The sequence below is a fragment of the Manacus candei genome, unplaced genomic scaffold (assembly GCF_025592945.1).
Source record: "Manacus candei isolate 608988 ecotype Guabito, Panama unplaced genomic scaffold, ASM2559294v1 h1tg000027l, whole genome shotgun sequence".
NCBI lineage: Eukaryota > Metazoa > Chordata > Aves > Passeriformes > Pipridae > Manacus > Manacus candei.
The window spans coordinates 3,662,027-3,806,205 of record NW_026138075.1 but is presented as its reverse complement, the minus strand read 5'-3'; the positions used below and the strand labels follow the sequence as shown (position 1 = coordinate 3,806,205).

General features: G+C 37.0%; 2 protein-coding genes and 1 long non-coding RNA gene across 9 annotated transcripts in view; 1 reads left to right on the top strand and 2 right to left on the bottom strand.

The window, feature by feature from the left end:
* Positions 1–40,769, top strand: part of PRDM6 (PR/SET domain 6) — a 74,492-nt gene extending 33,723 nt beyond the window's left edge. The window contains exons 4-8 of the mRNA XM_051789389.1: positions 15,921–16,048; positions 19,606–19,730; positions 22,794–23,136; positions 33,093–33,269; positions 40,142–40,769. Coding sequence (XP_051645349.1) covers positions 15,921–16,048; positions 19,606–19,730; positions 22,794–23,136; positions 33,093–33,269; positions 40,142–40,256 — 888 coding nt within the window. The 3' untranslated portion in view covers positions 40,257–40,769. The remainder of the gene's footprint in view (positions 1–15,920; positions 16,049–19,605; positions 19,731–22,793; positions 23,137–33,092; positions 33,270–40,141) is intronic.
* Positions 15,566–45,948, bottom strand: LOC127471970 (uncharacterized). Its single transcript, XR_007904816.1, has 3 exons — positions 45,897–45,948; positions 40,767–40,880; positions 15,566–15,834 (listed from the first exon to the last, which is right to left on the bottom strand). It is a non-coding gene; the product is annotated as an uncharacterized LOC127471970 (long non-coding RNA).
* Positions 45,949–57,811: 11,863 nt separating this feature from the next.
* On the bottom strand, positions 57,812–122,089 carry CEP120 (centrosomal protein 120). 7 transcript variants are annotated; one of them, XR_007904781.1, is made up of 21 exons: positions 121,920–122,089; positions 120,500–120,656; positions 119,513–119,627; positions 117,623–117,764; positions 115,569–115,717; positions 114,224–114,421; positions 111,955–112,182; positions 111,492–111,699; positions 110,299–110,409; positions 108,916–109,093; positions 106,922–107,071; positions 105,930–106,112; positions 104,020–104,116; positions 103,778–103,930; positions 103,022–103,111; positions 102,508–102,600; positions 100,721–100,882; positions 97,013–97,135; positions 95,465–95,563; positions 58,712–58,815; positions 57,812–58,012 (listed from the first exon to the last, which is right to left on the bottom strand). XR_007904781.1 is itself a non-coding variant. In XM_051789345.1 (21 exons), the coding sequence occupies exons 1-21, from the start codon at positions 121,969–121,971 to the stop codon at positions 84,462–84,464; spliced, it is 3,072 nt and encodes a 1,023-aa protein (XP_051645305.1). In that variant the 5' UTR covers positions 121,972–122,089; the 3' UTR covers positions 82,446–84,461. The 7 variants fall into 7 exon arrangements, 6 of the variants coding, with proteins under 6 accessions (XP_051645305.1, XP_051645307.1, XP_051645306.1 ...); XM_051789345.1 differs by lacking the exons at positions 57,812–58,012; positions 58,712–58,815 and adding exons at positions 82,446–84,699; positions 85,380–85,525; XM_051789347.1 differs by lacking the exons at positions 57,812–58,012; positions 58,712–58,815 and adding exons at positions 82,446–84,699; positions 85,380–85,525 and having other exon boundaries at positions 111,492–111,660.
* Between the last annotated feature and the right edge of the window lie 22,090 nt (positions 122,090–144,179).

Here is a 144,179-nt window from a genome sequence, read left to right as displayed (position 1 = left end):
GGCAACTGTGCTTTTCCAAACATGCAGCAGCTAAAATTTCCAAAGATTCAGGACAACAAGAGCTGCATCTGGATCTATTGCCTATGTAATCAGTCTGACACAGGAGGTTTGTTTAGCATATGCAAACTGTGCATTTCTGTCCTGCATGGTTCCAGATTTCACGTTCCTGCTACTTCACATTTCACAAAGTGACTTCTAGAAGTAGTTACTCTCCTCTCCTGTGATGCTTTCAAGAAGATTATTGAAGAGGCAGATGGGTATTACTGGGGGTCAGCAAAGCTTATTGACCCAACCTATATCACACTGTTGAGAAAAGGTCACCAGGATTTTTTGTGAGCATTTTTTGTCACTGCTATACCTCTTCTCTACTTACACTTTGCAAGACGAGGTATCCCAGGACATCATTCCTCCTGCATCTGCAGTTACAGACTGCACTGTACATTTCTATCTTCTGTGTGCTGAACTTTCAGTGATATTAGCAGCAGTGCTAAGTACATAATAACTGGAAAGTGCTTAGATATCAGTATTATACACTGGAATGAGCGTAGAAGTGGAGATCATTACAGTAGTGAAGGTTTGGGGGACAAAGGACACACAACCATACTAAAACCAGGCTTCATTAGTCCTGCTCACTGCTCAACTCTGCTTTAAAGTATGGAATGCTCCTGAAGGTACCTCATTATTAAGCCTCTGGTAAGTGTCTTTTCCTCTCAGTCAGTTTGTTTATTCATCCTTGATTCCAAGGATTTGCTCAATTTTCTAGTAAGTATAATATATTTCCTATCCAGATGCCACATGGGATTACTAGACAATTTACTTATCTGGACAAAATAAATGTCTTTCCTTTGAAGCCTGGAGTAACTCAGATCCTTCTCTGCTTTCTATTGGAGAATGAAATGTCTTTGAGAAAAAGAAGCAAAATCTACCACTATCATATTCTGTTGGATGAATCTCAGTATTTTTTGACAGAAGAGTCAGCAGAGGCTGGAATCACAGTGCATTAACCTCTCCTGTCTCACTCATCTCATACTCCCAGTTTCTTGGAGAGTTTTTAGACAAATTTGAACAGGCTAAGATGACAGTTCCGGGATTGCAGCAGCTGTTTGGGTTGTCTCAGTACAGTGTCTTATCTAAATTTGGCTGTGACTCTAATAGCAGTGACTCCCTAATGTTAAAGTACTTTTTGTCTTCTCCTCTCACCTTTTACTTTGATTTTTTTCAGAAAATATTAGTCTCTAGTTTAACGTTGTTAGGTGGAATGAGTTAAAGGTACTAAGCAATGAAGGATTTTGAGTTTAGGAATGTTTTCAAAATTACTATAAAATATTAAATTTACATTATCCACAATATGTCGAAGGTCAGTACGCCCTCAAAACATAATGTCTGACAATTGTGCTTTCTTAGTGTGGGTTAGAAAAAGAATATAGTAGACTTAGGAAAACATAATAATTTAAGAAGTGACACATTTCAACAAAGACATAAAACTGTAGGCAGTACAGAAAAGAAGCAAAACCTTAGGAAACCATTACTTCATTAGGACAAATATTTTATGTCTTTTAAAAGACTCCTTATTAAAAAGGGTGAGCTCTAGGATATTCATGCTTGCATGAAATCATAAATCTGCCATTCGAGAACAAGAAGTGCTTCTTTCTGTAGATAAATTGATTTTTATTACAGCTTCATCAAATTCTTTGTAAACAGTTAATCTGAATGTATGGCTAAGAGTAGGCACACATAGTTATTTTTAATATTCTCTCTTCTTACAAGTATATACAAGTAGAGTGGTCAAGCCAGATAGGAAAGGCAACCACATACAGTAGGTATGCAGTCTGTGAGGCATTAAAAAGATGCAGAACAAGGACTCGCTTGCTATTAACAATTCCTCTTGAGGAATTTTTTACATAAAATATATAAAATATAAATACACTCATTTATTTTCCACATTGTTTAGTTTCTCCTTTAGCCCTTTCTTTACTGTGTCTTCCCTCTTCCTTTGCCCTCAAATGTATGGGCTAACATATACATGACTTACCACTGCCTGCCTTCCCAATGTATCGTCAGTCAAGTCAAGAAAAGGCTTAGGTTTTAATTTGCCTGCACATACATTCAGGGTTTATTTTCTTCGTGCATGGCAGGGAGCTGGTAGAGATCTGTAACCCATGGGGAAGCCAAAGATTTTCTTTCTGGAGAGGGAAAGCATGGCAATTCCTGCGTAACTCGGTAAAACTGTGAAGTCACACTCCTTATTAATCTTCTCGTATTTAAGCGGAGAATTTTTGTGATTATGCTTGAGGGAGAAGGAGACAGGAAAGGCGTGGGGAAAGGTTACACTTTCATCACATTTTCTGGGTCTCTCAATTCATTTAGCTTTATCTGTGTCTTTTAGATTGCAAGCTCTTAGGTGCCATAACTGTTTCTATGTATGCGTTTGATAGCCTATCACTGAGGTACAACAGATAACTACTTACAAATTTTTGGGGTTTTCCAAGGAAACAACTGTTTTTTTCCCAGAGAATGCTGAGAAACTAAAACTGTTTGCATAAAAATGTCAGTTTTGTTTGAAGGTCCCATGGACAAAACAGGGGAAAAGGTTTCTAAATTATCTGAACATGAAGTTGTTGAATTTTCTAAACAGAAAGATTATTTCTCAGCTCAGAACTCCTTTGAATTTTAAAGTTCAGTAAGCTTATAAGGAAACATTGTATTATGGTTTATAAAATCTTGCAACAATCAAATTTGAAAAAAAAAAAAAAACAACTTGCTCCAAACCATTTTGGTATTGTTATTGCTTTACAACCATTGTGAGGTTTTGGTTATATCCAGCAAAATAATTTTGCTTACAGGCCTACTAAACAGTGATTAATTTGTCCTTTGTGTTAATTTTTGAGGATGGTGGGAAAATCATCAAAATAATTGGTTTATTTTAATTTTATTTTTTTTTTAGAATTTAGACTTTGGGAAAAATAAAAATTTCTTTTCATGAATCATTTTACTGCTAAAGTTTTCAACATGGATCATAATCACTCAAATTATTTCATTTACCTTGATTTCCGTAGTAAAAAAAGTGATCATTTGAGGTCATTTGAGTTGCTGCTCAAACTGCTCTACTATTTCTGAAATGTACATGCCTCATCTGTGCTGGCCTACGTAAGCCATCTATACACTTTCACTTACAGCTGTTTTGAACAAAAAAAAATTGCCTTTTTATTGCAAATTATTTTGGCGCAGAGAGGAGAGTTGAGAAAGTCTGGAAGGATAAAGGTGAGGTGTGTACTGTTAAATGTGAAAGAGAAAAATGCAGAATGTAACAGAGAAAAAGACCGACACAAACCTTTGCAACCAGTTCTTGGCTTTCTCTCCAATGAGCTATTCTTGGGTGTTTTTCTCTTGCCTTGAAAAATCGAGGGACAGAAAAAAGGAACATAATGAGGCAATGACTGATTGGAGATTAGAAGCAAGTAAAGAGAATTTTGAGTAACACTGGGTAGCTAAATTAGAGAAAGCTGGAATTAACAGTAAGAAAAATATTTCTTCATATATTTAGAAATGAGGACAGAGAAGGACCATAATAGCATCAATTATATTCTTGTAACAAGGTTACCGCCTTGGAACAAGAATCATGGAACCACAGTCATGGAACGGAATAAAACGGAGATCCAAATTTATAGAGCATATATATGTGCTGCTTTTAATTTTAGGAGTGGCAGCATTTGATTCAGGAACAAGGAAACATGCTTGTGGTTGAATTTTTAACACCATGAACAGCCAGTGTCTCTGCATTGCTTGGACATCTCCTGTCCCAGCACTGGCTTTGTTAGATACCAGATAGCTTTTGAGAACTGCCTGAAGCCCTGCAGAATGTAGATTAGCTCCATGCTAGCCTTTTGGAGAGAGGCTAATTTATATTTATTTGTAAACCTGAATCATTCCACAGTTTTTAAAACTGTATTCATGAGCTGTGTAGTCCAAATGAAGAGTAGGCTTTTCTGCTTATTTCTAGATCAGATCTTTCTGAATTATGCTCTTTCTTGGCGTGAATCTAGAATGTGGATACCTAAAGGGGAAGTGCTTAATTTTTTTTATTTTTTGTAATTTTCATAATTTTCCGAACTAAGTGCTTCCATTCTCATCCATTGAGGCTCTCAGTCAAATTTTCATTTTCACAGCATGAAGATGTGGTGAATACATGAGCAGTTATTCAGATTTGCTGGTTATAGTTTGAGATTAATTACAAAACACAGGTTTGTAATAATGACCTTGCCGAAATCTATCAACCATTGATCCTTTTCTGTGTCAGCAAATATGGAAATGAAAAGGATAATGGAAAGCTTGAGCTGAAGAGTAATTGGAACCTGTTGCATTTCATCCACCTTAAAAGACATGCAAAATGTTGTAATGATGAGTCTTCCCTTTATTTACAGTATACACAATTCGTGACAGTGGTTTTTATAACTCTAAAAATTACACTTAATAAATATGAGAAGATACAGGTTTTCTTGATTACATAAACGTAAATGTTTATTCAAGCTTTCATGAGAAGTTTGTCTTAATTTAAACAGAGCTAGGGCTGCTGAATGGATGCCATTTTTTTTCGATGTGGACAAGAAACAAGTTTAAATAACATCCACACTCATTTAACCAGTAAATGTATTCTACAGAGGCTTTGCTTCAGCATGATTTGCCTACTGCAATCAGAATGACTTTTCATAGATAGATGGTATTTAAGGGTTTTATCCTTCACTGATGAAGGATTGCTGGCTTTAATTAAAAAATCAGAAGAAATATGTAAATATTGCTGCTGTAGTTCAGAGCTATGCAGTATTACTTGTATTTTCCCTATTGGTCTTGATATATGTAGAAGTTGGAGACACTAGCACATTGTGGATATTGCTGCTGAGAAGGGGAAGAGAAAAAGATAGGATTGAAACACAGCCTGCGAGATGGCACAAAGCCAATGCACTGAAAAATGGCAAATGTCACATTTAACAGCTGGACATAGAAATATTTCTCTTTAATTTGGAAGGAGAAAATTTTTTTCACAGCAGGGCACTCTCAAAAGACCACAACATCAAAGAGGGTGGGTCTCCCCAGTCAAATATCATCTGGCTCCAGTGATGGAGCAAAATGAATGAACTGTCAGGACTTTTTTCCAGTGTGTATGTTTTTGCCAAGTGAAAAGTAAAAGGTTTAGTGGCTTGTTCTGATCACAGACCAAATCCTGATAATGAAAAGCTGATTCCGTAAAGTCTTCCTCTGATCAGCTGACAGGCAATGTCTGAAGAAGACTCCATATTGATTGATGGTCCACTTTGTATTGATGGCCCCTGCCACCCTTAGAGATAAGTGAGATATGCCAAATGCTTAACAGCTCTGGAGGGCTCCTGTGATTGTGTCTTAAGCAATGTTCTAATCTAATGTTATAATCCTCACAGAAACAAACTCACTTCCAAAGAAACTTAACATGATACTTACCAATACCAGGCCTGCACTCCAGCAAGAAAAAAAACCTGTTTCACATTCTCTACTAGGCAATCACCGGCAATGCTAGCACTACTCCTTAAGGCACTCTTTTCCTTTGCTTCTTGACTCTGACTTCAGCCCTGAAGAAGTTACAAACTAGCCATCTGTGCCTCTTTTTCTGACAATCCTATAATTGAACAAATTTGAATAAATAATACAGTGCAGGAATTTTTTTGATATAAAAACATGGTGACACAGTTTGTACAGCCATTACTCATTTGTTCTATGAGGAATCTCAGGCATAGTTTATCATATACTTTATTACTTGACCTTTTAATCATCATCTTGGGAACTTGACATTCCAGACATTCCAAAATATTCCAAACTAAAAATATCATTGTGCCTCATTATTTAAAACTCACAAAGGAATTAAGTACACTTTCTAAAGTATGTAATTTTTACTGAAATTCCTCATTTATGGTGAGTCTTAATGAGATGTTTAAAAAAGGATTGAAAGAATTATCTGTGGAGTCTGTATTGAAGTAGTAAATGGGTGCTCCGCTGAGATAGATGTTCTACACATACACTGTAAAGACAGTCCCTGCCCATATTTACTTACAAACTCAGAGTGAAGATAAAGAAATGGTGCACAAAAAAATGTTATCAAAATCCCTGTTTTCTACAGCCACAGTATCAAGACACAGAGTTTAAGTACTTGCTGTAAATCATGTGACAAATCTTTTTCAGAGCAGGCACTAAACCTAAGCATCTGCAGAACAATTCAGAAGTCAGAATGGAGATGCTTAGTGGGATCTTAAATACTGGAAAGTATCTAAGACATACAGACAGGGCTGACAAGTAATGCTCAGAACTAAAGAAGAACTGCATGTCTTATGGGGCAGCCACTGGAGACTCAGTGGGATACTCAAACCCATCAGAAACACTAATGGAAAATAAAGTTTGCACACTTGAATAAAACTATTTGTGCCTTAGTTCAGCAATAAAACTTTATCAGTGGGTCACAACCATTACATTGTGCAGCAATACTTTTATCAGAACAAAGTAATGCTCTGACATTGCTTGAAAGTGAAGTCACTTGTGGACAGGCTTTCTTTTCTAAGAGTTTTTTCACATGTAACACATTTTTGAATTTGGGTTTTGGTTTTTTCCCAGTTCCATTTTTTTTCTTTTTTTTTTCCACTAAATACCCATAAACAATGAGTCAAGAATTTCAAAGTGAAAATGTAGAAGTCATTGATATCTTGTGAGCTGGTGAGTTGGCCTCCAGAGATTCCTTCCAACCTCAGTGGTTCCACAGTTCTCTAAAGTGCCCTACTTCAAATCAGACCACAGCCATTCATGGTACATTCAAAGGAAATAAAAGAAATCCTTGTTTCAAGGCAAGAAGTCTTGCTTAGAAAGTTAGAGCAAATTCTATGATCCTTTACCTGCCTAAAAGGCAGACAGGCATGTATGGTTCCAAAGTGTCCAAATAAGTTAAAACTTGAGTCCCATTGTTTTCAATGGAGTTTTAAGTCTAACTTACTAAAGGATTTTTTGCTATTTCTTCTACAGGATTGAGAGTCTCTCTACAGAATCCGAGAATGTTTAATGTTGGAAGGGACCAAGGTTGGAATGTTTAGGGTTGGAGGTCACTTAGTCCAAACTCCTTGCTCAAGGAGGGTCCCTAGAGCATGTTACTCAGAATTGTGTCCAGACAGCTTTTGAATGTCTCCAGGGAAGGACACTCTACAACCTCTCTGTGCAGCCTGTTCCAGTGCTCAGTCACCCTCACAGTAAAGTTCTTCCTCATACTTATGTGGAACTTACTGTATTCCAGTTTCTGCCTCTTGCCTCTTCTCCTATTCCTTGGCACCACTGAGAAGAGTCTGACTCCATCCTCTTCAGAGCCTCCCTTCTGTTCTCTTCAGAGTCTCTAGGAACTCTGTGTATGAGAAGTCTAATCTGATTCTTAAGGAAACATGGTATTGGAGCTTCTAAAAATCCTAAAGTTAATGGAAAGAATGAGAAGCCCCAAGTGCTGCAAAGTGAAACCAAACAAAAATTGTAATCTAAGAAGTTTCATTTACAGAATGATAACTGTGCCATATATTCTATGCACCATACTTCTGAAAGTATCCTAAGCACTGAGCCTAGGATTTGTAAGTCTAAGGTCTGTTACCTCTCCAGAAATGCTGATTCATGCACAAAATTATGAAAATGGAGTTTGGAACAGTATTTTGAACTTTTACTCAACAGAAATTACAGGAGTGAGGGATCAAAAGCTGTGCTCTTCTTGTGCCATCAGCTTTCTCTTACCAGCAAGGTAAGCCCTGAATTATATTTGAAGATCAGACCTTCCTTGCTCTTATTCCTTCTCACATATTAGAACCAGGGAAATTTAGAATTATTTCTATTTATGAGTGTCTTTTGGTCCTGAGTAGTTTGTCTAAGATCATTGCATTATCAGTAAGTCACCTTAGGAGCTATGTACCTGCTCACTTTTTTCAGCTGTCCAAACTTGATGCTGAGTGATGAAATCTGCCAAAATCCTACTGGGATATTTGGTTGCATAAAGGAATGAAAAGACATGAAAAAAGCATTTTTTTAACTTCACTTTGCAATGTCTAAAAATTTTTAGAAACTGCAAGAAAATGGTCAAAGCCATGTCCTTACCTGCGAAGGAAACAGTGCTCTTTTTTCAGAGGTACCAAGAGCAACAAGGAATCATCATAACTGCCTTGATTTCCTTTCTCAGAATACTGTCTTAGGAGCTTTGTTACTGAGTTCATAAAGACTTTCCAGTTGAATTAGGGTTTTGCAGCATTGGGCCCTTACAACCTTCTTGTAGCTCCTTTCCTGATATACTTGGGATATGCATCTACCAGTCAATTGGTGTGAGAGTCTTCTGCTTGAATTACTTCAGTTTTATAATTTGCCTCTCTGCTTTTAAACCACCTTTTCCTTTTTAGTCTGGTTTTTTTTCCTGGTCTCTCTGTACATTTAGAGTAGATTGGCAACACTTTTTCTCTTAATGCTCCATGTCCCACATAGAAAAGACTGCAGAGAACAACTTCAATCTGCTGACTCCTCGTGGTCTTCTGTTACCAGGGCTGCATGGGAACACAGTGCAGTGAGCAGGGTGAAAATACCAATGTTGAGCAAAAATATCTCCACTGCAGCATGACTCATGGCTAGAGCACCATTACTTTTTCTATCCTATCACAGAACATGTCAGGAGAGTGCCAAAGTGCACGCTGTCGAGGTCCTGTGATGTCAGTGGATACTGCAAGAGCATTGGTTCTTTACAGACCTGTCTGCATATGTGCAGGTTTTCAGCTTCATGTGTGATTTTTTTCTGCTCTGTGTCTTCCCCTCATTGCCCTGGTGTTGAGTAATACTGGTTTGTGTTACGTGAAATTCCTTCCTATTCCATGACTTCCACAGGCTAGTGTCGAAACAAACCACTGAGACTTGACTTAAAATAAAACTGAAAAAATTTTTTATGAAGTCCACATAATCAGCAGGGCATTGCTGTCATGACACTTCCTGGAATAAGGCCCCAGTCCTCAAACCGCTTACACAGATGCTTGATTTCACACACGAGTAGTCCCATTGAGATCAATGGGACTACAATATGTGCGTAAGTGTTTGCTGGACTGGAGTCTAAGTGAGAGATGAAGCCTTTCACCTAGCACAGACAGTTCAAACCAGTGTTTATAGTTTCATATGCTATAATCCTTTGAGAAACATTAAAACTAAATAGCTTTTAATATTATTTGGCAAGTATTTTCTTTTATAAAATTTGCTAGATGATGCCTGCTAGATTAAAGAGAAGAAATATTACGCAGATATTACAAGATGTATGCTTCAAATCCGATATGGCTAATTGTAGAAAATTGCATTGAACAGAGTGAGCAGTTAAATACCATTGGCTGTCAGGACATATTTCTGTGCATTTTCACAGAGTGGTTGCATCCCAGGGAGTTTATTGCCAACAAGCGTTGGAGAACATTTTGATACTAACCAGTGAGGTCTCCTGATGTTTCCTCCTTGCTCATTTATTTCAGATTTTATTCTGTTAATTTTTTATAGCAGTTCAGAATGCTTTGGAAAACTTGATGGTAATTTGAAGTATAAACAAATTGACACTGCTTTGCCTGTAATATGAAAGTTGCAAAACAGAAAAATCATTCTTTGAATGAACTGTTGCATTTTCTACACGGCAAGAAGATATCATCCAGTTAGTTACAAAATAGAAGTACTTCAAAATAAGTAACTCGTTGTTGACATAGATTATTTCAAATACATGTAAAGACTGTAGTAACCAGCTTCATTTTCTACATAACAATAGACCAAAGCATACTTATTGATCCTAAGCCAACAAGCTTGGATATTATCTGCAGGATATTTATATTGTTAATTTTGCTATCAGTCCATAAAAAGTCTGAAGACATATTTTATGTGGAAAAACAAATCTGTTAGTCTTATCAACCAAGATGAGAAGTATTTATAACTAATGTCTTTCTGAAGTAATGTCCATGTAGTTGAATAGGGAACCTGTCCAAACATTTCTGCTTATAGTAGAATGAGGTTGATGACATGTATACTACTATTGTTACATACCAGTTTTATGTGTGTAAGTTGATTATTACAGATTCAATAATATTTATTAGGAGTCAGAGTTGGAGTTATTGAAATGTGATGAGCAGTCATTTCTTTATACTGGCTGAGAATAATTTGCCTATTTACTCTATAGGTAATCTAAAAGATAGAATGTCATTTACAAAAAAAAAAAAGTTGTATTTCAATGTTTGAGATGTGGCCTTTGTAAAGGATGTGATTATATAATGCTGTTATTATCTATCTACATCGGTGTTTCTTTTTAGTTAAGCTGCATTTGGAGACTTTTCCATGTGTTTTAGTTTGCTTCTGACTTGTATTATATTTAATTTTTCTTTTATATAGAAAGACTAAGAGTTGTTCTTAGAACATTTGCTCAATATCCTTACTTAGTCATCAAGATAGTGAAAGAAAAGAGAAAGAAGTGATAGTTAAATGCATGATTGTTTCTATAGAGCTTTCTCATTCAGTGTGTAACAAGGAGGAGATGCATATTTAAAGGGCCTTCCTGCCCTAAATAAGATGCCCAGCTCTTAATATTAACATATTTAAAGTCTAAAAGCATTCGTTCTTTGAACATTTTTTTATCAATATGAACCCAGCTGTAGTTTGATTGTCAGCCTAAACTATTCTCCTTAAAAGCAATCTTTTCAGGGAATTCTGTACTTGTGTTCTCTCAGTTCATGCAGCTTTTTCTGACATTTCAGACTGTGTGTTGATTTCAGAGAGAGCTAGGCACCAATATACTACACAGAATCCAGTCTAAATGACTAAGTTATCAAGTCACGCATACAATCCAGTTTGCTTTCAGTTTGACATGATTAAAAGTACTAACAAATAAATAATGTATACTTACCATAACAAACACCAGAGCTCATTGGCATTTTGCTTAACAAACACTGCCTTAGGCAAGTCAAGTCACTGAATTTTACTGTGCAATTAGCTGTGTGAGTCTCAGAGCTTTTCAGGAAAGAGACTGCTATTCCTTCTTCTTTGGGAGAACTAACTTTCCTTGTAATTTGTTAAGTTTGCCATAGAGCTCTCTTCTACCAGTATTGCCACTAAATACTCTTTCCCCATCTCTCAGAGCATATATGTATTCAACTTTACTTAGACTACTAGTTTATTCCAGAGGATGAGTAAAACACTGCAAAGTGAATTAAAAAATTATAAATAAATAAAGACATGGAAGTTTCCTTCAAAAGAAGATGATGGTAATTATGTGAGTGTTTATGAGTAAGAACCAGGAGGAAGGCCAACAAAGCAGATAACCTGGTGGGAGTCTGTTGTAGACCATCCAAACAGGACGAAGAGGCAGGTCAAATATTCTGTAAGCAGTTGGGAGAAGCCTCATAATCGTAATCCCTTGCTCTCGTGAGGGACTTCAATTTACCAGATGTTTGCTAGAAACACAGAACAGTAGAGAGGAAACAAAATGATAGAGTTTTCAAATCTCAGAGAAGTAAGCAGGAGGGTCAGCAGAACTGCCACCTGGGACTTCTGGAGGACGGACTTTGACCTGTTTAGGAGACTTGCTGACGGAGTCCTTTATGAGGCAGTCTTGAATGGCAAGGAGTCCTGGAAGGCTTGATGTACCTTAGGAAGGAAACCTTAAAGGCACAGGAGCAGGCTGTCCCCACGTGCCAAAAGATGAGTCAATGGGGAAGAAAACCAACCTGGCGGAACAGAGAGTTTTGGCTGAAAATTAAAGTTAAAAAAGGGCATTTGTGAGCTTTGGAAGAAAGGGGCGGGCAACTCTGTAGGACTACAAGGATGTCAAGAGTTTATGCACGGAGAAAAGTAGAAGGGCCAAAACCCAAATAGAATTACTTGCTGTAACAGAATATAAAAAATTATTTCTATAAATAAATTAGTGACGAAGGAGGGCTAAGGATAATCTCCACCCTTTATTGGATGTGTGAGGAAACATAGTAACAAAAGACAAGAAAAAGGCTGAGGTGCTTAATGCCTGATTTGATCCAGTCTCTAATAGTATGACCAGTTCTTTGAGTACCCAGCCCCCTGAGCTGGAAGACTGGGATGGGGAGCAGAATGAAGCCCCCATAAGCCAAGCAAAAAACGTTCAGGGACCTGCTACACCAATTAGACACACACAAATCTACACAGCTGGATGGGATCCACACAAGGGTTCTGAGGAGCCGCTGGAAATGCTCACCAAGCCACTTTCAATCATTTATCAGCAGCCGTGGCTCATCAGGGAGGTCTCAGTTGACCTGAGGTTAGCAAGAGTGATGCCTATCTACAAGAAGGGCAGGAAGGAGGATCCAGGGAACAACAGGCTTGTCAGCCTCGTCTTTGGTGATGGGGAAGGTCTTGGAAAAAATTATCTTCATTACTATCACAAGGCAGGTACAGGACAATGAGGGGATTGAGCCCAGCCAAAATGTGCTTATGAAAGGCAGGTCCTGCTTGACCAACCTTCTGTAAAAGGGTGACCCACTTAATGGATGAGGGAAAGGCTGTGGTTGTTGTCTACCTGAGTTTTAGTAAAGCCTTTGACACCATTTCCCACAGAATTCTCTTGGATGAAATAGCTGCTCATGGCTTGCGCTCTTCACTGGGTAAAAAACCTGTCTGGATGGCCAGGCCCAGAGAGTGGAGGTAAATGGCGCTAAATCCACTTGGTGACCAATTACTAGTGGTGTTCCCAAGGGCTCAGCCATGGGGCCATTACCATTCAATATCTTTATCTGTGATCTTGACAAGGGGATGGAGTGCCCCCTCAACCAACTGGTAAATGACAAGTTGGGCAGGGGTGTTGATCTGCTGGTGGGTGGGAAGGATCTGCTGAGCGACCTGGACAGGCTGGATCAATAGGCTGAGTTCAATTCTATGAGATTCAACAAGGGCAAGTGCCAGATCCTTCCCTTGGGCCACAACACCCCCATGCAGTGCTGCAGGCTAGGGGCAGAGTGGATGGAAAGCTGCCCAGTGGAAAAAGACCTGGGAGTGCTGAGTCAGCAGTTTGCCCAGGTAGACAAGAAGGCAAATGGTATTCTGTCTTGTATCAAAAATTGTGTAGGCAGCAGGACCAGAGACACGATCATTCTTCTGTACTTAGTACTGGTGAGGACACAGCTGGAATCCTGTGTTCAGTTCTGGTCTCCTCACTACAAGAAAGACATTGAGGTCATGGTGTGTGTCCAGAGAAGGGCAACAGAGCTGGTGAAGGTTTTGGAGTACAAGTCTGATGAGGAGAGGCTGAGGAATCTGGGGTTATTTAGTCTGGAGAAAAGAAGGCTCAGAGGAGACCTTATAATTTTCTACAACTACATGAAAGAGGTTGTAGCAAGGTGAGGGTCAGTCTCTTCTCTCAGGTTACAAGCGACAGAATGAGAAGAAATGGCTACTTGTTGGGCCATTGGAGGTTTAGATTGGATATTAGGGAAAATTTCTTCACCAAGAGGGTTGTCAAGCACTGAAACAGTCTTGAAACAGGAAAGTGGTAGAGTCACTATCCCTGGAGGTATTTAAAAGAAGTGTAGATGTGGTATTTAGGGACTTGATTTAGAGGTGGGCTTGCCAGTGCTGGGTTAAGGGTTGGATTCAATGATCTTAAAAGTCTCTTCCAACCTAAATTATTCTATAATTCTATAATTGCATACCTTTTACAAATGGTAAACTCAGTACCCAGGCTTATAACCATTACCCTCTTTGGCATTGTTTTCAACTTCTGCTTAGGATAGACACCCGCAGAAGACGTTTTAGTGTTGCATCACTACTTGCAAGAATAAAGCATTTGAAAATATTTAGTCTTGCTTGTAGTGCAGTCCAAGGCCCAAGAAAGCTCCACTCCTATGTTTCCATAACAGATTGTAATTTTTCTTGTCAGTTCCTGACTGACGATTTACATGCAGTTCTGAGTAGGACCCTGTGTGTCAAGATATGACTGTCAGTACTGATTATGGCAGTCTTCCTTGTCTTTCCTGTTTCATATCATCTGGGTATTAGGAAGTTATCAGCTCTTTATTTATGGGAATTTTTTCTGCCTCATGTTAAGCCATATATTGTTATGTGAATAAGCACCATGTAAATGGATAGATAATAAACACTGTGCTGAGACTGTTTGCATAGATATTGCCAAAATGGTCCTAGCCAATAGTTAGTCATTAGTTTTTCTTTCTCTTCCTTTTTGTAGGCTGATTTCCTGTAAAGCTTTTTTGGTTCAGTTACAGTGTTTTATTGTTTATCATATTTTGTTCATATATTCAACATACTCTAATATATTTACAAAAGAATAGATCCTTGTTGATAATTGGCATGTTACCATATATAAAAAATAAACTTAATCCCGGGTATCGGAGTATTTGTTTGCCTCTGAGGACTCCCAGTTTCTCTGACTTTATTCCACTCAGTGCATGTTGGGGTAGCATCTTACTTATCCAACCCAGGAGTATCTGGCCAGGTTTCACCTGGTCCTTGTCACAGACACTCAGGAACAAATGATAAGGATCGCCATAGACACTTGATTTCCGTGTCTCTCATGCTCTAGCAGTGGATATATTGCTCCTGATTACTCCCAGTCCCATTGGCCAAAAGCAAAAGAAAGCTAGGCTGGCTCCTGAGTTTGAGACTCTCTTGTGGCGGAGTAAAGAACTAGATTCTGATTCCTTTGTATGTTTTTGTGTAGATTGTTGGAAACACTCTTTTAATATATCTGGAGTATTGAATATAGTCTCATAATTTCTCAGATTATTCTCTTGATATTGAAATAGACATGCAAGGCTGTTAATTCATATGCTTTAGAAATGTTCAATTCAATGTAATAAATGTGCTTCCTCTTTACATAGCAGAATTATTACTTTCAAGAAAACATCAATTCAGGTTCATAAAATTTCAAAAGGGATAGCATTTTTGGGGTAGGACTGTTAAAGCAAATGGTGTTCATGGAGGGACAAAAGACATGAAGATGGGGTTTACTTCAGACAGGTACCTAGTAATTTAGATGCATTTGTGAATTTTGACAAAGTAATTGTGTAACAAGTAAAAATCTGATGAGGTCATCTGCTTTTATAAGGATTAGACCTACCTAGATAACATTTTTTAAGCAGTCAAAATGGTAGGCAAGCATTAAACACTTATCTTTTCATTTCAGAGCCTCCAGAGCAACTTCATTCTTTGACTTCAGAGGGGGCATCCACTGCTAAGTAGAGACATAATACTGTCTTTTTTTAAAAATTACCAGAACTGGCTCTCATGTCGTTAGCAGGGATGTCATGTTTAGGAAAACAGTGATTCCCTCAGGACTGATTTCTCATTTACTACTTCAAAACGCATCTCAAGGGAACTTCTAAAGGCATCATCAACTCTCTTTTTCCTTCTAGTCTCATTTGTTTTCATATTATGAATCCTACAACTCCCTAACGTATCATGTGAGGTTGCTGTAGTACACGCTCTTGCTGCATCTGAGATGTAAAGGAAAGGATACTTGTTTAGGGATTACTACTGCCCCTTGCTTGGATGTCCCAGCCATTTCAATGCATGCTTTACATCCAGATTTTCTTGTTTATCTGGCAGTTCATTATTTAAGGCCGGCTTGTCAAAACAGGTTAAATATTCTTTGGGAAACATGGTTACATCTTTGAGACACCACAAATATGTTTAATACAAAAAGATTGGCTTGATAAAAGAAATATGATAAACTTGCATCCCCCAAAATACTCTTCTGCTGTTCCATGTAGATTTCTAAAAGTGTCAGTACGCAATGACAAACTCCATGGCAATACATTCCTGGAAAAGACACAGAGGGACAAAGCAGTGAAAAATGATTGTTGATGATTTGTTCTAACTACTTGACCTTGTGACATCTCCCCCAGATATATGACCAAGATGGGACACTGCAGCACTTTATCGATGGTGGAGAACCCAGTAAGTCAAGCTGGATGCGGTATATTCGATGTGCGAGGCACTGTGGAGAGCAGAACTTAACAGTGGTTCAGTACAGGTAAAGTGTTTTCTGATTTACTCAATGATACAAAGTTTTACTGGAAGGTCAGGCTGTAACTGTCACTAGTACTATTGCTTTTCGTTGCAAAGACAGGAGCAGAGTTATGGATGTGTTCATATGGGGTGATAATAAAAAAATTCAGCATGAAGCTCCTGGGAGCCTGAGCAGCCCTGTGTCACTGTGTGGCCACCATGCTACATGGAGCCCTCTTTTCTGAATGATCTGATCAGAAGCAGGCCAACACCAGTAGTCTTCCACCGTTAATAGAGTTGTTCAACTTCTATGTTGAACGCACCTGCTGACCAACATTGCTAGTGCTTGTACCTCTTACGTTGCTGGCTGGAGAAAGTCAAAGTGTGAAAAAAAATGTAAAGAAATTATGGTGCATTTTACTTTGTACTTGCAAACATATCCAGAAAACCCAGACAACACATTACATAAATACATGATCTCAGTTATAAACAAACCTTTTGCCTCAGAATCAGAAGCGACCGCTTGGCCTTTTTAAATATGGTAGGAAACACATCAAAGAATGCACCAGGCTTGCCAGTTGCAGTGAGTAATCCTGATTTTAGAAAGCAGAGTTTCTTTTATTTAGGAAGAATCTTAAATTTATTTAAAGTACCTTTAAATATAAAAATAAAACATACAAAAAGAAATCTAAAATGAAATATATAAAGTTTGATTATGCCATAGGGTTCCAATTTAAAAATGGTAAAATTGTTCAATTGCATTTTCAGCTTTTTTATTCTCTATCCAGTTGACTAAATAATGCCACAGTTAAAAAAATAACAATTCTATTTATACATTACAAATCTTTCATTATATACTTAAGTATCTGCTATCTATAGCTAAAATACCATAGGATTTTAAATAAATACACTGGATAATGAATAAAGATTGCTGTGATGAAAGAGTATTTTTGTGGGTATCTTGTGGACTATTTCTCAATGTGGTGATGTGTGCCTGCACATATATACATAAAAATAAGAAAAAAAAATATGCGTACATAATATATAGACGACAAACATAAATGAAAAGTGAGCATGAGAAAGTCATTACACATCTGTCAATATTAAGTGGATTTTACAACTCTCCTTTCATGGTGGAGTTTTTACTTAGAGTTCCCCCTGTTGATCTGTTTTCGATTACTTCAGATCTTTATAAAATGAACTACAAAAACACAATTTAAAAAACTGGCATCCATCACTGGTGACTGCATCCAAGTGTAAGAAAATAGAAAAGTTGGACACTGAAAAACCAGCCTAATTTTTATTGTACATGGACGTTCTCCTCACAGAAAGTCAGCTGGTTTAAATTCATTCTGTTATGATTTGTAATATCTAAATGGAATTTTCTTCAAAGTGCTCTTGATTGATTGACCCTTAGCTGAACGTTTTGTTTTTATTTTGAGGCTGACAATAATGTTTGTTGGCATGTGTTCTGCTTCAACTGCGTTGGGACGCCATGAAGCTATCTTTATGAGTCATCCAACCACAATACTAAATACATGTCAGCAAAGGAAATATTATCCAAAAAGGGAAAAATCCCTTTGATGTACTTCAGCATGCAGAGATTTCTGCGAGTTTTGGAAGCTCTGCACACTTGTAAGGAACGGTGTACACTTACACATTTTTTTCCCTGCCTACTCCAAGCCTCACAGACCACCCATTGCTCAAAAACAGTTCTGGTCTTTCAGCGGCAAAGTGTGTCATTTGGTTTTAGCACATTCATTTGCTGGGCTGCTGTGTTTATCTTAAGGGAAGCCAAACTGAGAGATGAAATGTTACAAGGGTGAAGTACAAAGTAGACTCAATTTTTCTCAAGTTAAGAGATGCTGGTAATTTATAGTGTGGCTTCAATTTCCATTTTTATGTAACGGTGGAAAGAATTAACTTAATGTGTAGCTCTGGGAAGAAAGAGAGGGAGAAGAAGAGGAGGAGAAGGAGGAGGAGGAGGAGGGAAGGAGAAGGGGAGACACAAAGGGGAGAGTTTTTGTCAGATATTCATAGAAGGCTAAGAAAACCATTCTGCTTAGCTAGCAGTGCCCTCCTGAGACAGGGTGGCAGTAAGCGAGGAAAATAACAAGATAAATGAAATTTTTGCAGCTGCTAGTAAAATATTGAGAATCTGCACTTTTTTATTGATCTTTATGATCCTGTTGCCAAGAGCCACTTTGCGGTGACAAAATATGTTGACAAGTGCATATCTCACTGCCATGAAAAATGTGGTAGAAGATTCTCCTTATGTCTGCAGTGTTATACAAGGAACAAATTGCATTGCTACAGCCAACTCTTTATAGAAAGTCTAAATTTAAGGCCTACCAACCCTAAACACTTTTATCTTGAACTTCAGAATAATGTTTGTAGCAATTCTTCACTCAGAAAACTGGTTGAAGCCTAATTTTTTTTTTTTTTTGGTCTATAGATGTTTTTCTGCCTTACATAAGCTGTTATAAAAAATGGTCATTTCTTGGTACTTTGACTGTATCATTTTGGTATGTAATCCTTCAGCAAGAGTGGACTGTTCTTCTTGTATATATTGAATTTCTATCCATCTCACAGAAGTGTGTTTTACTGTTCCATGTGAAGCATGAGGGGGAAAAGCCACTGCAAACTGATAACATTTCTCTTTTATCTTGAGCCTGATTCTAATCTTACACAGTTTTTGCTGCCATGTAAATCTGTTAACTGTAGAAGTATGATTCTGAAGCTATTTACATCACTGCAAGATTAGAATAAGGCTCTTGTTTTTATGCTAAAGACACTAGGATTTTCCCCTTTTTTCCCCTCAATTCCTGCTTCAGTGGTCTAGAAATACCCACAGTCTTTTATCACAGGAAGAATGTGATATCACGCTTATGGTAACACTAATTTATATTTACTGAAGGATCATTGACATTACCCTCATGTTCCATATATGTGAAAATTTTATGATTGAATGTTCTGATTAACCCAAATTTTTTATTTCCCCTAAACCAAAGCCTATTTTTCTCAACAATCCGAGATCTCTCTTTTGGTGGTACATTGCTATAATGAAAGGTCACTTCACACTACTTCAAACCTTTTGCTAAAAGAACTTATTCACATAAAAGAACTGTTGTCTATTTTCCCCTAAATGATGTTAAGTTTAGCTTAGATGACAAATGCTAAGTTGTTTAAACGGCTGTATTTGCTGAACTGTGTGCAACACTTTGATGCTTATAAACATAAGCAAAATGTACCATTTCTAAAATCGCTTTGAAAAAAATCACTTTGAAACTGACATTGCAAGAAAATATCTGTATTTTCTTAAAATCTTGGTCATTTTAAAACCTCACTGTTTAACACATGCTTGGTACAAAGTGCTTGTAATGTCTTTGTTAGCCTGTGCAACAGGAATAAAATCCTTCTCTATGACAGATTTGGTTTTAAAATAATCGGTAACTTATTCATTTAGTTATCTGCGGAAATGCTCCCAAAACAATGAATTTCTACTATAACATTGTGTATGATAAGAGAAGAATGCCCTATTCCTAAATTAGTTTTTTTTTTTTTTCTTTTTCTCTTGACTAGATCCAATATATTCTACCGGGCCTGTATAGATATTCCCAGGGGCACTGAGCTGTTGGTGTGGTACAATGACAGTTACACATCTTTCTTTGGAATCCCTCTCCAGTGCATTGCACAAGATGAAAATTGTAAGTTCTTCCTTGTATTTTTACCTATGTAAGCCATAATTCCTGTTTCATTCCTGATCAAGTATATTCCTAGAGTGTTTTAGAAGGTGGTCCATCCCTTGAAGTGTTCAAGGCCATCTGGATGGGTCTTTGAGCAACCTGGTCTAGTGGGAGGTGTCCCTCCCCACAGCAGAGGAGTTGAAACTAGCTGAACTTTAAGATCCCTTCCAACCCAGAGCACTGTATGATACTTTGATTCTCTGATTCTGTGATGTTAAATTTTGCACACTTAAGATGTGCAAAATTATGGTATGAATCACTCTTCCACAGAAGTGAACTCTATTGTATTGTTAATCAATTTGCTTGGTCCTCTCCATTGCTGCTAGGTTTATCACAAGACACTCCCTTCCCAAAACTGTAATGCATTGCAGGCCCAGAGGGCCTCTCTTAGTGATTCTTTCTTCTATTACCACTGAATATATTGAGAAAAGCTTAGACTGACTAACTGTAGAGGTTAGATCCTTGTAGTTAGATGCAAAAAACTGCTTCTCTAAATACAAACTGAGTGCAAGTAAACAGAAACAGCAATGAACCTCCATTGCATCCTGTCAATCCCCATTTCCATCCATTCTTCTACCCCTTCTCAATATTTTATTTTTTAGTTTGCTAGGAGTCCTCACAAAACTAAACATGCAACTAACACAGACCTGATCTAGTGCTAGACACATTTGTCTGTAAATAGGAATGGGTGATCCAGGCACACCCTTCAGTTTTACTACTTGTGTGTGGAACTTGATTAGAGTTTGCATCCATTTTGACAGCTATGTGTATCTATGTGGTAGAAGAAACCAATAATGGATGCCTGATTGACTTTGGTCTAAAGTAACCCTGTGACTGCCCACTCTTAATCAATTACACATAAGATGTATATTTTTGGTCAAGTACTTGGATACTTAAACAGGATGAACTGCTAGGATGAACTGGTGTCTTGTAGCAACTTAAATACTGAACATGCAGCAATAAAACAGCAAGATACCAGAGATTAAACTGTCAAAAATAAACATCTTTTTTCATCTTGAGTTTTCAAATCTGTTGGTCTTGAGAAAAGTTTAAAAGAAATTTAGTTACTGGCAGTAATATTTGCTGATAAAACTCATGCTCTGCGGTGTACAATACAGAAATATTATTTTTTCTTTCATGAGCTGAAGCCTACAAAAACTTTATTTGAAAAGGAAACATTATGGCTAAAATCTCTAAATATTGCCAGTTGCTATTTTGTTGAGAGAGAAATCAGAGTTTCAACCCCAGAGACACTAACATGAGTAGATGAAATTAGTGGAGCCAGCTGCATACGACTTAAGTGCCATTTAAACTCTCAGAGTACACCTGCTTATCTTCTGCACAAGGGTATATTCACCTGCACAAACTCTGCCTATATTCCTTAGGTCTGATCAGACATCCTGATCTTATTGCTTCTGTGGACTGTCATGAATACAACTAAAAGAAAAGAAAAAAAGTTATCTGCTTCTTGCAAGTGTGTTGGGGCAAAATGGAAGTATACAAATTGTTCCCTGTACGGAAGACACGTGGAAGATGTATTATATATTTGGAAACTGGTAATAGACAGCTCCACAGATGTAACTCTACTTAGAAATTAGGTTCTCAGATACTCCTAAAAAGAATAGATTAGGAAGGACCTCAAGTGACATAAACTAAAGAGCTTTTAATATAATAAAATTGGAACCATTATGATTGATGTAAGAAATCAGTATATAACTCTAAAGTAACTGGCATGGTTTAAGATAGGTATTACAAAATCATTAATTTGTATCACATTTTTATTGTATCTTAAACAATGTTGGATGATTCCAGCTCACAACTGAAATTTAATTCTCATATTTGCTCTTAGAGATCTATCATTATGACTAACCTAAACCAAGTTATAGTTTCTAATCAACAGTTCAGCACATGCTATGTACCTAGTTATAGACACAAACACTTTGTGACAGTAACTACATAAGAGAATATAAATAGATATATATGTATAAAACATATTTAATTTAAAAATTTACATCAAAATATTATCTCATGAGATTGAGTGTGCCAAAATTAGAAAGCATTAGAACTTACTTGGCCCCGGTGGCCTAAATTATGTTTATTTTTGGATTGCGGTACAAGCATTTGTTAGCTCACTACTTTTCCACAGGATCCTTGCTTCATTCACTGAACGACCTACATGGTACTCAAGGATTGAGGCGGCTATTCAACTTTCTTCTTCATGTTTGACCTCTTGCTTTCCTCATCATGCAACATTCAAATTCAGCAGTAAATCACTTCTTTGTGCATTTGTTGCTGAAATATCTGAATTCCTCATAAGCCATAGTTAATTGATGATCATAAGACCTTCATGGGACTAGAAATTATTTTCATAACTATTTTGTGGGTAGGAAACTGATCCACAAAGACATCTCTGCCTATACTTCACGTTGTCTCATGATTATTACTCTTAATAGTATGAGACACGTTGAAGTCGCTGGCTTCTTGCTGTATTGGCAGTGTGGCTATTTGTGACATGTAATAGTATAATATCCTTAGAGGCTGCCCTTTAAGACGATAAGAGAACTATTGCTGCAGTAGATATTTAAGCCCTATTGTATTTCAAGGCGTGTCCGAGAAAGGATTTTTTTTCCCCATGCTCTCAAAATTCATGCTTGTCTGCAATATAGCAGCCAGACATGCTGACTGCAATATACGGAGTCAGGGCAATATACAAGTGCGGCAATGTTTTCTTTCAGATGACAATCCCATTGTGTAATAAATGAATATCACAGTAAGGCTTCTCTGGGTCCTTTCAGTCTAGGACAACCCTTTGCATCAATTTTCATTTCAGTGTCACAGAATCAGCACCACCCTTTCAGATTCAAGCCCACTTTTTTTTTTTCTTTCTGTGCATTGTTAAAATAAAATTGTTTAATTGTAGTGTCAAGAAAATGGATGTTGATATTTTTTTGGTCTCTCCCAAAACCGTATTAGTTTTAAAAAGGCATAAAAAAGATCTTATATACTTTTCTTCTTTTCTCCCAGTGAATGTCCCTTCGACTGTAATGGAGGCCATGTCCAGACAAGACACCCTACAGCCATTTAATAAAAGTAGCAAACTATCCCCTGCCACTCCACAGCGATCCGTAGTATTTCCACAGACTCCGTGTAGCAGAAATTTTTCTCTCCTGGATAAATCTGGGTCCATCGAGTCAGGATTTAACCAGATCAGTGTCAAAAACCAACGAGTTCTTGCAAGCCCAACTTCAACAAGCCAACTAAATTCTGAGTTCAGTGACTGGCATCTTTGGAAATGTGGGCAATGCTTTAAGACTTTCACCCAGCGGATCCTCTTACAGATGCATGTGTGTACACAGAACCCTGACAGGTAAAGCCCAGGCTCTCTTTATTTCTGTATCTACTGATAGCCAGATCCACTGCTTTCTTCTTTTATCAAGCTGTTATCATTTTCAAAAACAAGCCATTATTACAAGGACCCCATATGACATAATTCATCTGCAGCTATGTGAAGTAAGCTGATAAAAAGTATTGCTTGACTTCACTATTTGTAAAAACATTTGGTGCCTAAATGTGCAGATAAAAGGAAATAGCTAAGGATATAATCTTGTTTTCAGAGTGGTTTGGTACATCTGATGGAGGCAACAAAATAGAATGAAAATTTATGAATATCATAGATGGAAGAAATGAGGTCAAGATAATTAAAAGTCTCTCTGTCTTCCAAAGATAATCTAACTTGCTGCTCAGTGGCTGTCACAGTCATTTCAGGGTTCACCTATAGTGTGCAATGTGTATGAACTTAATTAAGTACTAAGAGGTAATGAATTGGAATTTTTTGCTTAGTACTATTTTTCTTCATAGCATGCAAACCCATAAATCGTACAAAGCTGTCAAAAGGAAATACCTACTCCACTAGTGATGTGGAGGAAAACAGATGCCACTTATTCAATAAACTAATATCCACACAGAAGAAAAATGTTGACTAGATACCTCAGAGTCAAAGTTGGTTTGAAAGTTTGTCAATACAGAATTTTATGGCTGTGAACTGAGGATGAAATTTAGCTGAACAAGTGAATTAAAATTTCAGGTACTCTGACCGGTGGCACAGTAAATATAATGGAACCATTATTTATGAATCAAAGCTGGTTTATTTGACAATTTTGATAGCTGGCAGGACAAAAGAAAAAAATCAAATTAATTCAATAAAAAAGGCTGCCCGTGTTTTGTCTCTTCTTCAGCTGTGAAGATTTGAACAGAACAGCTGAATCCCTGGAAGGTTGTTCTAAAAGCAGCATTTAATTGTGAATTACAGTTAACAAAAATACTACCAAAAAATACAAAGAGTGAGTCTGTGCATGTGTTTGTATGCATGTCTGTGTCTCTTTGTGCTTATCTAAGTGTACACATATGCTTGTGTGATTCTGTGGGAGTGGAGGTACTAGAGAATAAATCCCTTTTTCTGGAAGAAATGTAAAGCATGGGCAAAGATTCCATTACAAATCTTCATAAAAATTAAAGAATTGATAATACTGTGAATACCTACAAGCCCTGACAACATTTTCTGAATTTTATGCTGGCCTTAGCAGAAACAAATGCCTTTGTGAGGGCTTGCCAAAACTGTGGGACACAACTACTAATTTAAGTGTTACAATGTATAATATCTGTCTCAAAAGGTCCACATGGACTCTCATGTTTCCAGTATTATATCCTAAGCACACTGTAAAGCATAAAATGGTGCAATAGTCCAGAAGAGTCTAGAGTCTAGAAAAGGCATGTTGTGAGGATTTCTCACATACTTTTTCAGTGATTCATCTGATGAGGTGTGACACCTAGATTTCATCCTTTCCTTTACTTGAGCCCATGTCTTCCCTTACGAGGAGCGAAATTGCAGATAATAATTAATTCAAAAAGAGTCTCACTTAAAGGGACTGTTCTTCATTTTAAGTGCCAGCTAAATATTCAATTTGCCAGAGAAAGAAAATTAGGATAATTTTGTCTTACTCTTAGATATTTCATCTTGGAGATGAAAGATCTTGGAGGTGAGAGATTTAATTTTTTAAATTAATTTTATTTATTTTTATTTATTTTGTCCTAAATATCTTGTGTCAAATAGTGTCTGAAACACAGACTGGATTTCAGATCTTCCCTCTTAGAAGTGAACATCATCATTAGTAGGGTACAGATTCATGATGTCTCACCATTCAGTCTCTCCCATGCTTTCAAACACTTTAGCTCAGAATACCCTAGAACATAGTAGGAAAATTATCATGCTGTTTAAAGTCACTGCAATTCATGCTATATTTGAAATTACCAAAATAACAGTTACTGCAGATCATAACTACCCTAGGATCTGGGATCTCATATCCCTGGCTAAATCATTACAGGTTGAGTTTATATCATAGGCAGCTTTTTGTCTTTTAACAGAGATCAGTAAATTGCTTATTTAGGGATACTGTATCTAGAAAAAGTTGTCTTAGTTTTCTTAAACATATTGCATTCCTCTAGATGAAAACTTCCTTAAGAGTTGTACAAAATTTCCAGGAGACAAGAAAGTAAGGTATGATTTGTGAAAGAATACCTCCTTGCCAGCCTGAAGTACTGGATGCAACTCTCTGGTTTGTATTTTCTCAAGGATATCTGCAGCACCACTCCAGCTGATAAACAACTCCCCATTTATTGTCAGCAATTTGTGAACACACCAGTCACTGCATCTTTGATGTGACTGAAGCAGCAGGGCCTGTCATCTCTAGGAAGTAACTTTAGGCTATCTATTCTGGTTTGGTATTTGTTCTTCAAAAATGCTCATTACCTACAGCATGAGGTGCAGGGAAAACATCTTTGAATCTATACAGGAATCCAATTCATGGTCTGAAATTTGAGGAAAGCAGACCACTTGAGACTTGAGAATCCAAATAAAGATATTACAACATAGTTTCAGAAAGAATCTGAATGAGAATAGACACAAAATAGGCCATAATATTCTTAATTCAACTAGGCAGTAAGAAATAAATGGTCCTATTTAACAGGCAGATAATATAATAAATAAAAATAATTTAAAAATATGAATCCAAAATAGGGGGAAATATGAAAATCACTTGCTGTGCTCTCTGTTTTAGTTTAAGATTAAGATTTTTATTTAAACTAACTTTAAAATATTTACTGTTTTACTTTTGTTTTACTTCTCACTTTCCACCAGATTTTTTATCTTGTTATATTTTTAGGGCTTCTCTTTGAACTTAATGGTAACTGGGGTTGGAGTAGATAGGGGAGGTGGAGATTTAAATCCATCTAGTCTTGAATTCTGGGACTTTCTGAGCCTTTGGGACTTTTTTTAAGCCTTGACTAGACAGAGACACTTTGAGAAACTATTTCTTGAAGAAAAAGTGAGAAATCCATTTTCATGGTTTTTGTTGTTGTTGTTTGTTGTGTTGTGTTTTGGTTTGTTTGGTTTTTTCATTTTGTTTTGTTTTATTTTATTTTTTAATTTTTTTTTAAATTTCCTCCCTTCTACTGCAGCAGGAGGCTTCTATTTGGGAGGCTTAAAAAAGGGGTAACCAAAACTCTTTATATCGTACTGAATAATATTTAGAGCAGTTGTTTTTTGTTTTTTTTTGTTTTTTTTTTGTTTTGTTTGTTTGTTTGTTTGTTTTTGTTTTTTTTTTTTAACAGCAACCACTTTTCTATTAATGATGCAATCTTTTTAAATGACACAGCTCTTCCATCTCACTATGATCACCAGATTCAGAATAGGGAGATGGCTGCAGTTCCCAAGACCTCTCTGTGGCACATTTTTATATGCAACATGTACATCTGTGTGATAAATATTATCATTGATTACCATGTATTCAAGCTGATAATTTGAGGGAAAGTCCACTCTATTAGTGTGTCTATGGCTGATAGATTATGGGTGTGATCTGGCACTCACAATTCTTGTTTACTAAAAAGGTATTATTACACTTAAGTTTTGCTGTAGCAACTCTATGTTAAATTGTAAGGGTTTTTTAGGGTTCTTTTTTTTTTGTTTTTGTTTTGTTGTTGTGGTTGGTTTTGTGGGGTTTTTTTTAAACAAGAACTTGACGTTACCAATTTAATAGGTCTTTCTCTCTAAGATTGTGGTTCAGTCCATTTTGTGTTAATATTTTTCTTTATAGGTTCTGTGTCTTTGACCTTGAGGTTCTCCCTAAGTCCATTAATTAATTTGAACATCTCCAAAACAGATTAGAAAAAATAGATGCTGTGAGCAAGCATTGTCTCTTTCTGTTTATTGAGTATTGCTCAATTAAAGTAAACTTCGTGCTGAATTTAATGCTTGTTCTTGCATAATCTTTTCAAAAAGATTTGCAAACTCCCAGCACTCAAAGCTAATAAGAATAACGGGTGTACAGAGCAGCAACTCTCTCTGACAGCTTTACATTTGCAAATGCTTCAAGTGCGCCAGCTTTCTGCTTTTGCTAGTTTCTTCACAAACACTTGTAACAGAGGATCCAGAGCTCCCAGTGGGTCCAGCTCTGCCATCCCTGCTGCTGTTTGGTGCCTGAGGTGCTCAGGACAGCAGCTGTGCTGACTAAGGGGAACACCAAGGCAGCAGGGAATGTGGAGTCCAGAGTCAGGGAAGGTAGCCCACCCGTGGTCCCGCTGATGCTAGGGATGTTTCTGTGTGCAAGTTAGCAGTATCCCAAGGTGTCACTTGGTTCTCTAGCCTTAGTTCAACTTGCTAGAAGAAGGCATTCCTCAAAAATAGCTTTATGTGAGAATAACTGTGACCTAACTCCTCTGAGTGCAGGTGTGCTCTTAATGGTCTGTGCTGTACCAAGGCCTGGTCCTGAAAGCCAGTGTTGGCACTGCTTCAACATGGTCTGCTTTTGTTTTTTTGCAGAGGCTGTGGTGTGGCAGCCTTCCCCCTATAACAATGTGAAATCCTGTCCTGAGTTCAATGGAGTCCTGTGTCCCACGCCTTGAGACCCTGAGATCAATCACCACTTCTAAGCTCAGGAGCAATGCTTCCCATCAGAGAGGAAGTCAGGCAAAACCACCAGAAGTCCTGAATGAATGAACAGGGAACCACTGGATTAATTCAAAGACAAAAAGGAAGCCTACAGAGGATGGAACCAAAGATAGGTAGTCTGTGAGATATACAGTTAGATTGTCCAAGCAGTCAGCAATCAGTTTAAGAAAGCTGAAGCCATGATAGGATTCAATGCGGGCAGGGAAATGAAGAACAATGAAAGCTTCTGTAGTTATGTTTGTGATAAAAGGAAATAAGGAAAAATGTGGGCCCTCTCTAGGAGAAGCAGAAGGCCTCATGACCTGAGACATGAATAAGGTTGAGGCAGTCAATAATTTTTTTTTGCCTCAGTCTTCACTGGGAATTGTTCCAGTCACACCACCCATGTCACAGAAGGCAAAGGAAGTGACTGGGAAAATGAAGAATTGCCAGCTGTAGAAGGAGATCAGATTGGAGACCATCTAAGGAACTCGAAGGTGCACAACTCCATGGGACCTGATGAGATGCATGTATGGGTCCTGAGGGAACTGGAAGACGAAGTGGCTAAGTCACTATCTATGGCTAAGTCAGTATCTGTCATATTTGAGAGGTTGTGGCAGTCTGGTGAAGTTCTCACTGACTGTAAAAGGGGAAACATAAGCTCCACTGTAAAAAAGGAAGACCTGGAGAACTATAGCCCAGCCAGTCTCACCTTGGCACCTGGCAAGAACATGGAGCAGATCCTTCAGGCAACTATGTTAAGGGACATGGAAAATAAGGAGGTGGCTGATGACAGCCAACAGGTAGGGCTTCAGTAACAGTCCAACTCTAGGACTCCCAATATAGGAAGAATGTGCTGGAGAGAGTTATGAGGAGAATCCTAAAGGTGATCAGAGGGAGGAAGACAGGCTGACAGAGTTCAGGTTTTTCAGCCTGGAGAAGAGAAGGGTTCAGGGACATCATATAGCAGCCTTCCAACACCTATAGGGGCCTGAAAGAAAACTGGAGAGAGACTTTTTATGAGGGCATGTAATGATGGAAGAAGGGATAATGGCTTTAAGATGAAAGAGGGTAAATTTGGATTGGATGTAAGAAAGAAATTCTTTACTTTGAGGGTGGTGAGACACTGTAACCGTTTGCCCAGGGAAGCTGTGGATGCTCCATCTTGAGAAGTTGTCAAGGCCAGGTTGGATGGTGCTTTCAGTGGAAGGGGGTTCCTGCCCATGGCACAGGAGTTGGAACTAGGTGATCTTTAAGGTCTCTTCCAACAAAAATCATTCTATGATCAAGTTGGGTTTTTAGTTCTTAGTCCTCAATAAGGAGAAAAGCCCTTTCAACCACATGCCAGTCTCTCTTCTTTCTGCTGGTGCTTTTCCAGCTGTTTGTAAAGGAAAAGAATTACAGAACTGTAATTAACTGCTTGGTCTGTGAGTGTTTCAATGATAGAGTTACAAGTATTCAGGAACTCACTATTAAAGCAATTTCTCTTCTAAGAATTGCACTAGGATTCCATATGTCGCTTGAAAAGACCAAATTCACTTCTTAAAAGAAGAAGTAATTTGAAAATTCAGTGGAAAATAATGGCAAGATTTTTTCAAGAAAATTCAGAGAATTAATAATTTAAGATATATAAAATAAATTTATAATGGGTAGATATATTTGGGAGTCAGAAGGTGGAAAGTATATTGTTTTAGCAGAGGAATACTACAAGATAAAAAAAACTATGCTACTTTTACTTAACAAAAATCTAAAAAGTATCAATCTAAATGTACAGTTATCTGTCAGTAGCTGTTCCAGCTGCATAGATATGGATTTTTCTATTCTTCTCTATTCATATGCTTTGTGCATGTTGAGGGTTCTACATATCCTGCACAAAGCATGAGCTTTGGTGAGGCTCAGTAAGCCTCATATGGGAATATGTGTTTTGTACTGGTCCCATATATGATGTAGTTTCACCCAGAAAAAAAATCAACTACAATTGTGATAAAACTGTAAGACAGGAAAACACATCACCAAGGAGCAAAATCATTCAATATATTTTCTAGGGTAGAGAGCAAAATTTATTCCTTAGTGTTTTCATTTTGTAAATGAGACTCACAAAACTTGGAAAACCTCAAAATAACTACAAAATCTGAAAACTATTACATTAGAGTTGCTCTCTGAATTTTGCTTTAAATGGTATATGTTGCTATAGTGGGCCACCATATAGTCAGAGACTGTAGGATTAGAGTCTCTAGAAAAAGATGGTGGATCACACCTTTCAGTAAAACTAGAGAGCTGATCAATGATGCAGGGGATTAATGATAACAGTGTAATTCCTTCGACAGCAGAATTTGCTTCTAGGTAAGTAGGTTTCCTATCTGCAAGCTCAAAAGAAAGATGTAGAGCTAAAAAAATATGTAACTAGGTGATTAATAAAAAACATTAGAACTGCTTTTGGTGGCTGTCAGAACATCATTCTCAACTGCACATTGCTATACATCAGTCTAGCTGTTCTTAAATGTAACTTAAAATTACTATCTGAGAAGATTTTGATTCACAGGATACCTTGAAGCTCAGAAGGTATGATAAGTTCTTGGTTATTTCAGTGGAAATTAGTTTTTCTGAGCTGGGAGTGCATTCAGTCTAGCAGCGGATCTTTGAAAGTACAGCCTATGAAGTCCAATATTTCTGTCACTGTGTCCCTGTTCCTTCTGTCTGCAAACCTCTGTTATAAAGAGGTCACCATCCTAATTCATTGTCCTGGTGCAGACCAAAGTGATGGCAGAAGACATAACTGCTACATCAAAGGCAGGCGTGATCTGCCCATGTCAATGTACTCACTGAACCGAGCACTGCTCATGTTCAGTCCTTCTGCACCACTTTCATTTTTTTTGAAAACAACATATTGATTTTATTTTCTTCCAAGAAAAATTTCTGAGCTCAGTAAAATGGTTACCAGAGAACAAAATGATAAGTTTTATACTTGCTGAATGACTTTTTTTGCTCTTGGAAAAATAGTAGTATCCAAAAGTTGTCAAAAGTTGACATACTTAAATCTGCATTTGTAAAAATTAGAGCATTTTTAAATGTTACTGTATTTGAATGTATTTATAGGTTCTCTTTTTAAAATGAGCTTTCTCTAATGTGTCTTGTATCTAAGCTTTAAAAAAATTACACATTTTAGTGTTAATCAGCATTGCCTGTGCATAAACCGGAGAAATGCATCCCTTACAAAGAGGAAGGTGACTTCTTTAATATTTTTTCTCCCAAGATGTAGATGAATGGAAAAAATATAGTCAGAGTGATCTAACAATAGGTGATTTCTTACAAGGCTTGTTTTCTTGAGCATCAGCCAGCGAAACGTATTGAGTACTTCGTAAAGAATTCATTTATTTTGAGCCAATGTAGGGGGTGAACCCATATTGCCTGACATCACAACATTCACTTACAACTGGTTTGGAATTTTGACTGTTTACAGAGAAGTTACAGTGTGAATTTTCACTGTGTGAAATTAATCACATTGACTGTTAAAAAAATAAAAGATTAATTGGTTGTACGTAGTGTTGTATAATTTCTTATAGTAGCTATTAAAAATAGATAACCAGAGGCTAATAGATGTTAATGGTCCGCTTCACTATTAAAAAAAAAATCAATGTTTCTTGGATACAGAAAACATTATTGCATTATTTTGCTTATAAGTGTTTGATATGAAAATATCCAAACAAGTAAGTCTGCATTCACAAATCATCTTTGTTTTACCAGCTTTAAACATTTCATGCTAAATTTGAAAAATATTTTCTGTGCAAAATAACTTTGCACTTCAAGAAAGGAGAAAACTAGGCATGTTACTACTTGCCTCCCAATAAGAGAAACAGATAATGAGTTTTTATTATTTTCTTAAAATGTTGTTTTACATGTATTTGTGTATTTTTAAGGGCCACATTATATAAGTTACCTTTCCACAGCTATTATATATTACTTTTAAACTTGTTGGAGAGTAGATTTTCAAATGCAAGTAATTAAAGTAGTAAGCTATTGAGTTATTGATGAATGCTGAGCTATTAATCAAGCTAAAAAATTCTACAATCAGGATTCAGTGCTCTGAAGCACTGTAAAATAATAGTATTTGTGTTCAGTGATGCAAGTAGCCACAATTAAGCAGTTCACTTGACAAATGAGATAGTTCACTTTATTTTGCACTTAATTGAATTGTACATGCTTGGTCACCATTGTCTTCTTCCCTTTAGTTTTGGTTTCTAACCATTTAAACATACGCATTTATTAAAGAGAGAGTAATTGAGCTAAGTTGGCCATTGGCTCTGGAAATGCAGACATCAAGAGTTAAAATGTTGTGTAGGGTAAAAATTATTATTATCCCTCTAGAAAAAAAAATCTTAATTTTTTAAGAGAAAAAATTGGATAAGCATTTAGGATTCTGCCACTAACTCAAAACAAATGTGAAATGGAAAAAACCCCTCTGGGATGTTGATATTAAATCACTATTACCAAGTAGAAATATATAAACATTGTTTCTTCACATTTTATTTTAGTTAGCATTTCAGCAGACCTGTCTCACATTACTGTCTTGTATCCTTTTCTTTCTGTGTCTGCAGTCTGCTTGTTATGATCCTCAATTTGCAACATATCATTTAGTTTTGTTTGTTTGTTTGTTATGTTTGTTTTTAACAAACCGTGGCATTGAAAACCTAAGTTCTATGTTTCCTTCCAAGATCCTAAAAAAAGGCATTTTTAGTCTGGGTGGGAGAAACATGTTAATAAAATGCAAATATATTTAATAGATGTAGGAAAATAGACAGATAATTGTAACATGGTGGTTACTTTTTCCAATATTTCTTACTGAAATACATGATCTCAAAAAACCTAGATTTCTCCAGAGCAATACAAAGAATTTAATTGCAAACAGCTACAGAATACAGGTAGAATACAGGCATAACAATTAGATATTTGTAGGTAAGACTATAGCTGGCACCAACAGACAGGGTTTCATGAGACCCTTATTTCCAAAGTGTGAGGATTTTTTTTGTGGCTGAGGAGTACCATGCTGAGTTGAGAGAATTAAGGCAGGCATATTGACGTGCACTGCTGGGTCAGTAGCTTGTTGAATTATGTTTTATGGGGCATCATGCCCATAGACTCTCATTTAATTCCTGTGCAAGAATTTTACATTTGTTGGAGAGCTCATGAAGTTTCGGGTATGTTTCTCCCAAGAAAGACTCAGAGAAGTGCACCTGCAGTTCTCTTCGAAAGTTATGGAAAGATCAGGTGCTCCCTTCCATATGGTTTCCTGTTCATGTCAACAAAAGGCACTGATGACGTGCTGTTTCTTTTTCCCACTGCAGGCCCTACCAGTGTGGTCACTGCTCCCAGTCTTTCTCCCAACCTTCAGAGCTGAGGAACCACGTAGTTACGCACTCCAGTGACAGGCCTTTCAAGTGTGGCTACTGCGGTCGTGCCTTTGCTGGTGCCACAACACTCAACAATCACATCCGGACACACACTGGGGAAAAGCCCTTCAAGTAAGTACTTGAAGCCAGCAGCCTTTGTCAGCTTAGATTAGAGAGGAAAATGCACTGCTGCTGTTCAGTAGCATCCCCAGCACTCGGCAGAGTTTTCCTTGAAAGCCAAGACTACCAGATAAAACAGTTAGTGGTGAAGCTAAAACCAGAAGTAAAACAGATTTGGTTTTGGGTTCCTTGACATCCCTGAACAATTTTTCCTTCTCTGATGAGATCTTGATTGTTTTAATTAAGTGGTAAGCTGCTGCCAGAGAACCACAGCTGAAAATACAGTCAAGACTGGGACAGGTCATGCTACAAGAACATTAATACGTTTCTTAGATGTCAATAGGCTGAGGTGGATGGAACTTCAAGTGAAAGCTAATTTGGCTCTGGTTAAATATGGGAGAGAAATATGCATCTTCTTTTAGTCTCAGAATCACTGCATACAAAATGCAACTCTGACTTGAGACATAAGTTTTGTAAGATCATAATAATAAATTGATAGTGCTCAGCTTTCCAAGATATTAAAAAAAAAGTCACCTGGTCAAGACAGTTTTTAATTAAACAGACTTTACCTATTTCTGCAGTTTATGTTTACTGAAATTTAAGCTAAGCACACACCTGAGTCTCAGAAATTGTCCCTCTATGCTCACCTCCATCTACAGCACAGTTGATCCAGGCTTATTTTACCTTGTTGTGCAAGACTCTGACTACCTAACAGGAAGTGTTCTCCAAGACAGAAGAAATAGTTCCCATATTTGTGTCTTTTTCTTTGCTGAACTGACAGACCCAGGTTGTACCTGGAACAATTCCACTCGGGAACAAAAGTAATATATTGATATCATCATATATTGTATTGATATCACTTCTTTTAGAACCTGCCTGAATGTTCCTAGGAAGAATGGGAATAAGTGTAGAAGAAGGTGTGCATCTCTCCCAGTTCTCCAAGTGCTGTCTGTTCTCTGTTTACTTTTCTCCTTTTGTCTTTTCTACTTTTGCCATACTGTGCTTTCTGTCTGGTTAATGTAAGAGAGCTCAGCTATTGGGCCTGTCAGAACCCCTCATAACAATCCCGAGAGATACTGGTGGACAGTCTTTGCCTCTATATATGGTTGTAAGAAAGCATGGCCTCCATCCATGGTCTTTGCTGGGAGCAAGGGGACAGAGCTGGAACAAAATGCTGCATATCCAGTACAGAAGAAGTTGCATAGCAGAAATCATGGCCAGGATAGTGTTGTAGGAGGCAAAACATGGAAACTCAGAACATCTAAATATTGACTTCTCTTGAGCCAGTATGTTGAATGCTCAGAGCCCATAGAAAGTGAACCAAAAATGGTGTGAGCAATCAGATTGATTTTATCTAGTTGCTGTGTAAATAGATTTTAGTAATTAATGGAAGAGGTTTCCAGGTCAAAATGGAAAATAGATTTCATTTAATGTTAATGTGTTACTTATGTGTAACCTTGTTGACTCCACTTAATTTTTTTCCTTAACATCCTGTTTTTGTCATGTTTCCAATAGACCTGTTATTTTGCCCCATTTAGAGTCATTATTTTTCCCCTTTGGTTTAGCAATTTTTTTCCCCTTTTCCAAAATGGTCTTGATTACAGCACAATTTCATCTGCGAAAGAGCCTAATGTGTGTACTACAATTGACCAGTTGTCTGGAATTTGTTGTTTGGGGTTTTTTTTGTTTTTGTTTTGCCCTGCTTATGTGGAAGTATTTAAGTATTCCAGGATGGGTCTACCTATTCTTAAAGTTACACAGCAGAGGGACAAAAAATGTGTATGCTCTGCACTGCTTCTTTATGATATATGGCATAATTTCAATCTTGCAAGATTTTTATTTAATTTCTTCCTTAAGCTCAACAAACAGTAGTACCAATTTCTCTCTGTAAGACTTGTTGAAGTATTCACAGTAAGCTGACTAGTAATTTCACATGAAGCTAAAACTGGAGCTGCAGATCTTCCCATCACTGCTAGTCAGATAAGAGGGCACATGTACCTTGATACCGCAAGCTGTTCAAAAGGGCAGATTTGCCTCCCACACAGGACTGCTTGCATTTGAGAGAGGAGGGGCACAAAACTTATCCAGAAACTGATCTACACTCTCTGCTGGAAAAAAAAGAGAGAGCTGCAGCTCATCTTGATGTCTTATCACCATTCAGATTCTCTTTTGAATAAGGGGGTCATGAGACCAGGTAGTAAGAAAGCTTAGAAAAAAAGTCCTCAACAAATTCTAGTAAACAAGAACTGTAAATGGGACAAACAAGACTTTCGTCACTTGATCATGCAATTTAGTTTTTAAGTCCTTATTTACAATGGAATTTAGAGTGTACACTTACCAAAAAAAAGTGCAAGATGGAAAAGTTCATTGAGATATGGTTTCTGTACCTCAAAAAAGTCTGTATTTGTGATGATGCACACAATTCTCTTGACTAATAATTTTACTACTAGAAAGAATGATCATGCATGGTGATAAATTACTTAAATTCTAGATGTTATTTTAAAAATAATAGGCATAATTTTGAAGTTGTTACTAAATTCAGTTTTAAATTTGCTGTTGTCATGAATGCAATCTCATGATTTCAAAGTAAGTATTGCAGTTATTTTGTAAGACAAATTACAGTGAGTGTGGATTAAGCTGACAATCTTAAACACTGAGTATGTTTGTATGTATATTATTTTTAGAATTTGGTTTAAAAAATTGTGAACATAGAGTAACAGCATTTAAAATATTTCAAAGAAATTGTGATGTAAGAGGAAGTTTGTGATTGGTTAAAAAGCTTTTTCTCTGAGAAGGCTTTTTCTTTGTAGGTCCTAGGTAAATTTGGATGTATAGTGGAAGACTTTTCTATTTGCTTTTCATTAAGATAACAATGCTAAGTGAGGTTATCTGTAGTCAAAGCTTTAGCTGCATTGCCTGGACTGCAGGTCCAGTTAGAAGGGATTTCTTTTCATGTCATCACAAGCTATCAAGCCAGCGTCAGCGCTGTAAAGTTTTTGTGTATTCTTATCTTACTGAAGTCTCCACTATGGCTGCTAGTCTGGGAACAAAGCTCTTAAGTAAATTAAAAGGTAGGAGAAAAAGGAAAATTATTTGTCACCTCCCTTTTCTTAAGTTCGTCTCAACACTTCCCACTTCCATTTTAGTAAAACTGAAAAATAGTTAAGGGACTTGCCTGCAGAATCAGGGTTATGCAAAGATCTAATATGCAAGATTCAAACCAAAATAATTAGAGGAAAGATTCTTTCAGCTTGTGATAGCTCAGGTGTTTTTCATTTATTCTTACCAACGTATAAAACTGGGGAGCATTCATTTCAGGTTGAACATTGTACCTGCAGTGACATCTCAGCTTTGCAATATTTTTTTCTGGTTTTGGTTTTTTTTTTAACCCCTTCAAATGAATTTAAAATGTAGTGTTAAATGTTTTTCTTGAATGAAATCCTAAAGTGTTTATTTTGACAGTATTGAATGCAGATTTTTCCCCCTAAAATAGACCCTCAGCATTTTCCTCCTCCAGTCTTTCACAGAGGTTAATATAAATGTGCAAATTAAACCAATCCTGTCTATAATCATCAAAGCACTGTGAAGCAAACAAGCAGACCAGTGATAATGAGGGCTATCTAAACAAAATCAGTAAACACAGTACTGCAGAAATATTTAAAACCCGTTGATGTTCTTTGTGAATTTAAGAACAGTTCTGCTTAGCACCTCCACCCAAGCAAATCATATAGGGAAACTTTGTGGTGGATTGAAGTCCTGAGTTTAAGGAGGTCGAATGCTGTAATACACTGGTCTGTACAATTACAATGAAGGCACACACACATTGTAAAAGAAGATAACAGGGATCTAGTTTTCACTGATAGTATTTAATTGTTTGAGGACTTTGGAATTGCTTCTTTGGATCTACATTGTGTCTGAGACTGTTTAAATTACTCTCACATGCCGTTGAATGGCCCTAAGTGGAAATTAAGTTGTATCTCAGTTAATAGGTATAATTATTGGCAATACATGTATCTGCACTTGAGGCTTAACCAAAATTTGATATGTCTAGTAGTCAGGCTTGGGCTCAGCCTCATGGTTGCTTTGTGGATGGTCACATGAGAGATGGACTCTTTTTCCTTTCTGACAATTTTGACTACTATTAAAATTTCCAACAACACGTGTATGGCTTATAGTATGGAAATATGCACACACAAACCAACACACACACATGCTTATTGATCTCATAGGCTTATGGCAGTTGTTATTCTGCTATGATGGTCTGGGAAAGAATTGTTGATAGAGGGAGAGAGTACATAATAATTCAAGAGAAAAATATTCCTGCTCTTCCTCCTATTCTTACCTCCTGTGAGATAGTAATGCTGACTGCTATGACACTATTATCTTCACCTTTTCTGTCAGTTTGTATCCAGCAACAACTTCTGTGGACTATGTTGAAAAGAGGAGTCAGGAGCCTAATACAGATCTCTGTCAATAAGCCAGGTACCTATGTATCCAAAACTATTGTCCTGGAAACACCATCCACATCATTTGGAAGTGCCTAGACAATCCTGGGCACCTTGGGTACTGAAGGAACATCTGAAGGTTACCCAGGTACAAGAAAAAGACAGGAAATTAGGCACCTTTCCAAAGGCTTTATCCTGACTGGTGTCCAAGGGCTGTGTAAGCACAGACAGCAAAGTCTGGCCCTCATCAACATTTGGCACCCACATCTCTCCTATTCAAAGGGTAGATGCTTGTAGCAAGAGATTTATTCTTTTTCTGTTCTCTCTTTAGCATCCTTCTTCCCTGTGCCTTTATGGTAGTATATCCGAACAGCCCGTACCTGGGAGGTTAGAGCACTCATATGGCAGAAGAATCTTGTGGGTAAAGGATGGGAACTTGCATTTTAAAGAAATACTGTAATCCTTGCTCTGAGCTTTCAAGAGCATTGCAAGGTGGTGAGTGAATGCAGTGCCCAGCTCTAGCCTGCCAGGCAAGCTCCAGAAAGGATAAGCAGGCCTGTCACAGCTTCATGCCCAATGGTTTTAGTGAGTAATTTTGTCTTTTGATCAACCTATAGTCTTTACCTCAATGACTGATGGTGCCTGGGCAACCTGATGCCTTGTATTTCTTTTATTTGGCCAGGCTCTTACAGTGAGGTGTTGCCACACATGATTTTGAGGGTTATTTTGCAACTGTATCATTTACAGCTTCGTTAGGTGAGGATTCAAGCCTCCTATTGGTCAGGAAGCAAAGTACTTTTCTTTGTAGACATCAAAATAACAAAACTATCAAGTTTGAGTAGACGGTAATATCTCATACAGACTAAGTTAACCCCCAGTCTTAAAATTGATTCTAATGCTTCTGTGATAGATATATATATATGTATATAAAAATAATACAATAATTTGCAAGTTTGTCAGGCAATGAAATTTAGTATATTTTGACACACTCATCCAGTAACTAATCAGTTTTCTAATAAACAATCAGCAGTACACTAATGTGTCATCAGCACTTCAGGAGCTCTGGAGAGTGGATGATCTGCACATAGACGTTAATGAATACCCAAAAAATCATTAAGTAATCAATACTTCTGAGTTATTTTCATTGAGCTGATAGGTCTGATACATTAAAGCTGACGTTTTACATTTGTCAAGATCACAGTGCAGTTTTTAACAGTGGAACAGGATGCTAAAAATATTCCATGAAAGACAATCAAAGAAACACAACTTAAAAGTGTTGACGTTTTAGATTGGGACAGTAACCTGGATGAATGACTCTGTAATGTCTGTGCTAAATATTCCTGAAGCAGAACTTTATTACTAAAAATTAGTAATGTGAAGAACACCTACAATTATGCATATGTGTAAATATCTTTCTTTCTTTTTATTATAAGCAGCTAGATCAGTTACACTTCACAGTTCACTTTCTATCATTCACATCAGGAGAGAGAGAGAAAGATTAATATGAATTAGAGTCCTTTTTTTTCTTCATTTGTCCTTTGAAGGTGAAGAAGTAATTTTTGTGATACTTTTATGATAATCTTCTTTGAAGATAAAGCATCACACAACACTATTAAATCAAAGATGGCTTTTGGAGAAAACACAATACAAGAAGAATATGCTGCATCCATATTTGTGACTCAACAATAACCCCTCTCCTATCCCTTCCAAAATTCAATTACTTTGTTAATTAATTCACACATTAATTTTTTTTGCAGATTTTGGTTCTCTAAGAAAGGACAGGGTAGAAAGATAAGTGAACATAAAAGACAGTGAAGCAAACACTGGTGACTGTTATGAGTTCTTGCTCAATCCACAGATTTCTGAAATAGTGTGGATGTTGTCGGGTAATTAAATAACCACTAACTCTGTGTGCCTCTTTAAAATGAACCCCACTAACATAGTCGGATCAGATAAACAAAGAGTTTTCTCGTGTTCTAGAACTGAATGATTATTGCTTTGTGATTTCTCATCCTCCAATAGGCAATTGTGGTTTTTAAATTAGCAGAAGGTGAAATTCTATTTGTCATCAATTTCTCTTAGGGGTTACAGAGCAGAAAACTGCAGACAAGCTTCTTCTTTGATGGCTCACTCCTAAAAATCTCTTTTTGTTCTTTATCTATTTGAACTGACAGTGATCAGAGCTACAGCAGGACAGGCCTCTCTGGAGAAATCACCTTCCCCCTGTCTATTGACAGATTCCTCTGTTCTGAATCAGACAGGCCTTGTCCCATCATAGGCATCAAGGCCTTGGAAGTAGCCACCAATTACACCTCTTGAGCCAGTAAAATCTGAAGCCACTTTTGAGTGTCTGTTCTGATTAGGCAGGATGTGACAAAGCCCATCACCCACCTCCCAGAGCAGTTCCCTGGTCTCAATTTTCTCTCTTGCCTTCACCAGGTGCGAGAGGTGTGAGAGGAGCTTCACACAAGCTACCCAGCTGAGTCGACACCAGAGGATGCCCAATGAGTGCAAGCCAATAACAGAGAGCACAGAATCAATTGAAGTGGATTAACTGATTGACTGGTTGGAATTAAACTGCAAGGAAAGTCATGATTAAATGTCACGGACACTTAAGCAAAACCAAAGATTTCCTCTGAGCAACTTTCAATCAGTCCCAGAAAACCAAAAGCAGTAATAAAATAAGTAAGATGTTAAGAGATATTGATCCTGGCATGGAAGTGAGACCAGGAAAGAGATTATTTATTTATGACTAGGGATGAGTCTTATTTCAATTGACAAGTTACTTGGGGCTGTTAACATTTCAAGTCCCTCCATGTATTGCTTTAATTCTAAAAACCTTTATAATTGTTATTTAATGCCAAAGTGAGGAATCTCAAGGGTTACTCCGCTCATAGTTATGACCGAGAATGCACATGGACTTGTTTATTGTTGCACCTTTTTTGTAGCATGACTCAAAGGACCCAGATATAATCCGTACATTTGGCTGGGCTGGGCTAAGTTGATCTTGAGATGGTTGTAATAGAAATTGCTGTGTGGGATGGGAAGTGATCAAGAGCTATACCTGGGTCAGTGTCAGCCGCCTCAGACCAAAGGGCATTTCATTTCCATATCTCATGCCTCACACTCTGTGCACTTTTTCATGCAAGTAGTTTGCATTGGCATTGGCATAGATATTCTGGGGGGAAATAAAAAGCCAAGAAAAGGAAAAAAAAGAAGAAAAACAAGGAATGTTGTATATCTGCAAATACACATTATATAAAGAAACAAGTAGGAAAACTATGTTAAACTAATAGAGCTTTCAAATTCAGTCTAATTGTTATCAAAGACAAAGAGGTGATAGAAAGTATTTTAAACATTTAAGATTCAAGTCTACATGTAAATCATATTATGAGGAGCAAAACACCAAGAAGACATTTTTTGTTTGGGTGACGGATTTAATGTCATGCTGATTTCTAGGAAATCTGATCAGAAATCCAAGCTGTAGTCCACTGATATTTTTATTCTGTTGGTTTGGATCAAATTGAAAATGCTCCTGTATTAGATGAAGCTTTAAATATAGCTGGGCTGAGTTTCAAAACAAAAGGTAAATCTGAACTCAGATACTATGTAAATTTCTTGGACACTTCATAGTATTCACTTAATGGAAATTTGCCTGGTACAGTGAATGAAAGAAAGCCAAAATATTCCCAACATCAAGGTAAAAAACTCAGATGTCATTACGTTGATTTGATCTACTTTTATTTGTGCTTTTATCCATGAAGTATTTCAGATTTCATGATTTTGTCTAATGAAAGTATGTTTTTCACTCCTAGAGACCCGCAGTGAGCAGTTTATGTATTGATTGTCTCAATGCTAGAGCTGTAGATTGATAAAAATGAAAAAAAAAAAAAAAGAAAGAAAAAAACCCAACCCCCCCCACACATAACAAAAAAAAAAAAAAAAAAAAAAAAGAGAAAAAATAAAATAAAATAAAAAAACCCACCATCACCAAGAAGCAAAACCTAAACAGTTCTGAGGTCATGCTATATCATAAGGTAAAACTGCAAAATAAAATTGTGGAGATTATGGGGATTAAAACAGAATAATTCAGTTTTGCACCAAAACTGAAGTGCTGACTGGCTCATAAGGGCTCAGTTGATTATAATAAGTATTTTAAACACATTTATGGGGATGATTTTAAATATGTAGAGAATTAAGTATCCAGTTCTGTAAAGGGCTAGACAGAATCAGCTTCAAATTTAATACCAGATTCAGGCCATTTATGAATTCTGCAGAGAGATCAAGCAGAAAAAGAGCCTGCAGTAAAATTCAAATGCATTTAGAAGGAGTTTAAAAGCTAAGACATCCTTACTGGGTGAGGTTCATTTATTATATTACAAAAACTACACTGCAGAATCTGGAGTTTGCAAAGCTTTGCAGGGAATTACTTTGGAAGTATTTGTGTCTGGCTAGGAAAAATTTAAAAAACATTGTGGGGGAAAAAAAGATTTTTTTATCATTGTTCTAGAGAGTACCAACTTATCTCATAAAGAAGCTTCATTCCTGTGAGTTTCCAGCTCTGTTTCTCAGTGCAGAGATATGGGGCGCAAGCGATTCTGTCATCACTTGCCTGATTTTATCCTCAAAACTATGTGAGACTCTTAGCTACTATATAAATGTATTTGTTTGTTTGTTTGTTGTAGGTTCAAAGAAGCATGGGAAGCTGGGTAGGAAGATTTGTAACTTAAAGGTGTCTATCTGAACACTGTTTTGTTCCTAGCAAGGCTAATGAAACAGAAGAAACCAAAATCAGATCCTAAACCTTTCAGACCCTCATGCCTTGTAGTTCACATCTTCCCTTATTTAAGCGACTTAATCTAAAGTACACATTCTGGTGGGGCACCAACTTTTAGTTAACATTTGAACAGTAGCTGTATATCATTTCTGCAAGTAAATGGTTTAAAGACATAAAAAGAGAGCAGGAATTAATAAATAGAGTAAGAAAGAAAATGTCATGCTCTGAGAAGCAGCTATGTTAGATCAGTGACTTGTGCTGTTGCACCTAACTGTGCCCTTGTATTCAAGGAAGTGGTTGGTGGCAGTGCAGAGCAATCCACCTCGTGCAGAAAGGGATTGGTAGTTAAATCCTGCAGTGCAAATAGTATGTAAGTATGTGCTTACAGATATTGCAAGTTCCCTGCTGACTACAGGCTTACTTGTATGTTTTTTATTTAAACATGTGTCTAAATACTCTCCTGAATGAGTGTGAAGTAAAGATCAATTATTTCAAGATTTTACTGGATTTGTTTTTAAAAATGCACTAGAGTAGTATGTCTGCAGAACTTATTTTTTTCTTCCAAATAATTCTTTCTTGTGTAAATCACTACGTTGTGCCATGTGCCTAAGCACAATTTCAATTATTGTATTATTTTATACATGGCATTTTCACAACAGATTTGGCAGCATATAAAAGCAATACAGTGAAACCCCATGATTTCATAGTGGGTTTATCTTGAATACAATGTTTGGCATTCTGTTACGATATAGCAAATGTAAAACTAACATGAAGAAACTAATGCATCCCAGGTTTGGACTAAAGGGAATCCAGTTCCTGCCTGAACTTCCCAAATGCTGAGTGAGTTTTAGTTCATGTACTGATGGAACAAATGTACATTTAGATCTATTATGCATACAGTATGTGTTTGCACACAGTAAACTGAAGCAGTAAGTGTAGTACAATTATCTTTAAATGTAGTGATTATGTGCCTGCCATTTCAGAATTTCTGAAGCACTTGGCATCTCTGTTTTGTAGTCTGCTAAAAAAACCAAGCTTTTGGTTTTGGGATTTTTTTTTTTCATCCAACTCTGAACATGTTGGAAGTCATATTTAAAAATTGTGCCTAGTTCTGATTTTTTTTTCAGTGTGGAATTAAATTTTATACATTCATAGAGTTATGCCTTTCAGAAATACTTTAGGTCCTTTATAAACCTGCAGTTATAGCCCCTAAATATGATAGTTTTTAATGCAATTTTATTTTCTTCCCATGAAAGAAAATTGAGTGGTGAATAATGTAATAATTTCAGCATATTACATACTAGAAACTTACAAGCAGTGATGTGTATATCTTTTTCTTTGGGTAACATCATCTCTCCTTTAAATTAATATTTATTTTTGTATGGTGCCATTGCATTATGTGATGCTGTCTTATAGCTGAAAAAATGATGTTATTTCAAACAAATAAATAGGTGAATGTCTAAAAGTAAGTCCTCATTGCTTTTGAGAGTCATCAGTTGCTATGATTTTTTTAGAAATTACAATTAAAACACTATTCTGTTCCATCCAAGTCCTTATGTATATAGGATTCCAGAAAACAAAATATTCTGGGATTGCATGAAATTTATTTTTTTTCTCTAGATTTTGGAAGTTTTAACATCATCAAGCTAGTCTGAAAAATTACATAAATCCACTCTATAGATGTAGAGTATGTTGAAGGGGTCCTGTGTTGTAATAAAAATGCTAATAACACTGTAATTAGAAAGATAAACAAATGCTTGCATTTGTTAAACTTCATAAAATTCATCTTTTTTACTGCCAAGGACCAACTAAGTCATGCATGTAGCTGTATTCTTGTGATATCAATTGTAAAGATTGCATTGTGTTTAAATGAAAATAACAGGCGCACATTTAAAAAGAAGATGAAGAAATGTAAATATATTTGTTTAATAAAACATTTCTATTACTGTACCCTAAGCCTTTGTCTTACGTTAATATTAGATATGGAATTCTGTCCATGCTGTGCAGAAAACCAAATAGTCTATGTGATTAAGGCAGCCTCAAATAATCACTGTGCCTTGCTGCAGTTGTCATTATTTGTTTCCAAAAGGTGTCTGCCACTTGGAAGTTGCAAACTCTTTTGCAGCAAGAAAAGACTGAGATCAAGTTTAGTTTTCTTGTTCACTGGGTGTCACTACTGCTGTTGATGTAATGCTGAGGGCACAGTGCAGTCATATGCTCAACAATCGTTTGGGATTCATTGGTACAGGTTATGATGTAAATCACGTCATACTGTAACCAAGTCTTTCTATTCTGTGTACTCAAGTGTGGGGCCCTTTTATGGTTGGTGGCCTGAGTCTTTTTTAGTTATCCGAATCCTAATTTAAAAGGATCACCATCTAGTGGACTGACAGAATTTCAAAGTTCCAGCTGCTGTGATCTCCGAGCTCATTCTTTAAAAGTCACTCTAAAACCCAAGCTAAAAGCAATAATTATGCTCCACTGCAAGGGACCTTCAATGCCTTTTTTGGCATTATTTCACTGCCATTGTGTATGTTGAAGAGCAGCGATTAGTTCACTAAGTCACCCCTTGTTCCACTTGAAAAAATATCACTTAAATATGAGAAAAATATATCAGCTTCTATAATTTTTCATGCTATATGACCTTTACCATAGCACAAGAACCACCATGGTAGAATAATTGTGCAAAACTACCGTACTTGAGAAAATACTCAGGTAAATGGGCCAGCAGACTGCCTGCTGGTTTGCAAGTAGCAGGGATAGTCAATCATTTAAGCAAGCTTCTATACATCCAAGAAAAGTTCTTTATAACAAGAAATTGTATTGAGTCATGCTGTATGAGATTATGTCACCAAACCCACATAATTTGTCATGAGTTAATGAGACACAAATGTCTAAAGGGGGTGGTGGGTGGAGGAGTCCTTTGGCTGATGGCCCAAACTATGACGTAAAAGAGTCCTGGGGTCCACCGTTTTGAAACTCTTTGGGTACATGGTTTAGAAGAGGTGAGGCTCAGGTCTGCTAATATTTTTCTTCTAATCCATTTACTGAACTTTTTTAGCTGGGATAAGGACTAGGAGTGTGCTGCTTCTTTACTTTTGTCTCTGAATATGATTATTGAAATATAGGGAGGAATCAATCCTGTATTAAAGTGCAAAAGACCAGCAGAACAAAATAGCATCAGTCTTATTGTTCGGCTGTTGTTTTTTATCCAAACAAAGTGGACACTTACTCCCAAACAAATACACAAGAGATCAGCAGTGTCCAAGTCACTGCACACCCTGTTTAGGTAGCCTCCTTGGTATCACACAGAATCTGCCACTTAAAACAAGTCCAGTGACTTCTTAACACCCAAAAAACCCACAAACCCAAGCTACACTTGAATTGATGGCACACATGTTGAAGCAGCGCTCTGACCTCCACATACTGAGTGTTGATTCCCACAGCCTCAGACATCTGTAGCTACTTGCTAAGGGACAGTCAGTAAAACAGTTTGACAGCAAACTGGGACAATCTCATGTTCCATGGCTGCCGGGGGTCTGATAGCCCTTTGGATTAGACCAATATAATGTGGGGTGCTTAACACACCCAGTTGCCTGGTGAAATCTGAATCTCTTGCATAGGTGTAAAACAAACTAAGAAGACCACAGATATCCAAACACAGCCACAGGAGGTTTCCTATCCATACTAACAGTATAGGAGACCTAGATAACCAAATATGATGGGAACTGGTCCAAGGACATGGGGAGGGAAGAGGAACATATAGTCTATCTCAAAATGGATCCAAATCTTTGCACTCAATTCAGTATGTCTCACATCTGAAGAAAGCATTGACAAACCTTAATTTTTAAAAAACTATTTTTATTACAGATAACATAATGTTAGAGACACCTCAGTCTTGAAAAGCCACATTAGTGAAGTCTGGGTTATCCATTGTAGCCATAGTTGGATCACTCTGTCTTTCTCTCCAGTGTCATCTTCTCCACCAACCACAGCAGATGAATGTTACCAATACTTCTCAATGGATTTAAACTTTTTCCAGTCTTCAGTCTTCTCCCCCCTCCCATCTTGTCATAATTTTCATACATCATACTTCTATTTTTCTCTTCCCCTCTGACATTATTGCATTCAATCATTCTCCTCATCTCTAGAGTTTCTCCAAATAAGTTTGCAAATGACCAAGGAAGGGACTTGTATTTGTTTATACTGGCACAACAAGTCACAGAAATACATTTTTTTTATAATCTTAGCCTCAATAGAATGAGTCAAACTATAACAGTCATGGAGAGTTTTCAACCTGGAATTTGTTTTTTTCTTTTTTAAGGGAGCCAAGAACATTTCAGTACACACACTACTAGTGATCAAATATTTTTCTGGAAGCTATTTGACTTTTTTTTTTATTAGTCTTTTATTGGAACAATTGTTTTTTGTATTTCCCATGGCATAAAAGGTAGTTAGATACGGAGTAAACTAAAATTTTCATAAAAAAATATTTTCTAGCAAGTAAAAAAGAACATGATAAATACATACACTGAGCCGTAGTTGTAATGTCTGTATGTTTGTCTGAGTCTCCCTTCATTTTCTAGTTTTTGTTTTGTTTTTTTTCTTTAAAGCATAGAAAGCCAATTTCTTCTGCTTATGCATAAAATCTTCAGGAATGGGGATAATATATTGCTGTAATACAGCACCATATTTCTGCTCAATGAAGTACTGCAGTAGTGTCTGATCAGTCAGTGATAAGAACACCATGTAACTCCCATCTCAGTTTTTGAAATAGCTTACATGACGAAGATGTATGTTCCATGAATAGGGAGGCAGATACAATGGAAACCAGTATCTGATTATTAATATCAGTTTGTTTAGTTTGTTTTTATATAAAATGCTCATGATAGAAAGGAGTCTCCACTGTTCTTTGTTGAGAGGTAAGCAGATAGGGGAAGTTTAAGCTCTGAAGGAAATTTAGAAGCATATTGTGTCTGCCTTCCATCTTAGTAGTTTTCCTTTGCTCTTATTCTAATAGTAGAGCTCATAGAGAAAGATCTTTCATGTATGCATTAGCAATACAGATTGGTCAGATTGGTTTTCATTTTTCTGTCCTAGAATTTGCTTCTAGAAAAGTAAAGGGCTTGCTTGAAGTGGAAAAATAAAAAATAAAAATAAAAAAAAAAATAAAAAAAAAGAAGAAGAGAGAAATATCTTCCATAAATTTTAAGGAAAAAAAATGCTAAAAATGCCTTCATAAAATGGACTGCTTTGTGCATGATTCCTCTGCTTCAAGAGCTCATTTTCATCTAAAAAGTATTTTGAGAGTTGCTTCCTGTCTAGATCTAATAACTAGAGTGAAAAATCATGAACATTTGTATACTGTGAATCATGATTCTCCATAGAGTCCATTGGTTGGCTCTTCTGTGTAAACTTCTAAGTAACATTGTTGATTTTAAAATTATTGCTTTACTTTTTACTGTGGCAGATAATTTATCTCTTTCAGTCTTGCATGGTCATACGGCCTTAATTCACCCCAGTACCCTAATGAAGGTATCCCATTGTTCATATGATACGTATTAACAAGTTATACTGTTGATTATGGAAGAATTTTAAGCCATGTGTAGCTTTTATTTTCCCTCTCCTTTGTTTGCCAGTACCTTTCTAGTTTAGGATTTTCCTGTGTCAAATAAGGTTGCTGGCTATCTCCCTTTCTACCAACAGCCTAAGTAGAGGGGGTCTTTGCCCACAAAACCCCATGGCAGTCTCATGAATACTTGAATATGCTTCTAGATTGCCTTCAGACATACAAATTCCCAGATCTACTTCTAGTCCAGTACAGGACAGGATAGCTTCCTTTCTATTATTATCTCATTAACTAAAACCAAAGCAAACAATGTCAAGGTAATGATCCAGATGTTGGTTTTGATTTCATCCGCCTAAATTTTCTCCTCTATTACCATCTATTACCATCATGGAAACCATGCATTTTAGAAATTGCAGAAAAGAAAGGGAATCTGCATCAGTGTTTACTTATGGTTAATCTTCACTTCTTTGTGCCTTAATTTGGTTTGTATCCCTCTCACCTTTAAATGTGTCATTAACAGCACAGGTAAAATCACAAGAACCAATACAAATTACCAGGCTGAATTATGACAAAAGCCTTAATAAAATAGCACAGCAAATATATGCTAATATAGTAAAGACATTAAAAAATATAAATAATATTTATTATGGCAAAGAAAAGTTATCAGTATACTAGAATTTTTTTTTAATCCATGCAGCTTTTACATATGTAGTAAATTAATAGTCAAAGTATCTTGGAGTGATGGCTTCATGTAAATTTTTTGAGAGGGGGAGCTGTTTTTCACAAAATGCTCAACCCATTCAACCTACTTAGTGAGGCTGAGACAATGCAATCTATCCTCAAATCTGTCACAGCCATAGCTGTAGTCATTTAAAATAGCCAATCCAATCATCCAGCTCTTGATTGTTTGATGTTCTTTCTGGCTTTACACTTTTGATTAAGAGGCTCAGCAAAGAGGTGAAGTTGCAGAATAGCAAAGGGTTCCTTGACCTAAAGAACTTGAAGTCAGCAGGTCACTTATAGTGACTGTGATTTATTGAAGAATAAACACAGACTCACCAAACCCTTTTCTTTCCTTACTGGTCTATTTTTGCTGGCATCATATTCTTGTTCAGAGGACACATGCAGAGATCCTACAGGAAAATTATTCAGTTTCGATATCAAATAAAAGGTATCTTAGATTTTACCTAACTATAATCATGTATTTTAATAAACTGATCCTCAAAAATAGGAAAAACTAATAATAAAAACTTATGCTACTGAAGAATGTCAGCATACTGTACTAAAACAAAGAAAACACTAGATCTCATTTCATTAAAAAATAAAACTTCAGCAATGAGTCTTTTCTGGAGAAAATCGCATGAAATTTTGGTCTGAGAGTAAAGAGCATTTTTTCTTGGAATGAGGAAAGAGAAGCACTCCTTTTCAAGCTAAAATATCTCATTTTTTGGGGGGGCCATAAAAGAGAAAACAAATGAAAGAAAAAAGCAGTAAGAAAAAAAAGTTCTGATTGCTTAGAAATAAATGTTTTCACTACTTTAATTCTTGAAAATGTAGTATGATTTGTAGTGATTTTAAGAGAGGGCTTTGAAGCACAAGTAAATTCATCATACTTAACTAAAGATCTAGGCTAGATTTAAGAAATGATGATTTTTATACTTTTTTGTCTATCAAATTTTTCTTAATAAGTCTCTCCTGTAGCATATAGTCTTACTGATCTATGTAACTCACACATGACAAGTAAAGGCTCTCTTCCTTGTGTAAGTACAGGTACACAAACAGGCATTCATTCTCATTCTCTCTCTCCCTAATCTTTATTAATTCTTTCTTCTTCAGAAGATCCAAACATTTTACAAATTAAAAAAAAATGCAAATGTAAGAGAATAAAGGGATACAGTTGAGTTTTCATAAAAACAGAAGGGAGCTTTCTACCAGGAAATCTTACTGACTAACTTTAATAAGCTTAATCAGAAGAACATGTATGTATCACACATAATTTTTTCATTAAAATTACTTTTCAGATAAGTGCTTCATTTGTCTCTGAGTTCAACAAACTGCATTTTCCCTTATATTAAATCAAGGTAATCTTCCACATGATAGATCATCTGACTGCTGTTCTTACACACAGTAGTACTTGGGACTTTTTGACAACTTTTACCCTACATTTAAAATTAAATGCTTCATAAAGGAATGAAAAATAAGCTTATTTTAACCAAAACCTTTCCAAAGGAGATGGATTACTCCTATTCTGCTCCAAGAGATTTCATCCAGCATATGCTGCCTCAGAGAGGGCGACTGTACCCTTGCTGCTCTGCTGCCCTGCTCTGGGGCTCTGTGAGGACTCAGTAAGCTCTGATCCCTAACAGGGTGACAAGCTGGCTAGATTCTTTCCTAAATGTGAAACTTAGCAACTAAAAGCATGGGAAGAGAAAGACAACATACTACATTCTGTCCCAAACTTAACCACATTTAAAAAGTATGTATACATACAGATAAACAAAGAATGTCTTTAAATACCAATTGTCTAACAAAGACAATCACATTTTCAGACAGAAACTATAGGGTTTGGAAGATCAAGCTTTCTGTTTATTTGTTTGCTTTCAAAGGTGTTTTAAATGAATGCAGCCTGATTAGAAAGCTAGTAAGCTGAGGGCTGGCTCCACATTTTGCTCAGGGACTGGTGTTTTTTTCTGTGCCCACACATGTCACTAAAGATCTGCAGTGTCTGAGAGGAAACGTAGCCACACCAGTTCTGGGACCACTTGAGTGACATAATTTATGTTCGTAATGCTCTTCCATGGTACCCCTGTGTTTCCAAATGCTTAAAGCTTCTAGGAGTAAATGATTTCTTTCCACTACAGCTCAAAGTGCCAGGAGGCAGGAGAAATTTAAACACAACTAAGATCAACATTGTGAGTTTACTTGGCCTCCACATCTAGCAACACAGTCATAAATTTCCTAGGCTTCTATTTGAAAATTTAAAAGGCCCTATAGATTTGGCAAGTTTTCTATCACAGTGCTTCTCTATATGGCTTATAATATTGGAAATGCCAGGAGTTGCACTTTGCATTGTATTTGATCAGAGGGGTCACTATTCCCATTCAGGTGCTGTTCCACAGTTGACCACCTGCGGTGGTGGCAACATCAAAATACTGAAAGCAACAAGGAATGGCATAATTTCAGTTCCCAATCTCTTTCTTTCAGTTATTGTTCATGCTTAGTAAAAATAGTGTCTCTGATTAAACATCAGATTTTTTGTCCTCGGAACTACTTTTATGTGATGCCACTGCTGGGTACACACATGTCTAAGAGCATTATGACTGATCTAGCAACACTTAAAAGCCCAGTATCTCATTGGAATAGGGACACTGTCATTGGCAGGAGGCAATTGGGCATCATTTCCGGTAAGGGCTCTTGATATGATGAGGATTATGAAAGATAAATGTCACATTCACACTGGCAAACCCTGACTTGTATCTGTGTCAGTGCATCACGCAGCTGTCTAAGCGCTGATAGTTACTTTCCAGTCACCAAACTGCAAATCAATGCAATCTGTATTGCTGCACATCATATAACCAGTGATGTTCTTCTGTGGTGTCTGTGGTAACAGGCAGCCTTTGAGTGGCCAGTAACCCTGGCTTAACTTTATCAAAGAGCCCATTATTATCATAAGTCCACCCATGCAAGCTCATTTACCCTCAGTTGGATTACATTTTCCCCCTTAAAAAACATACTGTGGTTGAAGTTAGTGAAGCATTTTTCCCAAGCTATGTATTATGCAATATGGAAAGTATTTCTCAAAGGGTCCACTATTGTTTGCTGTGAGTGACTTAGCCTCCTAAGGAAAGATAATGCTAGGCTTTTGGGCACCATGAAGAGTGCTTCAGCAGTACTGTCAATAAGTATGACAGTAATGATTCCTCCTTCCTGCCCTGAAAAAGGGGAAATGCAGGTCAACTTTATTATTTTTAGAAGTTTATAACTGCCTTAGATAATGTTATTGCAATTTCTGCTGGCCTACTCCTGTAAGGAGTACAATCCTGCAACTACTGGACCACCATCATGTTATAACCTAAGAAACAGAGAAGTTTTAAAAAATTACTAAAATCCCTTGTATATATCTTTTCCTCAGCCCCCTGTTCACTTCCTGAGGCGCAAAAGAACTCTGAGCCATAGAGATATTTTTTGTGATCACATCCCCAAACTTCCCAAGGCCCATGTACAATGAAAAGGTTCAAACAACAGATACAGAAAGGCACAAAGATTGTCCAACAGCATCCATTAATTTTGTTCGCCCCAATGGCATTGACTTCACTCTCGGCTTCATGAGTCATCATTTATGATCCCAGTAATTTACTGCAGTGGGCATGAGATATACCACAAAATCAATGAAAACGAAGGCAAATTCAGAACTAAGATCAGGACCTGTAAGTCACTAATGTTTGAAAATGATGGAGTGAGAATTATTACACAGATTCCTATCAGCCTCAACTGTCCATGGTATAACTTGCCTGAGTGCAGCATGCAGATTCTTTATTGTACAGGATTCAAGCTGCAGTCTCTGCTGAACCACCCGGCCTCCTTAGCACTTAAAGATGAACTGCAAATCAATTATGAAAATAGAGTTTAGTCCATATTTATGGGCTGAATGTCCCTACTAGCCAGGCTCTAGGGGACATTCAGAACAGAAATACATTTCAGCTGTTCCTTTAAATAATTAGTTTTCCTCTGTGAAATCCTCCTGATAAAGCTTGGTTCCCTGCAGATACGTCTGAATACATCATTCTCTGGTACCACAAGTAAAACGAACCACAGAGTAATACTAGTGGTACTTAAATGTCTTCTGTTCATGAAAAGTGTGATCAGGAAATGCAGTTTCCCTGTGGAAAGGAAGGCACACACCATCTCTATTGGATGATTTTACTCATCATTCTGGGAGGCTATTCTCAAAAGCCATTTGGGCATTATTCACTGTTTATATTTCTTTTCCAGATAAACTTAACAATATAAACAAGATGCTCTCCTTCAAAATCACTTCAGAACTATTTGCCAATCTCTCTTTTAGAGTAAAGAGGTGATCAAATTAGGCAAGTTCTGGATATGTTATCAGAAATAGAAATTTACCAGCCACAAGGTCAAGGAATAGTATAGCTGCATCACCACAGTGTTATTTGTCCTTGCCAGGAAAGCCGTTCTCAAACAACGCCTCTTCCTATTAGGGTTATTAAGGTTCATATTTACGAATGAAGACAGAAGCAAAGGAATTAATTTTCGTAGCATTTTCCTGTTTCTTTTGCTGCTGGAACTGCATAAAGCACATTCAAACACCAGTTTCAAAGGCTTTGTCAGTCACTCTCTCCTCCTAATCCAAAGGTCCAGCTGGGGACATTCTCACAGAACAAAACATGCCAGGAAGGAGGGGAAGGAGATGATGGTGAATGTAGCGCAAAAGAAATGCTTGTTTCAGAATTGAAGAAAAGGAAAACAGATTAAGAAATAGAAATGGAAAAATCTTGGAGAACACTTCTGAGAAGTCTTACACACTAGGCTAGAAGAAAGCTCTTCCATAGGAGGAAAGAGTGAGACAGGTGTACTGCTAGGGAAATTGTTTAAAACTGATGTGATGGAAGAAAATAACTTAAAACCCCATTCAAAGCCTTAATTAACTTAAGAGAGTTTAAAATAGTCCTTCAGGTTGTGTTAGGAAGAGGTGCACTGCATGGAAGGTGCCACAGTTTTAGCTTCATTCTTCATCCAGACCAGGGATGTGGCTGGAGTGTGCAGAGGTAGAAAACCTAAAGCAGAGGGATGAAGTAGGGAAGAAGGGGACCAAAAGTCCCTGGACCACATTGTTTTTCAGAGTCAGAGGTGTTGCTGCTGTAGACACCTGTCATAGGAACTGGGTAGTCTTACCACATCCCTCAGGTTAGACTAAGCCTTATCATTGGAAGAGTCTTGTTGCTTCTCCCCCTACAATACCAGAGGATATTAAGAACAACAAATTACAAATGGAAAGTAACATAAGCCCAGTATTTTAGTAAACAAACTCTTTTTCTTTTCACTTGAATAATTTGGATGTCAGCTCAGTTACAGAAACTAATTGGATCCTTAAATCTGTTGTAGTTCAAAGTAAAAAATGAGAAAATAGGGAAAAACTGAAAAGCAAGTCCAGAGTCGAACAGTTATCAAGGGTCACAGGACAGAAGAAATTTCTACTGCCAGTCAGTTTTCCCTTACAGTCATCTTTCATGAACAAAGCAAATCCCACTGACTTAACTGAGTTTTTATATGTTCTCAGAGTTATGCAGTTGTACCTGTTTGTCCATAAGACAACAGCATTTCCTGACTCAAGGGCCTTTAGTCCACCTTATTGAAAGCCATCCACAAGCTTCATAAAGTCATTGTGATAACCCCAATATTAGATTGGTTCATAACTCTACAGGACTCTGAGGGACGCTTGGATTTATATTCTGTGCCCTAACTGTAAGATCTCTATCCAATATTTTGAGATTATTAGAGGATTTTCATAAGGGAAAACATGCGTTTGGCAAAATCACAATGAAAATTATCCTTTTGCCTTCATTCAAGGGTACTTTTCATATAAATTAGCTTGCAGCAAAATCTAAGAAAAAAAAATAGAGAAAAATACTCTTTGAATACTTTTCTTCCAAGTTTTGATTAAAAAAAAATAAAAGGGAGTGGAAACAAATTACAATCAATATGCTTCATTTTCTACTGCAGAAAGGAAAATAACTCTGCTAAGAGTCTATGTATAACCTTAAGCAATACCAGATGTGGTACAGAGAGAAGGATTAACTAGTACTCACAGTTTGGAATTGCTTTCAATACAGCTAAGAACAGGTAAATTTGATAAGTGAAAGTGTTACGCCGGAAGAAACCAGCTAATGAAGCAGAGTCACACCTGTTAAAAACCTGTTAAAAACAACACAGGGCTCATGCAATTTGTAAAGCATGGAATGGCAATTCTGAATATGAGAAATATAGAGGCTATTTTCTTTTTTTTTTTTTTTCTCAGTTTTATCCTAGCAAAAGGGAAGTTTAATACAATTCTCTGAGTATATGACATAGTCACTTCCCTTTTCAGCCCAGTCAGACCAAGTGTGTGCTGTTTTGTAAGCCACCCGTTTTCTAGGCAGGATCCAGAGGGCTGGGCCTACAAACTCCACATGGTGTGAAAAGCAGGGAGAAGGCACCTACTGCAACCAGGCTCCCTAAGGGATTTCTACCATCTACAATATCCCTTTTTGGATAGGCATTGTGAGAGCTCACCTGAAGTCTTGCTGCATTCCTGTGGTGTCCAAGTGGCCTAGAAGTCAGAAGACAGAGCATCTGCAGGCACTTCGGAGGTTCTTTAAAGTGTTTTGGTTGTTGAGGATTTTTTAGTTTTCTTCTTTTCACATTATGCTATCTGAAAACTGTTGCTGTGTTATGGTTATAATTTTTTTTGGAGACTGTTCACATGAGATTTTATATTCAGATGAACGGGGAAGTGCTACTGCAGTGCAAATACTAAACTACAGACCCTATTATGGTGCATCATTTACATGTCATGCAGTGGCCCTTAATTCTTACCTCAGGTGAAAATCAGCTCAGATAGTGCTTAACAGATCCTTCAGACTTGTTTGAAACACAGGTTATCATAAAAATAAATAGCCATGTAAATCTCCTGTACCAAGGTATACAGAGAGGTGAGGGACAACTGTCTAAATTCTAGTGTGTTTCATCCAGACAAAATAAAACAGCAACAACAACCAACCAACCAACCAAACAAACAAAAAATCAACCTCTTCCCTTAAATAGCAAACTTCTCTGGACAAACTTTCCCCTTTTCACTAGTTCTAGATTGTGTTATGAATGCTACAAAAGCAGACTCCAGGGAACGATCCTTCACAGAAAGGCAGACAGAATAAATGAGGTAAGGTTTCTGCCAGCTGTAATTTTTCTGATCTCTGATCTGTGCAGTATATTCTAAAAAAGCCAAAAATATCTACATATTCTCAGAGGATAGGTCAGATCTAGATGGAAGGCCGAGAAAACTCCACAAATTTCAACTTTAGAGCTGGCCAAGATAAGGAAGCTTGAGCTTATTAGTGCTCCAGCTTTAACATTCAATTTCTGTAAAGCCCCTGTCTGCAGCCTTCTCATCTTTTCTCCTGTCCCATCCTGTGTGAACCACTGCACACTTCCTCTGTTTTTAACAAACAGTAACCAGGCTCAGGAAAACCTCTAACAGCTGGGCATGGGAAATAATGTGAAACTGCATAATAATGCAAAATTAGAGTAACTCAAATATGGCTAGAGAACAGGTTATAAAACTTGCTATAGGACTTCCACAGGACAGTAGTCAGTGAACATGTCTGTTCCAGTCCCAGACTTTATTCAACCTTATTGGTAGCATAGCTTCAGAGAGCTGCACCAAGTGTGGACTTGGCTGTACATGCAAAGTCTTTTAAAGGCTCCTCTCATTTTTCCTCTGTAATTTAAAAAATGCACCCCAGTGCATTTTAATATTGTTGCAGTAGGTCAGCAGCCCAGCAAAACACATGGAATCCCACTAAATGTAATGAATTGGAGTCATCATTCCCTACATATATATTTGTGACAGGCCTGTATTTGTGTGGTCCTGCTTCTAGTCAGAGGAAAGTAGTAAATAATTCCTGTGTATTCACATAACTTCACCACTGCCAGAACTTGTTTACCCATTTACCACTCTCAGTATGTTATGTAGACTGTATTTCTTTCAAAAGGTTCATTTTCTGTCTTCTACCTCACATGTACATTTGAGAAGTGATTATTCTGAATCATAACACTGAAGATGTTATCATCTCCCACTTCTCCATGGTTTTATTTAAAGAAATTTGGAGATCTTTATAGAGGAAATGATATCTAAATGGTATTCAAGATATTCAGTCTGAATCTTGTGGTCCTCATTCAATCTTTATCCTGGCAGAGCTGTTACTGAGGTCAATGGGCTTATAGCCTGAATAAAGATTAAAAGCTGTGAGATGGAGCCCAGTGGGTAAAATTATTAGAGATGGACAAATTAGTTTGGATAGACTAGCACTGAAACAAAATATGTGCTCAAATCCTAGACTGAGCTGAAGCCAGTCCTTTACATTTAGCTGTGGGTATAACTGTTGTGAATATTCATATTCACAGCTTGGGTCCCTTCATCCTGGCCTCTAGAATGTGTGTACTGCTACAGCCATCCTTTCTCCCTGACACGGTGGCCCCATAGCAGGAGAAGGCTTCCTCCCTACAGGAGTTCAGCTCAGCAGACAGGCAGTTCTAGGACATGGACAAGGCAGCTCTTACTGCAGGATCTTGGGCTGGACTTCTCCCTGTAAAAATGTTATTTTGGAGAGCCCTAAAAAACCCAACTGTCTGGATTTCTGCTAAACAGTGACCCAAGTATACCTCTCATTTTGCTGCTTCTGGTCTTTTGCTCCTTTCCTCTGCTCACACAGCTCTGCCATGCTCCAAGAGATGCCACTTCCAAGGCCCTCTCAGGAGATCCATCCATGCCTCTGCAGCTTGCTGCCTGAGGCAGAAAATTTACTTTCTTCTGGGTCAGGGTAAGGCAGAGCCAGGGCACAGGAGAGTTGTGGTAAAGTATCACCAGCTTGCGCCAATGTGAGGTGTCAAGAGCTTTTTACTGGCTAAAACAGCACATGCAGACTGCTTTGTGCTTGTCATTTGTCTATTTAAAGGACTTAAGCTATAATGGAAGGTCGAACTCTAAAACCTTTATTCATATACTCACCTTTTCACCCAGAAGTGGAGGTGAGATGGCAAAGTGCTTCTGCTGACAGCAGCCCATGCATGACAGCCAGATTTCTTCACAAAAAACTTCAAAGTTCAGATGAAGTCTGGTTACTGGGAAAAGTCTAGCTGTATTTTATGACCAAAAATGTTCAGACAGACCATAGAGAAAGCATCAGACCTGTGAATATTTAGAAAATCAGAATACACCATGGTCTGACTTTTGCATTTTTGCTGAAAGTTAGACTACTTTTTGTCTGTGGGCTCTATAGGTAGAAAAAAGATAGCATGGTACTACTTTTCATGCTCTTCTGGAAGATCATTTATGTAATTCCTAGCTGGAAAACTTCGTTTAAAAGTCTGATTTTGTTGTTGAGTAACTGGAAAACATTCATTAATATTTTTGACTGGAAAACATTCATTAATATTTTTGAAGATACCGGAGACAAGTACTATAAATTTGATTTTCAGATATTATGGATCTTTGGTGATAAAATTTAAAAATAAATAATGAAGCATCTCTTCCAGATTATTTAAACTGCAAAGGCAAATGTACCTGCTATATATTAAAACTGCCAGGCACCTAAGCATTACAGTGGATTTTTAATGTGTTTCATCAAAACACTTAAAGGCACTTTTTAAAATATATGACCCACTAAATAAAAAAACACAGGACGTAATCTTCAAGGCACACTGATTAATGCAAAATTGACTTGAGCAAATGCAGCTTATGGCCATAGTCCAGAAAGCTCTCTTGGTGCTAAAGAGTTTCATACAATAGTTTTCCATTTTCAAAATCACATCAATTTTTACTTACAACATTTTGAACAGGTACAGCAACTTTCAATCAACTGTCCAGCAATAATTTAAAATCTCTTACCATTAAATTGTAAAAGTTTGAGTCATGGGAAGAGGACAATGCTGTAAAGAACTGATTTCCTGACTGTCACCAACCCAGAGCTGTCAACTGCTGTGCAGTATTGCCTGTGCGGAGATAGAGATGGAGTAGACCAAATTACTCATGGTGAATAAGTTATGTGACTAATTTTTCTCTTTCTTTTTTTTTTCCTGTGTTTCTGATTTCTTCAGATATCTTCTTGACAGATAGTCTCAAAATATTTATGGCAGTAAACCTCAGAGTAGGATTTGTGTGGAAATACCCATGTGTCAACAGACGCTGAATGAATATATTACAGTGATCAAATCATATGAAAGGCTCTCTGACTTGCCTATGAAGCAGCACCTTGGGGAATATCTCTGTAACTCTTTCCTGTCATTATTTCCTGTATTAATACTTGAATGCTGGCAATTAATAGCAGACACTCGACTGCCAGGTATAACACAAGCAATTAAAAACACTGCCTTTCTACCAAGAAAGATTTAAATTGAAAAAAACTTAGCCAGCATACAAATATCAGGAAAATACAGTTAAATATTTCCTGAATAATGCCTTCATGCAATAGGACAGTCACAATCTATGCACTCTGTGGCTGGTGCTGGGGCTTCAGCCTCAGCAGTGAAATCACCAGCATTTCTGCAGGCATGAGGCAAGGTGGGGCTCAGCCAGGAGTGACAATTTGCTTCTGCTTTCCACTTGGGAAGGAGAAAATCAGGAGAAATTAACTGAAAATAGAAAAATATTGCGCCTGCTCTGTGTTTTGGCTGCAGTACTTTGTGATGATATTGGTGCAAGCTCTTCACAGAAACAATGTTTTTCTGCTTGCAAAGACAGCAAAAAAGTCATTCATCGTGTACACTACTCCTGGTACTCTTTGAAGGGGCCTTAAAATGGTAGAGGACTTTGAAGCGCAATTTTTCTCTACACCTAATCTCATGTTCTTCCTTGCCTTCGGAAGAAGTAGGAGACTGATGAAGACATCCCTTTCACAGTTCCTAAGAGGTCACGGAGACCTGCTGGTAGAAAATGGAGATAGGCAACATGGAGGTGTTATTTGAGACACCTCACCCATAAATGGATCAAAAAGCATTAAAGCTCTAATGAAAGCATTCACCACAATGAAAAACAGGAAATGAAAAGAGAAGTAAAGAGAATAAAAGTTCAGACAAAGTTTTTAGGGTTCCAGCATCAATATTCTTTTATAAGACAAAGAAATTTTAGTCGTTTTTTATGAAGAGGAAAGCCTGTTTTATTGACTGATGAAAGCTTTATGATAGCTCTATGATCTAAATTGTTCCTAAACTTCTCCCTTCAGAGAGATGGCAGCCTGGGGAACTCACAGCCTCAAAGGCTAACATCATAGCCACCACCAGCCGTCTGAAAGAGGGATCATGGGCATAAGTGTGGCTGTGCACCTGTACCAAATACATAGCATGGGAAAAGATATGGGCAGTGTGATGTTCAGCAGAACCTTTGCCAAACAGGAATGATCTTCCACTTGGTAATGGGATTTCTGCAAGGCTGCCGTAGGGCTTGGTCCTACAGCAGTCTGTTTACCGTGCAAGGAAAGAAACTTGTGTTTTTCTCATATTTTCTGTGTGAGGAAGGATGGACAAGCTGGAGACAGGGCAGATGAACCCTTCTAAGACGAGATCTGCAAAAGGGCTTAAAAATCATAGAATCATAGAATATCCTGAATTGGAAGGGACCCACAATGGATTAGCAAAATCCAACTCTTGGTCCTACACAGGACCAATAATCACATCATGCCTCAGAGCATTGTCCAAACACTTCCTGAACTTAACCAGGCTTGCTGCTGTAACCAGGCTTGCTGCCTCATAAGGCGTCCCCTCAAGGCCCTTCACCATCTTCATAGGCTTTCTTTGGACACTCTATAATTGCTTTATATCTTTCATATCCCACTCAAAACTGCACACAGAGGTGAGGCTGCCTCAGTGCAGAGCAGAGCAGGACAATCCCCTCCCTCGACTGGCTGGTGATGCTTTGCCTGATGCCCCCCAGGACACAGTTGTCCCTCCTGGCTGCCAGGGCACTGCTGACTTACATTTAACTTGCCATTGACCAGGATCCCCAGGTCTTTTTCTATGGCACTGCTTTCCAGCATCTCATTCCCCAGTATGTACATATATCCAGGGCTTTCCCATACCAGGTGCAGAATCCAGTGCTTGTCATAAACTTCATCAGACTGGTGATTGTCCAGCCCTCTAATTTGTCAAAGTTTCTCTGCAGGGTCTCCCTGCCTTCAAGGGAGTCTCCTCCCGATTTAGCATCATCTACAAACTTACTTAGTATCCCTTCCAGTCCTGAGTCCAAGTAATTTATGAAGGTGTTGAATAGCACAGGGCCCAAGATGGAGCCCTGTGGAACCACAGCAGTGACAGGTCACCAGTCTGATGTTACCCCAGTCACTATTAGCCTCTGTGCTTGACCCATGAGCCAATTGCTCACCCACCACATGATGTGTTTATCCAGCTGTGTATGGACATTTTGTCCAGAAGGATCCTGTGAGAGAGAGTAACAAAAGCTTTACAGAAATCCAAAAGATTGCATGAACTGCTTCCCTTGATCAGCTAGGTGGGTTACCTTGTCATAAAAGGAAATCAGGTTTGACAAGCGGGACTTTCCACTCATGAAGCTAGCTGTGACCAAGGACTGTGATTGTCTGTCAGGTATTTTTCAATACCTCCTAGAATAATCTTCTCTATAATTTTAGCAGTCACTGAAATGAGACTGCAGTTACCAGGGTGAACCCTCTTGCTCTTCTAGAAACAGATAACACTCTCCACGACCAAAGCAACATATATGCAGTTGGGGCTAATCAGAGCCATTGTCTTGTGAAATACAGTTTGTGGCTATTTAAGCAATTTCCAGAATGTCTACTTTAAAACTGATGGAAATATATCATATGCAAGCAACACGTATGCTGGGATTGTAGCAGCCTACTGAGTTCCCATATATGGGGACCAGGAAAGCTTTAAAACCTAAACTTTAAATCTGTAATGAAAGATTGCCCTCACTAGGTCAGGTCTTTCAAAAAACATGCAGTAAGGACATTTTCTACTTCACAGTGATTCACAGTTGCCTTTGGGGATCACTGAAATAAACTGGAAGGACAATTCCACACATCATAGCCCAAGTAGTGGGTGGGAACCAAGGGTCAGTCATCCCATCAAAACCCCTTTCTCAGCTGTGCTGGATCACAAGAGCTGAACACTGGAGTTGACACAGCAGCAATAAAGCTCCTCTTTGCACACAACGTGTGGTTTAGATCCCCTCGCTACCCCAGTAAATGAACAATTCCAAGCAAATGACATGGAGGCTCCTACATGCCTTCAGAAAATGAGTGGGAGAGAGAAGATAGAAATGATATATTTTTCAGAATTTTTCCACTAGTAAGTCTCCAGTCTGTGGGAAATCATTAGGATGTTTTCTATGTATATGTGGTATGAGAATGAACACATCTTTCCTCACAATGAAAAGTTATTGCTTTTTGGTATTATCATAGTAATAGATTGTCCTCCAATTTACCCCAGTAGTGTAAACTTTTCTTCTGCTGATTTGTGGATTCTTCTGGGTTTTGCACTTATGAAAAACTGGTAATGTTATGCATATTCTGTTCATTATTTTATACAGGGAGGTTAATGAGTGTGTGCAACATGATAACTATGGCAGAGGATCTCTGTGGGCTGTTGCCAGCTCAAACACCAGTTGATCCAGACCAAATAAAGTTGTTCTGTAGCATCTTGAAATATATGATGTACTTATTAAAAAAAAAAAAAAAAGATAAATTTCCCTGCAGAAGGGGTATGAGATTTCTGGGAGCCATCAAGCTGATGCCTGAAGCACAGCACAGAGGAAGACTGACAACTTCAGGGCAACAGAGCATTTGGCTCTGAGGATTCAGCCACTGAGGGATAGTGCTTGCCTTCTCCATCTCAACCAAGCAGGATAGTGGCGGGCTTATGCTGCAAAAATAGGTCAGGTCTGCCTTTCTGCCTCTCTGCTGTGCATGCACAGAAGCAGCCTCTTTGCACTGCTTTTGGCTCCTCTGAATTCAGTGAAGAGAGTGGTCTGCAGCTAGCCAAGGGATAGCTTTTTCCCCAAGGCCTTTATTACCTTTCACCTTATAAACCAGTTTTCATTTCATTGAAGGGCCATAGACATGGATTAAAGACTCTGGTGCAGCTTGGTAAATGCACGGGATGGTTCTTATGCTCAAGATGTTGGTCTTGACACTGTCTCCAAACTTGGCTTGGATTGCTACTCAGACACCCTTATGTTCATTATTTCAATGGGGAAAAATGAGCTGGAAGTAGCTAAACTTATATAATGTTTTTCTTTCCTTTCCCTGCCCCCACTCTCTCCAAACCTTACATTCTTTTGTGTTGTTCAAGTTCCCCAGTGCTTTATATGAGGATTCAGAAGTCTGGTTCTCTGGAAACAATTGTTATGTCAGCTGACATTAACACAGCAAGCACTTTAACTATTTTTCCAACATATCCATCAAGTTCAATGGCCAAAACATTAATTCTCATTAAGCTTCAACAAAGTTTCTCATTTTCCTCTAATTCTGTCAACATACTGCCTCCATGCAAGGCTGCTTTACAAATACATCAAGTCATTTAACTAAAAGGACTTAGGGAAGCTTTATTTTTAGTGACTTTATACCTATATGTTTATGAAGGTTCTAGGTCATTTATGACATAAATTTGAGTCCCTCCTGTCCTAAGTTAACAAAAAACATATATGCTTTAAATCAGCCAAAAAATATGAAATTATATATTGCTGTTACTTGTGTAAACTAGGCATAACCCTCTAGGATTATCAGAAAATACAGAGAAAAAAATAAAGATGAACTCAGTTGCTGAAACCTGGATCAAAAGTTTCTTGTTGCCTACAAGCATAGGGTTATTATATGGGCTATCCCTAAAGATTTATGAACCAGTTTCAGAAGTCACAATTTTGGTTACTTGCTCACTGGACAAAGGAAGATGTTGATCAAGGATATTGAGTAGGGACATTGTTGAAGGAAGTATAAAGGATGGAGTAGTTCTTTTTTTTTTACTCATTATTAAACAGTTACAGATACCTATCCCTTAATAATGAAGGGGAGCTACTCCAATGTTTGAGAGTTCCAATGTTTAGACACAGAATTATAACCAGGCTGGTCTAAGGCCATAACATATATAAAAACCTATCCACTAATAAATAATTGATGTGCACTATAAGATATCACAGTTTCACCATAGGCAGAGGCCAACAAGTACTAAGAATATCTCAGTTTTTAGTATAACAATTGATGAATGTTCCCATTTTAGAACTATAATGCAGTAAATGTATTAAGCAGAGCCTGTGCTTTCTTTTTAAATGAAGCATGCAGCCCCATCCCACTTACCAAACCACATTTTCACCTTCAAATATCACCCAAAAATGTGCGTCAGAACTATGGTTGGAGGAAGTAAGATGCTGGTTGTGTCTCTGGAGAGAATAATCATGCCAAATTGGCTCCCACGTCCTTTCTGGGTGTGCTGAAGATTTATAAAATAAATTCCCACCAGCATTAAGAGAAGTTAGTATAGGTAATTGACCTTGTAAATCAAGAATAGAATAGACCTTATAATGTATAATATTTTGAGGTATTTATCACTTTGCCGAGGCAGACAGGATTTGAGCATGTAAATCGTTATAATGGTAACAGTAATTCTACATCCCTGTGCCTGTGTGTGTCAGTGAGTGCCCCCAGAGCTGCAGGGAGGGTTTTCTCTCTGCACCCCCTCACACAGCCCCAGCACTGCTCAGACTGATGGTCCACAGAGACCAACACAAACAGGACAAAGCAGTACACCAGATTACATCCTCTTTTTTGTTACTTCTGCAAGTGCACATCTAATTTTCTATGCCTTTTGATATGCTCACTAGTTTTCTCTAGATTTCTTCCCAGCTCTGCAGGATTTTCTTTCTTAGGGAGAAGGCATATTTAGGTTATTCTCAGTTCAATCTCATATCAAGATAGAAAAGTGACATGAGCCATGGTTGAATATATATTCAAAAAATTTCAAAACATTTGAAGTGGGATAAAATAAATAATCCTGAGGCAAATGACATGTTGAAGTCTCCAATTCTGCTAATATATTCCAGAAATACACAATGGCTTTAAGAATACATTGCACCCTTCAGATAATTGTTAATGCATGTAAGTGTTTTGCAGGAAAAACGACATTTTGTGTTATCTGCAAAAAGCCCTCTTGAGTGAGAGTCCATATCTCCAGGTATTTCTTTTAAAGGGGAACAGTTTAATAAAAATAACACAACTAGAAACCAAGAACATTAACTTTCCCTTTGCCTAGCTACACGCTAGTACTCTTGCTGTAATTATAACACAGAGGTCATTCCAAAGGAATTACCAGCCTTCAAGTGATATGAGACAATTATTCTCCAGGGAGTCGGACAAATTCGTAAGACAAATACAGTTGAAATTTCAGACATCAATCTCTTTTTTACCATAGCATGGGAACAAGGGAGCTGTGAAATGTAATTTTACCCTAAGGCCCAACAAATGATCGCATTAAAATGATTTAAAAAAAAAGACTTTACATCTATTATACCTTAGAAGCGAATGTAGTGTTAGATTTTTCTAAGGCTTCCTGTGAATAACAGTGTTTAATAGAATCTGTAAAAAACACTTTACAGATGCCTATGTTTTTCGCTAGCCTACAGGTAGACCAGCAGGGTAGTCACTCCAAGCATCTCCATGAGATGTGGTGTGGGAGTTGGGTGCCCTGCCGGGGAGCACGTGGTGCCAGGAGCTGGCTCCCATTCCCCACACAACCTCCCAGCTGGGGGCCCAGTTTGGACCCTGCTACACAATCTCCTAGCTGGCACATACTTCTTGTGGTAGCTCTGTACAAGAGGGGGTTTCCCAGAGTGGCTGGTTTTAATGCGCCCAAGTATTCCATGAACTGATGGAAGCTGAGCCAGTTTCGTGAGCACCTGTGGCAAGAAGTTGTGCTGGATGGGAGCCTCATTTCCCTGGTACTGACAACTGCAAGTAGAAATTTCAAGGGAAAAACACACCTATCTCAAAAGCACTTTGAAGAGCTTTCAGTGATCACCCCTTGTGAACCACAGGGGCACCCATTAACGGTGTGCACTGCTTGAGGGTGCAGGAGAGGTAATAAAACTCTGAAAGGTGGGAGCACTGCTTTCTATGCTTCAGTCTACCAGATTGACATCACTTCCCATGAGCTTGGTTTAACAAGAACACTACATGGTTTGAGCCTATCTAGCAGAGCAATTGGTACCACTTCCAATATTTATGTGCAGAAAGCAGCAAACTCTCCTGTTCCTCCTTGCATGCAGTCACTCAAGCTATCTTTTGCATTTACATGGTGCCAGTCATGCCAGCATTGATTTGAGTGGACTACTTATGTCAGCTGAGCAGGATTTAGCCCAGTGTGTGCTGTAGTCAAAGTGTTGAAGTGGAAAATGGATATTAAGGAACTGCGCTTTGGCTAGGGTTTGATTTACAGAAACCTATAACAGTCTCATTCTTCAGATAAGTGCATTTCTCCAACTGCTATTACTCAAGAAAACAGGCTCCTTAGAAATCTTTACAACCGACACATTGCAATGTGACCTTGCACAACTTGGCAGTGGAGCTCTGTAAGTTTTTATTGTATTTAAATAGCACCATTAGTTTTATTCATATGTGGAAGTTAAACTTTAGCTTCAGTGATATTCCTGCATTGCACATGCATGGTGTTCATGTGTGCCCCGGTAGGTGCAGGGTTTATGAGGAGCAGAAGAGAGAAGAGGTCTGTGAGCGTGTGAGGAGTGTGCATATGTTTATGCACATACATGCGTACGTGAGTTTTTTCCCAAGGATGCATTCCTGTCCCTGTGACACTAATGTCAACAGCTGCCTGAATGATCTTATTAGGCATAGCCTCTGCAAATATTTAGGTTTACTGACTGACTTCCATCGATTGTAAAAGAATGCTTCCCAAATGGGAGCTGGCACATTAATGAGAAATGCAAACACATCCTAGATTAAATGAGCGCAAAAGCAGAGCAGCACCTGTCTGGTTGATGAGGATGGTTGACTGTGGAGAGTTGAGCTGAGCTGCCGTGGTATTTTGTATTGGGAAAGTGGTTAAAACATCATGTTTCCATTTACCAGACAAAAACGTATCTTTCTATTCCCACAACAGTTTTCTAAGGTAAACTTTCCCAAGAGATAAGGTGAATTGTTAAGAAAAAAATAGAAAACTGGTACGATGACATGTCAGAGCTGCCATGTGATGTCTCACCAGCAAACATTTTGTCCACCTTATTTTTGGGAACACTTTCAGTGCCTCAGCAAGTTCCCAGAAGAATAAAAAGTTATGAGTCCCTTATGCTACATAGTTTCCTAAGTTAGCTTTAAACTAACACGGTGTTGTATTATTAGACAGGCAAAAAGGAAGGTAGTAACACAAGACAGTAAAAAAACACAGAAATGTATATACATATTTCATACATACATATATCTTCTATTTGACTTAAACTACCCTTACCCCATGACACAGGCAGCAAATTTTTCATGGTTTGCCTCTTGTCTGAATTTTATTTTAAGGGCACAGAAAGTCCAATTTGGTGCCTGTACACAGAGTAGGCTCGAGGGCTGGGAACAAAGTGACTGCCTCTTGTCCATGAGAAGGACAAAATGAAAAGTGAATGTCACTGTATGGCAATGGCAGAATACATGGAGGCACATAAGGGAGGTGTCACGTGAGGTCGGAGATGATAAAACAAACTTGTGTGAAGATTTCTGTGTACTAAATCCCAAACTAAATTGAACTAAAACTTCTTCTCACCATGTTCTCTTGTCCATGACAAAAAACCTGAAAGTTCTAAATAAAAAACTCTCATGCCTCTTTACTGCTGATTGGGAGAGATATGGAGGAAATCTTTGCTCTTTACTCTTTCCATCTTTGTCTGATTGCTAAAGTATGTCTCTATCACTTTTGATGCATGTAATCCGGTTTCTTTATGACCATCACAAACTCTCCATTTTTTACATCACCTTTTCCTCTATTCATATGAAATACTTGTTTGCCATGAGAGGGATTGGGGATGGGGAATGACCTAAAAGCACTGGAAACATCAGTCTTACGACAGTCAGAGCCACGTATGTCCATAAGGACTACAGAATTAAACAGAAAGCAAAGCAGTTTAAGCAAATTGATTTTATTTTTTATTCTGATAGAAAAAGAGGAAAAACTGCAAAAAATAAATTGAAAGACTGTTTTCACTATAAATCAGTACAAACAGATTCAAGAACTGCCGTACTTGGATTGAGAGTGTATCTAACCCATAGTCAACCCAACAGTTTAATTTTCAAAACTTGGCTTTTAGTGTTGTAAGCATGAGATCAAGCCAAGATACACTGCCAATAAAAGGCTGGAGCTCAAAGCCAGTGTTGAATTACAGAGCCCAGAAGGTTTACGGAAGTATTTAGTGAAAATTGTTTGCAAATGGGTTTAGAAAAATTTTCTCCCTCTTGCTAGCTGCTTCAGGATCTGGCCCTGTCAGAACTGGTGAACCCTCCTCCCATCAGCCTGGCTGGGATACATAGGATCTGCATGTGGGCAGGCAGGATGCTTAGTGCCTAAGCCCAAGTCCTCAAATTTAGCTTGAGAGTATTTCTGAAAGATATGCTTTAGCCAAGGAAAGTGTTCTCCAGCCAAAGGGGCTATTGGGCCCTATCCAAGCATAGCTGGATTAAACATAAAGCCCCCTGTATACAAAAATGAGGTTGCATGATATAATGGTCCCTTCTGAACCGAAATATTCCACCAAAACTGGCATATTTAGTGCTTTTTATTTTTTCTGTTTATCAGATGCACTGTTAAGTGGAATAGTTCGACAAGGAATAGGAGTAAACTATGAACACAGGATTTTGCCCTGAGCAAAGCAGATTTGTATTTGATTTCTCAGCTTTGATCTAGTATCTGATATCCATTTAAAAAAATTTCATGGGGCCTGCAGGAATTGTGCTAATCAATGGGCAGTAAATTTATGCTTTTAAACAGTTTTGTTGTCCCTGTACCCAGAGCAGTCGTCACTTACGTCAGGACTTGCACAGGAGTGATTTTGGCACTACCTCTGTTCCAGGAGAGCCTTGGAAGTAGGTTGCTATTGTTAAATGCATAGTTCCAGTTCTTTTCAGAGTAGAAGAGAAATACGAATACTCAGCAAGATAAGCAGGGCGTAGAAGTCACAGGAAACATATTTGCATCTCATTGAGATGCACTTATTTCTATTCCCTTGGTCAGTGATACAGGCAAGTGCTTTTTAGTGAAACTAATTGTATTTGATTTGTAACAGCACCTACTGATTCGTGATTGCTGGTTTACGCTTTTTGGTGGTTTTGTTTGTTTGTTTTGGGGTTTCATTTGGTTGGTGGATTTCTGTTTTGTTCTCTTTTGTGGTTGTTTGGTTGTTTTGTTTTGGTTTGTTTGGTTGGTTGTTTGTTTGGGCTTTTTCACTTGGAATTTTTTGAGTTCTTGATTCTCTTTATATTCCCTGAGCTCATATATTTAATTTAAACTGGGGGAAATGCACTTTTCATAACCTACTCCTCCCCTCTAATAAAAGCCCCAAGTTTGGTCCTGTATTTAACATTTGAAAGAGCCCATTCACTCTGTCATGAAGATAGAGACCTTATTAACCGTGGATGAGGTACCTTCTGCCAGAAGTCCCCAAGGAATCTCTCATAAGTGCTGACATAACTCAGATCAAGGATTTTCTATGAGAATTTCTTAAAATAATTCTGGTGACTCTCTGAAATAATTCAGCTGGTTCAGGAGGTGTTATTGTGTATGGCTTATTTCTGTCCTCTGTAGTTGTTCTGCTAGGACTGTTAAGCACCCATTTGTTTCTCAACATAATGTCCCTAGGGCCCAAATTAATAGAGTAGGACCTTGCACTAACAACAGCGCAATAGGATTTCTAGGTTTTTCCTACTGAAAGACTGCTGGTCCCAGACATTTCAAATAAAGTCTTATTTGTCCTCTTGGAAAAGTACAGTGAGATGTGCTGCAAGTACATACAGCCAGTATGAGTTTTTTCCTGAAATTCTCCTTATGGCGATAAATCAGCAAGGATAGTCTAAAGTACTACTTAAAGCACACGTAGATATTTTTACTTCTTAAACCAGACAAAGTTCTAACTAGGCTGGTAGCACTGAGCAATCAGTCTGGCATCTGTCATCAGCTTGACTTGCATTACTTTGAGGGATGTAAACCACTGAACACCTTGTTTCATTCTCAGCTTGGTATGCAAAACAGGTTGTGTAAATGATCTGGTTTTCACCCAAGATGTCACCAAAGTATCTTTGGCTTTTCCCACTGACCACAATCTAAAGGGTCCTTGTAGGAACTCAAGTAAGTATTTGGAGGGATGAGACATGAGCACTGGATCCGTAGACTTCTGCTGCAGTCTGAGAAGTCATATGACCACTCAATCTCCATTGCTCTGCCACAAAAAGCTTACCCTCCTCTAACCCTGGGCAGGACAAAAAATACAACAGAGAGGAACTGTGCACTATCAGCACAAAGCAACAGTAGTAGGCTTGGACAGTGCTTAAATACATCCTGGTGATCACTATGTGGTGGCACCGGTCTTGCCATATCCCTCACCTCACCCATGTGACACCTCAGCAGTAGGGTCAGCCCCTGCTCTGAGTTTTTAAGAAGATGCAGGAAACAGGTCCTTGCTGAAGAGGAAAAACCCAAGTCAAGAGCACCCTTCCACATGAGTAATCAATGCTGAGCTGAGCTCAGCTTATAAGCTGAAACCTTTTAGCCTAAGGAAGAATAAATGAGACTGTCCCAGCAACACTCCATCTGTTTAAAGCCAGCTCTGCACTTAAGTGCTTTCCTAAATAATGGGTTTTAAGGAGACTGATAATGGTTGAAAGAACCACTTGCTGATCAGATGCATGTTCTGCTAATGCAGTATTTCTTCTCTCCTTGAAAAAAGGAATGTTTGTTATTAAATGAAAGTTATCAGTGATGGGCTGATAGGCTGCCTGCTGTTTTACACTGAAAAACACACTGCATGCTTACCTGCAGTACTGTTCTCTCTAATTGATTCTTTCCTAAAGGAATTTCCCACTACTCCACCTCCTTCCTTTGCTCTGATTAACAATCGTAGCATGATCTCATCAGGCCTCGACAAGTATTGATGGGCCATAGTATCATGAGGCTAATAAAGTGTGTTACCCAGTATTTTCTGGTGACACATAAAAACTCCCTTATGAAAGATGCAGGAGACAGAATAAAATATAAATGCTGTTTTAGTAACAGCAGAGTACTGTGGACTACACAGTACTGGGCAGAAGCATGCTATTTAATGGAGCAACATCGCCCAAGCGCGTGGTGGGGGGAGGTAGGGGAGAGGGTAATAGGGGCCCTGGGACTGGGGACCCCACTGTGATGCAGCCATGGCAGAGGGGATGAGATCAGGCAGGACCCAGAGGACTTTGTGGGAAAGCAAAACCCCTAGGCACCCTCCCTGTCTGCTGCCTCAGAGCAAAGTCCTCTGAGATGAGCAGACCTCTGCCATGCTGTGTGCACTGCCTCCACTTGCTATTACTGTTTTCTTTTCCATATTACCTCCACGTTGCCTTGTTCATACAAGAACATTAGTAGAGCACAGTATTAAACACTTGCCGTGTAAGTCCATTTGTTTAAAAAGGATAGGTGGAAACATACATCAGAAATTTTGTTCAATTAATCTCCCTCCTATTTACAGGTATTCCCTGAGCATATGTCAAAAATTAAACAATAAGGGTTAAAAAGGTTAAATTATTTTCCCCTCTCTGCCACTTTATGACACAAATATCAAGCCCAGCAAAGCTGCATGCTATGAGGACAACAGCATCAGTTCAAGACCAGAGCAAAGCCTTGTTCTCAGCTTTGCAATTATCTGCTGACCCCTCTGGATTCTCAGCTGCACTGGGGCTCATGGATGCTGGTCCGTACCATGGGGAAGGGTGATGGGACAGATCCTCAAGACTGCATGAGCACCTGCCATCTCTGCAGACTGTGCTTGGGGGTGATGTGCTCATGGAGCCCTGGATTGAACTGCTCTCCCCACATCCCCACTTCAGGATGAGCCTCACAGCTCCCTCCTTCAGGTAACCCTCAGACTCTCCCCTCCCTTGATTTGCCCATGAAATTATGGTTCCTCATTTTTAAAAAAGTGCAGATCCTGAAATTTCCATTGCTGAGTGTAAGAGTCCCAAGGTTAGCAATTTGGTGGCTCTCTGAGGCCATTCTTGTAATGGAAGAAAAGAGAAAGAAAAAAATCCAACACGAGGTACAGCAACAAAGAAAATCCCTTTTTGATCTATCAAGCCCTCTTTCCCCAGCCTCTGTGAATGCCTCACCTCCTGCACAGTCTCTGAATATAAACTTTGCTCAGCACACTCAGGGTAATCTTTTCACATTATAAAACTTATAATCCTCTTAAAGTGGTTTCGTAGGGTTTGAGGTATGATGCACTTATCAAACAACTGAAACAAATAAATCAGGTTATTTAGGCTGTGGTCAGTGTGTGTAGCTCTGTGTACGCAGGGAGGAAGCCAGTGCCATACCAGCATTTGTATACATTAGCAACAAAGCTGTCTGTGACAAGCTGTCCTCTGTACAACTAAATATTTAGTTGCATATCATAAGTAACTTCTTAAGCGATTAAAGAGAGAGGGTGCTCTCTGTCCATGCTGGCGCAGGGAGCCAGGGCTCCAGGGCGAGGAGCGTGACAGGCAGGGGAGGAAAGCCCTCAGGGTGGCCCTGTGGATGCAGGAAGGGAGGGTGCCCTTGGCAGTCCTTAGGCACACGCTCTGCAGGGCCCCGGGAATAGATATGGCAGCTCTGCCACCTGGGGACAGCCCCGACTCTGGCCAAGGGTGCACACCTCGGGCACACTTCTCTGTCACTCTTCTCTGCCCAGAAACTGGCTCCAACCAGGCTCCGCGTGGATTTCTTGCATATTTGCACAGAGTTGTAGTTTTAAAATATTTCTTCCCGGCTTTTATTGGTGTTAGAGCAAAGCTTTTTTTTAACCGTGCCTGTATTTATGGATTCCCGGGGTTGCACATTTTTTGCATGTGCAAAATTAAACTAATAAAGTAATTTCATATTGAAGAAATATAGACTATATGCATCCTGTTTAACATAAAGACATCGTGAGTAAATTCAAAATCAATTAGCTTGTAAAATTTAACTTTGAACAACAGCTAGCTAGAAAAGCCATCCTAAACTTGCTCCTGATATATTTTCCTGTGTGTACAATAAATGCTTTCTTCAGACAGTTCAAACACCATCACAACAGCACTCACTTAAGATGTTGTGATTGTTGGGATGTAGATACATGCTTAAAGAATATCTTGAATTTGATATTTCATCTAGAAAAACAGAAAAGGAAATCAGCCTGCTTTAGGAACATGGATTAAATTTTTGCATGAAGAGATCCCTCCTTCTCCTGCTGCCTTCTGCCCCTTCTGCTCTCCAGAAGATATTTCAGCTTTTCCTTACTCTGAATGGGGAAACTCCAGAGGTAATTTAAACTATTTTTAAGATTATTGAAGTAATTTCTGTTTCAGTTTGTGCAGGATCAGACCATCATCCAATGAGGATGAAGTTTGGAGAGGTCTGATGGTGGCAGTGTCCAGCACTCCACAGCACCTGACACATCATCTTGTCTCCCAGCTGCTCCTTGCCATCCCTCATGTGTCTTGGCCACAAGGAATGACCCAGCTGTGCCAGGGCACAGCTGTCCTGGGCACCTGGAGTGCATTGTGCAAGAGCAAGTGTGGGGTTTGGGCAGCAGCTCCCATGGGGAGAGCATGGACTCAGCCCTCCCTATTTCTTCTAGAGATGTTTGTTTACACTCAGATACTTGAAATACAAAATGTTTTCAGCTACCAAAAAAAAAATGACAGGAGTTTGCTCTGGTGTTGATGGCATGGAGGAACTTTCAAGACCTTGCTTCCACAAAACTCTTCTCAGAGATATTGTTACTTGCATCTGGGGGAGCAGCAGGAGAAAGACAGTAGGATCATCATCTTCTTTTCTAGTACATGTTGGGTTAATAAAAAAATTAAAGCTCAAATAAATATTCACCCGAAAATAACTTCAGTCTGTCATAAAAATAATCTACATTTATAAGTTATTTAAAGTAAAGTGAGTCGTATTAGCCTCCAGCAGCTCTGAAACCATCATGAATTATTGAATAAGTAATCTTTTTTTTTATCATTATTGACATAATAAATATATTTGCTTGAAAACATCCGGAGCTGCATAGGCATAGAAGTATTTATGAGCCTGTGCTCTTTATGGCACTGTTTTACAGGGTGCTGTCAACTGTGGAGGGGAAACAGAGACAGAAAGGTTTCACCTCTGATATTCTTGTCAGGAGATACAGTGCTTCAGTCAAGTGCATCTCTACAGGCCCTCATCTTCATGAGCCACAAAATAAATAAATAAATAAAAAATTTAGGTGCAAATGGTATGACTCAATTTACTATTTCTTTGATGGTTAATTCTTTAACTACTAACACGTTTCTTGTCCTGCAAAGTCAAATAATACTGCTAGAGTAACAGCATCTTAAATTAACATTAATTTGGTAACCAAGAGCAGGCTTTAAATTGCACCAGATCAGCTCTGGAAGCAATGAAAAATTATAGAGTTTGGGGCCTAAAATCCCTTTCAGAATGAAGGAGATTTGTCAGGCAGATTTGAAAACCTTTGCATGCAGCACCTAGGGAGAGGGATGGTGACTGCAGCCACAGAAGAAGCTGCCATTGTGAAAGACAGTTTGCCAAGCATTGTGTGGGATGCCCTGTGTCATAGAATGCATTTCCACTGAGGAAGAGCTGCTGGAACATTGAAATAAAAGGTAAAAAGTACCGCCATGGGAATTGCTGGAGTGTGCCCACACAACAATTGAATCAGTCCAGGTTATGCACATTTGTAGTTGGGATGTTTTGGCTAAACCTTGTCCTGGCACCTGATGGGTGCTTGGGCAACCCTGTAGCCAAACAGTGACATCTGGGACACTTTAGGCTCTCCTCTGTAACACTCGAGGGTGCAAAGTGGTTGTGGAGAAAAAAGCTGCCTCTGCAGTAAAAGCTGCATCCTACTTTTTGCCTGTCTCCTTTAGGCAGTAAATGTATCATTAGTGGCTCTTCAGTTTTCCACAGTAAAAAAATTAGCAATTACTAGTCATGAAATCACAGGAGTGTTTGCTGTAAGTGATAAAAAAAACCCCCAGCAGCGTATTTTAAAAAGTGTTTCTCCCTGGAATGCAAGCCCAGACAAAGATTTAGCCTGTTCTTTTTAATTTAAGTCTGGTAGAGCAACATATTAAACCTCGAACAATCGCAACAAATCAGTCTTTATTCAAGTGTGAAAATTAAGGCATAAATTGCTGTCTGCTTAGCTCTCAAAACAATGTCACATTACAAGAAATGTGATATTTTGAAGAGAAACAGGAAAAAATTTATCAAAGTTTTTGTTACTGTTGCATTATCCTCCCGCTTGATCTACTGGCTATAGATACTTGGTGTCTGCTTAAGTGCTTTCCATTCTTCCCATAAGCAAATTCTGGTTGAAGACTATATATCATTTTCCTCTTGATCACTGCTAGTCTCAGTACCTCATTACAGCAGACCACTTTTTGAAACTGAGCTATAGCCCAGATAAATGATTGTATAAAGTTTTAAATAAACATACAACATCTATGTTATGTTGTTTCACAGGGATGATTTATAGTCATTTTCTTCATCCAGTCCTGAGCTCTGGACATAAAAGACACTGAGCTCTCTGCTGTTTATCCAAGCTAAATCCTCTGTTTGTTCTGCATAAGCGTTCTTGATTCTTTAATATATTGCAGGCTTTAGCTTCAGGTTTATTCCCTCTGGGATGGTGGAATTAGATACATTAACTGACAAAGATAAGGTACGGACATTGTAGCTTAATAGCCATTAAAATAGATACTGTGATAATAAAAATGGAGTTAGAAAAGGGAGTCAAAGTTGTGACATTTTAAAAATATGTATTTATATGACTTAGATGAATAAATGCAGGATTTAAGAAATCTCTATGAGGAAACCCCCAAATGATGGTGGAATTTTGTTTGATTGGGGTTTTTTTGTTTGCTTGTTGTTGCTGTTTTTTCTAAGGAAAAGAGAATTAGAAATGGAAGATACTGTGAACCAGGTTACATGTTGCCTCTTGTGTCCCCAAAGAGAATTTTGTTTCTTACTAAAATGTACACTATGTAACCTGGATTCCAAGATTCCAAGTGCTCTACACTGCGAGAAAATGAGGACAGGACTGTGAGATAAGGCAAGTTTCTCTGCCTTAAAAAACCCCAACCAAAAACCCATGTCGACTCTATTTACTATGTTTCTTCCTTCATCAGCATGTTTAAATATATATATATATATATGTTTAAACTGCATAGGGAAGTCTATTTACTTCATACTGCTGTTCTTCATTGCAGCCCTTGTTCCTCTGTTAAAAAAGTAGACAACATTAAATACCTGCTTTCTCTTCTTTTGTCAGCTTAAATAGAACAAATTTTAAGCTAAGCCCACTAAAATTTGCTTTGTAGTTTGGCTCAGTATTCATTCTTAATTTTTTTACAAAAGTGTTAGCATTTAAATACCTAATGCCTACAACAGGGGAAAGATTTTAAGAATTATAGTCTTTAATGTGACATACTCTAAATCATCTCTTACCATGATATAAAAGTTACGCTAAGATTTTAAAGGCCCTAAATGGACTTCCATTTTTTCTACGTTAGGATCAACTGTGTGTAAGTAACAGACTAGATACTTTCACTGCCAAAAATTATCTAACTAAAAGTTTGAATCTGACAGTATAAACAGCAGCCCTGCCTCTACTCATACAAGCTTGTTATTTTGTGGTACACAAGTTAGCATGTTGTCCATGCTCTGTAACAGATTGCATTCCATAAAGCATAAAATGTATTTTTATCTGAAACTTGAGTGGTAAAATAAGCAGCAATTAAACTAAACACATGGGCAGGCTTTTCTATTTCTTTCTTTATTTCTATTTTTTTTTTCTGTGTTGTTATTCTACAAGCATTTATTTTAGCCAAGATACTTCACTTTATAGTGGTAGGATACATCCAGGAATAATGGTGCAGATGATGCGAATGACTTAATTCAATGAGCAAAAAAGAAAATTCACTAAAATCCTCAGGTCTTTTTGAAAGATTGCTTGAGTAAGAACAAAAATTATCTTAAAAAAAAGCAAACAAACACTTTCTGTAGATGCTACTATTCAAAAAAAGATTGTTAGATCAAGATTGCTTTCAATACAAATTATATAAAGTAGCACATTTCTCTGCATGTTTAAGTAGCAAACTTTTTTATTATTTATTGTAAACAAAGCACTTCAATTTATTTGTTTGCTGGGGAAATCTGCTATTCTTATCATCATGAATATATGTGATAACAGGAAAAGGAGAAAAAAAAAATAGAGGGGCTAAACTCTGCTATAGCAAAAGAAACGGAGAATTCTTGTTATCCAGGGAAAGGCTTAGGTTTTGTGAGCAGCAGCAATAGCCTTTTGCTTGTGAGGGCAAGTGCAGGGATGCAAAGTTGCCTCCTTCACTTTTCAGTGCCTTCTGTGTCTCAGCAGTCCCTGAGTTTCTGTACTGACCTCCAGACCTGGATGGAGAATTGTGACCAGCTCATGGGCACAGTCATGTTTGGCATGTGGGTGCAGGCACCCTGCTCGGCCGAGGCCAGTGGGTTTCACATCATCTGAGAGTTACTTTGATAAGAGTTGGCCTCCCCCCACCTTCAAGACTCATTTCCAACAGTATCTGTAATGTTTGTTAGGATAATAGGGATTTGCTTTTATTAGTATTTCAATACTAATAAGTCATGAAATGATTTTCCTATAAAAGTTTTCACTAAACCCCTCATAATTACTTATTTACTCAATAGACGGCATATGGCAAAAAATGGTTGACCTTTTCTTTTTCATACAGCTGTAACAACCAAGAATTAACTAGATATTCATCAAAACATCAGTATAATGAGGAATCACCTTCATCTTGTCAAGAGAGGAACAAGAATAAGTAGTATTGTCCCATACTACAAAAAGTCTTGTCCGTGGCAGGCCCAAGATTTTAGATACTTTGCCTTTTTTCCTGCCCTCACTGAAGGACTTTATTTAATTAATCTCTTAACAAGATTAACCTAGCCTTTTTTGGAAGGCTGCAGCTTAGACTCCCTTAACTTCCCTAGAAATTAGAGTTATACATAAGGATTGAAGTATTTTTTTGTTCTTTTGTAAAGCTTTCAGATGAATTGGTAATTAGCCAGAGGAATGAAATAGTGATTTATCTACTATAAAAGAGCAAAGTAAATAGCTTGTACTCATTTGCTGAAGAATCTATCTACCCCTTTTAGGGCATTAAGGCAACTGCAACCAGCACAGATTGCGAACAGCAGTTTGCTAACCAGTTACACAGAAAAGCTTTTCCCACATTATTCTCATTTTGCTGATAGGAAGGGAAGGCCTAGAGCCCTGCTCAAGATCACTCAACACCCCTACAACCAAGATGGGCAGAGAAACCATAGACTTTGTGTCCAACCCTCAGCCTACCAGTGGGATCACCTTCATGAGTGACACAGGAGAGATTTTGCTATGTTGCAGAAAGTACTGCAACACAAGCTATTGGCCAGAATGGCAAAGCATTGCTTTTCCCTTACACAATGTTTGAGATAAAGCCTTTTAAAACGTCCTCCTGCTCAGCCTACCTATTTCTACTCAGGCTTTTACAAGCCATCTGCATTGATGATGATATAGGTAAATGAAATGGGATCAGTAACATAAAAATTTCTATTCTCAGGTAAAACTTTAGGATGGTTTTTATGATGTGCTGTCCATATGCAATAAGACGATACAGTTGGGGAATCAAAACAAAAAAAAGCCCATCTGCTCTGCAAGATGTTGGGACAGGTAAAACTCACTTTAGAGACACATAATCATGTTGCTGAGGTGTGCAAGTTTTTCCACAAATAGCACTGCCCTCTTATGGGCATATACCTAACAATTCCTTAAGGTTCTGGTGTGTTCTTTCTTGCTTTTGACACTCTATACAATTTATTTTGGATTATTAGCCCCATTCATTCAATCCAATTGCATTACTGTCAGAAGAGACAGGATAAACCAGTAAGTTAGGGTATTTAAAACATCACTGCGTCCATATTTGTAAAAAATTGCAGTAAAAAACACTATTGTTATAGAAGCATCAAAAACATTATCTAGGCCAAACAGATCCTATGCATCACCTGGATGATTCCTGGAGCAGCAGGTAGGCTCTATGGTTTACACCAAATATGCATTGGTACTCATGAAAGCACACCCACAGTGCTGGCTCTAAGAACAAACTACTAACTAAATTGTCTTATTTATTTGGATGAGAAGCATCATGTCGACTTCATGTTTGACACAAATGGGACCCAACCTTCGCTGCTTGCACGGCTAATTATAAAGCAAATAGTAGCTCATGGTGCTTTTCAGCCCTGATCGGGATGACCTACTGTATTACCATATTAATTTTGTTGCCAAAAATAGCCTTTTCAGGCAAACATACTGATGGTTTGGTGTCAAGGAACATCTCTTAACATGAGATCAATAAAATTATTTTCTGTACCTCCAGATGTGAAAAGCAAAACATAAAAATACCCTCACTTTATGTTAAACTATTAAGCAAATACAAAAATGTTGTAGACTTACCACTACCTCTTAAGCCTAAATTTTACAAAAAAAAGTATTAGTTTGATTGCCTGCTCAACTCAAAACCAAGTAATTTAATCTTGCTGCCCTATTTACATTTGCATTTGTAAAACAAAACGTATGATAGTCATAGTAAATCATAATTTTCAAATTTTCACAGGTTTTTTCATAGTACATTTACAGCTATGAGCAATGTGTGATAACTGCTGAAACAGTATTGGGTTGTGGACTATCCAACTAGACTCCATCTCTTCCAGTAAACCCACTCTAAATTTTGATGTCATGTTATCTTGTCAATGCAGTTATGTCTCAGCAACTGCATTGAAACCTTTTGCTCAAATAGTCAGTAACACTAAACACCTCCATAACCATCTACTCTCTATGTACGTTGTTAGAAAGAAACTTTTTTGTAGCAACACATACATTGCTTAAAATGCTGTTGAACTACCACAAGTATTTCGCTTGGAAAAAAGAGTACTGGTTTACAGAGTAAGAGACCTCACTTTTCCAGAAGCATTATTAATGGGGACTATTTTAGTCTTCAGTGACGGGGAATGACAGGCTGTAGCATTTCTTCAAGTTAAGAATAGAAAATAACTGTACTTGCAAGAATTCAATTACTCTGCATTAAAGCTGCCATGGGGTTACTGCACATTTATACATCAGAAAGTCAGTAAATTATTTTTCTATAAATTAGTCCCTCAAAGATGATTTTTTTTTCCTTTCTGTTCTGAATGCCAAACTCCTGACTGCTTCTCCACCACAGAGACTTCATATCTGGATAGCCGACATCTGTAAAAACATTTCTAATGAAAACACTACTAATACAACCCTCTGGAGAAACAAATGAAATGAGATCTAAGTATGCAGCCGCTTTTCTACAGCTCTGTCTTTAACAATAGTGAGACTAGTGCTTCCCATCCAAGCCTTGACACAGGTCATGATCATTTAGGCACAGTAGTAGCAAAATAAATAATTGTGTAAATATGTATTAACTGGTATAAATACTTCAGTAGCTCTTAGAAGATATGATAAAGGACTTCTGTTTTTAGTTGTGCATTAAGGTTTATCTTGGTGGATGGAGGGAGAACCATTTAAACTGCAGTGAAGGAGAACTATACAGATTGAACACTTGAAAGCTCAGTGCCAGATATAACAATGTTTCTCGTATGCAACAGCAGCGTTGAAAGTGTATTAGTGTTAAAAGTGTCGGATCACTGCTAAGATATTATAGAAACAGTGGTTATAGCTTCACTCCAAAAGAACAATGTACTGTAAAGATCCATAGCGTAACTATATACTTAAATAATTCAGATTCAAAGTAAAAGAATGCCATCTTATTTTCAAAATGATTTGTCTTTTTTTTTCCATAACACATTCCACTGCTTTAATATACAAATCAGAAATTAGACACTATTTTCTGTTAAACAGCCTAACAATTATCAAGGGAAAAAGGTCTGTTTCAAGAGTTCTCAAAATCTCAGCTAATGCTCCATATCAAGATGTACAAACAGACTATATCCAGGGTTTCCTGCCTTACATTTAAACCTGTAATAAGTAATTTGAGGCAATTCTTTGGTAGCAAAGATTAGTAATACCAAATTCCCAGCACTGGCAGAAAAATTAGCACATATCAACTCAGGAGGGGATCCTCTGTCTGAAGATTATCAGGAAAAAACAACAGTATTTCTAAATGTCCTCACTTTCAGGTGGACTTACGCTTTTCCTCTGAAAGATTGATTATATCCTGTATTTGTTCAATCCAAAGTTTCTTTATTCCAAGTGAACTGCGAGTTCTGGGCCCAAATCCTAAGGCAGATGAAGGCTGGAAATGATTTGATGTGGAATTGACACATAACAGCCACCCCACTTCCTCACTCTCCCATTTGGGTTCACAGAAACATACCGGTAAGAGTACTTGTATTGAAATAATTCCAGTGAAATCTGGGCACAATAATATCAATGGGAGTTTGCCAGAATTCCAGGAGGGTCTATCTGCTGCTCCTCTTCCCGCCACATTTTCTCCAGTGTATGGAATCAGGACTGAACCTGTAAACACAGGTCTCATTTCCAGCAGTTTTTTAATGCTGGTTAAATTGAGTTCCTTATATCATGCATCTGTTTCAAATGACATTTCTTTTGCAAAGAAGAGAGATTAAGATAAAAATCTTAAGATATTTTAAAATGGTATTTGGTCTCTCCACTAGAATAACTATAACCTTTAAATGGCTTTGAGATAATAAAAAAGCAAATGGAACCCAACATAAAAATTTTCTTTAAAGAAGAGTAATATTGAGCTCATATGATCCATATCTACTACAAATATGTATCTTATTTCTGGAGTACTTCAGTCTAAAGCACATAGACAAATTGTGCTGGAAAAATTAAATTGAAATATCAAGCTTAGAATATCCTCACTCTAATACATTTCCACATTCTAACACAAACAGTGAACACTAAGAGTAAGGACTATAACAAAATGAAAAGGTTAAATAAATTTTATGCTAAGTAAGTTTTTTTAATAATCACAAAAGTCATGCTTTACACATTGATCTTTCATATGGCTAAGTGGACCCAAATAGCTCAAATTATCAGATTTATAAACGATTTTCAAAAATAAGTATTCTATGATTTATTTTTACACAAAACTTTGATTTACTAGAGAGAAAACTCAACCAACTTCCTTTTTAAAACCAACAGCAACATGACTTTTTTTTATGTGACACAGAGGTGAAATTAACTTTGATTACCAGCTTCATTATTTTATGGATTCAAGCACTAAAGACTGTCACATTATTGGAAATAGTAAATAAAATTTTTCATTCAAATACATAGTTAAAAAATAAATACAAAGTCCTTAATATATACTTAAAAATCAAATTTTATTTAATAAAATAATACACCTGAAAAGTCATAGAACACCAGTCCAAAAAAAATGACCAGCTATGAAATTTAGTCAACACTGTCTGTGTAATATTTAAGTCTCAGGCACCCTCCAGTGTTTGGAAAAGAAACTACACAAGTGCGCAAGCATTTGAAGAAAAACAGCACAAACAAGTTTTTCTGTCAAGATAGAAGCTTCCTGGGTCATTTACAGTAATTATATATAATCATGCATCAGTGATATGACACAGCCATGATGAAAAAAATATTGTAAAATTATATTTCGTGGATCTCTATGGGATTTAAGGAGGTGATATTTTCTTTGCTAGTGGAGAGGGATCTCTTTAAGTACACTACTTTGAAAAATACAGTAAAGTGTGCAAAGTATTACAAAAGCATTTCTTACAAAGTCTGGTATTGATAAGTATTCAAGTATTCCTCAGTTAATATAATCTCCATGTTTTTTTACAGCTTGTTTTTAACTTTTCTAAAGAGTCTAAATTAATAGTTTATTTAAACAGGAGATACATCCATGGTAAAGAGGAGGAAAACCAACGCATTTAGAGGTAAAGCCAGATAAGATACACCCCTCCCCCCATTTTATAATTAATACAAAATTAATTTGTATATTTTGTATTAATTATAACTTTTATAATTAATACAAATTAATACAATTTATAATTAATACAAAACAGGAAGGTCAAATGTACTCAACCATGTCTATGAAACTTCACTGATTTTATGTAAAAAACCCAAACCAATTAATTTTTCATTGGTATCTTTGTTCACTTTAGAAGTTACAAATCCTAAGACAATTTTTGTACTTGACATTCAAATGGAAACACTTGTGAGTACAGGACAGACAAAAATGCCTATTGAAAGGACAGCATTGTAAGTTAATGTCAGGTAGATCCCCACAAATATGACAGAAACAAAATGAAGGTTGGAAACCAAAACTTTTTCAATTGTGATTATGTGCAAACTAACATTAATTGTGGATTTCTGTTCTGCACCCTGTTCATACTTCCACAATCAAACAAAGTTTTATTTACAATTTAAGTGGTAATGAGATAACATGTTTTGAAATACATGTTAAGTAACTTCAAAGTGGTTACATCTTGATTGAAAAAAACAGCTTTACTTAAACCAAGAGCTTTTTATGTTTGTGTTCAGGATTTAAAGCATATAAATTCACTGAACTGTTGCTTCAATTAATTTTCATCATTAAGGATCAATGTAAGAATGCATATACACTTCTGAATACGGTCTTTACTCTCCTGGGTTCACCCTGGATTCACCCTTACTGGTCCATGTGCAAAACTCCCAGGGCAACCAAGGGATTTTACCTGTACAATCAGGCTAGTTAATAACTGGTTCAGCTTCAGTTCCATAAGGTTTGATTCCCCCTCACACATACACACTCAAAACCTTGTCTCTTCTTTACAACAGAACTTAGTTGTGTTAACTACAGTTAGAGAATCCAAAATTGATTACCTTGTCACTTAGTAAAAAACGTTACATTTGGTCAATGCTGCAATTCAGTTCAGAATTAAGAGCTTTGTCAGGAAAAGCAGCTGATGTCACTTTTCCCTAGCACAGATGAAGAGATATTTTTAAAAATTGAAAGAAATAATGACAACATTGACCAAAAACCTCTTAGAATGAATATTAAAAATATTACAAATAAACCTAGTCAGGGTTATGCAAAAAGAGGTAGTAAACATTTCAGAAGAAAGTACACAAGATAAATATATTTACACACACACATATATATACATACATATGAGTACAAAAACATTATAAACCAGTCATTGCCACCGTAAAACTTACAACTGTGCTTAACTTGACATGTTGCAAATATTTACACTGACTTCAAAGAGAGCTGGTTATAGTGTGCAAAACAAAGCATGACATCACATATTTTGCAAAGTCATATAGGTTTAGAGAAATCACTCTATTCAGATTTTGGCTCTTTTTAACACCTTCTTGTATGCTTTTAAATAGTGATGTTCCTTTTTGCAATAGCTTCTCTGATTTGACGATCAAGTTCACTTACAATATGATCTTCATGGTTATAGACTCCTGTTCTCAACAGGGTATCCCTCTCTTCTATCAGACGAGAGAGGTAATCATCTGCGTTCTCATTTAGTTTTCTACAATGAAGACGATCCACTCTACCAGTAGAATTATCTTTAGCATCTTGCAATTGCTTTCTCTCTTCTTGTTGCTTTAGCCTGATGTTGATAAAATAGAATCAGACAATGAGACATATTAAAATCCGCTCTGTTTATCTTCATATTAAGTCTTTAGTTTATCTACTGAAGTACTTAGTAAAATAAAGAAAGCTGTAAATGTAACAAATTATTCTTTCTCTGGGGAAAAAAACTCAAAGTAAAAGAAATTTCAATATAATACTTAAAATCTAAGAAAACTTTTTCTATATGCATATGTAACTGATATTTGTTATCAAAGCTTCTACTTTATGCAAACTGTACTCAAACTAAAAGGGTTCAACAAACAAAACTAGTGCAAACAGTTTTTGGAGGACATCAGATAGATCTAGAATTTGAATGTATTCAAAATAAGAACAGTACATGTCTTGTTCTTTTCTTAACACAGTAGTTATACTTAGAACTGAAAGATTAAAGTAGAAAAAAGCCTGGTGCTGTAAAACTATGACCACAACATAAAAACCAGGTACAGTGGCCTTAAACATAGATTTTGCTATACTGCAGTATTGTTCCATTTTATAAATGTGTAATCTTTACTTAAGGGACACTAAACTGCGTTCTTTCACTGGACTGACAGCCAATTATAATCTTGATTTAATTGAACTTTCCCTAATTTTAGGCTGACAGCAAGAAAAAAGAAGGGAATGGGCTGATGTGGAGGAATCTTACAAATACTTTCATACCTGTTAAGTTCATTTCTGATATCCTCCAGCTCCTGTCGGTCTGTTTTCCCCAGCTCTTTTTCTTCCGCTGCCAAATAGCGCAGCCTCATGTGCTCCAGCTCTTGCTGCTGCTTTTTAAGATGAGCCATTGCATTTTCTTGTTCACGCTTATATGGGAAGGGGTGAAGACATAACTCAGTTGAACATGTGATTCAATGTAAAAGTGCTAATTATAGTGACAGAGCAAAAGTTTAGGAATGAAGTCATGACAATTAAGTCTCCAGGAGTATTAGAAATGTAGGAGTTAACAGAATGTCTTATTGCATTACAGATATCACCAGAAAAGTCCAGTGACTATCATAATCACAGTGAACCTGTCCTAGCTGGATCAGCTGAAGCACAGTCACAGACATCTTCCAATAAACAAAATAGCAAAAATGTTAACAAACCTTTTTACTAACTCTGGCTTAAGTTGGTAAACATAAAACTTGCACTTTTGGAACTGCTCAAGCTACTGAGATTTACTCCTTGGCTACATGGTATTTTAAATAATAAATATTTTTGAGAAAGTAAAAGCTAAATAGCTGCAGGAAACTTCCATCATCAGCCCCATAGTACCTAGTATCAAAGCTTCAAGAACTACTTTTTGAAATTGCAATGTGTGCTTAAAAAATAAGCTTTGGAAACAAAATTCTGGCAAGATTTCGTTTTATGCTTGCATAGCACTATGTGAAATTTTACATAACTTATTTTGTGGGTTTAATCCAACCAATCTATCCATTCTAAAAGTTTACTTGCCTCTATTTTTTTAAGCTCTTCACACACACTGTAACAAAAGTAAGGTTTGAGCCCACTGCCACCTCATGACAATAGTGTCTTAATGAGAAATATGGTGCTCTCTCCACTTGTTTTCCTCCCAGCTACTTTCCACATGACCTTGTGCACTGAGTCAATACAGTCAGTCTCACATTCTGAATAAGACAGAAGACTTGAGGTAGTTAAGAGGTATTACAGCAGGTTATAAAAACATCCTGGATCTAAGCATATGGTGAAGTGCAAGTCTACTTCTGTAATTCTGACATTGCCTTCATAAGAAATATTTGATTGTTAATAAAATCAGTCTCATATTTCCTACGAGGATAAAAAAAAGATAATTTTTTGGTTGATAGGTATGAGCATATTCTGTATATAGTCAACCTATTTGGAAGACTTTAGTAGGGCAGTTTCCTGAATCTCAGCTGCCAGCAGTTAAAGCATTCCCTGTTGATGATCAATAATTAGCAGGATAATCTGAATTTCACAAGGAATTGGTATAAACAAAGACTCTAATTGTTAATGTGAACAGACAATGCAATTGAGAAGTACTTGACCAGAAGTCATAGCATGTATGTAAACACAAAACATTTTTATACTAAGTTCAATACATTAGCCAGCCAAATTAAATGTTAGAACTACTGTGAGACAGATCATAAAGCTTGAAGAACAATTTTTTAAAGGGTTACATACTACTAATAGAACCAGAAGGAGTGCTCCCAAAGAGTCTACAGCGGACCGATGATTGAAGCTTAAAAATATTTGGTGAAGACAAAGCCATAGTCTTTCCTTCTACATCAAGAATTCATTACAGAAGAACATTCCCATGTGAGAGACACCCTTTTTAATGTCAGACAGGTTTGAATAATAGTCTCAGACTGAAGTAGAATAGGTTTTAGAACAGGAATCTACAAACACATATAGCAAATATTAAAAAGTCACTATAGACAGCTGATATTTATCCACAAATTTTCAAGAATATAATGAAATTCAAAGAAAAAGTTGCAAGACTAACTGGAGGTTAGTCTTAATCCATCACCAAAACTAGTATTGACATCACAGCAATAACTATTTCCCCATTTTTCATTTTATTCTTTCTTTAAACAGAATCTTTAGGAATACCCAGGAACTACCATCAGACCTTACTTCCACCCAAACCATAACTAAAACCAAAACAGACAAGATGTATGGGTTTACCAGAAAGAACAAATCCAGCTTCTGCAGAAAAGTCACTCTTCCAACTAATCTTAAAAAAACGAACCAAACACCACATCAAATAAACCACCTTCATCAAAACACAAAACTAAAGCTGCCATGGAGAAAGAACTCTCAGGTTCCTCAGGGTTTAGAACACCAGAGAAAGGATAGCAATTGATCATTTCCACAAGAGCAAGAAGGTAACAGCAGACTACACAAGAAACTACTCTTCAGTATACTTGTAAATGAGAAAATCACTCTGGAACAGTTTACAGTTGATACAAAGTTATTCAGTGGGGAAAACTGGATGTGGAAGAGTGTGATATTATCAGTTGGTTTGAAAAGGAAGCAGATAAGTCAAGAATACATTCACTTATGTCTGTTAAACATGATAGCCTGAATGCAACTGGTGGCTCATGATGTACTTCCGTAACTGACTGAGGGCAGCTGGAGGGCATTCAAAGATATCCAAGGTGGGCTTCTAGATCTTGTCCATCTACTGCTGATGGACTCCATAGGGACCAAACTGATATTTCACATCAGTTCATTAGCTGGGTTTTTTCCACCCAACAAAAAAAAGCACTGGCTGAAACTCAAAACTAGGTATATTCCAATTAGAGACATAATTTAAGTTATTGAGTGCAAATTAATCACTTATGCAATATACTTAAACATGTTAGGAGCTTCTTGATCACAGAATGTTCTGAATTTAGACATTAACATTTAAAAAAAATGCTACAGAAATGCTGTTCAAGGATTTAGAAAGAAGAGATAGAGAGTGGTTTTTTTTTTTTTCCCTCAAGTCCCAGCAAATATTACAATGGTATTCTCTGGTCTCCAAATACAGATAACGCAACAGCATCCAGACAGTAAACCCAGACTTCAAGCATAAAACAGGCTATGAGGAAGAATGAAATAAACAGGCTACAAGGAGGAATGGAATTATTTTAACTATTTTGATAGTTGGACTTTGAGCTGTTTATTTTGCTAAATGCAGGTAGGAAGATAAAATGTTGAGCATGATCTAGCCTCAAACAGGTTGGTATAAAAACAGTACAACTTCAGTTACAGAATAAGTAAATAGATTGACAGCAAATCTGATTATCTCATTTATCCAGAATCTAGAAGTATGAGGACAGGCTAATATTTACTTCTTTTTGAGACCATCAATCACAATACTTGGTGTCCCCAGTTTGATCTACTAAGCTAAATCCTTTTCAAAATTAAGCAAATTAAAATACTGCTGTTTCAGAAAAAAACCCTTAATGCAAACATGAGACCTAAAATCTTGAGCATGTTAAATCTCCTTTGTAAAATTCTATTTAATCTCAGGGGAGGAGTGGTTGCCCTGTACATATAGAACAAATCTGGAAATTTCTACTTATCTGTCCTTACAGGATGAGTTACTTCTGCTGATTATACACCAAGTCTAAAGAAACTTAACACACATATCCCTGTAGTAGATGCAGTACACTCTGCATATCCAAGTGCTGATTTTGAAATTAATTTGTCTAGTACATCCTAGTTTTCCTGTTGATATTATCTAACAGTGGGAGGAGTCTTAGAGGCCACTCAATAAGAATGCTATTTACAAGCAAACTGCCTCATCTGTACAAAACCCATCTTGTTACTGTGGAAGATGAGGCTGGCATCTTCCTCTCAGGTGATGTCCAGAACCTAACTTTGATGCATCAGAGGACTTCTAATTGTCATTATCTCTTCTTCTAGCCTTTTAATCTATGCTGATTTGTAATATGATTATCTTCAGTCCAATATATTTTTGCAGATGGTGAGAAAATTATTAACTTTAGAAAACTCCTTATTCTGCAATTCAGTTCATTCATGCCCTCATTGTCCCATCTCAAACTAGGGCTACTGTCACAGGAAGTTGGGGTATTAATCTAAGTCTGTCAAATTTGTGCATCTCAATAATTGTATATGAGAATTTTTTTGAGGGTATGTTAGGCAAAAATCACTTGAAAACTACTGTGAAACTAAGGCAAAACAGACTACCACTTGCTACTAGGACAGCAGTACTTTCACATATACACAAATCCTCACATAGCTGTGACTACACTGAGTAGAAGCCTTCTAATCCAGCACTTCAGTTTGTGGAGTATATTATTCAGATCTAAAAGCAAAGATTTTGAAAGTATCCTCACAGTTGCACTTGAGAGGAAAGGCATAACTGCACACTGGCCATAAGAAGCATGCGGGATTAAAAGTTCCATGACAAGCTGCTATGTTACTATTTGAGGCAGGAAAGTTCAACAATCCATAAGTTTCTGTTGTTCAGCAACATGCTCACAATGACAATCTGAGAGCAAAAAAGGCATTTTAAACAAGCTCAGAGGAGAAATATATGTCAGAAGAAGTACATACACTTAAGGTTAACAGAACAATGTCTTAAGCTCAATCAGAACAGAAAGAAGACAAGATAATGCTTTCATATTGATCGAAAGGGATCTCATTCAATAATTTGGACCTTCATGGCCTCACTGTTTGAGTTCATTTCAGAACCATAATTTTTTTTTATTACTGTCTTAAATCATATTTAATTAAATCAAGAAAAGGACAAAAGAGAATGATGCAGAAGCCAAAGAGATTAAGGAAAAGCAAGTCTCTTCTGCAGAACGCTTTGTTCAGTTCTGTTCCTTTTGATATTTTTCTCTGGGAAAAAGGTCTATTATGAAAATCCAACAAACAAAAAACCAACCAAAACCAGTGAGACTAGTGAGCATGCTCTTTGCTCAGGATAATATTCTTAAATTTGTAAAAGAAAGTAAGATTTAATGTAGCATGTGCTAAATTCTACTTTTCTCCATAGAGGAGAAAAATACTTATCAGTATATTTTGTCTCCAAGCTAATTTTGGGTAGGAATTCCTTTCAGACAAATGTGATTTGAAATTTAATTTGATTACTAATACAATTGTGATGTAAACATGACAAATATTTGGGGTATTGAGGGAAAAGTCAAGATTAATTCTAGTCAGTGAAAGTCAAGAATTTCAGAGGCATGCCATGCTGTGACCCTGAACAGTGACATTTAAGCACAGTAATATTAAATTAAAAAAATAAAAATCAACATTTTCTGAAGCAAGATTTCCCTACCTTTCAGTTTGAGACAGCCTGACTTGGAAAAAAAGACACTAAAACAAGTGAGAAAGGATTTTGCAGATTCATTTATGATGGATCCTGTGCGTAATTTACATTACACACTTCATACTTTCTGATTTTCAAATGTCTTTCCCAACATTAGTCTTTGACTCCTTTAAAAAGTCTGTCATAACAATTTGTAGAGTGCATAACAGAAAACTTGCTCTATGTCTACCATTCACAACAGAGCAAAAGAAACACATTTCCTAATAATACATCAATACAAGAAGATGGCAAAGAATTTAAAACAGTTGTTTGATAAGAAGGGAACCATGTTGATTTTGAATTCATTTATACAGAACTTTGCTATGATATCTTGAGGGACCATAAAAAGACTGCTTTTAGTTACAATGAGAGAAAAGGAAGGATTTTTTATTCATCTCAGTGATGAAACTGGTGTCACTTCAGAGACATTCAGGTATTAAATCCACGTTTTTACATGACACTGTAACAATCCACTGAGTAACAAGCACTTTTTTTAAATCTGAGAACAAGCAGAACTCTACTGCATAGTAGCATTTGAAATGTAGCAGAATTTATTGTGAGATCTTCCAAAGTGAATAAACAATGTTCGCAAAACGTTTCTGCACATTTATAGTACAAATAAAGCGAAGTCCAGCATTTCTAAACCCCTTTGGAACATCTTCATTTTATTCTGTGTATACTGAAAACTAAGTTATAATTGAATACGAAGTATTTTTTAAGTATACCTCAGTGCACACAAGTTTATACATGCTTAAAATTCTTAGTCAAGACTTTCTGACAGACTTTCCTCCTATAATATATCCCAACATAAGGAACACTTCAGACTTATTCCCAACTGCTTACTCTAGGCAGTCAGGCTGTTTTAAACCTCAGTAAGGGGTATTAGAATTTTTGATTTTAAACATTTAGAATTTCGTGTTTTTACATTTCACCTAAGGGAACACTCCGGAGTCATCAGCTGCTGGACTAAAGGCAACTTTGTGAATAGAAGATAAACTCAGCAGGAACTCAGAACACTTGGAAATACTTTACACTTGCATCACCACCTAATAACCATCAGCCACTATCCCGCAGTAAGGCAGCCACAGATGAACCAAAAGTATCATGTGCAAATTACTCTGAAAATTATCTTTGCAGAACGTATTAGCTGGCCCAGCCACTTTCCTCTCCAACACTTTCTCAGCACTGCTAGTCTCGCTGTTCTTTTTGCTCTTTTTCTTTTCTTTACCGCCCCTACCTCCTTCAGTAAAAATTATCACCAATATTCCTTTCGCTTATTAATTTTATGTTTGCTGTCCTCCTTACACATCTCCACAAACAAAACAAATCCAAACCAAACAAAGCCGCGTGTGAGTTATCAAATAACTTACTTGAAGGTTTTACTACTTTTCTTCATTAGTTTTCATCTCTAATGTAGTGCTTGAGATATGGAATACTGTTTTAGAAGCTTGCATGGTGGAAACCTTCATCATGTTTTGAAACTTATGATACTACAGACATATCAGCATTAAATAAAGAATAATCAACAATAAAAAACCCTCAAAATTTCAATTATAATCAGATCATAAAAGAATCCCTGTATGCCACCAGGTGCTTTCGTTAAGAGGCTCTTCAATCAAGGAAGCACAATCTTTATTTTGCCATAGCTGCCTATAAATCCAAAAGGGAGATGTAAACATACATACACTAGACTAAACAATGGCTAAATAGCAGCCACTATTCACTCTCCCACTCATACATACCATGCAAGTCTGTGGGAAAAACTTACGATTGAAGCTAAAGAACTCAAGTAAAGTTTTCTGAAAATAACCCAGAGCTGACAAGTCAGTAGGAGGGCCTGGATGGTTTCAAGACACAGTTTTTAACCAAGATTTGGATTTCCAAATGGTGTGTTGTGGTTTTTTTTCTTTTCTTCTCTTTTTTTTTTAATGTGAATTATTTTTTTTAAACAAAGATTTACATCCTGTCCTTGGCTAAATTACTTACAAATTAATCAAATTAATTACTGAATGGATAAGTAAGATACTAGACAAGACAGAGTGAATTGTCAGCCAGTCAATATGTTCTATGCTGTATTAAACAAATGCATCAGTGCTGATTCTAACAGCTCTGTAGGGCACAAACACATTAGAAGACTTACAAAAATATTTCTCATGGAACACTGAACGCATGTACATTTCGAGATTTGGGCTATTTAGATTAAATATGACTGAGATTATCAACCGTTAAAAGTGATATTTCTGCCAGTTTTTATTTTTGTTTTGATACAATTTTTCTTACACTCAGACAAGTACTGACTTTAGCATCTAAGATCTCTATAAACATGTATGCAATTTTCTGTATATAGTTTGATTCCTCTCAGAAATAATGCTAACATCCATAGAAAAAATATGGAAGTCTTATTTGTGTAGTATTGAGATTGCCCAGTAGGCAAGCCTCAAAGGACAGTTTTTGAAACCTCCAGAAACAATAAAATCTACCTGGGTGTACAGATGTGTAACTGATTGTTGACATTTTTGTCTCCCTAAAGCTGAACAGGGTATAAGAAATGAAGACTTGCCCTAAGTAACAAAGAGGGAAGAAAAGTAAACTGGGTGAAGTCTATTGTCAGTCAGCTTTACAAATTGTGTTAAAATTCAACTGACTTCTGTATTTTTTTTAGCACAGGTAAGTAGAATATATATATATCTGCCTTCACGTACTTCAATAACACTGGCACTGTGTTTATCATTTAAAATCCTACAAATGGAGAAGTTTAGATCATATTCTATTAACAGTCCCATATTTTTTAAGTTATGTGCTGCATATCTCACATTCTGTAAAATATAAAACTATCCCAGATGTGTGCTAAGAACTAGTTCCAAAGTAAAAGAAAACTTTTTAATTAAGGAAACATTGACTTTTATGGTTGCAAATCAGAAGAGCATTTTACTAAATGCTTAGCCTGTAGATTATGCTTCTTTAATTCACAAATTGACTGCACCAGGTCACCTTTGAGTAATGGAAATCTCTGTTTAAACATTTTTTTGGCAATGGGCACAAAGCATTAGATCTCATTTCCAAGACTTACCAGCTGGGTTTTGTCATTAACATTTATTAACAATCTAAGATATGGCTTTCAGCGTCTAATCCTCACTACACAAATGTTTTGTATAGTTCTCTAGAGAGCTTTGGTGTGACAAATTACTGGCACAGATTACAACCCTGTGGCTATTCACCAGAGGCAATGCAAAATTAACATGGTACTAATCCAATTTAAACAAGAAATTGGTCAAATTATGCACAATTGCAAAATTCATTGGAACTAAAGCAAATCTAGAATTCCTTAAGCAAGAGTTTCCAAATTTATATTTAAAACATGGTAAATGGTTTTTGATCAGATGTGCTTCAACTTTTATTTGGCTCTTTAAAGTCACTTAAATTCTTTATCAATAGACCAAGCATAAGATAAAGCACAGGAGTATAAAAACGACAAGAAACTACTTTGAAAGGGTTTGTTCTGTTGCAGAAAAGTTTTAGGTAGCATAATTCACTGTACCTGCCAACTTATTTTATGGTTCAGACTTTCAGCAAGAGGGTCAGTTGAAACCATCAACATATGCTAATAAATTCAGATCATCAGGCCTATGGTGATGAAATTTGTAATAAGAACCTGATAGGGATACACACTGGTGTTAATGTGGCAAGCAACAATCTTCTCTTCTATTCCACAGGAATTTTAAAACATGACAAGAAAAAAATAGCCTGGACATTTCATGACTGCTGAAGAAATCTTAATCAGAGACATAAGATTTATATTCTTCCTCCTATCATCTTCTCAAATCATAAATGTTTCAGAAATCAGAGATAAAAATTTGTAACTCCTTTTATCACTGGGCAAAAAAGGAGCAATTTCAAGATGGCAAATAAAGATAAGTTTTTACTTAATATCAGTGACTACAGTCTATATTTGCTCTCTTCAAAGAGAAATACAAATTAAAAGAAATAATAAATTAGGAGAGCGTGGGATTGACCTCTTACTCTCCGAAACCTGAATATTCTACCAGTAAGAATGAAGTAGGTACTATAATCCTTAAAAAACTCAACATTGATCCTCAGTACCCAGAATTAGGTGTGAATACAGGTAATAAAAACTTTTTACAAAACTTGAATTCTGAAGCTTTATGTCCATGCCAAGGTTTGTTCAGCAACTGAGATTAATTATTTTCTAATTTGTTAGTCAAGGCCAATGGAAATTCTTGCCATTCTTTAGTATATTGTTTAGTTATTGTTTAATTCAAGAAAGACAGTTAATGACAAAACCCAGATACAATATGGATTCAGCAAGGATGAAGCTGTTACTAATGCAAGTTTGAATGAAGTGACTTAAGTCATATGTGTGTGATTATATAGACACACAAGAACTCTGTTAAAACATAGCAGTAAAATAGTATGCCATGTTAGTATGAGATTAGGAATTCCAAATACAGAAGAAAATTTCACTTCCAATTTAAATTTCCTCTAAATTTACTTCATTTTACAGTATTCATCAAACCTTAAACCCTTGTTTCTAAAAGTGAAGATTTCTTTCTTGTCTTTACCCTTCATTCATTATACAATTAAAATATAGAACAGTTAGGACTGTAATTGACCAAGTCGGTTGGGATAGTAGCAAAATATTTTCTCTGGAGCTGCTGATTCAGTATTATTTGGAATTAAATTAAACTTTTTTTTTTTTTTTTACACACCTGCTTTTAACTATGTCAACTTTCTCTGCAGGTGTGAGCCTTGGTCTTTCCTGAGTTGTTCAATGTCAAACATAAACCACTTTTGCTGTTCATGCATAGCTCAGAGCTTTACTTTGCGAAGGCAAACACTAATAAAACGAAAACTGCCAGCAGTTAGCAGTAATCCTAGTAGCTTCCAACATCACATTAACTTGGTTGTCTCATATGACCAAAGAAAATCTGCATACCTGTTTTAACCTTGCAAGTTCTTTCAAAGCCCTTGTCCATTGCTGTTTGTAGTGGAGCTTTGACTTGGTAGCTGACTCTAACTTTCTTTCAAGTTCAACCTGAAAGCAATTAAAATCATATCAGCTGAAGCAATAACAGCAGTAACAATCACTGAAAGATGTATATATACAAAGGGTCTGGTTTAAGAAAAGTGTTTATGTAGTGTAATATACAACATCATCTAAAGCTGTTATACAATATAACATAAATATTATGGCACACGAACATTTTCTTGTTTAAAATATAACCTTATTTTTATTGGATGGCCGTCTATACAAAAAAAAGAAAGATTACTTTTAGCACTAAATCTGCTGATGTAACCTTTAAATTTAAGATTCTCAAATTAGCCATCCCCTCATCCCTTTTTTATTCAAAGTAAGATTATAAACATTAATTTAACAGAATAAATCTCACCCTTAAAAGGTGTGTGGATTTTTTTCTTTCCTGCTGATGGAAGATATGTCCTACATTTTTTCTCTGAATTACACATCTGTTCAAACCATTCTTTAAAATCTATGTATCTAGTGTGAACCTTTGATCTTACTACCTAAATCTTTAAAAAGTGCTACACACAAAAAAAATTGCATTCTATTCTGTGTGCAAAAAAAATGTAGTATTAAAAGGCAAATGAAAAAAGTTATGAAGCACACAGAACATAATGTGAAAAAATGAAAGATTTTTAATTAACATCCGAGGAAGTGATATAGGCCTGACAATCCTTTAATTTGACAAAAATTATTTCCATTTAATTTGTGAAGATCTTAAAGCACAGGTTTTTTTAAACTAAGCTAACAAAAATAGGAAACTTAAAAATATTTAAAGGTAAGAGTTTAAACTGTCTGTAGAGACAAAATATATTTTGAATAATTTGCTTGCATTATTAGAAGTTATTCAAGAATACAGCAACATGCAGACTGGCCATATAACTCAGTGCAATTTGTGACAAGAAGCCTAGCCTAATTTTTTCTCATCTTATTTGGTCAACAATTTGAGTCAAACGGCACAAAAACTCCGAGCATAAATGCCCATATCTGTGGTTTTAATCAAACTATCCTCTACTGAAGGCAAGTATGTTTTTTAAGAAATCAACTTATGATGGTGATTCCATTTCACTGATAAGTAACACAATCTCTTTCCGGAAACACTTAATTACAAAAATGTACATAATGGAATACCAGTCTAAATTAATCTTTAGAAGAAAATGCTCATTTTTCCTTATTCTTTTATAAACAGAATGTTCAGAGTCCCCAGCATAAATCATTATTTAAATGTATAGGTTAGGCTTTTTTCCCTGCCTTAGCCTCTAACATTACTGCTTCCTCTATAGAAATAAATGCCCACTGTTGGCCTTACTTGTGCCTGAATATTTAAAATCCAAAGAAATAACTGAAAAAAGTAAAACAAAACGGACAAATTAACCAGTTTATCACACAGTATTATTCTACATCCCCCTTATCACTGAACGGACCATTCTGACAGTTTTTAAGTACTAGAAAATTCCAATATACCTTTTCTAAAGTGAGAAGATTTATTTCCGATTGTAGCTGGATTTCTGGTTTGCTACTTTGCTGTTCTTTGTATTGCTGAAACTCCTTCTCCAAAATTTTATGCTTATTTTCTGCTTCATAAAGCTACATTAAAGATAACAACATGCAAGTTAGCAGAAAACCCTATTCACAGACAAATAATTGGATGACAGAACTTAAGTTACTTCTTAGTCCCTGGAACAAACATCTCTACTGTCAATTTTCTGATATAAAACAGACACTGAACGCTACACATTCATAATTAATGATTTCTTGATGATGGCACACAGCAATGTTTTAATAGGAAGAATTTTAAAGAGGATCTTTACTCAGTACTGGGAAAAAAAACGAAACAAGTCTGTCCTCATATACAGAAGATTGAGATTTATACACATTTTTGTTCACATTTCTAAAACAACTTGCAGAAGAAATACAGAAAGCAAAACTACTAAGATTTACACACATTTAAAAAAAAAAGTCAGTGTTATCTACTATATGAAGTTTTATTACTTATGCAGTTTCACCATCATAACTTTTTTAGGAATGTCTGCAAAAAGAAACAACTAATACTTTGTACAATCAAATGATTTAGAAGAAAGACTGAAGTAGAAAGGCTTCATTGACTAATGACTTTATACTGAGTACCTCTGCCCTCACAGTGTACTTCCACAGTTTCAAGAAGATTTTTATAAAGAGAGTGCGTTGCTTTTCAACTTACAATAGGTAATTTGAAAAATTACAGTTACTTGCCACATAGAAAGTAAGTAAGTGAAATATTTAACAGCATTTTTTACTATACCATATTAAAAATATTAAGAATTTTTTGTAATATGTTTTTTAAGTGTAGCTTACGTCGTTCTTCTTTTAATTATTATTCAACTATAAATACCTTATGCACCACACAGAACTAATGTATTCCATCACAGAATAACATCCCACATGCTGCTCTTGTATTACGTCCAACTAGATAACATAAGTTTTTCCCTGAATTGCATCCAGCAGTTTAGAATACTGGGTGAAAATGCTTTAGAGAATTCATTTCTGTTTCAAAGCCTACAACTTGTTCTAGTAGTATATCAATATTTTAATTCTCTGGATCCCCTAACTGGGTCATATCTTTTTTTCTTCCAAAATTCTGGTTTTTTCCATTTATTATTGTTACCGAATGGACAAAAGAAAGGAAAGATGCTTCATGGGGAGCCACACAAAAACACTGTAGGTTTTTTTTCACATGTAACCGCAACAGCCAACTGAACCAAACTGTACCAAAAGGTACTGCTGCTTATTACCTTTCCATTTTTACCTATTTCTTTTTAAAGCAAACATACAGATTTGATGGTGATGACAAAGACAGCAACTAATTTCCTTTGCTATGAAAAATGCCAGGTCTCCCTAGAATTTCTACAAAAATGCTTAATTTCTTGTTTGGTTCTGGAAACACTTTCAAAAATTGAATTTCCTGTGAGGCCTCAGGTTGTGGACTGTTAGGAAACCACACAAATCATACAAATGAAGCATGACTTCCTTATTCAGGAAGTAAGAGTGATGTACTTCAAGGTGGATACTTCAAGGATCTTCTCTTGCACATACAGGGGCTTACTTCCAAACAAGTTCAATTGTAGAGTTCTCTAAATGTCTAAGTGTGAAAATAGTATATCAACAAATACTTTTAAAAGGTATGGAATAAGTTAAAGTATGTTGTTTAGAATGATAAAATAAAATTCATTTCAGAACATTTCTTGCTAAAAAGCAAACAAACAACACAACCCCCCACACACACATAAAAAAAAAACAAACAAAAACACACCCAAAAAGTTTAAAAAAAGAGACCTGTTTGGTAACAACAGGAACTTCCTGCACATCACAAAGAGAAGGATCCTAGACTGAAACTCCAAGGCAAGTAAACAAAACCCCATCCTCAACAGAGCAAAAGAAAAAGCCTGTCATATGCAGAATATGTGGTAACAACCACCACACATATTGAAGCATAGCAGGAACAGCACAGAGAAAGACAGCCAGCATCATACGGAAAGAATGGCCTTCGTACAGAACAGGACAAAACATAGTGGGGCTTGTGTTTGGAAGAGAGACAGTATGACAGCCACCTATACAATCGGGAATAGTATGTCACACAGACACTAAAGGATTCTTCACAATTATTAAGTAATGAGCTTAAAATGAACATAAAAATGAACAAAAAATGTGAACACATAATGAAATTTTAGAACTCACTGCAACAGGATGTTGCAATACTAAATACTTTTTAGAAGGAATAAGATGAGTTCATGAAGAATATTTTCATTGATGGCTAGTAAATATGAAGTGCTGACTCTGGCTGAGAGTTCATATAACCCTTGATGGCACTGCTGGATATACCAAAATTGCATTCTCACTGTCCAATTTCTTGCCCTCTAGAGCCAACCATTGTGGCAACATAATGTTGAGCTAAATGATCTTTTGTCTAATGACTGTATGTCTGTTCCAAATAGGAAAAATAAAGTGATTGTGATTTTTTTTAAAAAAAGAGCCTGTAGAAGCTAAAAAAGAGTCAGTGGGAGCCAAAAGAATGAATTTGAATGAAGAATACTAGCTGATGGCATTTGGTTGCTTGAGCATGAAGAACTATTGGCTGTCTTGTCTGGACTGGTAGCTGCCAACACCACATATACAATGCAGAAGTGATTCACTTATCACTTTGAAGAGGACTGCAGTCTGCAGTTTGAAACTGCTCATCTCAATTTAATGACTTCAAGTAGAATAGTTAGATTAGCATCTTCTAGGTTAGCAGCATTTTTGTACTAGCTGTATTTTTATAAAGTTCACTGTACTATGGTTTACATGTGCTGACAAAAAAAGAAGTTATTATCAATGTTTAATATGAACCTAAAAACCCACAAGAATCTAGCACAACTCTTCTTAATAAAAAAACATACCTTTTTCTGACACAGTTCTTCAAACAGTGAAAGCTAATATGGCACTATCACTGTCACAAATCAGACATGAAAAACACCAAAGCACGTAATTAATCCCCATAAACTAAGTACTCTAAAAAACACTTAGGCATTAGATTCAGTCTACTTAACAACAAATTAAGTGTCTAATAATGTAGCAGCTGAAAAAAAAAGTACTAACTTTTACAATATACTTTAACAATCAAGAAAAATAGCCAGACTAGCCTTGTTGTCACATCAGAAATCAGCTTATTGGACAAGAGAATGCAGTCTAAATGTTCTCAGTTTAGAAAGTACTGCTCTTAGAATAGAAGACTGCAATAATAAGATAATTTTCCCCTCCATCCCAGTAAGGATAGTAGAAATACTCTTTTGCAGTGGAAAAAAAAAACTATACAGTAAAACTTTCTCTATTTTTGCTAGATGTTACCTGATATCAATTTATTAAAATTACTGAAATGCTTACTGTTGTTCAAGTTCTTCATGTAATGTAGGCTTTTATTTGCAATTCATTTTCAGTTGTTAAAAAATAACTATAACCATTGCATTGCAAACTGGCCCTACAACTGAGCAAGACTGATGGGGATGGATCTCAGCACATAGTTCACCAAAAAAACAGAAATAAAATGTTTATTATAAAGTTGCCAGAATGCACTTGCCTCCAAACCACTCTGGATACTTATAAAAATGCTCACTTTAATAGATAAATGGCTGAGGCAGAAAATGTAAGTGTACTTACCTGCTGATGTAAGCGAAGCTTGTCTTCTTCCAATTGTTTGATTTTTGACCTTTCTAGCTCAAGCTGGTGTGCACATTCCTCTCTGGCTCGCCGCACAGAATCCTGTAGCACCTGCAGGTTTTGCTCATGCTCTGCTTGCAACTCCTTCTTTACTCTTTGAAGCTTAAAAAGAGAGATATTTATATTAATCCATAGGGGTGAGAGCTTTACTTTAAACGTCTCTTACAACAGTTACTAATATTCGTGACAGAAAAATTGTTATCCATTTTAGAAATCAAACAATAAAAATTCCATTTGCCTATATGTTTGCTATATACTTTTTTATTGTATTTCAGCTTTACTAACAATCTACCAATTATTATATTTGAGCTACAAATATACTCTTGCTTGACTACTGTTGAAACAGAGCTATTTGTGTCTCTTCAGTACATTCTACATGATTCTACAGGATTGCTAAAGGCAAGTTTTACATTCACCTTTCTACTACAAACTGAAAAGCTAAATATACTAATTTACTGCAGAGAAAGCAAAGTCACAGCTATAGCCAAGATGTCTTTAGGTCAGTAAGACTGCAGTCCAAACTGACCATATTGAGAGAATTTTTCATAGAGCTAAACAGAAAAACAATCCTTGATATGTTTGAACTTTCTAGAAAGATGCTACTGGCCCAGAAAATTGTTAGCTGAATAGAAACCTCTCTAATAGCCATTTCTCAAACTACATAATTGCTAAATGAACCCTGTATCATTTTGTCTAGACATTTTTGGAATCCACTGATTTTTATCATCTCTGAACTCTCAGGTCAGAATCTCACTGAATTTTGAGAAAGTTTTGAAAGAAAAACATATATGACATTCAAAGTAACTACTTTTACTCAGACTGACATGTACTTGGCCAAACCAAAGCATCATATTTTTTTTGCATAAATGTTAAAAGTCAGAACACTACAGCACAAACTGCATCTTGAGGTGTACAGAGAGTAGGGGTACTGAACCAGCCAGTCCCCATGTTGGAAGCTCTCTTAACTTTGTTACAGGGACAGAAGGGATTAGTGTGATAAAAAGATTAATCTGACTTACAAAGAGGAAAGAGAAAGTTTGTTGGACTGCTAAACCACCACAGCAGTTTATCTACATAATTTTGAGTTTGTTCTGAAGTATAAAAAGAGGCAGTTTATTTTCTTTCTCTTTTCATACAACTAGTGTCCCTGAAGTCACACCCCACTTCCTCATATTGGGGGTAATCAGTAAGATCTAGAAACAATGGTAGTTACTGGTTTCTCTTATAGTCTCTTTGGTCACTTAAAAAAGAAAAAAAAAAAAATAGGAACTCTGAAATTGTCGGATAACAAAACCTGGACAGTTTCTCCCAGATCTTCCTGTCAACTGCTTCTATTTCGAAAGTTAATCTAGCAATTACCTTTTGAAGTGAGGTACTGTTGTGCACATGTACACTATTCACCTGACAGTACTAAACTTAAAATCAGATATGCTAATGTTACATAAATGTCTGCATGACATTAATTCTGTCTTTCTGTAATTCTGCTAGAATTACATTAGTTCTGTAATTCTAGCAACCATTTAAGAGTTCACCGAATTTCTATTTCGATAAAAAAGTGCAGTTGTAACAAAATATGGACTAAATTACTAGTGTTTCTCTATTCATCTGCGCAAATGTGGCTATTTCAGATCCTATACACAGCTCACAATTGTCATGAAGTAAAAACTCAAACCTTAAAGAAACAGCTAATGCAATTGCATTGCTTAATAGAACCGAGCAGTTTTTACCTCTGATTCAGCACTAAAAAGCTGTCGTTCTCGCTTATCTAGATCTCTCAGGGTTTTCTGAAGTTTTTCTTCAAAAGCATTATACTCTGCTACCTAGTCAAACAAAAAAAAAAGGTATAAAATAATGACAACTTTTATTTGGAAGCTTACATATAAAACCAATCTCCAGCTCTTAATTAAGAATTTACAATGGAGAGTCCTTCTTTCTAACTCAGTAAAGGCTAATAGGTCACCATGCACAGCCAGGCTGTACAAGTGCTTTTTGACCATGCATGTGAAAGGTAATTAAGGTTAAAAAGCACCCATATAAAGCAAGCTAACCTAAGGATTTCTAACAAGTATTCTATGATTAAGGACTACTTTTAATACTTTTGCACTGTTGCAGACTAGATGCATGCATATCAGTAGGTGCAAAGGCTAATCATAGACCCTTTGTTATATGTTTACCTTGTTGAGCTTATAGTGATAGATTTACAGTAAGACTTTCATCTCATATAAGGACAAGTTTCCTTACCTTTTTCTTCACTAGTGCCTCTCTCTCTCTATCTCTTTTCTTCCATTCTTCTGCAAGTGCTTGCATATGGACCATTTCCTTCTTTTTAAGCTTTTAAAGGTAAAAGAGAGAAACAGAACCCCCAAACCAGAAAACCAGATCAAAATTGTTGGAAGTGCAGCTTTAGAGTACTACCAGACCTAAGTCTTGAGCAAAACAATTTTGTACACTAACTTATGACTCAGTATATATTCTGATAGTGAAAGTTACTTCTTACACTAAAGTACAAAATGCAAAGTAAACACAAGTTTGAGAAAAATATCCTAACAAATAGACACCAGATCCTCAGTATCTTTCAAAAAGAAGTATGTGATTAAGAATACTTAGAATGAGTTCAGGAGTAGAAACATAGCAATGGATTTTTGAGTGAGACTAAAGAAATACAGTGTCAATATTTAACATCTGTAATATCAATCTTGAGTATCTACTATACTTCATAAAAAGTAATTGAAAATTTTGAAGGGGGTATTCTGCAGTTCAATATCTAGCACTTTCTTCAGGCACTTAAAATAATTAACCTTCTTCCTTAAGAATACGGAATTACTGGATAGATTAGTGTACCTCTGAAGTTTTAATATTCTGTATGAGTACAATTTAGTTCTTATTTGAAACAGTGGCAAAGAAAAATAGAAGTAATTCTTCTATTAGAAGCACCAATTCTGCTAAAAATTCTCTGGCAATCATGTTATTTAGGTAATAAACAGAAAGAGTAAAAACCTGATTTTCAAAAAGGTCCTCTTGCATTTCCTTCCACATTTCTAACTCCAGTGCTGCTTTGTATTCAAGAGTTTCTCGAGGTTCTGGATGGTCTTCTGGAGCACAGTGAGGCTGAGTGTGAGGAATATGCTGCTGTTGCCCAGCAACTACACCCTGATAAAATAAGAGTGGATTTTTCACTGGAAACTCAACTTTTCAAAGAAATGTTCAAGGTAAAAAGATAAGATTTATGTAAAATTTACTTGAGAAGAATCAGACACCATGACTTCTTGCACCTTCACAAGCCCGTAGTCTTCCAAAGTGGTGGCATATGAAAGCTCTGCTATTCTGTTGCCTGACCTACAAATAATTAGAATGTTATTTTAATGAAAACTGTCTAAAAATACAGAAAGTAATTGTAAACCAACACACAAACCAGCAAAGCTGAAGTCCTAAAATTTCTATGCAAGCTCAAAATCTCTGAATAGTTGTCTACATGAGAGCCAAACATGCTCTCCTATGCATATTGTTAAGTTAGGGATTAGTTTATGCAATAAGCTTTCTGACTTAAACAGATAATTTGGGACAATTCATTGGGAATCTATTTAACTAACAGATTACTATAATCCAAATATCCCTGCACCAAGGAAATGATCCAAAATTGTACCTACAACCTTAAATCTTTCTAATGATATAACTGTCAGGTATTGCTGCTGGCTTCATTTTAAGATACTTGTTCAAAATCATTAATCTTGCTTTTTTAGGTGTTAACAGTAACTTTCTAGTTATCCACATATAAATTACTCAGCACATCATAGGGGTAAACCATCCTTGGATTGCCAAAAACCATATTTCTGGAAGCTTCAGCACAGAGAACTGGTAACTTTAAATCCACTTATGTGTTAAATACCTACCTGCTCTTGTACAGTGAAAAACTGCCTAGATAGCAGATATTTCAACACACTAATTTGGGAAAAAAAGCAACAAACATTTGTACTTCACACAACATTAAAATTAATTACTGCATTAAATTCTTACAACTTTCTATCAGTGACTGACTAAAAAAGAAAACAAATTCATGTTAATGGACCTCAGAAATCTGAGTAAGTGTGTTTAACACACCAGTGTAAAAAGAAGGTTACATCAACACTAGCAAGGATAGGAAGGGATCAGCACAGCAAAATGAAAACCCGATTACATTTTGAGAATGCCATCTAGTGGTTGTTACGTTTTGTGCAAAACCAGTTTTCATTTTAACAAACTGTAAGTGAAAGTATGAACCTTAACGTACAGTGAGATCTTAAAGAAACTCTCCACAGAGTCAGGCCATGCTGGTTTTCACACAAAAAAGTTTAAACAAAGCCAGTCAATTTTTGTGAGAGGAGGGGTGATATCAATCAGCAACCTGAGATTTCCTGTGAGTCAAATATAGCATGCTTTATTTAACTGTTGCATTAGAGGTTTAAACCTGACTCCATTGTTAATAGCAATTACATTTATTCCTAAGGGCACAATCAAGTTCCACCATCACACAGAAAAAGATAAGGGTCTAGATACTGATTGTGAGCACAACTCATCTTCACCAAGAACATGGGTTCTTCATATACATAAAGACCCCATCACTGCTCTATGTAAATGAACATTTATCTTCAGACAGAACATTAACTAATACTGCTCCTTCTGATGCACACAAGCCCAAACCTCTGCTATTATCACAAGGAATAATCCTGAAACAGGAAACCTCTCCATTCTATGGATGTACCTCTCCTCCTAACTTCACTGAAGTCAGTTGCATTTAAAGCATACTATGAACAAAGAATGTTAACTGTTTTCTGGAATATCTGTAATTAACTTACTCAGAATTACCTCAGTAACATTTCTTCCAATTATTTATCTCTTTAATTGGTCTGTGAATTTTACCCAGGATCTTGATTAAACAAAGACTTATAAAAATGACTTTGGTAGTGGTGTGGGCATTGCACAATATGACTGTGGCAATTTAACTTTTAATCTCTTGGATGCCTTTTCCCCCCCTCTATATTGCAGTACTCTGCAGACTGTTTGCCTAATCAAAAAGCTAAGCGGGAAGAGCTTGTCCTTTTTCAGGTAAATGCTAAACAAACAATTCTTCAAAATTTGCTAGAGAGTTAAATATCTTTTTAAATAGCTTTACCCGTGTGCTGCTGTGACACTGACTGTTTCATTACAAGTCTGACGCCAGCATTGTTCACCATTCCCACCCAAGAAGCGTGTTTTTTCCGAAGTCAACACATTTGAAAGCTGAAGTCTTGCCACCCCTAGAAGTAAATCTTTGGCTGTTTTATCCTTGTGCCACAATTCAACCAGCAGAGGCAATCTGAAACAAACAAGCGATCTCTGTATCAGGTGTCAAAACAAAACAGGAAGCATTCTTATTCATTCTCTAAAAGTAACCTCCCAAACAAGTGATACAATTGTCAAACAATGAGATGAGTTTACTGCTTTTCACTTAGAGGAATGAGACTGAGTGACCTTGTATCTTCACCATCACTTGGTTTGGTCAGATTACTGGTCCTTTCTCCAATTATGAGGGAATAACAATGTTACAGTGAAAGCAATTGACTGAATACCATTAGTAGAACTCTATCATCTTCATTTATAAATACTTATAAATTAATTTTAGCCACCATCACTCAAAATACATCTCCCTCCACTTTCCTTTCAAAATATTGCTATTTTGATGATTTTTTTTTCCACATTTTAATCATTTGTTGAAAGCTGGTAGAACTCCTTGGAAAACTGTTTCACAGCCCTCAGCACTGTGCTCAGCTTTCCAGGTACCTGGAAAGGCATTGTGTATTAAAAAATAAAAAAGGATGTATTTTATTTGAAGTAGTACTTTGTTACTTTACTGTAACAATTTACAGGAATGGCACTTGTTTCTGTAAGGAACAATCCCTGCATAGGTACGCAGAGATGACATCAAGATTTCTAGAGTTCCTCACTTTAAATGTAATTAACAGAGAAACTGGAAGTGCAGGGTATTAAATATTCATTGGCATTAGCACTTGAATTCTTTACTAAACTCTTAAACTGATGATCTTAAGTAAAATACTCGAACTTGCAACTGCATTTAAAACAAAAATTAGAAAAGTGTAATTAAGATACAAAATTACAAGTTACCACCTGAAGAATGTATCTTGAAGTTGATGAGGTATAGTTGCAAAGTCAAATGCACAATATGACTTTGGAAGGAAGACTTCCATGTTCTTTCTGATTTCTACAGGTGGGCTTGTCATAATAGGTGCTGCACTGCCAAAAAATGGATACGAGTACCTAATAAAAACAATAACCAAAATAATAAAATAATAATTATAATTTTTATTATATCTTTTGCAACAAGAAAACCAGTTTAGACATCATCTACTGAAGCATGACTTTGTACTAAAGTTTGGAAGATTTGTACTAGTACATATTACAACAGATTCAGTTCTCAGGTATTTGTGTTTTCATTTACTTCAGGACTGATCCAGCTTCTTTATATTCGCTGTCATTTTGACAAAAAAGCTTTAATAATCTGTATGTTACCAACCAGATGAATTTATATTTTATTAAAATTCTGGAATTATTATAAAAAAGTGAGCAGAGAACTAGAAGAAAGAAAAATAATATTCACATGTAGATTGCTGCTTGAGAACATTTACAACCATATTTACAGTGAAGACTGGTCTAACACGCAAAAACTGGTAACTAAGTATACATATACATAATGTCAGAACCATATGAAAATTTCAAGAACTTTTAATTCCCACACATTAGCTGACTAATAGGAAAGTCATATCATTTTACCAATGAGACTTAAAATGTGACCTGAAACTACTCTACTAGCATAATTCAGTGTATGATAAACTATAACAAAGGGGAAGCCATGAACTTCTTAAACTTCACTTTGTTCAAATTGATGCCAGCTGTCAGTTAAGTTACTAACAAAATAAATGCTGCATCAAATGATGCCACTATATATAAAATTGCATATTTTGACTTCTGTGTAGAACTGTTTAAAGGGTTTGTTTAGACAGAAATAAAATAATGCTTCCAATCTATAGTGAATATGCAATTTTTTACCCTACAACTTTTCTTAACATTTATGTTTTTGGATGTTTGTCCTCTTCAGTTTCTTGCCATATTTATCACTGACTGTAAAAATTCAAGTGCATGAAACAGCAAAACCTATTTGGTGTCACTATTCTGAAAAAAATTAAATTTTTGGAATGTTTCGTGAAAAAGCCTTTAAGTGACAAAATTACATCAACTGTATGACTGCTGCTTTCCACACACTGTTTAATAATGTAGCCTCCAGAAAGGCATTGATGATGCATTCTATATTAGCTGTATTTTGAAATATTCCACCCCTACACCCCAACCCCACCTTTTACTGTACTTAAAACAAAACTAACAACAAGAATTAACACTACAACTACATTTCCTAGTGATCAGTTAAACTGTCAGCAAACAGGCAAACCAAATGCAGAGGCATCTCCCTAGCCAGAAATATTCAATGCTCACACTGAATCACCATTTAAAGATCATGCGTGCCGCAAGGACCCTAATGGAAACTAGAAGGCGAGTGGTGAAAACTTATTAACCAGTGAATTCAAATATACCATCAGTAACTAATATCCCGTGAGTATAAATTTTATTTTTTTAAAAGTCATCCATCAAAATCATCCTCTATCTATGAGCCTCTCAGAATGATAATACATTTACTACACTGGTTGTTCACACTAAAACTAGAATGTGCTTCCTTTAGATTCACCATCACACATAAACCAGTCATCTGTCTCTTACTAAAACATTACAAATCACTTCTTTGATCAGCTGGCAAATGTAGCCAGAAAGTAGTGAGACAAGCAGTTTTCCTTTAAAGACTGAATGATGTTCCTTATCTTCAGAGCTCAGACATTCAAGTGAGATTTAATACAAATTACAGTGAAAGGTAAAGTTTCACACCATATTTAATGCTTAGTTTAGTGATGAGCCAGAGGAACATTCTGAAGTATTTTGTTACTGAAAATCAGCTACATAAAAGGCATCAAGAAGCATACCACTAGAAATCATTCAGATTATGAAGGCTTTGTATTGAAAAGAAAGATACTTTTATTACCAAGAATAAATTGTACCTTAGAATGCAATTTATTGGAAAACCAACTTCCAGACCACGTATACTTCTCAGGTCTATTGAAAAGCAAAAATGATGAGAGGATGCTGGAATAACAATTTTCTGTGCAGACACAGGTTCAGAAGAACTGGACACACCCACAGGGTTGGGCTGAGATGCTGCTACTGGACCATTATCAGCTGAAAACACAAAAGAGAATTCATGTGCATTTTTTATATTTAGTTTTGCCCAAAATAACAAAATATATCAAACATTAGTGTCACATTTTGAATGCAAGAAGACAGATTGCTTCCCTAAGAGATTTTGATTCCTTGTAGTATAAATGGATGCTGTGAAAAATAGCCACTCTTTTTGTAAGTTACAGCTTCCAAAGAAAAAACACCAAAACCCCAATATACTTTAAATCTTAATAGAATGTAGTATTTTTCCCTACTTTAATTATCTTCAAAGCTACGTTAGTTTAACACACTGAAAAAAAATTTAGACTAAGATCCAAGATACCAAATTCTTCTGAAGGATGCTGTAAGACTTAACAGTTTACATTAATTGTTCCTAGCCAACTTGAGGGCATGCAGAAGAAAAAACATTATTTGTAGGAACTTAGGTTGCTTTGAATTAACTAATCTCCTTACTTTGGGACTTAAAAAGACAGAGCACCAGGTCAATTACAGCGCTCATGTAAGGCAGCATCAACTATTGGTCCTAAGTTGAGGTTTAGCTGTTGAAGCAAACTAAAATGCTCTAGGTTAGGTCTGCAAAGCACATCTGCTTATGTCGCAGAACCCGCCTATGTGACATCTGTCCAGTTGCACCCAGGCTTCTCATGTCCTTACACTGGGACCTGATACTGCTTTCAAAGAGTAAAACAAACTAAAAGTCCTACGGACAGCATTACCAAAAGGTAACATTTTGTTTGTCTTAGAAAGTTATTTGAGCTACTGAGTCCCTACAAAAAGCAAAGAGAGAAAGAAACTGTCAGATAGGAACTTAACTGCCTTTTGTAAGTGCTACTTGTTCTGATACTCTTTCTTCATAATTGTTTAAAATGTTTCCATTTTTGTCATTTTCAAAGAAATACACAACTGACTATTTTTCCTCCTTGTTTCTAGGTGTTTCATGTGCATTAACAATAACTATGCCAAAAAGAAAAATTCCATAATACTTCAACATCAGCTAGTTAACACAACATAAGAATAAAATAATTCTAACTGATTAGGTAAAAAGTCAGTAGATTGATTGGTGCAAAGAAGTCATTGAATAGAATTTTAAGGTCATCACAGATATGAAAACAAGAAGGTCATACAGCTTACTGTTAAAATTCATTTAAGTTGCTACTATATTCAAATGTTATTTGATGTAGTAAATTGGATAAATTTTGCATTACTGGGATTTTGCAGATCTAATAGAGGTGACTTTGCTCTGCTCTGCAATTTGAAACCTGGAAGCTCTTCAGTGAACTGCTTGTTAACCTCTTGGCAGCAGCCAGACACCAGCTCTGAAAGAAAAATATGAATGACAAGTTTTACATTTTAACACAGAGTTATGAAATTACTATTACTATTAATAAAAAAGCACAATCCTGGATTTCTTAAACAAAGACTCAAACCAGATGCTGGGTTCACAATACTTTCTTGTTACATTCCATATAAAAAGGGCTTAATCCTTGCTTAGATAAGATCAGTTAGGATTAAAAGGAAACTTGGCTGAATTAGCAGACAAATCCTGAGAGCACATTCTAGGACACAGGTTTTCCTCTACAGAACTGGGTGTCTTTAGCACCAATTGCAAAAGACCAGCAATACAAGTATCACTAGAAAAATAGTAATTCTGCTTTATTCATAAGTCATCTCTTAAGAAGACTCATGTTCAGTAACGTTTAGCAAAATAACATTCTTTTGAGCTTTATGCTATTACTACAGTATTTCTTCTTCTCTCATCTCTTTTCCTCTTCCACTTCTCCCTGACCCAGTTCTCAAATCAGAAACAAGACTGAGAAGGCTATTTGGGCTACCAAGTCCAAACAAAAGGATAACATAAAAACAAAACAAAACCAACCAAACAAAAAACCCAGTTGCTTGGTTTTGTCCAGGAATCTGTATAATCTGAGCATTTGTCTTCAAAAATTATTATCCACATAGTACATTCCTTGGAAATTTTAAAAATCCCACATTACCCCTGCCTTTGTATTTAGTAAATGTGAACATTAGACCTTTTCATCTACTTATTAAGCAAGTCTGTTTCTTCATAGGCATTTCACTGAGCCTTCTCATTCACAAATTCAGGCAATTCCAAACACTTCTGCTACAATTTTCCAAGCTGATGACCATCCACATCACTTGTAATCTGCACACTACCAAATCCCTATCTGGCTCTTTCAAGTGTTCTCAACAACCATTATGTTCAAATCACAACATTTATCCCCTTATCCCCCTCCTGTTATTTGTTTTATGCAAATAATTCTTACTTGCCTGAAATTTATCACTGCAAGTGAGTATAACTTCACAAATATACTGCAAATGAATAGTGCATGATCCAAGACCACATAACAATTGGGCAAAAAAACTATATACCACATACCTGTTTTCCTTGGTTTTGTGCCTTTTTCAAACTTAAGACTTTCCACTTCACTTTCTGTTGCCACATCTTCTTTTGAAGAACATTGATCAGCTTGAGAGGGGACCTTCTGGGATCTATGTTGCAGGCTCTCCGTTTTTCCACTAACAGGTGAAAGAACTTTCTCCTGTGGCTGTTTAGATTCAGTTGGAGCATTTAAGGGAATCAAAAGCTGAATGAAGTGATAATAGTTTTCTTATTGATCATGGATTGCACTTAAAAATTCTGTCTACAACATTTTCAGAGTTTGAGACTATTTTTCCGATATAGAAAAATAACTCTATGAAAGGATTATTTCGTATAAAGCAATTATTTCAGGTTTTCTTTTACATAATCAACTGTCAAATACACTTTAGAAATACCAATTATTTTTTAACATGAAACTGTGCTACAGTGTTTAAACCAGCAATAAATAGGTAAGCTATACCTGGGGAGTCATGTTCTCCCTTTGAAGAACTACAGATACCCCAAGAGTAGGAGCCAGATCCAAAGGCAATTGTGGTAGCTTCTGTTTAGCTCTATTTGGTGGAACAAGGACAAATGATCCTTCTATTGCCACAGGGTGTTGATCAATCTCCACATTTCCTTTCTTCAGTAGTCCAGATAAGGGTATTTCAGTGCTTCCAAGAGAGTGGTCCCCACAGCAAAGATGGATCTGTACACACACAGAGGTACTAGAAAGTATCTGGCATGTGCAGTTTTCACTTGAACTGTCTGCACACCCTCCACTAAAGGTAGCATATATGCAACAAGTTATCCCTAGCCTAGTCTCCGTATGCTGAGAATATGAGCAGCTATGAAATGTCAATTCATAGCAGATCACTGTACTCCCCTTCTGAGGACCTGTCATATCATTCCTTCTGTAGGACAAATTCAATAGTCTGTGGCTTCTAAACACAGCACAGATTCTTCCCCTTAACATATAGGTATATAAAATGCATGACTGCAAGGTAAAGAAAAAAGTTATTTGAAAGCTCAGCCTTTGTGCATGTATTTAGCCACCACTTAAGCAGCAAGGATTTTTGGAATTCAGTAGCTGTTCTTAATTCCTGGTAAGCACCATTATTCTTCTTTGAAAACTTGACTCAACTGCTTCCTCCTTACACAGCTTAATATTTATAAATCTAAGTAAAAGACGTATCTTAAGAAAAAAAAACAAAACCACAACACACTCGAAGATAATCTATTTTGCTCAAAGTTACTCTTTGAAACTTACATACTGACTTGCTCTTTCCCAAATAAGGGTCACTTCAGTTTTGATTTAGCAGATCAGAACACTGTATTCTGATCTTTAATATTTATTACACTTAAGGAAAACTTCCATGCTAAAGAGTGTCAGCTGCGAATATACACACCTGTGTGTGTGTGTATACATACATATATACAAATACAATCATACATTACATATATACACACTCCAGTCTGACAACTAGCACCTTTTACAACTAAACTCTACATTTTTGGAAAAACATATTAAAATTAAGAATCTGAAGACAGTGCTCCAATCCTTTATCCTAAATTTTAAGAAGCTGAATGAGAAGTCGGAGAAAGAAAACTGTAAACCAAAATGTGGATCTGACCTCATGACAATTCTTGTTCAAAAAGTCATTCTTTAAACATGATGCAGGCATGTATAGTTCTCTGTATAAGTATATATGACATGACATATATGTATAACATATGCTATATTACTTTGTTTCAAGACTAAGATTAAATTCAAAATATATCAGTGCATAGATTTCTCCAAAAACGGAAATATATTTAAAGTAGAGAGAAAAAAATCTGAAACAATATAAGATTTCAACAAAAACATTCTTAATCTATTCTGGATAACAAAACTAGAATAGTCTCTACAAACTTCAAGGAAAATAATTTTAAAGGGGTCCAGATCCAAGACTTCATACAACTAATACTGTCTTATTTACCAGCTACACTAATAGAAACTCTATACTACCCTTATTCAACCAGTCTCTTGTAATTAGTTAATCTGAGCTATGCACAGATTGTCATCAAGACTCTAAATACTACCCAATATTTAGAATCATATAATCATTTAGGTTGCAAAAGACCCTTAAGGTCACTGAGTCCAACTGTCAACCTAACTCTGCCAATTCCACCACTAAACCATGTCCCCCATTTAAAGGCAAGGCTAAAGATAAGCAATATCCCATATCAGCCCAAATATGTCTGTAGTGCACTTAAACAGCATTTGGCTAAGGAGCGGAGAAAAAAGCCAAACCTCCCTTCTTACTCACAGCGAGTGCTGAGGACAGTGATTTTAGAACTTAGGCAAGAATGACCTGAGCAGCTGGCACAGGATTAGCATAGGCAGCACAAAGTGGGACTCAGGGTTGCAGATGGTCTGATTGCAGTGAAGGTCCCAGAGCTCAGAGCTCTTGGGAATGCCACATTAGCTCTTTTGGTATATCATGTTCCAGCAACACCTTTTATCATGACATGTAAATTAGCCTACCATGGCAACTACATTATGAAGTCTGTATTCCACTTGAGATGGGAAACTTGCTGCTAGGGTTTCCCTCATATTAGCAAGAGAACAAACTTCTATTTGGGCCAAACTACTGCAATACAATCTTAGTTTTGGAAACAAAAATGCTTCCAGATTCAGCCTGAGACATATTCTATTTCTTTTCTTTTCATTATTTATTCTCATTCACATTTGAGATGAAACAGCTTACCTGCAATTTTGACTGTGTACAAAGATAAACCTGAAGGGCATCAACTGTACTACGTATTCGAACGGAAGCTCTTTCTGGTTCAAAGTTTGGATTAATTAAATCAGTGAAAGGTTCATTTGTGACATCATTTCCCAGTAATGAGTAGTAGAAAAAAAACTCAGGTTGTCGTTCAGGAAGCTTCATAGTACTAGGAACTAACTGAAAGAGATTCAGAAGACAATAAGGCATCTCCTTCACTGATGTAGTGTTACAGTAATTCTTCTGTAGACAGTTTAAATTGATCTCAAACTACCATGTAGCTGACCTAAGTCCTAGCTCGCACTACACAAATGAGATAACTTTTAAATACCCAAACAGAAGTAAAAAAAACCAAAAACAAAACCCAAACAATTTACAAGCATAACAATAACTTGCAAAATGACCAATTTTGAATTACCTTTAACATTTGGCAGCACTGAGGGCTGTAACTGACATCATATATTTAGTAACATCAAGCACTGCACAAATACTTAGAAAGAAGCAGTGTCTTCATAAAATACTGATAAGGTAAACAAATAATGCAGATTAGATACTGAGTTATTATATAATTTATGTGATTGAATAAGAGACTGAAACAGACAAACAGCTACTTCATCCTGTAGCCAACTGCAACTGTCAGCTCAATGCCTAAAAAGGCACAAGCCACCCCAGAAAGACCACAATAAATTTACTTCTTAAGGTCCTACACTTTTTATGTGGAAAATTATTTTCCCTTAAAAAAAAGAAAGATAACAAGACTGAGGACAGTTTACCATACACTACGAGTTCCAGATCAATTAAAACCAGGCTGGCTTGGAGTCATGATGTTCATGGTAACTTGAGTATATCAGATAACATCTATCAGTGTGGCACAGTACAGCATAAACATAGTACCTGAGGTCTAAAGCTGAAACAATTATTAGCACAGCACTTCATCCAAGCTAATAAGTTCTTCCCTTAGGCAACATATAAATTCTACTGTTTCATCTATCTTACATATTTGAAAAATATTTCACTTTGTTTGAACTTCAGCAAATGGGCACCACACTGAAGACAGGTATGATCCATATACACACATTTTACATTATATTGCGACACAGAAGTATGTATGATTTAAAGTAAATGCAACTTTAGCACTCTAAACAAATTATATTTTATCTGTAATTTGACATACATAGTTTCAAAATGAAAACTAATGTATATAAAGTCAATATAGGACAAGGCTATTTATTGCAAGAAACTTAGAGAACAATTAAAAACCCTTGCTACAAATAAAATGTGAAGGTGAAAATACAAAGGTAGGATAGTACATAGCAAGGAAACAGACCTGTTCCAACTGTGTGGCGAATGCAATGGTTACAGACAAGACAAAGTAGTCTCTGCAATACTCTGCTGGTCCAATTTGATGATAGCCCTCTTCTTCATTCAAGACTGGTATAACACTTTTAGGGTCTAACCCAGGAAAAAGAGTAACTACTAAGAGAGAAGAAAAAAAACGTAAGCAACTACTGATCTGATTCTAATTTTACACTTAAGTATTGTGCACGTGGAGAGAAAACTGCAAATAAAGATCTTGATGCCTAGTAGCACAGCATCACAAAACACAAAAAAAGTCCCTAGGTATACTTAGGTATAGCTATGAAAAAATTCTCAAATAAATTTCTGTTCTGTGGGCACAGATGTGATTTTGAACACTATGCTAGACAGAATTCTAGTGCATATTTTTGTTAAGTGTTACAGTGAGTGACATTACAGTGACTGGAAGATTACTTCACCAGGCTAGAGTCTGTCATGCTGCTTTTTTATTTTGCTCATTAAAGGAAATGCAAGACAGTTACTGTATATGACAACCTGTTGAAAAAGTATGACGCGCCATTCCACAGATTTTGAAATGTGTCATTTAAAGATTTTTCATCTGAACTCTTCAGTGCATAAAACACATGAATCCTAAAAGGAAAACTGCCTGACTAGACTAGAACTGGGTAATCCAGCTTTGTCATATCCAGTGTCTGGAACATTAACTTTACACCTGTGAAAACCCACACTTTTTTTTTCCTCCATTACCTAAATATGGTATTGACCAATCTTGAGGTGACAGAAGGAAATAAAAAGTTGGCAAACCTGTTTGTAGCAATTATTTCACAGAAAACATGAAGCAGAAAACAGAGCTGGGTGAAGGCAGAAGGGTTTTCTTGTATTTTCTGCCAGTGTCGTGAGGGGTAGAAGAGCTTGCAGGCGCAAATATCTCAAGGGAAGTGCAGACTAATGAACCATTTACAGTAGTTCCTTGCCTCTTTTACAAACTTTACAGGGTTGCACTGTGAACCTGAAGGCTGTGTAATTACACTGAAACTTAAATACTGTCTTAACCCATCTTGAAATGCAGCCAAGTCAGTGAAGTCTGGGCCAGAAACCTTGTAAAAGACTTACTGCTACTGACCACGTTGTTTTTACAAAATCACAGCCATAGATCATAAACAGATGATGAATTTAGAATTAGCGAAAAGTTACCCTCATGGCAAGAACACAAAGTATCATAAAATCAGTAGGAGAAAATCCACTAATTGGTACCAGAGGCTCATTTTTCAGAAATTAAGTAGATAGGCTTTTGGATAGGAGATCAGGGAGGGGCGGATGTAATTATGGGTTTGGGGGTTTTCTTGAAGGTCTTTTAAATAGCTTCTAAGACTTTGGTTTTGTTTTTTAAAAACCATTAACCTGCATTAAAAAAAAAAAAAAATCACAGATAAAAAAAGTGACTGAAAGGCACAGCACAAAGCTATATACCAGTGTTAACATTTGAGTTCCAATAGATTTTTGACACATTTTTGACCCAATAGGTTTTTGACACATTTCACATTTCTTTTGAGAGAAATGAGCAAAGGAATTCAGAAGCAGAATGAATCCCAACAGTAAGTAGATATTACCGGAAAAATCCTTAACAATAGGTCATGATCTAAGCACTGAAAGATTAGAAGAAAAACCCATCAAAAAAACCAGAAGCCTACCCAACAAATGAAACATTTTACTATTTTACAATTCCAAGCCCAAACTATTGAGACTTTACCTTCTGTAAAGAAGTTCCTTTCTTATTTCTTACATTACAGAACTTTCTAAAGCCCAGAAATACAAGCAAAATGCCCATGGGAGCTAAGTGATTTCCATTGTAAAAGTCAGTTGGTTTGCAGCTTGTCGCACAACTACCACAGTAAAGCATCCTTGAAAAATTTATTACTACAAGGTGCATTAATCAGCTGCAAAGGATTTGCATTGGAACTGCTGTGAAATTAAATTCGAGACTTAATACATTTGTAACAAGTCATATGTCCATCTGGCACAGGAACATTTTAAATTCAGTGTGAATGATATTATATTACTTACCCTTTCCTTCTCTAGGGGGTGCCTCCTTGGCTTTAAAATCATCAACCAGTGCTTTTGAATCAGTCTCCAACACAACACCTATTTGTATTTCAGGTTTAAATTTAGGGTACTTGTTACTAAGCAAAGGATACCATTTGGGTGCCTACATAATTAAAATCAAAAATAAAAACCAAAAGCACTTTAAAACCCAAGAAAGATAACATACTATTATTATAGAAAACTCAATCTTGATCTAGCACTTCTACTTCATCATCTACAGAAATATATCTTGGTTTTTATTTCTAAAAATTTGATCTATTTTGAGTACTCTATTATCATGAAATCACAGAATCAACCAGATTGGAAAAGACCTCCAAAATCATCAAGTTTAACCCTTGATCCAACACTGCAGTGGTTACTAGACCACGGCATTAAGTGCCACATCCAGTCTCATCTTAAAAACCTCCAGGGACAGTGAATCCACCACCTCCCTGGGCAGCCCATTCCAATGCCTGATTACCCTCTCTGTAAAAAATTTCTTCCTAATATCCAACCTAAAGCTCCCCTGGCAGAGCTTAAGACCGTGACCTCTTGTCCTACTACTGGTTGCCTGGGAAAGGAGACCAACCCCCACCTGGCTACAGCCTCCTTTCAGGGAGTTGTAGAGAGTGATGAGGTCTCCCCTGAGCCTCCTCATCTCCAGGATAAACAACCCCACCTCCCTCAGCCTCTCCTCATAGGACTTGTGCTTGAGCCCCTTCACCAGCCTGTTGCACTCCTCTGGACCTGCTCCAGCACCTCAATATCCTTCCTGAACTGAGGGGCCCAGAACTGGACACAGCACTCCAGGTATGGCCTCACCAGTGCTGAGTACAGGGGAAGAATCACTTCCCTGGTCCTGCTGGCCACACTGTTCCTGATCCAGGCCAGGATGCCATTGGCCTTCTTGGCCACCTGGGCACACTGCTGGCTCATGTTCAGCTTCTTGTCAATCCAAACTCCCAGGTCCCTCTCTGCCTGGCTGCTCTCCAGCCATTCTGTGCCCAGCCTGTAGCACTGTAGGGGGTTGCTATGGCCAAAGCACAGGACCTGGCACTTGGCCTTGTGGAACCTCATCCCATTGTATATTAAACAGAACTGGGCCCAACACTGACCCCTGGGGGACACCATTAGCAACCAGCCACCAACTGGATGCAGCACCGTTCACCACCACTCTCTATACTATACGAAAAGATTCTGTAGAATGGTTCCCAGAAGACTAGCTGAACATACTCTTTTCCACCAAATCGTACACTGAACAAGTTAGGAAGAGAAATATACAATAAATCTTTAATTAGAAGAGAAAACCTTCAAGTCCTCAACTGAAAGGGCACAGTATGTATTGCACTGCAAATGTATGCATTGCAAATCCTTAAGAAGAGTAATGTCAAAATAATACAGGGTCCTGTATTGTGCTTACTCTGTGCTGTAATAAGGGGCTAGAAATAATTGCCTAACACATCTTCCACTGAGGCCTATCAAAAAAATAAAAAAAAAACTTGATTTGATGATGGAGACTCAATTCAATTGTTCAATATCTATTGCTTAGATAATTTTTTCTAGGTGGTTAAATAATGAAATTGTGTAGAATTATTGGTTGCAAGTGATCCAATTATCAAATTCAGAAGTAAGCAAGATTAGTACAGCAACACTTTCATTTGCGTATGTTCTCAGAGTCAAGAAAGAGATTCCTATAAAGAAAAAAAAAAGAAAGAAAAAGTTCTAACCCCCCCCACATGATCACCATACATGATCAGATAGAGTCAGACTCCAAAACAAGACTCAAAAGTTTAGCCTGTGCCTTAATTCAAATTGTAGTAACAGTCCTGTTGTCAAAACATAATTTTTAAAACTTTATACATCATGATATACCTGTTTCTTTTCCTGTGCAGCTCTCAAATCAAGAACAATATAGCCTATATTCTCTTTAGCTGAAGACACGGGATCCAATGCAAAACACTGGAGTTTGATAGGTGTACGCTGCAGCCTGGAAGAGCAACTCAGTTGAAATACTAAAAGTTATCTCTGCAATTAGTTCTCAAAAATAATTAATAAGTTTCAAGCACACTAATGACATAAAAATTATTTTTTATATAACTAGTTTCATTAGGTCAGAAGCTGAATTTATATTGAATGTCTTGTAGCCTCATAATTAAGTGAGAGAATGAATCAAGTGGTTTAACTTTGTAAAAGGAGTGTCCTTGAGTCTGAGTCTCCAGTGCTATTAAAAAGACAATAGCAACAAATAAATACAAACTCATCCACATACAAGAAACAAGCATAGCGCCTCACGAGAAATTTGAATTTCACTTGTAAAGGCATCTTAAAAATAGGACTTATGGAGAAAGTTTTGTGTAAAGTCCCTAACTACATACAGGCACAGATAAGGTGTCTACCACATGGTTCATGCAGGTGTCTTTCTCTTGTCAAACAAAGAACATATGGCCTCTTTAATTTCTTTCGAAATAAGGTTGTAGTATTACAAACTGTAAGTTAAAACCAAAGGACAGTTACTCAAACATTCAATTTCTCAGCTCTTCTCCCTGACATTTTCAAAAGCCAGAAAAGCCTATACGAAGTAAGTTAATTTCATGTCACAGTATATATAAGAAAGTTTGAATACAATGCTTGAATTATAGCATTAATAATTTGCTCTAAACTCCTGTGGGGTTTTTTTCAGTGGTGTAGTATTACATATAGTACCTCTTTTTGTTATGGCAACATTATGCTAGATTAAAATAAAAGAAAGTTTCAAAAAACCAATTTAGTTGACAGTAACACAAAAATTGTATTTCAGAAACCATAAAGACAAGAAAATCAAATTTTATTTCCAAATTAGATTTAACTTTTTAACATTACCTGTGCTGATGAAGTGCTTTCCTATCCAGTTCCCAAGCCAATTCTGTAGCAAATTCTGGCTGATCAGTATGCTCTATGGGATCAGTAGCCAACTGTTCACCATCAAACTTTGCTTCAACTATAAGACTGTGTTTGGGTCGTTTTGGAAAACAGCGCCCTGTAAAACAGTGTACCTGCCATGTGCCATCGCTAAGAAAGAAGCAAGAGCCCAGATTTGTACCATAAACCGATTACATAAAATTAACTTCCTGTACCACGTTCCCTCCACTTACTCAAAGAGCTCAGATTTATGCCATAAAGCGATTACATACAATTAATTTCCTGTATAACTTTCCCTGCACTTACTCTAAAGCTGTTCTTTACATTAAAAGGAAAAAGCCTTCACACTGTGCAGAAGTATTAAAGAAGAACATAACATGAAACACACCATTTGTGAAGCATCCAGAAACAAGGCATTAAGTAACAAAGAACAGAGAGAAAGAAGCTAGGCAATTGGTATGATTTGAGAAATTTATGATTTGTAATAAATAAGTGAGCAGGTGAAAAAAAGCAATTGACTATTTTGCTTCAACTACAGATATTATGACTGCCCCACACCTAAGTAGCACAATATGATCTTATAAAAGTAGTAAAAGGTATTTTACCAGCCACTTTCTGGAAAAAAAAAAAAGTCACTACCAGATTAGGAAAGAGCCTAAAACTGTGTATGATTTGTCCTGGGTTCAACATCATCTTGTATTCTGATTAACAATTTAAATGACTGGAGGAAGTGAACGCTTAAAATTTACTTATATCACAGTGTGGGGAGAGGACTGTGGGCATTTTAGGGAACAGGAACTTATTTCTAAGCTCCTTTGGCTAACTACATAAATGGACAAAGAGTTAACAGGATTTACTTGCCAGAGAGAAACCACTCCACCAAAAAAAACCAAACAACCAGGAAACAACTCGAAACAAAAAAAGACAGCCCCCGGACTCACACGCTAATTAGACCACAGCAAGTAAAACCTGTAGAAATACAAGATGAAGAACGAATAGCATTCAAGTCAACACTACATAAAAACTTACAGCAGATTTCTAATAAGGGATAGAAACACCAGAATACTGCTTAAAAATAAAGTAAAAATAATAATAAAAAAAATTAAGGCAGGAAGGCTGCTTTCCTCAGTCATTTAAAATAATAATTCGGGTAAATACCTCCAAATTGGTGTTGGGGGTAGCCAGCCCTGGCTTTAAGATACGTACGTGCACAGTTTTACTAACATAGCCTGATTATTCAGTGTTGCTTGGCTTTCGCCACTCACGCCACCAGAGCAAACACCTCCGGAGGCAGCGAGCACCCCTCCCTCACATTCCCTTCGGCACGGAGACGACGAGCAGACCCCGGGAGGCCGCGGCCGTCCCGCCCCCACCCGGTTACCTTCTAGCACAGAGACGACGATCAGCAGCCGATCGGCGGCTCTGGAGACCATCTCCCCGCTCCGCCCGGGGGCCGCCGGGGCCGGGACCCCTGAGGCCGCTCCGCCCGCGCTGCCGCCGCTCGCCTCCCTTTTGCCGCCCCGGAGCCTTTAAACGCCAACCGCCGCCGCGCTTCCGCCTGGCAACGCCGGCCCCGCCCGCCCGGGACCCGCTTCCGCCGCCGCCGCCGGCACCGCTCCGCCCCTGGGCCGGCACCGCCCCCGCACCGCCCCGAAGCCAGCACCATCCCCTCACCGCACCCGCTCCCTCCCGGCACCGCCCCCGCACCGCCCCTGAACCTCCCCTGAGCCAGCACCATCCCCTCACCGCACCCGCTCCCTCCCGGCACCGCTCCCGCACCGCCCCTGAGCCGGCACCCACCCCGCACCGCCCCTGAACCTCCCCTGAGCCAGCATCATCCCCACACCGCACCCGCTCCGTCCTGGCACCGCCCCGGCACCGCCCCCGAACCGCTCCCACACAGACCCGGCACCGTCCCGACACCGCCCCTGCGCCGCTCCCGCCCCGCTCCGACATCGCCCCTGCCCCGGCAGCAGCACTGCCTCTGCCCCCGCACCGCGCCCGCACCACTCCCGACCCGCCCTGGCATCGCGTCGCGCTAAAGGTCTCTGAGGACACCGCTATTGCGTCGCCTCCCAACATTACAGTTTTCTCCCTGCACTGCCAGTCGACCAACACCAGCTACTTCAAAGACGTCCCTTCTATTAAATCCGGGAAGTTTCGTTACTTCCATCCCCCCTCCGCCCCAGCCTGGGATGGGTGTCAGGGCAGGACGATCTGGATCCAGTCCCTAGCGAAATGCAGCTTTGTCCTGCTTAGGTAACGTTTTAGGGTATTCTTGTCTTCCACGTGAAGTAATCATCAGTTAAGCAGCCATATCAGGAATTAGTGTGTTCCCCCACTTGGCATCCCAAGTTACCCAAGTATGTCTTGACGGTAAGGCAAAAGAAACCATTTCTAAGTTTGCAATATTTTGTTTATTAGATAGCCTAGCAAAATCTTTGCACTGACATAAAACCCTCGTGTTTTAGTAACACACATATTCCGTAAAGATTCTGGATCAAGGTTTGCAAACATCAGGAGAGGGAGAACCCTTTTCGTTTTGCAAGAATTTATTCTGGTGCTGAAACACTTCCTAAAAAGACATTTTCCTATATCTGAGTTGAATTTGCCCAACTTCAGTTCTGGGTGCTGCTTTTTGTTGTGTCATCTTCTGTTGTATAACGTTGCATTTGGCATAGCACCTCTCTGTGTCTACAGTCTGAGTTCTTAAATTTCTGTCACTCAGCTTCTGCAAGGTGGGTTGTAGATACATTTTGTACATACCTTTTACATAAGACCTGGAGGCAGACCCCTGAAAAGTGAGTGATTTTGGCTAGTGAGGGACCATGATCACAGAATATGACAAAACTATACAGTTTACCTGTACAGCTTTTTTATTACAAAATTGATTTCTCTTGGCGTGATTCCTGGAAATAATATTCTTGTGAACTATTGTTGAATAAACAATCACTTCTTCTCATAACTGTTCATGGATTTGCTTTTTGCCTATTTAGCAAGATGAACTGGTTCAGCATAGGGTCAGATATATGCCAGAGCATAGACAAAAGACTGAGAGCATGTGATTAACCATGCTGGTTTATGGGTGTTTATGTCTGCACATGGCAAAGCATGTGGGATCTCCCCTTTTGGCAACAGCAAGCCATTAAATCAGGTCAACTACCTCATGGAACTTTATCCTTTTACATTCTCTCCTGGCCCTAGCCTGACTTTTGTCTTGATGTTACAGGTATTAACTGTGCCAAGAACCTTATCACTATGAACTTTTTCCAGTAAAGACTTTTTTTTTGAAAAAAGGGAGGAAGAAAGGCAGGAGAGAAAAAAGACATGAAGAAGACAATGGGGCTTTCTTGGTCTTATCTTCGTTTGTTTTGCAGTACACCAAGTCTTTACCTATTAATCCTAGCACCACCAGAGATTGTTTTCTTATTATGCTTTCATAGACTTACCTACTTGTATATCCTCTTATGCCTTTGCCTGCCCAGGTGTCAGCTGCAGGTTGTGCCCCTAATCTTATACCAGAACTGGACAGTAGCAGTGAGAACACATGTGGGAGGCAGTGCCCAGGTAGAGGAACTCCTTTGCTTAGTGACAGAGGTGTGGGAGGAGGTAAGCAAATTGAGCAGTATCTGAAAGTCTGACCAAGAGAGGGACTGCTTGAATAATACCCCACCTTCCCAAGGACAGATCAGTCAGGCAGACAGGATACATGACACAGGAGATTCCATATCCTCTCTTCAGTTTGCAGAACATCATGACTTAAGGGATAGAGGGGAATGCTACTGACTTGCACAGCTGGGGTATCTCCTCTGTTATAGCCCCACCTTTCTCAGGTGCCCAGGAACAGTAGGTACAAGGCTCTGCAACTGGAGCTGAACAGCGATGAGGATGGTGTGTCATTTAGGTTGCACTTGTCGCTGGGGTTGAACTGCTGAGATTACTTCCTCTGTCAAAACCGCTTCCATACAAAAAAAAAAGAAAGATGGGTCATTGTCGTAGGAGACTTTCTTCTGAGAGGAACAAAAAGCCCAGTACGCAGACTGGACCCAGAGCCTGTGTTAAAGACAGTATGAACAAACATTCTACTCTGGTATAGCCCTCATTTTATTAACCATTAATACTTTTTCATGTAGGCAGCAATGAAATTGCAATAAGAAGTCCAAGGGCAATTAGAAGAGACCTCAACACCTTGGGATGAACTGGCTAAGAGACCGGGAGCACATGTAGTATTCTCCTCTATCATTCCGGTTGCAGGGAATGATGAAGGAAAAAACACAAAGACCCAGCAGATCAATATCTAACTCTGAGGCTGGCAGAATTCTGTCACTGGCAGAATTTTGTGGTTTTTGATCATCAGGACTGATGATGACAGATGGGGTGCACCTGTGTTAAAGGGGGAAAAGGATCTTGACTCAGGAGTTAGCAGGGCTAATTAATTGAGTTTTAAACTAGATTGGAAAGTGGAAAGGGATAAAACCACGCTCACTAGCATGCCTGGGAGTGGCATGCTAATGTTCAAGGGCTAGTGTGCCAGTGAGGTCCTTCAGCCTGCTCCACCATGTGCTGAGGAAATTTGATATGCTGAGGACACTGTAGCACATTCAATTACCCCTGTACTAATGCGTGCATCAGGGGTGGGCGTTGGAGTGTTAGACAATATGGAAGCACTTGAGGACAGTCACATAGGAATTAGGGCTTCTTCCCTTCTAAAGGTGGCAGGATTGATAGCCAAACTGAAATTCATCTACAACAAATTAATCTACAACAAAGCATGCAGCATGGGCAAAAACGTGAGGCGATGGAAAACATTGTGCAGCCTGAGAATTATAATGTAAGCACTCATAAAAACATGGTGGGATAATTAACGCTTCTGCTGCAACAAGTGGTTACAAACTATTCAGAATTAGCAAGGAAGGAAAGATGGTGGGGTAGTCCTGTATATTAGGGAGTGGTTTGACTGTCTAGAGCTTGACAATGGTGATGAAAGGGTAAAATCTGCTTTCTTGAAATTTGTTATGCCTTTTTTTAAAGGCATTTCTTGACTCCAAACTAAGGACAACTCCACACAGCAGGGACAACCTAATGACTCCCAGACATCAATAAGAATACTAGAGTTTGAAGGGCATCTGAATGAAACAATATAAAGACAATGGTGGTGTTAAAATATCTTAAATGTTATTGCCATTCAGCATACTCCTTTTAAAGAATTTGTGAAACAGTTTTTAATCTATCTGAAATATATAGAATTAAAAAAATCCAAGATATAACAGTAAAAAAAAAAAAGGATCACTTAGTCATAAAGCAGCCTGTCTTAACTCTGTCAGTTTCTATAGCATTATATCAATGTCTTTTCCCATTTTCTGAGTTTGAGTTTTTGCACCTTAAACAAATTAGCGTCATTACACTTCTCTTTTAAAAACAGAATTAGAACTGTAGCACTTTCAGTATTAATTTGTCAAATTTTAATCCAATTTCCATTAAGAAGATAGAGACTGTCCAGTATCTTTTTCTTCATAACTATCTTTCCTTATTCCACATCTCTAAGGAAAAAATATAACTAAGTTCAGGTAACTACAAATTATAAGTTGCCTCATAAAATCTATCAAGTAGGGAATATTAGATCTAATGTTTCAGTTAGCATTGGTTACAAAATTTTCTTCACACAGACAATAGTTAAACTAATATTGAATTAATAATTTATGAGTACTATAATTAAATACTCTAGTCAACATTTTTTGTTTTTATCTCCTTGTTTTAGAGGCTATTAAGTTACAATTCTTCACAATTATTAACTGATTTTCCTTGGCATGGCTCTTTTTTCCAATCACAGTTTCACTTCCCAGTGATATCATGTGTCAATTTTGTCTCCATATATTGTCTTATCCCTCATTTTACAAGGTTACTTACTCTTCTTTACCTTGTTCTCTTAAATAATAATTTTAAAGTGTATTTCCAGATTTGTACTTGCTGCATTTCAAATTGGCTAAAGATCATTTAGTTAGTTCTTACTTAACCTGCCTTGCATCCACTTTAACACTTGAGGATTGTTCATGCAGAGAGCATAATACATGTTCATACAGAGAGCACAGTACGAGGGGTTTTAAATGCATGTAAGTGTAATGTGTGTTCTAAAAGGGTAACGTGAATTCGTCTTCTTATGGTTGTTTGGCTACACTTTGGAATACTTCAGAAACATCCTTAAATGTTCTATTCTTTTTTATCATATAATAGTATATGATAAGTAAGAGCACACTTCATATGGAGGCTGAATATGAGAGAATAATTTTAAATACTTTCTTGAAGGCAAAGTTTAGAATTGGAATCACTGATCTTCACTGCATGACCTAGAAGAGTGAAAACATCATTTAAACAAAGGAAATTTAAATTTAAAAAGAAGGGTAGCTGAAGACTCTTTTCAAAGATTAGATTAGAAAAGTAATAAATTTAATTCTTCTGAAAAAGGGAGAAGCAATGGTGAAACATATTTCTTCAGAATAAGTAAGAAAAGATTATTCCTTCTCCACTGACAGTTGTGGCATGTGTAACCAAATGGTGTAGATGTCACTGGAAAGTTTATTGTAATGCCTAATTCACACAAACTGTACTCATTAATAGTGATAGCAAGAAAAACTGGAAAAACTGTCATACTCGGTTTGCATGGCCAGGTTTTTGTTGGAGGAAAAGTGGCTGTGAAACAGGAGTCGGGAGAGATGATGAAAATATTCAGAGCAACAGCCCTGCAGACCAAGGTCAGTGGAGAAGGAGCGGGAGGAGGTGGTCCAAGTGCTGGAGCTGAGAATCCCCTGCAGCCCATGGTGAAGATCATGGTGAGGCACCTGTGCCCCTGCAGCCCATGGAGGATCACCGGCTTGGTGTCATCCATAGATTTGATGAGGATGCACTCAATCCTACCCTCTATGTCGTCAGTAAAGATATTGAATAGTATTCATCCCAACATGAACCCTTGAGGTACATCACTTGCTGCTGATCTCCATTTGGAGATGCAGTTGGCTGCAAGCGTCTGGATGCATCCATCCAGACAGTTCCTCATTCACTGATTAGTCCATCCATCAAAACCATACCTCAGAATCAGTGATAAGGATGTTTTCTGTGACTGTGTCAAAGGCCTTGCAGAAGTCAAGACAGATGACAGCAGTTGCTCTTCCCTCATCCACCAGTGCAGTCACTCTGTTGTAGAAAGCCACTAGATTTTGGCTCTTGGTGCTCATCTGTAGTGTGTATACACACAAGAGGTGTTGTACATGGATGTCCAATTGTTTCAATCTTACTGACGGTTTAGGATTTTGTAAGGGATCTGTTTTTACATTCAGACTGGAGAGTGAGAGAAGGAATGTAAACAAATATTTCAGCATAGTTTTTAAATAGGAATAGTAAGAATTGTACCTCCTAAGTACCAGGAAGAAAACAACCAAAATCGTAATTGCAACTTTCATAACATACATTGTGGACTGCAATTAGTTTGAACACTATTGTTAAAATTGTTACAGTGGTGAGTGCTTTCCTCCACTATCAGAATGATAATTTTCTTCTCTAATTACATATTTATAACAATTGTAATACCATCAACTGTTGCTGAATCCAGTGGCCAATCTTCACCTGATCTTTCATTTCAGTAAACCTGAATAATTGTTCTCTGGATATGCAGGAGCAGTTCTCTGACTGCAGCAGCAGTCAGCAGAACAAAAAAAGGACATATTTTAGGGATAATTATGTTTAAATTAACTGTCTTAATCCTCCTTCATTACACCATGCCCACTCAAGGCAGTATTATTAATGGAAAAAACTCTAATAAATAAATTCACACTACATGTGAGCCATTCTAAATTTTTTTCTAAATATTCTCTAATGCATAAAGTGATGCTGAACCATACTGCAAATGGCTACTGCTAAATATATTTTTAATGAGAAAAATAAAATCCAGGTAAACTTCTTAGATGAAGTTAGATGCCTTCTTAGATGCCTTGTCTAAAACCATGGAACCTTTCTGTAGGTATGATACAATTTATCCAAAGCTTGCAATGTCTGCCTACAGACTTATACAAATTGCAGAGATGATGACTCAATTGTGCTTTATCTGAGGCCTCCTTCTTTCACCATTATTAGAAAACAAAAACCATTATTGGAACTACATGAGATAGAAGTGTAAAATGTGGCCATTGTAATTATTATTCATTATAAGATGGACATGAATATTAACTGTTTCAATTTTTACAGCATTGAACAGCATCTAATGTGGCATGAGAACGCACAGACTCAGAGCTACTGTAGAACTATTGTAAAACTACCAACCACAGTTGGTGAGGTTTTTTTCACTGGTACTAATTCCTAGATGCTTCAAAGAAGGATCAAGGTTCCTTTGTATAAAATATTAACATATATTAAAGGAAAAAGATGTTTCTTGCTCTCTTCTTCACCATCAAGTGAAGTATATTAATTATCAACTGCCTGTCAGGCATAGCGCTCTTTGAATCCTACTTGACTGTAATAGTTGGAGACTATTTAATGCAAATGACAGTGTTTATTTTTATGTTATTATAGAGTATTACATAACTGAATATGCTGCATGTTTATATTTTTACACTCCAAAGAACTGATACTTGAAAACCTAAGAACTTTGTCTTGCTGGTGTATCTTTGTATCTTGCTGGATCATTTCCTTCTGCTCTTGCTTTCATAGCAGAATCACAGAAACATTTTAAAGTCTTAATCCCTGTGCTTAAAATGGGCAGTGTCCAAAGACTAAAAAATATACAATTTATTTTTTTGTATTTTACTCTTTTTTTCTACATCTTCAGTACACCACTGACATCAGGGATTTTAGTTTTTCCAATGCCTTCAATCTAAATGCTATTAGGTTATAAAAGTGATGTGTAAAAATCAATAGTACTCACTTTCAGTTCCAGCTAAGCAAAATTTAGCAGTGCCTGGATTTTTTCTTTTGCATCCTCTAAATAACCTTGAAAAAATTAGAATGATGTAATTTGGATTATACTGGAGTGCAACCAGAATAACTAAATTGCAAAGGACACTGCTCCCAAGACATACATTTTTAGTAATAAACAGTTGTAAGAAGATGAGTTCCATATCATTCCACCTCTGGGGTGAATAAATATACTGCATGAATTTGTAGGTTAATACATTAACATATTTATGTTAATATGTCAGGCCCCAAAAATCTCTCTGTAGGAAATCAAGAAGGTCTACGTGTCTGGAAAACAAAAAAAAATCTAAAACTTGCCTATCGTTATTTCAAAACTAGAATCTTTCATTAGTTGCTAATTCAATAGCATTTCTAGTTTGTTCTGGTGCTTGTCCTTTTCTTGGGTAAGATTTTAATGGTAAAATGTTAAGTGAACAAAATAGCAATGTAAATTAGAAAAAACCCTGAAGTTATAAAATGATTGAAAACTTTACTTGTATTGCTAAAATGAAAGATTGTTAAATCATAGATTTAACATAGATTCAACAAATCCCTTTCCAGGTGTTTTCTCACTTTTTTTTTTTAATCTGCAGTTTTATGTTTATAACAACCCACTGAAAAGACTGAAACAGTACTAGAAATAACTTTTTTTTTTTTAAAGAAGCAGGAATTTTGCAGATTTATTTGTTTTTTTCCTAGTTTATTCCTCCAACTAATGTGATGATAACTTTCTTATTTGTACTGTGTATTGCCAAGAAAAGCATGCAGCATTATAGAGTATCAGCACCACGCACTTCTGGTTTATCTGTTTTAAAACAGATAAATCACACTCACATTAAGGATGGATCTCCTGAATAGAATAATTTACCCTTTAATTGCATGTAACCAGGGCTGCAAAAAGGAACTTTTGGAGCTGAAGTCAAGGGCTCAATGCCCATTGGCACTGATAACTGGTGGACTCCACCTGAGGGATTAGGCAAGTTCACATGAATGCCTCAGAATCAAAGGCTGAAACGTGTTAGTGAGAAGAACATTTTGATGACAAAAGATCCATTGGAGAAGCCTTACTTATGAGATTATAGTAAGGCTGAAAAAGCAGCAATTTAAAAAGGTTTCTTTTTACTGGATACCTGCATTATTTAAATCTGGCTTATTTGCATTGGGTTTTCACTGTATTATATTCTGAGTTTAATTTGACGTGTTTTTGTGATTTCTTAACATTAGGAAATTTCAGCCTTGGTTTTATCTTATAAAATGATTTTTTTAAAATCATAAAAATCATATTCCTCACCCTACCACCCCTGAAAAATGTAAGCAGTCTTAGTGAAGTCAACAGAATACTTCACATGGAAGAAAAGCTCAGGAGTGTTCAGGTCTTAAATGTTTCGCATGAGTTCTTTTCAATAGTGAGAATGCATATAACTTTACAACTGGCTCGAGTAATGCTACATGATAGGGAGATGTATGCCCTTCAGATCTCAAAAACTGTTATACTTGGAATGAAAATTACGCATGATGACTCTTTCACATTTTCATTCCACAACAAAACAAAATAATCACATATATTCCTGGAGAAAAATAGTTTATCATGAATAAAAATAATTATTTTTCAAGTGAAGTGTGGGTTAAATTATCAATCTGAATGCTTGATAGCATTTCAACTTCCAATATTTTTTCCATGGACTTTAAAAGGGTTTTAGATTAGGATATTAACTAATTTATTTATTGCAGATCAAGCTAAGTCCGTAATAACTCAGTTCCATCTTCCTTTTTTTTGCCATAGAAGTTCATCTGCAAGTATTGGCTATATATTCTTTCCAAACTTAACCAATAGGTCTGTCCTTTACTGATAGAGTTGGCAAGCAACATAATAATATAAATATAATCCCCATAAAGAAAATTAAGCTTTTTTCTTACATGGTTTTCAATAGTATAGAATTTATAGATTAACATAGTACTAAAAGCAAGGATGAGTTTTGGCCTATATGCCCAGTTACATGGTTATTGTCTAATCTTTGGGAAAAGATTAGACAAGCTTTGGTTTGAATTATTGTAGGTGTAGTCTTGAGACAGGGAGTTGGAAATTATGATCTTTAAGGGCCTCTTATAACATTATTTTTTAATTTAACAGTGTCTGTTACATACCTACAGTATGTGTATTAAGAATTTAAAATTGATCAAGAATTAATTAATTTATGATTTCAAAAATTACATGAGTATTGGTCACAAAAATAATGAAAAAATTGATCAGAAGTGAAGATAAACTTGGATAAAGTGCTGGTATATTTTTGTCAACAAAGTTGAGGCGGGTGGAACAATTCCTTTGAATAGCAGTACTGTTCAGATGGAGAATAAAAGAACGTTTAGTTCTTTCATCCTTTGGCTGAATGTTAAAAATACACTGGGTGAGCAACACTAATTAATTTTGGCAACATTGTGTGTGGACACAAAAGTAGTTCCCCTTCATGTAATTGCTTTGCTGTTTTGGGGTTTTCATTTGTTTGGGGTTTTGTGTTCCTTTTTCGCTTGTATATTTGTTTTGTCACAATGATCTAAATAACTGAAAAAGTAGTCTACTACAAGTTGCTATCAAAATTTTTACAGGGGCTGGCTGTCTGAGAATGGATAGCACATGAATGGAATAGCAGGAATAAGAGAAGACTTCTTAGTTTCTACGAATTCTCAAGGTTCCACTTTTGTTAGCCTTGCCAGAGAAAAAAATAAAACACAACTAACTAGTGAAATAGTTGAAAATTCACTCTATGCAAATATAACCAGTAAATATGACAGTTTGGATAATTTGAATAATAATAGCAGAGATAGTTACTAGGATAAATGTAAAACATATATTTATCAATATACAATGCAGCTTGTACCACAAGCAGTGCTACAGCCTATGACTTGATAGGGACACATAATAAAATTTTTATATATATTCAAAATTATATCTCTATAAGACTGTGTTACATAAAATTACTGTAATAGAAATAGCTGTAGAGAAATAGCAGTGGAAAGCTATCTCAGAAAATTTAAATTGACCTTGCTGAAAAATACAGCATTATTAACAGATGTTACTAAAACTACAGCTGAATGGAAAATGGTGAAATTATTTCTGCAGGATTTATATTAGGACTCAAAAGCCATAAAGTAGACTAGATCATAACACTTTGAGAATGTCACACCCCAAGAGAGAACCACACCCATGCATGCTGGAAAAATTAGAAAATATTAAAATAGAAAGACTTTATCTCTGCCACCTTTTTTAAGGGTTGGCATGGTCCTGTAAATTCATTCTACTCTTTTACCTTTGGTATCTATTTTCAGCTATAGACATGTCCTGATAGAATCCAAGCCTTTTTCTCCATTACCTTTCTTCTGGAGTCTGTAAGGATTTCTCAGGCATAAGAATAGTTCATTATGTTTAATTCAGGAGTTTTCAGTGTTCAGTCTAGCTTCTGTGGTTATTCATATAGTTCTTTGTTTAGATTCTGTGAACTGGAGTGATGTCTTGGTAACTCAGATCCTTACAACTTTTTTTTTCTTTCTGTCATTTCAGATTCTGAGCGGAAGTACACTGCGTATATTTCATACTTCCCAAGCTTTTATTACCTACACCAAGAACAATTAAGCCACACTTCTCTCACAACAAATGTATGTTGGTCCAGACCCCTTAGAGGGTTTCCTTCCTTCCTTCTCTTTCTCAATCCTCTATTCAGAAAATACTTCCTATATTTTCTTTGTCCTAATACTTGTCTTCATTATTGCTCAAAGTCAACAACTTCAAACAACTTAGAGAGCCACATCCTGCTAGATAGCTTCTATGTTCCATGAAGTGGACATTCATACTCTTCTTGCACTTTTAGTTACGTAGTGAAACTGGATTTAAATGCCTATATGCTGTGTGGCTTCTACCTAAAACTACACTGCAGAGATTTTTTTTTCCTGCATGGAAAAAAATGATATGGACTTAATGGCCAATTTAAATGAAGAAAAATAACTGCAGTATTTTGAAAAGAGTAAATTGCTTACTCTTTGAAAAGATGTCAGATGCACAGAGATAAATCTTCAGTAATATATTAGCTTCCTGTACCATATTTAGTGTGAAGGAATTTCCATTTTTTTAAGATAAATGTCTTGTCCTTTACCTTTTCATTTTATAATGCCATCTCAGTTTTAAAAACAAAAGATAACTACAAACCTAAGCTTGATCTGTATTTTAAATGTATCTTAGAAATGTGCACTGGTTTGATTTTTCAGATGATCTAATGATAAAACTTCCTGGACAACACTGGACCTTATAAGACCAAATCACCTAGCAGCTGAAATGCCAGACGAACTTCAAGACAAACAAACATGAAGTGATGGACCTGGGGCAAAGTAATGCCAGCTTCTTGCATAAAATTGTGAGCTGATCATAACTATGCAGAAGATGGACCTTAGTTTATGAAACATTTGTGCAAAACTTCAACTTAATGCTCTATAGAGGCAAAAAAAAAAAAAGAAAATTGGAAGTTAGGAATTATTTGAAAAGTAATATGAAAAAAACCCAAGGAGGATCATTCTGATCTGTGTATTTCAGAAAAGATGTATTGGAACTATAAAAGATTCAGAGGAGGGTAAGAAGGATGACCAATGGATATAACTTCTTTCCACTTCTTTACAAGGAACGAAAGAATAAGGTGGGATTTTTCAATCTGAAAAAAAGAAGCAAAAGCAATTCAGTGAGGATCATGGCAGAGGTTGCAAAATCACTGATGGTATAAAATCAGTGGGACTTCTAACAAGAATCAAGGCCAGAAGGAGCCAGATTCAAACCAAGAAAAATTCTTCCGGCAGCAGCTACATTTTCTGTGAATCTGCTCACTACAGGATATTGGCAATGCAAAAACTTGACATGAATTCAAAGGGAGCCTGGAGTACCATTGTAAAAGAGATCTGTTGAGGGTTCCTAAGCAGGAAAAGCAAAGGAATTCCCTGACCTGAAAGCAATTAGTGACTAGGAAAAGTATGTGGGGGCAGTCTCATATGTAATTGCTCTGCTCTTACTAATCACTGGGCAATGATGGTTCAAGTCCTTTGGCCAAATAACAAGGGTGCTGCCGAATGCTGATTGCATTTGTTTTCATATAAAGGCCAAGGGCTGATTTCCAAAGATGCTGCAGGCTTCCAGTCTTGCTGGTTCAAATGGAAAACCCTTAGTATGCCTTTAAATCAGATAGATGTTATCTTACTGTTAGTGTGTCTTCAGATGGGATTGCTATGAATACAAAGCAGCTACAATGTATCTTATAAAAGTAATTTATCTTGGGGAAAACTTCCTTGGGAAGTTTTGTGAACTTTTTTCCAAATGGAAATGGAAGCATGCAATGATATCTCTGGGCAGTAATATATCTTTGTCTTCAGAGGGAAGAACAAGGGAGGTAAAGTTAAGAAATACATGAGATATTCATGGGAGAATATCTCATGAGATATTAATGAATACATGAGATATTCAATTCAGGGATCCACAGCTAAATTCCAGTGTCTCAACTGATCATACAGGATATAAATCAGGATGTATTTTACCTTTCCAACCTTTAGAGACAGAGAATAATTGAGGATAAAATTTGATACTTAGAACCAGACATTTGCTTGTGTGATTTCAGGTTACAAAAAAAATTCTCTCTTCAATTTAATTGATTAAAGTAATAACCATATTACCGGGACACCTCCACCCTCACTCCCCCAAAAAACAATCAACAAACCAACCAACCAAAAACACTCTCAAAAACCCCAAATAAAACAAAAAAACCCAAACAGCATGTCTAATACTTAATGTATAGCGACCTGTTTGTAAAAACAAAAAGCTCACATTGTATTTTATCTCTCTCCCCTTCCCACACAATCCTCTAGCAGCAGCCAGAATTTGTGGATTATGAATGCAAGGATTTTCACAGAAAAGCAGTTCACAGAAATGTCCTTGATCTTGTAATAGTAACCATCATCCCCTGAGCTTAGCATTGTGCTGAATATACTATTACTTTTCATGAATACAAAAGACGAAATCTGTGGAAATCCCCACGTTTTCAGCACACCATTAACAAGTTTCCAGTAGAAATTATATAATAGCAGCAACACAGAGCACATAAGCAGCCCTTAAAAACAGAATTTTATTGAATTAATGAAAAGACAATGATGCTAAGGAAGCCAAGATATCTCATCTCTTATGTTCCACCTGATATTATAAATGGTTTCTATTTCTGAATAGAGCAGGAAATCTTATTTTGCTCTCCAAATCCATGGGAATCCAATTTCCAGAAATTTAATACTCATATCTTAAAAAAATATATAGGGCTTATTTAGGGTCAAAATTAGTGGAAGAAACCCTTAACAAATCAATAGCATAAATAGAAACATAAATAAAGTCAAGAGTACCTCCTTTTGAATGTTATTTAGCAGCAAAGTTATTATTTAGGGCCAGTTCATCCTTGATTTCCTTTCTGTGAATTAAAGTCCATGGATCTCAATTTTTAGAGAAAATGTAAAATACAGTGATCAATCCAGAACAATATTTATATTTGAAAAACCAAGCAAAAGCAATACAAATCTGAACATGTATTTTATTACTGTAAAACTAGTTATTTCCAACAGGAAAGCATGTCTTTTGTGATGATGTATACGAGTTGCTTCTCTTTAACCTTTTAATGAGAAATATGTATTCCCATTCTTTTTCATAAGAGCCAGTATAATAGGATACAAATCTTGGGAGAATTCTCTAGCTTCTACTGTCGCTGGGTATCTGTCGAAGGTCTCGATCCTAGGGGGGGAAGAATGACAGACGACACACACGAGGATGGTAAGACAAAGAGATGTCTGCCTGCTCAGAGCAGCAGGCAGCCTTTTATTAGGTTCTCCTACTTCTACTTTCCCATACACACAACACAAACATATTTCCACAAAAACACTGAGGAATGCGCACCTGCACTTCAGCCACACAGCTCAAGGCTGTGTCCATGGGAACTATCTAGTTAGCTTTACTGCTCCCATGGAAAACGGCCCAACACCCCGCAACACTCCAAACTCTTCAAACTTCAGTTGTGGGGCTGTGACTTCACCCCACAATTCCCCCTGTCTGTAATTGTGCCACAAAAGCCGCCCGCATCGCATCCTGCAGGGCCCTTTGCAGGAGCAATACTAACCAAGGCAGCATCAGCAACACAACTACAACCATCAACACTACCAAACATCCCATTTTGAAAAGTGAAGGTAACCAGCTAGGTATTCCCCATCTGCCAAACCAGTTCTCCAAGCCAAAAAACCCAGTGCTTTCTTTGATCTTCTGAGTTGCCGCCTGCAACTCAGCAATGTTTCTATAAATAGACTTAGAATGATCTGACAGATTCATACAATACATCCCATTAAAGTCTTGACACCCATATCCGTGGACTAGAAGTAAGAAATCCACGGCTGCTCTATTTTGTAATGTTGCATGTCGGACAGAATTCACGTCAGTGGCCAGTTGGTACAATACTTGTGAAGTTTTATTGACTTGCTTTGCTACCCAGCAAGCCCTATGATTTAAAGTGCTTAAGGCCTTAGCTGCAGCTGCCCAAGGGAGAATTACGGAAGCAGCCACTCTCTGTCCATAATTCCAGAGTAGTATGTTACCATTACACCGTTCATCAAGGTGTACTGCCCTGCGGCTTCGTTGATGGAGCAACGAGTGATTAAGTAGCAGTCTGTGAGCGGGTGTCAACAACCCCAACCTTCCAAATGTACAAGGTCCCCCTATTGGCTGTGCAGGGATTCCTAGCTAGATTCTATCTTCACACAGAAGAAACACTCCCCTAGGGAGTCGAAAAGGTGCACTCACTGCTGGAGTACTCCAAGTCGGATTCTCACCGACACCAGAAGGAACTATTTCTATAGAAAGACAGTTCAGGGAACACATCCCGTACCATAGACTCACCACGTGCTCGTTCTATGTCATAACCTACATGATGATTAAAATACACACAGTCTTTTACAAACAGTGACTCTAAAATACCTAACTTTTGAAATGGAGTGTTAACAGACAACACATCATCTCAGCTATCAACACGATCGCGACACCCGCGCACAGTATGACAGTCCCGTTTCAATAAGTCACGCTGTCGGATGAAATCCTGCACCAGGAGAGATGCTTCCGTGTCACCCAGAGGAATACCAACAAGACAGGTGTGAAATGGCTGCTCTGGATACGCCAGTGATGCACAAAAGGTTGTGTGGTTCAGTTCCTTCATTAGTGTCACCCAGATGTTTTGACTATGCCATGGAGTGAACTGTGACAGGTCAGGAACTGCACTGACGACTTCCAGGACGCACATACCGGGCAGGTATTCAGCGAGGACTATTATCTGTAGAGACAAACATATCCCTTTCCCCAAGTTATCAAGTCATGTGGATCAGACCACTGACCAGAGACAAGTTCTGCATCTGCATGCTGTGCTCCGTTCTCAGCTCTCACAGGGATCACACGATTATCCGTTTGGAGGAGGCTTTCTGCCAAGCACAGTATATTTTTCCTGAAACTCTAAAAGAAGGTAAATAAAGACAATCACCAGAGAAGGTCAAAAGGTTTAAGACATACAGAGCTTTGTCTAGCTTAGAGACTGAGGGGGTTATCCCCTCATTCTACTATACAAAAGCCGTTTGGTCTGGGTAGCACAACCACAATTTTGCCATGTAGCTCTGTATCTGATCAATTACTCTGTTTCAGGAAAATTTTTTAGTGTCAATGAGCGGAATGCTATTGATTGAGTAGACAGTTAGAAAGCCAAAACAGAATCTGTTCTGCTTGTTTAATAGGGAGACAGACTTGAGTGTTTTCATAATTTTGCATTTATCAAACAACCAGTTTTATAGAAAGGGCAAAATTGAAATGTACTCACATTCTGTAGAACAAGGTTGGAAAACGACTCCTGGAATGTAAATAAGAAAAACAAAAGGTATAGCTTTTGGCTTGTAAGGGTAAAGGAAGTAAGGAATCCTTGTGATTTTGGGTAGTCAAAACTAGGGTACACACAGACTCCAAAAGATTGTTAAGGAAAACTGGCACACAGAAGGTTTTTGTGTTGAAATGAAGGGAGATTATGATGTGTGCAAGAAATCTGGCTTACAGAGATTACAGAATATGTGATCTCTACTAAGTAACAGGATATTCCTGGTAATGTTATTTGACACTGAAAGAGAAAGAATTGGCTTTGGGAAAGATCTGCAGTGACTCAGCAAGTTAATTAGACTGCCTTTATCTGAGTACAGTTCTGCTACCTCACATTCTCTCCATTTAAGTGATCTCCTACTATATTTAGTGACTTTGACCATACTCAATACAATAGCACACAAATTAACTTGGTGCTATTATGAAACAGTTTGTCTCACCTCTCAGACTAAGATTGTCCTGGGGAGCAGAATACAGATGGTGGTGAGATTTCTTTTGGAACACTGAAGGTCATCATTTGACATGTGGGAAAGACAACAGCTCTACGAAAGAATGAGACAGAGATGGAAGTGTCTACAGAAAAAAAATAGTTTATTCTGCATTTTTGCTAGCTGCCTCCAAGACTGTTTTTTTTTCTTTATTGCTTCATTAATCTATTCTGGAAATGATTGGGGGGCAAAGTGGGTGGGTCAGTGACTGAGGACAGCACTTAGAACAGGGATTGAAAAATGTAAATTTTGCATTGCAGAAGAGTCCCCTTGTTAGTACTCTGTGCACTAAGAATTAGTGCTTAGTGATTAATGTACCATTGATTTTCTAAGATAGAATTCAAACAATTCATAAACTAGAGAACCGATTTGAGGGCAGGGTGCTGGGTGTAACAAAGGTAAAAATTCAGATTGAGACAAAGGACTATTCATTGCTCCTCTTCAAGTGAAAAGATTAGGAAGAACTGCAAATATTGACAAAGACAAATCATGAACCATTTAGCAGCTGGCATAAAAATCAAGTACAATTTCTCGTGTAGTTTGTGATACATTAGCAAACATAGTATTTTAAAAACCGTGAAACTAATTATTCTTATGAAAGGAAGTGGAAATATTGTGGAATAGCTTGAAACACATAGATAGATCATTTGTACTCCCTTACTGTTACATTAAAAGAGGAAAAGAATCACAAAGATGCAGTGCCTGAAAAAGATTGAAAAAATTTACATCAGAAAATTAGCAGTATTTCTTCTGTTTTCTGGAAGAGTTTTTTCATGATTTTTTATTTGTTTGTTCTCTTTTGTTTTAGTTCATCTTCCAAAATTATGGAGACATTTCTAAGACATATTGAAAACAGAAAATGAGGTAAAGAGAATACAGGGAAATTTATACTACTGAAAGAGAAATATTACTTTTAAAAATACCTTCTATATATTAATGAAAGAAAGCTCCGTTTTTAAAAAAGTCTGTATTAGCTTTAAATTAGAACAGTTACACTTGGAATCAAAGAATGAAAACAAAGTAGCTTTATAATGAAATCAATACATTTATTTCTAAATACTCTGACAAAAGGATCTAGTTTTACTTTCAACAGTTACTGGGAAGCTTAGCTTTGAAAGTGCTTATGGGACAGAACACCTCTTCAAGTGCCTCTTAAAAATTTTGCAGAAAACTTTCAATGTCCCATTTTTTCTTTTCCCTAAACTTTGAGCTTTGATGATCCCTTTTACTTACATGAAAAGATATGTAACTTCTGTACAACCTCTTGGATAAATGACAAAGTGATTACCATTGGTTGAAGCAGGTCTATGATTAAATGCTTAAAACAAACAAAATCCTCACTGTACATTAAGCAGCCTTAGATCAATAACCAAATTGCTGATCACTATCACAAAATCAAGAATTCTAGCATTCTGCCAAAGTGCCTGTGTATCTGTACATCATCAAGTGGTTCTCATGTATGTGGCCTTTTCAGTACTTTCTCTTGATATAACTAATTTTTTTATATTATAGAATTTAACAGGCTAATTCCTCAGTTGTACAGAAACAGATATTCATGCAGTTGAGGCATGTCACCAGTAGAGTTCAACATATCCTTTTCTTGCTTCTACTTATTTTTTTCTTTTGATTTGTTGTTTTTTTTTTCCTTTCAATTCTGATTTCCACCAGCTTTTAAAAGCTCATTTTTGTGCAGTTGCATGGAGGGGATCAACCTGATCACAGCACTTTTTCACATCTTTTCTTCATATAAGAGTATTCCTCCCAGGTTACAGGGAATCCTTCTGAAGAAAAATGGAGACCAGCAAACTCCTGAGAAGTCAGCTCAACCAAAAATTTCAGGATTGTGAAGAGAAAGTAGTACAATCTTTGTATGTATGTAGGCCAGATGACACAAGCAGCCAAAGGTTTTTTTGTTTTGTTTTTTGGTTTTTTTTTTTTTTTTTTTTTAATTTAAGGTAATTGACATTCTGTCAATTTCTTATTGTTGTATGATGTGTGAGGTTGACCTATTCCAAGATTCTCAAACTGGGAATGCTTTTTGCCACCATCCTTAGTGGCAAAAAGTGACAGCACTACACCAGGAATAGCACAAGCTCCACATTTTTCTCATGTGGTATTAACAAATTTGAGTTCCTGGTTGTGCTCTCTGCCTTCAGAAGGGGACTATAAAATGCTCCTTGTGGTCCTAAAATTTTGGAACCTAAAAGTGGACTTCAACTCCAATCTGCAATGGATACTGCTAAGTCCAGCCGGGTAAGGCTTTCTCCCTCACATCAGCATGCTGCCAAACTGCATGAACTTTAGAACAAATGGAAGGTACTCAGTGCTGTTTGTTTTCTCTGTTTGCAGGCACACATTTACAGCAGCCAGGAACAAATTCCCTCCACTGCCTCTCCAAAGAGGGCTAAGTTGGCTAAGTGCTGGCTTATGACGCTGCAGTTTACTATGTTGCAGTAATTTTTGTATCACACATTGGGAAATTTTAGTCCAGAACAAAAAGAACTTAAGCTAAAGAGTAGTCAAACAGAATTTGGATGTTCCATAAGAAAGAATTAATTTACTGCAGCAGCTTATATTACTGCCTGTTTAGCTCTATTTTTAGGTGTTGAGATCTTCTTAGGCACATAGATTAAGTTACAGGATCCTGAATCGAAGAAATTCAAGAGGACCGTGATTGAGATACCACAGTGAGAGTAATTATTCTAAATGAGCTTGACTGGCTCAAATCATATGACAGTGGAGAAAAGAGCATTATTCAGAAACGGATATGAGTTTAAAACATAGGATGGAAGGAAGGAAGATTATTTCTTCCACATGTGTGAAATGAATGAAGATCTTAACAAGCTGGAAGAGCTTTTAAGTTGTAAAAGAGAAAGCTGAACTATAATACTTTAAAGCCAGCTGTCATGCCTCGGGGTTTCTAGTGCAAGTACTTTATTTATTAATATCTAGTAATTAAATATTTTAACATGGCTAGCAGGACTAAGTTCATTACAAAAACACAGCACAAATGAAATTGTGGAGGCTATCAGAAACAGCTGTTGAAACAGTGCAAAATGATGAATATTAAAATGAAAATTGAAATATTACAGGGAATGAAATATCATGTCACTTTTATAACAAAGTACTTTAAAAAAAGAGTTTTGGAAAGTTAAGTGGTGTGGTATCTGGCAAACTCCGTTACTTTGTGTGTGCAGGAATTTTCAGAGGATTCCATGAAAGCAGTAATACTCAGTCTAAGATTAAACATCAGAAGTACTTTCTCCTTCACTTGAAACAGCATCCATGCATGTTCATCGCAAAGTGCATCACATTTTGTGGTGGTCACATGGTGGTTTTAGCTGGGACGGATTAAATTTTCTTCATAGTATCTAGTATGGGGCTGTGTTTTGCATTCGTGCTGGAAACAGTGTTGATGACACATGTATGTTTTAGTTAATGCTGAGAAGTGCTTACAAGGAATCAAGGCTTTCTCTGTCTGTTGCTCATGGCTGTTTGGTTTCCTGTCTCTCACCGACAAGTACGCTGTGGGTGCACAAGGAGTTGGGAGGGGATACAGCCAGGACAGCTGACCCCAGCCGACCACAGGGATATTCCCTATCACATGGTGTCATGCTCAGCATATTAAGCTGGTGGAAGAAGAAAAAAAGAGTGGGATGTTTGGAGTGATGGTGTTTGTCTTCCGGAGTCACCGTTACACATGATGGGGCCCTGCCATCTTGGAGAGGCTGAATACCCGCCTGCCCAGGGGAAGCAGTGAAATGATTTCTGTTTTGCTTTGGTTGTGTGCATGACTTTTGCTTTTGCTACTATCTGTCTTTATTGCAAAGCAGGAGTTTTCTGGCTTTTATCCTTCTGATTCTTTCCCCAGTCTTGCTGGTTGGGGAGTGAGCGAATCGCTGTGTGGGGCTTGCTTGCTGTTTGGGATTAAACCATCACAACGTTAGAGAGTTGAAGCCACAGCGTTTTTTCCTATTTTATGTACTTGACATACTGCATACTGGTATGTCTCTGTTGCTCTTAATGATTAGGACTGGAAAGATGTTTTAAATGTAGCAATCATCCACTTTCTTTACCACTGCAGCCTGACTGTAATTCTAACTATCCCAAAGTGATGCATTTTTATTTAAAATTCTAAGATGTGTAAGCCTTCTTTCCCTTTTGCCTTATGTTCTTCACGTAAATCTTAGAATTACAGGTTATTAGGTAATTCGTTGAGTTGAACTAAAGGCTAATGATTTTTTTTTTAAAGTCAGAATTTATAACTTAAGTGGAAAAATATCCTACAGCTTTTGCATAAAAAATAGGTTATGACCACTTATTTAGAAAAGCTTGGGAAACACAATATTAGTACCTGTGAAAATGTGTCCACTGATGACACATTTCCAGTTGATGGAAAATTCAAGGACAGATTTCACAAAATGAATCTGAAATCATGGTAATGCAAATGTCTTTGTCTCTGCTTTAGTTGGTTGTGAGATGGCAATGCTTGTGTCTGTCAGTATCCTGCAATACTAACTGGAACTAAGTATATGCTCCTTCCTCTTTGACGAAGCCATCTTTTACAGAAGGGAAACTTTTTAAGCAAAACAGCACAAACCTCTCTGTACTGTCCTCAGACTGCATGCTGTATGATGCCAGAGAACATCAGGTGAACTGCTGGAGGAAACTTAGAAGTTCTGAAGGTGAATTTATGCTCCACAGGGTAAGTGGGGAGTTACACATTCCTGAGAATGAATGACAAGACATTCCCAAGGCCTGCCTTATATATAAGCACACTGTGAAGTACTTGGTACAAATACAGGGCAATAATCAATGGGCCTAAGTTGCAAGATCACAGTTAAATATCAGCAAAATCTCTCTTGATGGGAGTAACAGCATAGATTGTCTATGGAGAACTTTTGGCAAAAGTAATTCAGTGTCTACTGAGACAACGGAATGCAGCTTGAGCAAATGACTTCTGAAAGTCTCTTGCATCTATATTGCTTCTAATTCCTTGTTCTGCACGGAATTCTGGAATGTTCTGGAAGATGCAAACTTTACCTAAAAAATTATTTCAACAAGCAATACTCCAAGATCTGTCAGAAGCTGCAACACTTATCCTTTGAATTCTCTTTCCTCCACATAGTCATATGTGCTCATAAGAGCACAACAAGCTCTTAATAAACTTTTAAAGTTGTTTCTAAGCCTTCAAATGGAAAAAAAAATAATTCTTTTACTTAAAGCCTTAGACCTTAGTGGCCTAAATGCTGCT

Coding starts and splice junctions, on each gene's coding strand:
- CEP120 (XM_051789345.1), bottom strand. CDS start 121,971: ATGGTCTCCAGAGCCGCCGATCGGCTGCTGATCGTCGTCTCTGTGCTA. Junction 109,094..110,298: donor ATTAGATCTGCAAAATCCCA/GTAATGCAAAAT, acceptor TTGTGTTTTCAG/CTGATAATGGTCCAGTAGCA. Junction 84,700..85,379: donor ATCAGAAATGAACTTAACAG/GTATGAAAGTAT, acceptor TATCAACATCAG/GCTAAAGCAACAAGAAGAGA.